This window comes from Physeter macrocephalus, chromosome 16 (genome assembly GCF_002837175.3).
Source record: "Physeter macrocephalus isolate SW-GA chromosome 16, ASM283717v5, whole genome shotgun sequence".
Taxonomy (NCBI): Eukaryota; Metazoa; Chordata; class Mammalia; order Artiodactyla; family Physeteridae; genus Physeter; species Physeter macrocephalus.
In genome coordinates, this window is record NC_041229.1 from 47,014,433 (window position 1) to 47,140,086 (window position 125,654).

The 125,654-nt window shown below is 36.2% G+C and overlaps 1 protein-coding gene across 15 annotated transcripts; it reads left to right on the plus strand.

Moving 5' to 3' along the window:
* Window positions 1-15,261: 15,261 nt before the first annotated feature.
* PICALM (phosphatidylinositol binding clathrin assembly protein) lies at window positions 15,262-121,390 on the plus strand. Of its 15 annotated transcripts, none has more exons than XM_028501019.2 (23): window positions 15,313-15,636; window positions 47,306-47,448; window positions 50,822-50,897; window positions 54,110-54,212; window positions 70,389-70,482; window positions 73,766-73,877; window positions 75,498-75,604; window positions 77,866-77,907; window positions 81,364-81,449; window positions 83,318-83,441; window positions 83,714-83,850; window positions 86,048-86,151; window positions 91,140-91,289; window positions 94,903-94,983; window positions 99,125-99,232; window positions 100,814-100,930; window positions 101,023-101,053; window positions 101,235-101,334; window positions 104,936-104,959; window positions 106,347-106,406; window positions 107,912-108,016; window positions 118,138-118,240; window positions 119,512-121,390. In XM_028501019.2, exons 1-22 carry the CDS (start codon window positions 15,507-15,509, stop codon window positions 118,228-118,230), a joined length of 2,127 nt encoding a protein of 708 aa, XP_028356820.1. In that variant the 5' UTR covers window positions 15,313-15,506; the 3' UTR covers window positions 118,231-118,240; window positions 119,512-121,390. The 15 variants fall into 15 exon arrangements, with proteins under 15 accessions (XP_023987391.1, XP_028356821.1, XP_028356820.1 ...); XM_028501018.2 differs by having other exon boundaries at window positions 15,315-15,636; window positions 100,799-100,930; XM_028501020.2 differs by lacking the exon at window positions 104,936-104,959 and having other exon boundaries at window positions 15,311-15,636; window positions 100,799-100,930.
* Window positions 121,391-125,654: the final 4,264 nt, after the last annotated feature.

Here is a 125,654-nt window from a genome sequence, read left to right on the forward strand (position 1 = left end):
TTTCCTCATCCATAAATGAACGAATTTGACTAGATGACATCTAGGCTGACTTTCTGTGCAGAAATGTTAAATAAGTCTTTATATGCTATGCTTGAGGCACTACCAGTTCCTTTCTCAAACTCACAGTAAGACAAATTGCATATTTAATAGGGTTGTAGGAAAGTCTTTAACTAAATATGTTTATTCATTAATATGTAATATTAATAGTTAAACTCAAGATCCCTAATTTTTTCAGAAGTCCAGAGAGTCCTCCCTCCTCCTTTGTTCTCTAGAAAGCATAGACTGTAAATCAATTTTCTTAATTTGACTTGCTATATTTGACAACATTTTTTGGGTTCACATATTTTCTCTTGTGCCAAGTGCTGCATTTTTCATTTCCCACAGAATCAGGACAAACTGTACATCCCCTGCTGTGTCCAGGGCAGATTTGGCTAAATGTCAACTATGTTAATTGGTATAGAGAAAACAGCAGCCCTATTTTTATCTGATTAAAAATCCCCACAAACATTCTCCGCTAAAGTAAAGCTATGTCAGTACAAAGTGATTTAGTTACAATGTCAAGTTTGGCAGATGTATCCCTCCTGTCTTCATTTTACTGTAGCAGGCAGAATGCTGCTGTTTCCTGGAAGCTTTCAGTATCTAAAATTTTAATCCTACTTTTGGAGGCTCAGAACTTGGTACTCAAAACTATCTGTGGCCTGCCAATTGGAATAAAATATCTTCTCTTTACAGTGATATTTTTAAACAAAAAATTTATAGGACAATCTATAGATCGTAATTTAAAAGGCAGTTTAAAATATTTTATTATACTTTTTAAAAGTCTCCACGTTAAAAATTGCCCCAGGATGAGAAGATTATGTAATATAATTGCTTCAGTTAATTGGGGTGTGGGAGGTGTGGGTGTAAAAGAATAAAAGGTAATGAACTTTGATAAATTTATATGAGCAACAACAAAGTACCAGGGAAAATTTAATTTTATTGGAGGATGGCTATATCTTCAGTGCTCCTTCAAAATTTAATGTCGGAATTCCCCAGGACTCCATCTCACTCCTGGGAGCTCACTCCTGGGTAGACTTCATATACTCCATGATTTCACCAACTGCACAACTTGTACACTCATATCGTTTGGGCCTGTATCTCCAGCTTACTGAAAGCCACATTACCATCCCTTGGTATACTTTGGGTGTCTCATGAGCACTTCAAAATACCCTCTTCTGGTTTCTGGTCCCAAATATAAGGAACTTAGAAGTCAGCACTTTGTCATAACAACGGGTAAAAAGCTGAACAAACTGAAAAATGAACTCTTCATACATCTGTCAGAGAAGTGAGGTCACAGAGCAAACTACCCCTAAAATTGGAGAGACACACAGGTGAACACAGTGAATCACAATTTCCTGGAGCAGAAACCCACAAAGCAGAAACCTCCACAGGAACCAGTACCAACATAGGGAAACCTAAACTATAATTGACAAATTGCTGGTGGCTCAACACATCTTTCTCAATGGTGAAAAACTGAAACCATTTCCTCTAAGATCAGGAACAAGACAAGGTTGTCCACTCTCACCACTATTATTCAACCGTAGTTTTGGAAGTTTTAGCCACAGCAATCAGAGAAGAAAAAGAAATAAAAGGAATCCAAATCAGAAAAGAAGTAAAGCTGTCACTGTTTGCAGATGACACGATACTATACATAGAGAATCCTAAAGATGCTACCAGAAAACTACTAGATATAATCAATGAATTTGGTAGAGTAGCAGGATACAAAATGAACACTCAGAACTCTGTGGAACTTCTATACACTAACAATGAACTATCAGAAAGAGAAATTAAGGAAACAATCCCACTTACCATTGCAGCAACAAGAATAAAATACCTAGGAAAAAACCTACCTAAGGAGGCAAAAGACCTGAACTCCAAAAACTATAAGACACTCATAAAAGAAATTGAAGGTAACACAAACAGATGGAAAGATATTCCATGTTCTTGGATTGGAAGAATCAATACTGTTAACATGACCGTACTACCCAAGGCAATCTACAGATTCAATGCAATCCTTATCAAATGCCAATGGTACTTTTCACAGAAGTAGAACAAAAAACTTTTTGAATTTGTATGGAAGAACCAAAGACGCCAAATAGTTAAAGCAATCTTGAGAAAGAAGAACAGAGCTGGAGGAACCATTGCAGCTCTATTTACAATAGCCAGGACATGGAAGCAACCTAAGTGTCCATCGAAAGATGAATGGATAAAGAAAATGTGGCACATATATACAATGGAATATTACTCAGCCATAAAAAGAAACGAAATTGAGTTATTTGTAGTGAGGTGAATGGACCTAGAGTCTGTCATACAGAGTGAAGTAAGTCAGAAAGAGAAAAACAAATACCACATGCTAACACATATATATGGAATCTAAAAAAAAAACGTTCTGAAGAACCTAAGGGGAGGACAGGAATAAAGGTGTAGATGTAGAGAATGGACTTGAGGACATGGGGTGAGGGGTAGGGTGAGCTGGGATGAAGTGAGAGAGTGGCATGAACATATATACACTACCAAATGTAAAATAGATAGCTAGTGGGAAGTAGCCACATAGCACAGGGAGATAAGCTCAGTGCTTTGTGACCACCTAGAGGGGTGAAATAGGAAGGGTGGGAGGGAGACGCAAGAGGGAGGAGATATGGGGATATATGTATATGTACAGCTGATTCACTTTGTTATAAAGCAGAAACTAACATACCATTGTAAAGCAATTATACTCTAATAAAGATGTTAAAAAACAATGCTGGTGTCTCAGTGTGGACAAGTCTGAGAGTTAAAATCTCCAGGGGAACTCAGGAATAAGGGGCCCCCCATTTCTGTGAGTTTTACTTCTAGGAGCTTCTCCAGGCCCTCACAGCAAATACCAGACAAAATTCCCCTGGTGTTTCCAGCAGAGGGAGGAGAAAAGGAACCATTTTGAAATATACCAGAGCATTCTATTATTCTTAATAAGGTCTATCTTCAGGAGAAACTAGCAGAGTCTAACCTGCTGGGTTTTATCAGAGCCTAACCTACCTGGGGCAAGGGAAATACACAACTCCAGCCCCCTCTGGCCATCCTGTCCTACCTAAGGGGGGGAAAACTGAGAAGCACTGGTAAAGTTCACAGTCAATGGGCACAGGCTTACCAACAGACTGAGACCCAAAATCATAGGACTATAGCATGCTTTTCCTCCCCTGACACCTTAACACCACACCACAAAAGGCCTATTCACTGGAGTTTCTTTCACTCAGTACCTCACATCCGGATTTCAACAAGATATTACAAGGAATACAAAAATGTAAAAACACAATTTGAAGAGACTGAACAAGCATCAGACTGGAGTCAGATATGGCAGGGATGCTGGAATTATCAGACTGGGGACTATGATTAAACAACTATGATTGAAATGTTAAGGGATCTAATGGAAAAAGTAGACAACATGCAAGAACAGATGGATAATGTAGGCAGAGAGATGGAAACACTACAAAAGAATAAAAAAGAAATGCTAGAGATCAAAAACACTGTAAGAGAAATGAAGAATGCTTTTGATGGGTTCATCAATAGACTGGAAATGGCAGAGGAAAGTCCATGACTGGATTCTGAGCTTGAGGATATACTAATAGAAACTTGCAAAACTGAAAAGCAAAGAGAGAAAAGACTGAAAGAACAAAACAGAATATCCAACAACTGTGGAAAAACTACAAAAGGTATAACATGTGTAACAGGAATACCAGAAGGAAAAGAAAGAGCTAAAGGAACAGAAATATTATTTGAAGCAATAATGCCTGACAATGTCCCCAAATTATTGTCAGACACGAAACTACAGATCCAGGAAGCTCAGAAAACACCAAGCAGGATATATGCCAAATAAAAAACAATAAAACAAAACAAAAGCTACATCATGGCATATCATATCCAAACTTCAGAAAATCAAAGATAGAGAAAAAATTTTTGTAAGAAGCCAGAGGAAATAACACCTTACCTATAGAGGAGCAAAGATAAGAATTACATCTGACTTCTCAGAAACCACGTGAGCAAGAAGAGAGTGGAGTAAAATATTTAAAGTGTGGAGATTAAAAAAAAACTATCTAATGAAGGAATAGAAGAAAAGGAATTAAAAGATATACAGACTGGGAAGGAAGAAATAAAAATATTTTTGTTTGCAGATGACACAATTGTCTATATAGAAAATCTGAAAGAATCAACAAAAGAAAAAACCTTCTGGAGCTAGTAAGTGATTATAGTAAGTCTGCAGAATACAAGGCCAATAAACAAAACTCAGCTACTTTCCTACATTCCAGCAACAGAGAAGCAGAATTTGATATTGAAAACACATTATCGTGGGAGGGAGGGAGACTCAAGAGGGAAGAGATATGGGAACATATGTATATGTATAACTGATTCACTTTGTTGTAAAGCAGAAACTAACACACCATTGTAAAGCAATTATACTCCAATAAAGATGTTAAAAAAACCCACATTATCATTTACATTAGCACTCAGAAAATTGAAATACTTAGGTACAGATCTAACAAAATATGTATAATGTTGATATGAGGAAAACCACAAAACTCTAGTAAAAGATATTTTTTAAAAAACCTAAATAAATAGATAGTCCACATTCATAAATAGGAAGACTCAGTATTGTCAAGATTTCAGTTTTTCCTAACATGATCTATAGATTCATTGCAATCCCAATCCAAATCCCAGCAAGTTATTTTGTGGACAATGACAAACTGATTCTAAAGTTTATATGGAGAAGTAAAAAACCCAGAAAGTCAACTCAATATAGAAGGAGAAGAACAAAGATGGAGAACTGACACTACCCAACTTCAAGACTTACTATAACACTACAGTCATCAAGACAGTGTGGTATTGGCTAAAGAATAGTCAGATAGATCAATGGAACAGAATGATGAGCCCAGAAATACAACCACATAAACATAGTTAACTGATCTTTGACAAAGGCACAAAAGCAATACAATGGAGCAAAAATAGTCTTCTGTTTAAATGGTACTGGAATACATCCACATGCAAAAACAAAAAGACCTAGACACAGACCTTAAACCCGCCACAAAAATTAACTCAAAATGAATCATAGCCCTGAATGTAAAATGCAAAACTATAAAACTCATAGGAGATAACATAGGAGGAAACCTAGATAACCTTGGGTATGGCAATGACTTTTTAGATACAACACCAAAGGCAACATCCATGAGAGAAAAAAAAAAATGATAAGCTGGAATTAATTAAATAAAAAACTTATGCTCTGCAAAAGACAATGTCAAGAGAAAGAAGTCAAGCCACAGGTTGGGAGAAAATATTTGCAAAAGACACAACTGATTAAAGGACTCATTCAAAGTATACAAAAAACTTTAAAAACTGAACAATAAGAAATCAAACAACCCACTTAAAAAATGGGCAAAACACCAGAACAGGTACATCATCAAAGAAGATACACAGATAGCAAGTAAGCGTATGAAAAGAGGTTAAACATCATATGTCATTAGGGAATTACAAATTAAAACAACAAAGAGATACCTCTATACACCAATTATAATGGCCAAAATTCGGAACAATGAAAACACTAAATGCTGGTGAGGATGTGGAGTAACAGGAACTCTCATTCATTGCTGGTGGGAATGGTACAGCCACTTTGGAAGACAGTTTGGCAGTTTCTTACAAAACTAACCATACTAATACCATACAATCCAGCAATCGTGCTCCTTGGTATTTACCCAAATGAATTGAAAACTTATGTCTATACAAAATACAAAAACCAGTATACAGATGTTTATAGAGCTTTATTTATAATCACCAAAACTTGGAAACAACCAAGATGTCCTTCAGTAGGTGAATGAAAAAATACCTTGTGGTACATCTAGACCATGGGATATTACTCAGCACCAAAAAAGGGGAGCTATCAAGCCATGAAAAGACATAGAAGAACCTTAAATGCATACCACTAAGTGAAAGAAGCAAATCTGAAAAGGCTACATACTGTATGATGCCAGCTATATGGCATTCTGGAAAAGGCAAAACTACAGTAAAATGATCAGTGGTTGACAGAGGTTGGGGGCGGGGAGGAAGGGATAAAAAGGGAGAGCACAAAAATATTTAGGGCAGAAACTTCTCTTTATGATACTACAGTGATGGATACTTGTTATTATACAGTTGTCCAAACCTATAGAATGTACACCGCCAAGAGTGAACACTAAAGTAAACTTCAGACTTGGGATAATAATGATGTGTCAGTGTAGGTTCATCGGTTGTAACAGATGTACCGCTGTGGACATCGATAGTGGGGGAGTTTGTGCACGTGTGGGGACAGGGGTGTATGGGGACTGTCTGTACTCTCCACTCCGTTTTGCTGTGAACCTAAAACTGCTCTTAAAATATCAATTTTATTAGTTAAAAAATAAATTATATCCAAATTGAATGCATCATTCTCTCCCTGCCATCTTCCCAACTTCCTCTCCCTCTAGGTTCCTCCTTTTCAGTAACTGGAATCATGATGTATCCAGATGAATCCCATCAGAAATCTAGGAATCAACATTTACTTTGTGTCCTCCCTTGCATATTTCATGCAATCTCTTTATCAAGTTCTATTCATTTTCCCTCATATCTCTAGAATCTATCTCCTTCTTCCCCCCTCTAATGCCACTGCTACAATGCCCTCTACCCACCAACCAGTTTTCCCTTGATCTACCCTTGGGCTAAGTGTTATGAACAAGTACAACTATTTTTATAAGCTTTTTGTTTTCTAATCTATCAGTCTTCTGTAAATCAGGCCCAGTGCAGACCATAAAATGCAAGCTTAGCTGTTCAGAACTTTCTTGATAACTTTTCTCATAACAAGCCTTTAATTAAATTAAAAACCAAAGCATTACACAGGTAGAGAATGAGGAAAGAGATGAAATAATGGTTTATGGCTTTGGGACATCTTTTAATGTATTAATCGAACTAAGAAAATGAAAGGGACACAAAGGTCAGTTAGACCTCCATCCCATTCCTGTACTTAGAATATTTCAATGTATTCCCTTTGCCTTCAGGACAATATCCAGATTCCTAAACACAGCATACAAGGTTCTCCATGACCTGCCTACTATCTTCATTCCAGCTTCATCTGCCCCTATCGTGCATTCACCCACTTGTTCAGGCCAAAATTTAGAAGTCATCCTTGTATAATCTCTTTCCCTTGAGTCACTGTCCACAGATTCTCTCCCCACCATTTGAGCCACCAGCAAATTCTGTTGATTCTACATTAAAAATATACCTAAATCTATCTACTGTTCATTTCCATGCCTTCCACTCTAATCCAAGTCACTGTCACTGACTGCTCTTGTCTAAAGCAATTCCTTCCTACTTCCCCTGCTTCTATCTTGCTCTCTCTCTCTCTCTCTCTCTCTCTCTCTCTCTCGCTCTCTCTCTCTCTCTCTCTCTCTCTCTATATATATATATATAGAGAGAGAGAGAGAGAGAGAGATCCATCTGATGACTTCTCAACTCACTTAGAATAAAATCCGAATTCCTGCCAAAGTTCTCTGCATTAGTTTCCTATTGCTACTGTAACAAAATTACCACAAACTCAGTGACTTGCATAATAGAAATTTATTCTGTTATCTTACTTTAGACCTGTAACCTCCAGAATTCACTTCAAGGTGACAATAGGGCTGGTTCCTTATAGAGGTTCGAGAGACAACCCATTCCTTGTTTCTTCCAGCTTCTAGAGGTGACTGGCATTCCTTGGCTTGTGGTCACATCACTCCAATTTCTGTTTCTGTTGTCACATAGCCTTCTTCTCCCTCTGATCTCCTCTTTCCATCTATAAGGACCCTTTACATCAGGTCCACCCAGATAATAAAGAATAATCTCCCCATCCTCAACTTAATCTTATCTGCTACATCCTTTTACCATGTAAGATACCAATTCACAGGTTCTGGGAATTAGGACATGGACACCTCTGTGGGGCATATGATTTAGTCTGCCACATTCCATACAAAGATCATGAGAAAAATATTTCATCATAAAAACATGGATTTGTTAAAGTTGCTAATAAGGGGAAGCATCACAGTAATAGAGTCTCAATAACGTCTCAAAAGGGGATGGTAAGGGGAAGATATTTATAGGATTAAACATAGGGTGCCTTTGTGGTGGATATTGGTAGCCTAGGCAGGAACTGGTTAGAATTTGTAAAGTAACTGAATTACTAGAACCTATGAATCTGTGCAGAGTTACAGTTAAATCAGTTTATTTGTGGTCTTATATTGTTACAAATGGGCCTAAATAAGCTGGTGTTAAAACAATAAGAGCTTAAATAGTTTTTATTACATACCATGGAATGGTACAGTGGATAATTTCAGTTTTTGCTTCATTTCATTTTGCAAATCATTAGTTTTTGCTTCATTTCTCAGTCCCCTTTCTTTTGGTCAATCTGCAGCCTAAGCCGAAAGAAAGACTATTATTTTTCTGGGGAGGTGATCAATCCAGATCTGCACTGCTATTTAGTAAGTTGCAATTACATACTGAATTTTTCATCGTAGTCATATTGTCCTCTATAAGTATCAGGCTTTCTTGTTCTTTTTGTTGGATGATCATTTGAAAATCATCTAGTGTTAGCAGTGGCTGTGCAGCAGCATTTAAGACTCTGAAGATCAAATATCTGGTAACGGCTATGCAGACAGAACTAAGACAAAAATTATTAGAGTTTGAAAGGCATTTGAAAGCCATATTCTTAGATTTTGAAAAGTGAACAATGAAAGCATGTGACAATGTATTTGGACTTTCCTTATGTAATCAAGTTTCTTTTTCCCTTTAATTTGGGTAGGGTTTATTCAACCTTACTAGTGTATGAGGAATACAGGTCTTGGGGATACCATGAGTAAAGGACGCAGATGTCCATTAGCTATCTAGGACCTTAATCCTGAAGTGGGGGAAGAAAATAGCTGAGAAGATAAAGATGCAAACCCAAGGGGATACAGGTACAAAGAAGAACATGGCAACAAATGGGGTCTTGTTCCAGCTGTCTTGGTTGGAAACAGCCTACTTCATGCAGTCTTTAGTTGTTCCAAGGACCTAGGGCTGTCTCTTCTCATGGGACATCTAACTCTAGATGTTACCTAGATTCCTCAACATGCCTTATAAAGCCCTTCATAATCTGGCCATATCTCTGGGATCATTTCCTAAATCTTTTTCTCTTCTTCACTCTCTCTTTGGTGGCCGCACTGTCCTTACTGTTCCACAAACAAGTTAATCTTGTTCCTGTCTGAGAGACATTGTACTAATTTTCCCTTTATGCAAAATGATCTCCCCAATATTTGCACCGCTGACTTCCACAATCCACTCAAGTCACATGTCACCTTCTTAGAAAGGCTTTCCCTTGTCATCGTCCAATTTAAAGTCCTCTCAATTCTTTTACCTTGCTTAATTTTTCTTCATAGCACTCTTCTCTCCCTGCATCTGTTTCATATTTATTTGTTATATGCCCCACTTGAATATACACACCATTCAAGAAGGCAGAAAACTTTTCTATTTTGTTCACTGATGTGTTTTCAGGACCTAGAACACTATTCAGCATACGTAGGTGCTCAATAACTACTCGCTGATTGACTGAATAAATACAAACCTCACATACACTATGTTTCAGCCATATATAACAATTTGCAGTCCCCAAATGGCTCCTTCTTTTGCAGATGTGGTTTTCCTCTGCCTGCAATAACTTCTCCTTGATTCCTTCACAATTCCTAATCATCCTTCAAGAGTCTGTTTATGTGTCACTGTCCCTGATAAACCTTCCTTGATCCCATCAGGAAGAACTAGGTGTCATCTCTCTTTGTTCTAATAGTACTCTAGGCATCCCTCTATCATATTACTTAATACTTGACCCCTGAACAAGGCAAAAGTTACCCCGCATGTCCCACCCCACTGTCAAGTCGAAAATCCATGTATAGCTTTACAGTCCGACCTCTGCATCTGCAGATTCAACCACCAGGGATCATGTAGCACTATAGTACGTATTTATAGAAAAAAATCTACGTATAAGTGGACCTGCGCAGTTGAAATCCATGTTGTTCAAGGGTCAACCGTACATTGCATTAACATTTTGTCTAATCTATGTCTGTGTCCTGAGACTCTAGTAGAGGGCTTTGCCCATAGTAAATTCTGAGCAAATGTTTGTTGAATGATTTTATTCATTGAGTGACAACTGTGTGTCAAGAACTGTACTAGTTTTTTATGCATATCATTTTATTTTTTAAAATTTTTATTGGGGTATAGTTGATTTACAATGTTGTTTTAGTTTCAGGTGTACAGCACAGTGAATCAGTTATGCATATATCCACTCTTTTGCAGATTCTTTTCCCATATAGGTCATTACAGAGTATTGAGTAGAGTTCCCTGTGCTATACAGTAGGTCCTTATTAGTTATCTATTTTATATACAGTAGTATGTGTGTGTCAATCCCAATCTTCCAATCTATTCCTCCCCCACTCCTTACCCCCAGTAACCATAAGTTTATTTTCTACATCTGTAACTCTATTTCCATTTTGTAGATAGGTTCATTCGTACATATATACAATGGAATATTACTCAGCCATAATAAAGGATGAAATAATGCCATTAGCAACAACATGTATGGACTTAGAGACTGTCATACTGAGTGAAGTAAGACAAAGACAAATATCATATGATATCGCTTATACATGGAATCTAAATAAAGGCTACAAATGTACATTATCTTAATCCTGACAAAAAATCTGTAAGATATATGCTACTACCCCTGTTTTACATACGACGAAACTGAATAACTTGCCCAGAGTTTTGAACCTGTGTGTCTGACTCCAAACTGGTATTTCTCCCATTGCCTCAAATGAATTAATAAGTCTCCTTAATTTTAGTGATACTGGTCAAAATTTAATATCCTAATTTTACCATTAACATTGAAACTCTGATCTTTTAGTTCAGTGTTGCATGCTCTAATACATTTTTACTTGATTCAGCCTCTTTATATTACAGAGAAGAATGGACCCCAGGTACCTTAACAGCACAGGTATCCTATTTTTATTCTGCTTCATAATTAAAGAGTTTTTTTTTTTTTTTTTTTTTGCGGTACGTGGGCCTCTCACTGTTGTGGCCTCTCCCGTTGCGGAGCACAGGCTCCGGACGCGCAGGCTGAGCGGCCATGGCTCACGGGCCCAGCCACTCTGCAGCACGTGGGATCTTCCCGGACCAGGGTACGAACCCGTGTCCCCGGCATCGGCAGGCGGACTCTCAACCACTGCGCCACCAGGGAAGCCCAATTAAAGAGTTTTTGATGATGATTCAGGGTCAAGGTTTGGTTAGTCTTTCCTTTTAAGAGAAGGATTATATTTAAGAGCTAGTCCATATGTCATCTTTCAAGAGGTATAAAAGGCCCAAATACATTGAAAGTCATATTGAAATTATAGAATTAATATACCTGGAAGAAAGGAAAATGTGGCAGGAATGAGTTAAAGACAGTTAGACAGTCTCACATATGTGAGAGAACCTGGTGGTCACCCTGATTTCTGTCTTTTCTGCATGTTAGGTGAAGCAGTGTGTACTAAAATTTTAATAAAGTTTTTAGAAGTACATGAAATAGTATCACGAGGATCTCAAGCAGTGAGACCCCAAGCTCTAAAGTCAGACAGACCTGAGATCTAATCCTTGCACCCCTACCTAATAGCTGAGCAAATTTAAGTAAGTTACTTAACTTTTCCTAAGCCTCAATTTCTTCATCAGTAAAATGGAGAGAAAAGAAGGGTATTAGGTAGGGTAGCTAATTACTACTATAACACACAGCATTAAAATTTTAGAGGCATAATTTAATAAAACAAAATCCAATACAGGTGTTCCTGGTCATGCAGTTCTCTGGGGCAGGATTCCTTCAAGGACTAATTTGGGGCCCCATGCTTCTTCTATTTTGCAGTTTTTACTTCCTCTAGATTCTTTGAAATCTTCATTCAGCTGGTAGGTAGGGAAAGAAAGAGAATATGGCACAAGTGTGGGAGGTTTTAGAGGTTTTGTGGGCCAAAACTTAAACGGCTTTCATTGTTTCTGTCCACAGTCCATTGTGTATTGTCAGTCACATGACCCCAACTAATCACAAGAGAGGCTGGGAAACATAGTACGTGTGCTCAGGAGAAAAGGAAACAGACTTTGGGGAATTCAGAGGTGTCTCTGCCACTTCAGGTCATGAGGTGGTCTTAGGGTTTAACTGAGATAATGCATGTAACGTGCTTAGCATAGTGTAAGTAATCAACACAGTTGCATGTAATTATTATTATCACAAGGGTGTATGCTGCGAGTCTGAATAAGGAAGTGAAGTCCTTGCTTGGAGGTTCTAGCAAGAGAGCTCAGCTACATTCAAAGAAAAGTCCTTACCTTTGTGTAAGGTTATATAAGATTATGATCTTTAACTGATTTGGCAGCATCAGGAAACATAAACTTGAAAGGTGGGGGATGAAGGGGTTGCCAAGTTGTTCATGTCAGCTTAGCTCACAGAATGTCAAAAGATTATAATTTAGATAACCTTAATGTCTAAGAAGAGTGGGAATAGGGAACTGGTAGACTCTTTGGATTTGGGAATGGGCTTAACTGAAATAATAAAGGGTAAAAATTCTGATCAATCCCCTCTTCCATATTCTTTTTCTCCCTCACTTTCTTACTTTAAAGTTACAGACATCATAAAGATTCTTCAGGTGCAGCATATTTTCTTCTCCCCACTTATTTTTCTCCTCTGTTGCCATTTAAAATAGTGTAAGAACTCTGAGAACAGAGACCATGTTTGCCTCACACATTATTATATCTTAGCACCTAGCAATGCCTAGCACAGGGTATGCAGGCAAGAAGTATTTGCTGAATGAATTTAATATATATGGTAGTTGCTTCAAGTCTTGCCTAAAGAATCTAGATAAAGTAACAGAAAGACAATGAGTTTTTAAATCTTGCTTCTATCACTTGAGTATTTGTGGGATTCTGGGACTTCTAACACTTAATTTTTTTTTTTTAAGCAATAGAGAAAAATTATATAAGCATTTAACCTCTAAGACTTTTTTCTTCCCTGTATTAAGTGGCACAATACTTTTTAGAGTTATAGTAATGAGAACTAAATGAAAAAATTCATGTAGTGTTCCTAGCACATAGAAAGCATTCAAAAAACGGTTGTTCCTTCCCCTGTACCTCACACCTCTCTACAATATACTTTTTAATTTAGGGTACCCTAACAATTAATTGACACTAATTGTTTATATATTTAGAAACTTCTAAAATATACCCTTGAAAAAAAGTACAGTGATATTTCTAACAGAAGCTAGTTTATTTATAAGGTGAACATGTTTACAGTTATTTGAATAATAGTGGTTTGTAAGAATCTCTTTGGTAAAAGTAATGGTGAAATACCTTCCTAGAATGTCATTCATAGTAGTGCAAAAAATACATGTTGCCTTCTGTGTGTTTACGAATAACTTTTACATTTTCCCTAAAGATGAAATATTTAGCTACTGATTTAGCTCCTGTTGACCTCAGCAGGGGTCTACCAATGCAGAGGCTCAGGCCACCTGGTAACTTATTAAGTGGAACCCACAGAAGAACAGTAAGGATGTCTTAAGAATTGGGTAACTCCACGGCCCAATGGACACAGGGCAGCAAACTGGGCACCAAAATGCAGATGGATTGCAGATGCACTGAAGGAAGTCATTACAGTTTTGAGAAATTTGGGGCTGGCTTGACAAAGATGAAGCCTGCTGGTTTAAGCACTTTATGTTCTTGGCAAAAGCATGGTGTTGCAAATTTTCACCAGCCATAGTGAAAAAAAAGGGGGGGAAAGGGAATGGGAGGAGACCACAAAATTCATGATGATACATAAAATGTTAACCATTAGCTTTGCATCTTTTGAGAGTCACCAGATTGAAGCACAGTATTTTGGACTTGGCTGGCAGATGGTGTACACAGACTTTGAGTATGTTAGCATTTCATCTGAAACTAGCAAGATTACATAGGACTATCATGGTAATTTAACATTCATGGAGATTTTAAAATTTATCCTTAAACTTGTGTTGAAAGTGGGGCATTTTAACATTTTAAAAGACTTTGTGAAATAGATCTGGATCTCATAGAACAGATTCACAGGATATAATAATTCCTCTAAAATGCCCACAGGACAGTTTCAAGTGTCTTCTTTCCCTGAAAATCTGGCTTACGCAAGAGAAAAAGAGGCCAAAGAGAACAAAGACTAAACCAGGGGAGATGGCAGGTAGTGATGTCTGGATTCTCTGAATGGGACTTCTCCACTTACTACCTTCTCACTTCCTTCTATGGTCTGGACCTTTAATCACCACAGCAGTCAGCCTTGTAGGGTCAGCTAATCTCTGTTGACATCATCGTACTACTTCCCTTTTCAAATTCCAGTGAAGCTATGTGTTTCCTGTCCTATTTGACACCCTAGAGAAAAAAATACTGGCCCAATTAGTATCCAAATTTAGACTGGCAGCAATGTGTCAAGTTTTCAGGGAAGAGATAAACAAAAACAGGTGACATTTCCAAGCCTCTCAAGAAAAGGGGAAAAAAGCCCCAACCCTGCTGGGGTAAATAAGCAGGGAGAGCTTCAATACCAACTGTAGAGAGAGGCCTGCTGACAGTCTCCGAGAATGGGCCGACGGAAGCCTTTTCCTTTTCATTAAAGCCAGGAGGATGGTTTTGGGGGCCTCCCTAAACACATTCTTGATTCTGCTAGAAAAGCCCAAGCAGCTCTGACACCCCCTTACTCAGGGGGAGCTGTGAAGGTAGCTGGACCTCCTCTTCGGGAAGCCGTTGGTTTCAACCACAGACACTAGGACACCCTTGTGGAGGAAGAGCGGAAAAGCCATCCGTCCCTCTCCCCGCCCCCCCGCGTGACCCCAGCGAGCCCAGCCTCGGGCGACCTGTTGGCAGGGAGCATCACGTGACGCGGCGGGCCGCTCACCGCCCCCGCGGGGGAGCCTCCTGTTGCGCCCGCCCGGCGGGTTCCATCACTTAACTTGCGGGCACCGCCCCGCTCTTCCCTCGCCGAGCGAGGGGAGGGCCTGCGTCGAAGAGGAAAGAGAAGGGAAAAGGGGCGGGAGACGGAGAAGGAGGGGCGGTGCCCGAGTCACGTGACCCGGGGCAGCCCGGAAAGCTCCGAGGAGGAGCCTGGCGCCGCCATTTTCCTGCAGCTGCCTGTCCCTTTTGCCCTGCCCGGCTTCAGCTGACCAGGGAGGGGGTGGGCTGAGCTGAGGCGGGGGCAGGGGAGTGCCCGATATCTTGCCTGACCCCGCGGGTGACAAGAGCCGGTTCTTTCCGGGCTGGTGGGAGCGCGCGGCCCTGAGCCCCGCCCCAGGCCGGCAGGCGGAGAAGGAGCCGGTGGGGGTAGGGGGGGTGGGGGTCCTCCGGCGCTTGGGGGTCCCAGTCCCCGCCGGCTGCCGAGCGGGAGGGGTGGCGGAGGAGCCGCAGAGATGTCCGGCCAGAGCTTGACGGACCGAATCACCGCCGCCCAACACAGTGTCACCGGCTCGGCCGTGTCCAAGACAGTATGCAAGGCCACGACCCACGAGATCATGGGGCCCAAGAAAAAGCACCTGGACTGTGAGTGAAGCCGACCGCTGCCCCCGCGACCCGCGTCCTTTTCCCCATCTCTTTTCTTCCCCGCTTCAGCTGCCTCTTCCCTCCCTGCGTCTTCTCTGGCGCGGCGGGTCCTGTGCTCACCCGAGCTGTGTTCTTTTTGCTTCCATCACACCTGCCTTCACGGCTTCCGTTCCCTGTCTAAAAATCCCTGACAAGCCACTCCCCTCCGGGTTCCTAGGGGACCCTGGCTTCTCTGCCCGGTGCTCCGCGATACACATCACAGCCGGCCAACTTGCCTCTCCACCTGGCCCCTCACCTCCCGGCCTCCTCTGTCTGCTGCAGCCTTCTACTCTTTCTTCCCACCCGTCCCGTGCTGCCTAGCCGCCCTCTCCTGAGCGTCTCCCTGCTTGCTCCCGGCCTCACCGCCCTATTGTTTCCCCACTAGCCTTCTTCGGGTTTCCGTAAACGCCCGGTTCCGTGGGCCCGGATCCCTGTTTCTCCGCAACGCTGAGGGCCGCCTCCCTTGAAGTGATTCCCACTTCCTTTGCTCCACTAGCCTCTTCTGTCCCTTCCTTTCCCGGTTTTCTCGTCCACCTTTCCTCCGCCCCCCCCGCCCGCCCTTGGGTTACCTTTCTTTGCCTCTGTAGCTTCACTTAAGTTCTTTCGTCTCATTGTAAATATCATACTCAATATCCGACTTTTTTCCTCTGACTACTTTCTTCGTGGGCGTGAAAGTAAAGGGATTCCGTTGGTGTGGGGAAAGCTTTGTGGAACTTCGGGATTTTTAATCACCTCTGGTGGGGTTTAATCATTGTATTTTCATGCTTTTGACTGGGATAATTTGTGAATGTCAGTCACCCCCTCCCCCCCTTTTTCTTTTCTCATGGGGATATGGAAAAGGGTTTGTTGATTTTGGTATCAGTTCCTAGAGCTGTTGAGCCTGGCGGTTTGAATTCAGAGCCTTGAGTGAAGCGTAGACTATTGGAATTCAAAATAGATTAATAATCAAATCTACAAATAACATACATCCTTTAAAAAACTGGTAAAAAGATATTTGGTGATGCTTGAGTTTGGACTCCGTTTTAATTTATGCTGGTTATCTTTTGAGGAACTAGCTTTTCTTACACACATGATATTACACCATTCACTAACTTAGCTACAATTACTAGAGCTAACTCCTCCCAACTTTTTCCAAACCTGGAAGCCACCTGTAATATCCTCCTTTTTTATTCCACTCCTTTACCTCAGGGTACAAAGATCAGTGGATTACTCAAGCTTTGACTCAATGGAGCTTTGACCTGAAACTTTTCAGGGAAACAGGGAAAAAGGCATTGTAATAGATAAGTTCCTTTTTTAAATGGCTACTGGACACATAAGCCTGACTGACTTCATCCTACATGAAAGTTACTTTGCTTTACTGTTTGAAGCAAGAGTGAGCATGTCCTGAAAGGGAATTCACTGACAGGAGTCCTGTTTTGAGTTCTCGTTTGGACTTTGGCCGTAAGGTTTGCGCTTTTTAAAAAAATGTACAAAATGTGAATTCTTCCAAGATACTTTGCTCATGAAGTACTGTTAGAACAAGTTACTGCTACAGACAAACCCACTATTCATTGTGACTTATTCCTTTCTTGTGGAAAAGTTTAAAAAAGCATCATTATTGCTTGTTTCTTCTTTTGATGTGCGGTTCATGGAGGCTGCTTGTTAACTATTAATCCTTGACTGTTTTAAAGAGTTCAGAATATATTTAAATGGTGACACATTTATAAATGGAAAGTTCTTTAAAATACATTATGAAGCCGTTAAGTGCCTCTTTTGATTGTCTGATATTTGGAGTAGACATTTCTACTGTTTACTTCTCTTCAAATGACTACTTGGCTTGCTCTACCCAGTCTATGGTTTGCCCTAACACTGTTAATTCTTTTGTTAGGTTGGTTTTATTGTTTGTTTTTGGCGTTGAAGAAACTACTTGTGACTTTGTGAACTGTTATCCTCATCTCTCCCTTCAAAATGATAAATTATAACACGAATAGATAGCGCTTTTAAAAGTCTTTTTAAAGGTTCTTATTTCAAATGTTGCAGTTCTAACACATTGTGGAAAAGGTCAGAAAATAGCCTAGGTAAATTTAGGTGAGACTTGCTTGTGGTTTTATGAATGTTAGCCTTTTCTCTTGTAATGGAAGCTGCTGCAGATAAGAACTGGGATTAAGTTTGGTATGGATAATCTCACATTTGTAGTCTTTTTCTCTACCACTGCTGTGTTTATAAATTCCCACTTCTTTAGAACCTGAATATTCCTGGTAATGTTTGATTTTTAAAAAAAATCTGTATGAATAAGGAGCCACTTACTCTATGAGGTTTTTAAAATACAGTAATACTATTTTCCTTATATTGTTGTTTAAAACACCCTTATAACCAGTTCCACTAATGGAATAAATTTAAGTCTGACCAGTGAGTGGTTTTTGTAAACACCTCCTGCCCCCACACACTTTAACATACTTTGAGGAAATTGAAAAGTCTTTCACAAACAGTTCTGGGTTTTGACATCATGGACTTTTAAGTCTTTAATGTAGATACAATTTTTCCTCTTTTAGGAATTTTTCTTTCTGGTGAAGGCTTAGTTTAGTTCTCTTGCGCCTTTTAATATACTGAGAAACTGTTGCCTAATTAGTTGACCCTAATGAAAATGATTTCATTTTTACAATATTAGTATTTAACAAAAATATGCTTAAGACTGTTTTTTCCTATAAGCCTTTAGAGTGTGGAGGTGGTTTCTGTGTACTTCGCCAAGGTCTGTCTATATTAGGAAATGATGATTGTAATCCATGAATTATGGCTTAATTCATACTACATTGTATACTTGTTTAAGAAAGAGCTTTTGCTTTGCTTATAGGGGTCAGTAGATAATAATGTTAAGTAGTGTCCTTAGTGTGAAAAGAGTTGTCAAACCTGAAACATATTTTTAAAAATAAACATGGTTTGCATTTAATTTCAGGCCTCTAATGGCCATTATTAAGATAGAAGAATAGCAGCCTTGTATTTGAAGGACTTCAGTTTTCCCGGCACTTATTAACCATTATCTAATTTAATCCTTTCTCATAGCTATGGGAGAGGCAAGTCATATTCATAGAAGGTCATCTCTAACTAAATTTAAAGAGGGTATAGAATACTTAAAACATTATTGATTGAAGTACAGACAGAACAGAGTTTTAAAATTTATAAATTCTTAAAGTAAAAACATTCTTACCTGATTTCACAACCTTTACTCTTGTTTTTTTGACAAGAACACTTTTTTCTATACTTGTTTACTTTCCTTGGGCATTTATGTTGGGGCATGTTTCACTGAGATGAAATATTATGTTAATGGCTCTAATGTTTTCACTTTTTTATCCATATTTTTTCCAGTTAATTTCAAGGGACAGTTCATTCCAGCCACCATCTGCCTTACATTCTGTACAACAAAATCAAGATCATTTTCTTATTAAGTATCCGTTATAAGCATGTCTCTAAGGTAGATACAGTGTGGATATTTGTGTGTTGTGTACTGGCTCTAGACTCTGCCTAATTTTAATTGTGGAAACATTGTTTTTAAAGTAAGAATTTGTGAATGTTTTGAATATGTAGAGGGTGGAATTTGTATTTGGGTTCGTGGTTTGTATAACCATTGAAAATACATATAAAATATTGACATGCACCCAAAATAATTATCTTTCTAAGCAAATTATTGATTTTTAATGTCTTAGTTAATGATATCCAATGGGTGCTTAGTTTGCGTATTGTCAAGAATACATCTGGTAACTGGGATCTGATTTGCAAGAAGGTACCTGTGAGGAAGATAGTAAGTAGAAGATCTGCCCCTAGATGGCGCTTGTTTAGAAATAAGGTAACTGGGGGTTTCCAAATGGACAATTATTTCGTAGTTATGTTTGGGCTTACTGTTCTTTCCCATAAGATTTAATCGTATGATTTATATTTTCATTTTCATTATTTGACCTATTCTGTCCCTTACTACTTTAATAGTTCTGAAATACAAAAAAATGGTAATTGAGTCATCAAAGTGGTAATAGTAAGATTTGACTACTTATGTCAAATGCAGGAGGTATATAGTAGAACTCCACAAATGTAAGTTTTTCCTCCTTGACATACTTAGTTATGTTTCTGAATAGTATGTATTTTAAAAGAGAAACCTGAAGAGAATTTTAGCTATAGCCATTTCGGTAGCTGCCTTATTTGTAACTAGCAAATTAATTCTAAAATTTCTTTGTAAAGTAATTAGGCTTCACTGGTGGACTTGTTACTTTAAGAAATACTGTTTAGACTTTATTCATCTATTTTTTATCCTTGTAGCAGTGCTTTTTATGTTTATATATTTTATATATCTGAATAATTTTTAAAGATGTCTTAGAACTTAATTTCAACTGAAAAGAAGTGGAACTTCATTATGAAGTGACTTGCTTTTTTTCTCTCATTTGAGTTGTAAAGCACTTGTATGATATTTAATTAGATTTTTTTTTAACTTTTTAAAGCTCTTCCACTTTACTTTTTAAATTTTAAAAAAATTTATTTATTTATTATTTATTTATTTATTTTTGGCTGTGTTGGGTTTTCATTACTGCGCGCGGGCTTTCTCTAGTTGCAGTGAGCGGGGGCTACTCTTCGTTGCGGTGTGTGGGCTTCTCTTTGTGGTGGCTTCTCTTGTTGAGGAGCACGGGCTCTAGGCATGCGGGATTCAGTAGTTGCGGCACCTGGGCTCAGTAGTTGTGGCTTGCGGGCTCTAGAGCACAGGCTCAGTAGTTGTGGCGCATGGGCCCAGCTGCTCCGTGGCATGTGGGATCTTCCCGGACCAGGGCTCGAACCTGTGTTCCCTGCATTGGCAGGTGGATTCTTAACCACTGCGGTTCTTTTTTGGCCGTGCCGCACAGCTTGCAGGATCTTAGTTTCCTGATCAGGGATTGAACTCGTGCCCCCTTTAGTGGAAGCATGGAGTCCTAACCACTGGACCACCAGGGAATTCCCTAGATGTTTTTAAAATACATTGTTTAACTTATTTTAACTAACCAGAATTGCTTTAATTTAAATAATGTGAAAGTTCACCAATTTGATTAAAATAATTGATTTTAATTAGTCATCAGAATTGCTTTAATTTGAATAAAATAGTTTATTTTGACTCTGATTATCATTTAGAATATTTAATGTGAAAGTTCACCCTAATACATAGAAAGTCTCTTCTGTTTTCTTCAGTTTCAAAGCGCTTAGTTCCGTGATTTTGCCCTTAAAGTCAAAGAAGCAAGTAAAATAAACTTAAAGACTTCTTGGCAAGAGGTTAGAGCCCTACCAAGAAGAAGTAGGGTTAGATTTTCAAAGTAAAGGCTTAATATTTGCTTTTCCTGTTCTTTTGGTGGCTGAAGTGGCATTTCCGTTACTTTGTGTTCTGTCTCAGTATGTTCCCAGTTAAATAGCTTTATATATTTCTCTAGAGAATTGAAATTTTTGGATTTGATCTTTCAGAATTTTGTATATTCACTGTGTATATGGCTCTTTTCATGGAGAATTGTTTGTAGGCAGTTACAGTTTACTAATGATATTCCTTTAAAAGGGAATTTTAATGAACTTAAACCTTTGTATTAAAAATTATGTTCAGAATTGTAATTTGCCAGGTTATCAGAATATTAAGGATTTCTCAAGTTACATTAGAATATAGTGGCAATACTCACAGCTAGACGTGTTTTTTGTGTTTATGCCTAGGTTGTGTTTATATTTATTTAACAAATGTTTATTTATGCTTACTTTGTGCTGGGCACTCACATTACTGAACACTTTGCATTTATAAACTTGTTTATTCCTTTCAACAACTTTGTGAGAGGTTTTATTATTTTAAAATTTATTTATTTATATTTGGCTGCGTTGGGTCTTCGTTGCTGCGCGCAGACTTTCTCTATTTGCAGCGAGCGGGGGCTACTCTTTGTTGCAGTACGTGGGCTTCTCATTGCAGTGGCTTCTCTTGTTGCAGAGCGCGGGCTCTAGGCGTGCAGGCTTCAGTAGTTGTGGCATGTGGGCTCGCTCAGTCGTTGCGGCTGGCGAGCTCTAGAGCGCAGGCTCAGTAGTAGTTGCTCTGCAGCATGTGGAATCTTCCTGGACCAGGGCTCGAACCTGTGTCAGAAGAAGTAGGGTTAGATTTTCAAAGTAAAGGCTTAATATTTGCTTTTCCTGTTCTTTTGGTGGCTGAAGTGGCATTTCCGTTACTTTGTGTTCTGTCTCAGTATGTTCCCAGTTAAATAGCTTTATATATTTCTCTAGAGAATTGAAATTTTTGGATTTGATCTTTCAGAATTTTGTATATTCACTGTGTATATGGCTCTTTTCATGGAGAATTGTTTGTAGGCAGTTACAGTTTACTAATGATATTCCTTTAAAAGGGAATTTTAATGAACTTAAACCTTTGTATTAAAAATTATGTTCAGAATTGTAATTTGCCAGGTTATCAGAATATTAAGGATTTCTCAAGTTACATTAGAATATAGTGGCAATACTCACAGCTAGACGTGTTTTTTGTGTTTATGCCTAGGTTGTGTTTATATTTATTTAACAAATGTTTATTTATGCTTACTTTGTGCTGGGCACTCACATTACTGAACACTTTGCATTTATAAACTTGTTTATTCCTTTCAACAACTTTGTGAGAGGTTTTATTATTTTAAAATTTATTTATTTATATTTGGCTGCGTTGGGTCTTCGTTGCTGCGCGCAGACTTTCTCTATTTGCAGCGAGCGGGGGCTACTCTTTGTTGCAGTACGTGGGCTTCTCATTGCAGTGGCTTCTCTTGTTGCAGAGCGCGGGCTCTAGGCGTGCAGGCTTCAGTAGTTGTGGCATGTGGGCTCGCTCAGTCGTTGCGGCTGGCGAGCTCTAGAGCGCAGGCTCAGTAGTAGTTGCTCTGCAGCATGTGGAATCTTCCTGGACCAGGGCTCGAACCTGTGTCCCCTGCATTGGCAGGCGGATTCTTAACCACTGTGCCACCAGCGAAGTCCAAGAGATTTTATTATTATCACCATTTTACTGAAGAGGAAACTAAGGCACTGAGTTTAGTAATTTGCCCAAGGTCACATTGCCAGGAAGAGGAGAAGTGGGATTTGAACCCAGGTAGTCTAGCATCAGGTCTGGCTTTCACTTTAGTGTAACTTTTTATGTAATGCTTTTCTATTCTAGAGAATGAATAGACCATGTTTATCTATTCATGGCTGTTTCTTAAAGTGTGGTCCGGGGATTCCTGGGAGTCCCCAAGACCCCTTCAGCGTATTTGTGAAATCGAAACTATATTCATATGCTGAGACATTATTTTCCTTTTCATTCTTCTACTGTTGTACAGTGGAGTTTTCCAGAGGCTATGTGATACTGCAACAAATTGAATGTAGTAGCAGATATGAGAATCTAACTGTTTTTTATTAAGCCAGATAGTAAAGAGTTTTGGAAAAAATGTGAAACAATGCCACTGTTCTAAATTTTGGTTTTGGAAATTACAGTTATTTTTTATGAATAATGCTAAAATATGATGAATTTTATTATTTTAAAATGAATTAATATTTAAAAATTTCTCAGTTTTAATTTCTAACACAGTAAATACCAATAGAGAAAAACCACATAAGCAAAAGCTCTTTGGGGTCTTCAAGTTTTAAGATTGTAAAGGTTCTGAGACTTAAAAAATGCAACTCTAAGGAAGGGTGTATAGGAGAGGGGAGAAAAGAATACTCAGAAACTAGATGTAACTGGTCCTTTAAATTCTCAGAGTAAAAAAAAAAAAAAAAGAAAAAATTCTCAGAGTAATTTTGATTTGATTTGATGGGTAACAGTGGCCCAGTCATTGTAGGGCTGAGAAAGAGATGTGACGTGATCTTTTGATTATGTCATACTGTTGAGTAGGTTGGAAAGAATGTGCTGTGTGACTTGGAAAGGAGACTTCTGGGGGGCAAAAAGAGTCTCTAACAGTAATAATGTAATTTTTCCTAAAAGGCCTTGATAGAGTCCATCATTAATTGAGACTCTTGATCTATTTTTCCTCACTTGCTTTGTTTTGTTTTAAATATATCTAAGCTATTTCTTTTTAGCCAAGCAGGTTAGGGACCAGTTGAGCCAGAATAAGTTCTTGACCCTCAAACTCTTAGCCAGCCTTTGCAAATCCCATTCCTTGGACACGAAATATCTTCACCTCTCTGTCAGTACAGATGCATCCTTCCTTTTAAACCTTCTTTAAACTAACTTGCTTTTGTTAACATTCACATTTAAAGTAACCTCTTTCAGAAAGACGTTACTGAATAACTCCCCCTGGTTCTGTCAGTCCAACATTATTATCACCGTTTAAAGTTTACATATATATGTATATATTTTTTTTTTTGGATTAAACTGTACTTAGTATTATGCTTTTATATATATATATTGGGTTCATGTGTGTTTTCTCTGTGAATAGGAACTGCTCTTTTTTGTACTGTTCTATGTCTCTTCTCAAAGTACCTAATCAGTGACCCTTTGGGTGCCCAGTAAGTACTGAATGATTACACATAATCTCCCGTCACAGTACAGGCTATTCCATGAACAACCTACGGACACACCATAGAGATCTATTCCAGTAGATACTTTAATAATGTTTTTATGGCCATTATCTTAGTTGCAGTGAATGGTAATCACCTGGTTACAAAATTATATATGAAGTCATTCAGTAGCATTGATAAAAAAGATTATAACAAAGTGCTATGTTTCATGGCACCCATGAGGCATTGAGGTTTAGTTTTGTTTAGATATTATGTGGTTTTTCCAAAGTATTGTTATAGCAGAGAAAAAAAGTTTCTTGGTTACAGCTACTCAGTTTGAAAACTATATTCAAATGCATGTTTTTGAGGATGTGGTCTTAAGAGTAGAAATTAATTTTAAGAATTAAACAGGGGACCAGAGTTAGATTTGAAATGTTTATCAGAGCTGCTTCCTTGTACAACTCTAGGAGGTGCTGATCACATTATAATCTATGTGCAGGGTGCCTCCAGTATATAACTGTATGGCAGCCTCACTTTAGATATAAGGAAGGATAAAGTACACTTAATAGATAATGTCAAAATGCGAAAGAAAAGAAATGACTGTTTTAGAATTAAGCCTTGTGAGGTATGAAGCAAAGGTTGGAGTAGTAGTAGTGATGGCCTAAAGTACGCGTAATAGATAACGTCAAGATGCAAAAGAAAAGAAATGGCTGTTTTAGAACGAAGCCTTGTAGGGTAAGCAAAGGTTGGAGTGGTAAGTAGTGATGGCCATGATAGTAAGACCACTAAATCCAGATCATCAGTTCATTCCAGGGGCTGGTAGGAGTTGCTGCAAGTCTTCTCTGAATGCTTGGAATTCCAGCAGTGATTTCTGAAACGGTGCTGGTATTTATAGTCATAAACTTAGTACTTGAAAGCTTGCTAGGGGCCCTGATTTTACTCAAGGGACATTTCTTTCAAGTAGTGGTTGAGGAAGCTAGATATGCTTTCCAAAATTCTTCCCTCACTAAAGATTGCAGGTATACTTTACAAGTGACTTCATAGGGTATACTCTGTTGCTGTATTTTAATGTACATGTTTCTGCTGATTATAGATCTCCTCATGTGATTTATAAGCTCTGAGAACAAGGGTCATGTTGTGTGTGTGTGTATGTATGTTAAAATTTTTATGTGCTGGTAATAGAGTTAGTTATCTTGTGGAAACTTGAGAAATACAAATGTAACATTTTAAGTACATGTAATATGCAAAAATCTTGTCATAATTCAGGTATATACCAAAAAGTAAATAGGGTGGTAGTCACACCAGAGAGGATTTGCAGACCTTTTTGGTGTATTAGAAACAACTGTTCGCAGAAATTTATTATCATGCATGGTATTGACTGATTTGAGATATTGTTATTTAATCCAAAGCTAATGTGAAAAGGGGGATTGTGAGGCAAAGTGATTTTTTTTTTTTTTTTTTTTGTGGTATGCGGGCCTCCCTCTGTTGTGGCCTCTCCCGTTGCGGAGCACAGGCTCCGGACGCGCAGGCCCAGCGGCCATGGCTCACGGGCCCAGCCGCTCCGCGGCATGTGGGATCCTCCCAGACCGGGGCGCGAACCCGGTTCCCCTGCATCGGCAGGCGGACGCGCAACCACCGCGCCACCAGGGAAGCCCGAAGTGATTTTTTAAATGCAATTTTTAAATTGAGATGTAGTTCACATAACATAAAATATATTCACAATGTTGTGTGCAACCATCTCCAGTATCTAATTCCAGAACGTTTCCCCCAACCCCAAAAAGAAACCACCTATCTGTTAGCAATCACTCCCCCCATCTCTCCATCCTCATTCCCTGGCAACCAGTAATCTACTTTTTGTCTATGGATTTTCTTATTCTGGACATTTCATATGAGTAGAATCATACAATACATGGCCTTTCATGTCTGGCTTCTTTCACTTAGCATAATGTTTTCAAGGTTTATTTATGTTGTAGCATGTAACAATACTTCATTCTTTTTATAACTTAATAATATTCCCTTGTATGGATATACCACATTTTGCTCATTCATCCATTGATGGACACTTGGATTGTTTATCCCTTTAAATCCGGGAAGAATAGTATTGCTATGAACATCTGTATAGAAGTGTTTGTGTTAACGTGTTTTCAGTTCTCTTGGGTATGTACCAAGGAGAAGAATTTCTGGGTCATATGGTGGTTATATGTTAACTTTTTGAGGAATTACTAGACTGTTTTCCACAGCAGCTGCACCATTTTACATTCCCAACAACAATGTATAAAGGTTTCAGTTTCTCCGTATTCTTGCTAACGCTTGTTATTTTCAGGGTATTTAAAATTTTTTTTTTCATCGTAGTCATCCTAGTTAAATATATATATATAGTATATATCATGATTTTGGTTTGCATTTCCCTAATGACAAATGATGTTAAACATTTTGTTAATGATGTTGAGCTTATTGACCATTTGTATATCTTTGAAAAAATGTCTATTCAGATCCTTTGCCCATTTTAAATTTGGTTCTTTATTATATGGAATGCTAGAAGAGTTCTTTACATATTCTGGATACTAGATCCTTATATGACTTGAAAATATTTTTTCCCATCCTGTGTCTTGTCTTTCCACTTTTTTGATAGTGTTCCCTTGCCCTTTTAAAAATCAAAGTACAGTTGATTTACAATATTATATTAGTTCCACATATACAACATAGTGATTCATAATTTTTAAAATAAACGATAGTGTCCTTTGATGCACAAAAGTTTTTAATTTTGAAGTTCAGTTTGTCTATATTTTCTTTGAATATTTGTGCTTTTGGTATAATATCTTAAGAAACCATTGGCTAATCCAAGGTTACGCAGATTTACACCTCACCTACTCCTAAGAGTTTTAGCTCTTTTAGGTTTGATCAACTTTGAGTTAATTTTTATATATGGTGTGTGGACACAAGGTGACGTTAAGGAAAATGAAGGATATTTGAGTTTTTCCCCTTCTTTTGAGGTTTACATGGGGTACAACTCTGCTACCTCTGTGTAATGTGGAAATAGAGATTAGTGAGGGAGGAAAAATTTTCCTTGATGGCATTCTCCAGTACTGGTAATAGTTCACTGACTATGGAAAATTCAAGTCAAACATTTTTCCACTGGATGGACTAATTAATCCAACAAACTTTTTTTTTTAAGGTTCTCGGGATAGTTTAAATGTGTGAAGAGATAATACATAGTTGCATGAGTGTCCATAAGGAGTTATTTTTGTCTACACAGAATGGTGTGTATGTTTCCGTAGTATCTTGTACTTCTCCATAATGACTTGTACTTCTTCTTTTTTTTATTGGAGTAAAATTGCTTTACAATGTTGTATTAGTTTTTGCTGTACAATGAAGTGAATCAGCCATATGTATACCTATATCCCCCCTCTTGGACCTCCCTCCCACCCCCCCATCCCACCCTTCTAGGTCGTTACAGAGCATGGAGCTTAGCTCCCTGTGCTATACAGCAGGTTCCCACTAGCTATCTATTTTACACTTGGTAGTGTATTTATGTCAAACCTAATCTCCCAATTCGTCCCACCCTCCACTTCCCACCCTGTGTCCACATGTCTGTTCTCTATGTCTGCGTCTCTATTCCTGCTGTACAAATAGGTTCATCTGTACCATTTTTCTAGATTCCACATATATACGTTAATATACGATATTTGTTTTTCTCCTTCTGGCTTACTTCACTCTGTATGACAGACTCTAGGTCCATCTACATCTCTACAAATGACCCAGTTTCGTTCCTTTTTATGGCTGAGTAATATTCCATTGTATACATGTACCACATCTTATTTATCCATTCATCTGTCGTTGGACATTTAGGTTGTTTCCATGTCCTGGCTATTGTAAATAGTGCTGCAGTGGACATTGGGGTACGTATAGCTTCTATAATTATAAGTGTTTACAGAAAATCCTTGTGTGTCCTCTTTACTGTGCTAAATAGAGCATATAGCAAGTATGTAATAAAAAGATGCTGAAAGAATGAAGGAGGGATGAAATTTTCATGAGAGGTTTCTAATATGTTATCAAAGAACGTTTTAGGATTTTTTCCATAAAGGAAGAGAGAGATTACTGTAGGGGTAATGCCTTTGCTATAAGTAGTAGTTGTTTGTTTAAACTTCTTTCTGTTTCCATGATGAAGTTAATTTTTATTCTTTATTCGTTGAAAATGTGAGGAATTATGGAAGTTAAGTAAATTTCCAGAGTTAGATTATACAAAATTAGGGTAGTTTGACACACTTAAAATATTATTTATTCCAGGACCTACTTAATATTGGTATATTTGATTTCAAATGTTTCTTCTGGTTTTGTTTTCTTTTTTTTCCCTGTTATTTTGAGTATTATTTGCTAATGTATGGTTGTTGTAAGTGAATTCCAGGCAGTCTTTGATTTTAGACTTTGTGTTATCTGTGATAGTTCACACCTGATAGCAGAATGCTATAGGCCTTATTTGCTGAATGCTTGTGTTTTTTGTTATAAGATATTGGCAAAACTGGTAAAGTGCAAAGAAAGATAGAAATGAAGTATATGTCTTTAATAGGCTATGATGAATGAACTGGATGTTGACCTTGATTGGCTTCTTCCTACTACCTACTTCACCTATGCCCTTTTTGTCCTCATCTTAGGGCTCTGGTGAATTGCCTATGGAAATCCAAATTAATTTTTTTTGAATGTGTAATGTAGATAAATCTTAATTCATTTGTGTACCTACAGACTCAAGAGTTTATTATTTTGTGTGAACTTGATATTTCTTGGAGAAGGCCTGAGTGGAAAAAAGAGAATTATAAGAGCAAATCTTTTTTTTAAATTTCATGTTATTTTAGTAAAATTATCTAGGAAAATGTATTAAAATCTTTTGCTTGTTCTGTGAGCAAGAATATGGAGTGAAAGTTCTGAGATTTGAGTTCTGTTGAATTGAACAGTGCTGGCAAAACCCCTGGTTAGAAGCATTAAATGGGGTGCTAAGCAAAAGTGATCAAGGTCTAGAAAGTAATGTAAAAATGAATGGCGCTTAATAGTTACTCTAAAAGGAACATGAGATCTGATGTTGAAAATGTGTAAACAAATAATTGTAATAATTGAGATAAATGCGTAATATTATTTACATAAAGTATCAAAGTAGGGGCTGGAGTAATTTTGAAGGAGTTAATGACAGCTTCGTAGAGAAGGTAACAAGAATTTTAAGGATGAACAGTGATTTGTGAGATGGACAAAGGGATTCCTCCTAAATTAGCACATTTAGGGACACAGAGGCAAGAAAGCATTTTGATGTGTTTGGGGAAAACTTTCAGTAGTGCTGTATGGTGGACTGTAAAGTGTTAATGAGAGTAAGAGGGAGATGAGGTTGGAGAGAGAGCCCTTAAATGTCTTGTGAGGACAGGAGTTATCTTGATAGACTCTGGTCTCTTCTCCCCAGATCCTGATTTTAGAATCCCCTTTCCTCCCATTTATTAGCTGCTTTCCTAGCTTTAAATGCCAGTGTTACGGAACTGGAGAAATAGGCTTTCCTTTTTCCTGGTAATTTGTGGTAGGGTTATTGAAAGGGAAGGAAGATAGGAATCTACAATCCTGTTGCCATTTGTGCAGGGGGCTAGATGAACTTTGGCACCTGAAGTTGTACTTCTGAATGTTGTTATACATGGTGGTTTGGCTCACTGAATAAATAAAATCAGGTACACTGATCTCATGGCTTTTGTGGGCTTGGGTGCAAGTCAAGTTTTTTTGAGTTCCAAATTTATGAATGAACTTAAATACAAACTATCTTATCATCTGTCGATGGGCAGCGTGAAGAGGAAAAGCTTGATAAGATTCTTGGGGGCATGTTTGACTTATGTGGTTTCACAATTGGTATCAATTTATCTACAAAGGATACATTAATTATTAGTTTCTTTAGGTTTTTAAAGCCTGATTTCTACCAAACAAGACTTTATTAGTGTAGTGGAAATTAATATACTCATTAGCAATTGCATATTGAGTGTCTGTTATATAAACAAGTTACCGTGTTGAGATTATTGAGAAATCTAAAAGTGAAATTGCTGATCATGTCCTCAGTCTCGTAAGGAAGATGACATATACAGATAGTTGTATGACCAGGCAGCGTGAGATAAGCTCAGATCAGATGTTATTGAAAATTAGAGGAGAGAGAGAGAGAGAGAGAGAGAGAGAGAGAGAGAGAGAACTGCTTTCGATAAGAGGGAGAAATGGACCTTAAATGATAATTAGGGAAGAGCAGTAGGCATTTCAGGTGGAGGAAAGAGCATTGAGCAAACATTTGTAGGTAGGAAAGCTGGAACTGTGCTTGGGGAACAAAGGAATCTGTTTAACTGGAGATGGTAAATGGGGTGCTTTGAGGCCAGAGGAAGGACAGGTTAGGCGTAAGGAGAGAGACAGTTGGAGCAGTTGTCTGAGGTGAGATTGTGGAGAGAGTATGGATTTTAATCATATGACCTTTAGATATATCTCATCTCCTGGTAGCTTTTGGCTGCTGTAGGTAAAGTTGAACCATAGTTAGAGCTGATTTTCAAAGTTGCAGTATGTTTTCTGCTGCCAGTTTTAAAATAGGGAAGGCAAGAAGTTTTGCTGATCTTGAAGCTGAGAATAAGATTTTATATCTCATATTAACTTGGTTATAGACTGTATTAATAGTGGCAATATCGAAGGTTTTGGGGATCTCTGAGTTTATAGATTGCACAGGAATGAATTATTGAAGAGGTCTTCTAAACAGTAATAATATATTCCTAATTTTGATCTGAAGATAGAGATTTTATTAAAGTTTAAGGAAAGTCAGTCTTCAGTGTTGCACAAAATATGATAAAAGGAAATAGAGAATAAATTTAGCACTTAAATGGCAATGAAGAACCTTGAGTAGTAGTCAGGCAATCTGGGGAATCTCTTAGCTCACGGAGATCTTTTAGGGAATGGGATATAGTTAGGAGAAAGCCTTTCTTTGAGAAATATAATTTCTGGAAATATGTAAGATTACATTTGGAAACAGCAGCTTCTTATACTTCTTATGCTTTTAGAGGATTCAAGCCCTGAACTGGAATGTGGTGTGCTGGCCCCAGCTCCATGTGACCTTAGGAAAATCCCTTACTAACTTAAATTGCTTATTTTCTAAATTGCCTCCCTGCTCTGCTGTTCTGTGATGCTATATTTGTGCCCCTTTAGCTTTTTTGTTCTTGGCTTGGTGCTTTGGAAACTAAGATTAAGGATGGTTTCTTTATGAGCTTTTGCTTCATTCTCCATTAATTAGAGTAGCTCACCTACCAATATATCATCTTTCCTTGAAAAACAATTTTAACTTACATATTTTACTGCCATTGGGAGGGAGGGGTAGCATTGTTTTCTGTGACTTTGTTTTAGGAGAAAATGGCCAACAAAAATGTGAATTTTCTTCTATCTTATTAAAAATATGTGAATTATGTAAACTATTAAAATACTTGATAATAAAATACTTCCTATTAGCCTTTCCAACCATGTTTCAAATGCTTTCTTTTCTGAATTTTTCACTTCAGTCAGCCAGGTTGACCACAGGATGTTTATCTTCCTTTCTTGTTTGCCCCCTTGGGGCACGTATGTTTGAGTTGGATGCCCTTATTTGGTGAGGGAGAGCAGGACCCTTCTCCCCTCTTCCCCCTTCTCTGGTTGGTCAGATGAGCCATATCTGTCAAGCCTTCAGCAGCAGTTGTAATCAAATTGCTCCTCTATCCCTCTGCAGAGGCATTTTCTTTTTTCTGTTTTCTTTTTTTTTTTTTTTTTAACTCTCAGAGCATCCTGAGCATGTTTATTTCTCCTGAAAACAGGGACTCTGCTTCGTCTTGGTATCCCCAATACCCAGAATATAATGAATGCCTGGTGCATAACAATATCTTAGTAAATATTTAATAAATCTTTGATGAAGATAATGGACTTAATATACTGGGCTGGTGAATGAACTATTTAGTCAACAGTTTTTTGTTTTATTTTTTAAATGTGAATTTCCTGGACAGAATCTTTATTGCAAATATTCAGATATGATCTTGGTCTTTAGCTGGTTGGTTCACCTGCTAAGTTCATAGTATTCATGCTAGGATTATGAATTTGGTACCTGAAAAGCGGTGATGGTGGTGGTCCCTTAACTACTGCCGCAGACTAAATGATGTACACTGGTGATTGTTTTGCTTTTGTTGGCTGTTGGTTATAATAGGAGATCAGTTGAGGGTATATAATGGAGCATCACTAATCCATCCCCTTGTGTTCATTTGCACAGTAATTTAAAATTATTTGGTTAAGTGATGAATTTGTGAATTAATGCCTTACACCTTATTTTTATCCCTTATTTTAATTTCATAGAACCATAGAAATTAAGTGTTAGTTTTGTTTCAAAGATTATTTGTTTGTTGGGGAGACTGTTTCTTGAAGTATATGTATACTATGGATATATATTGTGGATGGAGGTTGCATATGTCTACTTATTAATGCTGGAACTTGTAATAGACCAACACCACATCCGTTTTTCCGAGTATAGCTGCCTACTGTTTTTTTGGCCCGCAACCTTTTGTGTTCTTAGGACCACCACTAAGAGAAGATCAGGGAATTCCCTGGCGGTCCAGTGTTTAGGACTCCACGCTCTCACTGGCGAGGGCCTGGGTTCAGTCAGGGAACTAAAATCCCACAAGCCGTGCAGCGCAGCCAAAAAAAAAAAAAAAAGTTTTACTTGCAGGTACATGTATGTGTAGTTAGTTTTGAGTTAACTTGTCAAATACAGTGTGAGCCATCCTTCTTTTTGGCAGTCTTTTTACCTTTTGTAACTTTAAGTAAGCAACTTATTGATATCATTTAGAATAATCTTTAGTTGTATACAATATGAATTATACCTAGGAAACTTGTTTTAATATTTGTTGGTATCCTTTTTAACTGCTAAGTTTGTCTATCTTCAGGTAGCATGTTTGGGGAGGGAGGGGCAAGATTTTGGAAATGTGTAGCATTTATATTAGGTGAGTAGAAAACAAAACATCTCACTAATTGCAATTACTAGCTTTATTTCAGATGAGATGTTGTGGGGAAGTGGGTCTAGTTTTGATTTATAAGGCCAGTGTGAAGATTTATTGGTATAAATACAAAATTGAATGGATTGCTCTACAGTGAATTTGTTTTTAAGAACTGCATATCCAAGAGGGTTACAGGATAGCTGCGTTTGATCTCTTGGTATGAAACTCAAGGAGGAAAGATCTGGTTTGTTCTTTACATGATCACGTTGTCTTCAGTTTTCAGATCTGGAAGATATAACCACATTATCCTTATTCCCATTTGTACATTTCTTTTTAGAAGTAACATCAGCTTTTCAATGACTGAGAAGTTAAGGTTTAGCAGGCAGTATTTCCTTTATTTTTCTTTTCTCAGCATTAACTTCTGTAACTTTTCACAGAACTATGTAATTGTGTATTAGTTATCAGGTTTGGAATTTGTGTTAGGTATTAATCCAGTATGAGATTTTAGACATGGTATGGTATAAACCCTCCTTTATTTTTGTTCTTCATATTCTTGCAAAATGTTTTGAATTGGCGACCTAGAGTGGACCAAGGCATTATTTGCAGGTGATTTCTGTAGCACATCCCAGAAACACTGCATAAACATAGCTGAGTGGCAGTAAACAACAACCATAAGTACTGACTTAAAAATCAGTTACAGAAAAAGAAATTAGTTACAGAGTTGCAACTGGCAGCTAAGTTATTGATATTTATAAAGCAGCTGAGGAGGCTGAGACATTCCTTGTTTAACTGCTGGGAGAAAACCGTTTCTTCCGGATCAGGAGCTGGAAACCTTTTTTTTTTTTTTTTGTGGTATGCGGGCCTCCCTCTGTTGTGGCCTCTCCCGTTGCGGAGCACAGGCTCTGGACGCGCAGGCTCAGCGGCCCCGGCTCACAGGCCTAGCCGCTCTGCGGCATGTGGGATCCTCCCAGACCGGGGCACGAACACGTGTCCCCTGCATTGGCAGGCGGACTCCCAACCACTGCGCCACCAGGGAAGCCCTGGAAACCTTTTTAAGACAAGCTTAAGCTGCTTCCTGTCCTTGGGCTTGTAGACTTAACCTACGAGTGCCTTTTCTTTGACTTTCTTCATCAGAGTTAGGTTTTCCTAACTTAGCCAGTACCCAACCAGAAGGTATGGTAGTTTTTGAGGCCCTTTTTAACATAGTTTACCTCTTCTCCTATTACTTAGAATTGGGAATGATTACATCTCTGGCAGATGACTGGAAAACTGCCTTATGTGTTCCTCTCATGTAAAATAATGTAAGCCCTACTCACCTAAAATCTGGTGAGTTGACTTTGCTTTGTAATATTCTTGGCTTTTTAAACCTTGCTTATAAATTAAGGCTTGCAGTTTCTGAGTCACTTGGAGGATGGGGATGCCAAAACTCTTTAAACCCATTCCTTGTGAACTTCAGTTGAATGACATGGTTCCTTATACCCTGTCAACTTCAGTTTATTGTAGTCAGAATGAAAACGAGGATGCTAATGAGCAGAATATACTATACTAGATAGGAGGTGGTTACTGTCTGTACTAGTAATTAGATTTGTGAGGGCTAAAAAGAAATGTATGAATTTTAGAATAATTAGAGAAGGTGAAGACAAGATTCAAACCGTGTGAAATGAAGAGAGAGAGAATTGAGAGGAAAATATGTATATATCTTCATCCATTCCTCTAGTGGAAAATACTCTTTTAAAGACTAATTCCAGCACAAACACAAATACTAGTTTGTGTTACTTTAGGTAGGCAAGGTAAGCAAGTATTTAAATCTTTACAATGGAAATAACAAAGCATCCCTTGCCTTGTCACAAGGCTATTGTAATACAAAATCAAAAGACTAAGGATATGAAAGAACTTTGTTATAAAGTATGAAGAAATCCCTATGTATAAAGATTTTGCCCCTCTAACGATCCAGTGCAAGTAACTGGTTAACACTTCTCAGTGGAAGAAGTTGGGCTTTATAAACATTCTGAAGAAGGTTTTGCAGATGTCCTTGAGTTTGAGGTGGTTTCATAGTACTGTATTGGAAAAGTGATGGAGGAATAGTCTACTAAAATGAGGGAGAACTCACCAGTAAAATATGATACTAAGTAAAACGAATGATATCTAATATTTAATCATGCTTTAAAGCGTGTAAAGTACTCTAAATATATTGTCTTACAGTATATATTGTTGTGAAAATTAATTACTGCTATCCCTGTTTTTAAAATGGCGAAATTGAAACTGAGTGTCTAATTAACATGCTTGAAGTCATAATGGTAAAATAGTGAATCTATAATTTGATTCTGGATCCTTTGGTTATTCTGATGTCACTTCGTCCTGTTATAGTACAGTCCTAGCACATGGAAGTGGATTCAGCCATGCATGGGAGTGTTGGAAGGAGAGCCTAGAGCAGAATTTTAGTGTTTGGTGGAATTAGCATCCCCATCATTACTGTTCGACACATTTTGGAAATGAATAGCACTTAGGATAGACCGTCAAATAAGTGGAGTCAGAGAAGAGCTCTATTAGGGAGAAATGAACATTAAAGGAATGGAACTAAAAACAGACGTGCCTTCTCACTGGCCAATCCCAGTCATTCTGGAAGGTATCCCATATAGCAGGGGTCCCCAGTCCTGCTAGGCCAGCCCGGGCCGCACAGCAGGAGGTGAGTGGTGGATGAGCAAGCGAAGCTTCATCTGCTGCTCCCCATCGCTGGCATTACCTCCTGAACCATCCCCCCACCTTCGGTGGGAAAAATTGTCTTTAGGCACGGATCATAGCCTAAAAATAGTAGTCTTCAAAGTAGTAGCATTTTAGTTGGGTAGAAGGCTACTTGGGGAGGCTTTGTCACTGTAGCAAAAGGGAAATTGGTGAAAGGGTGGTATTGTAAATTGAAGGGAGAAAGGTGGTTAAATTTTCCCTGCTACTTGTCTGGACCATTTAAGATTTGTATTACCTTACCATAACAAACCAAGTGAAAGATACATTCTTTCAAATTTGAGGAACTCTTCAGATATCCATCCACAGACAGAATGTGGATTTTGAAAATATATGTGATATTATCTATCTACCTAAATATAGATACTTGCATGAAAGAATCAGCTGTTTTTATTCTTAGTCTTTTATTATTAGTGTTATTGAAGTTGGTGCATAAAAGCAGAACTAAATTAAAACCCACTGTTAAGTACTATGTACAATATATGTTGTGTTAAATTAATTGTTTCCAAATTCTCTAGCAGCAGAGATCTGTTTATCAAAATGTCTTGTATTGAGAAATACTTAAAGCCTATATTTAGGGGAAATAAATCCATAACTAACTGTGTAGAATAAGTTGTGATCCTGTCAACTTTTAAGAGAAGAGCTAATCGGTTGATGACTTTTAAACAACTGAAATAACTTTATTTTGGAATTTAAATAAATGTACCAAATTCCTTCCCTATTCTCCTGCATAGTTCTGAAATAGTGTTGTTTTCAGATCAACAAACAATTTTTAATTGCCAAAGCTTGGATTTTTAGATTCAAAATGGTGGTTTTTTTCTTTAATATTATTGCATAATTTACATGGAATTTTTAAGTTAAAAAAGTAATATCTTCAATTTTGACATCTTATAAAGCAGATTTTTATCTCAGAAGATATTATGCCTTTCAAGAAAGTCATTTGTCATGAAATTTTCAGCTTTTTTTTTTTTTTAAGCTGAGAAATAGGCAAACATGAGTTATAGTGAATTTTATAAGAACAGTTGTAAGGTTACGAAATGTGTGAGAATGGAGATATTTTGGCTGAAATACTCCGAGTAATTACTTTTTCCTGTAGAAACTTAAAGGCTCAAGTTTAAACTTACTAGGAAAAATACTTTGGTTTTAGTTTATTGGGATTTGTTAACAATATATTAATTGCTCTCATTTTCCACTTAGCATTATTTCAAAACTTAAAGCTATGTAGGTGGGTTATTGTTTGGTGCTTACTATTTTTGGTTATATCTGTCATTACTGTTTACATCAGTTTGAAAAAAGATTTTTCAGAAATGGCATTCACTTTGTTACCCACTGGCTTTGAGGGGTCTCTTGATGCCTACTTAATGAACTGTAGTAGATGTCTGGTACCATTTTGACTCACTGAAGGTGAACGTATTGCTTTGATTTAATTGTGAAGTGTGTGAATAAATGAGATTTCCACTGTCTCTACTTAACTACCTAAAACTAGAGGCTTTGCAGAATCAACAAGATTGCTGTTCAGCATGGCTTTGGTTTGGTAAGGGTGAAGCACACATAGGTGATGTAGAATGAATGGAATGCCTCGGTACTTCCCTACTATGTGGAAGATGGTAATTAATCATGGTGGTCAGTTCCATAGGCCTCCAAGCCACTGGTGACACCCCACCATTGTTGCTGTTAATTTTTAGAAGTCTCTTTATGCAAGACTCCTGATTATGATGTATAAATAGCAACCTCCCCCAATCACCTGCCCCATTCTTCTTAAGGGCTAACAAATCCTTAGCACTTCTCACTGTCTGACATGTTTTTGTTCATTTGTTTATTGATTGTCTCTCCCACTAATATATAAGCTTCATGTTGGCAGGAACTTTGTCCACTATTGTATATTTCTAACTCGTAAGACTATTTGGCATATTATAGTATGCAGTGAGTATTGTAGAAGAAATGGGATTTCTGTTTGTTTGTACTGAAGTTTGCAAAGTTGTGGGAAGATGGAATATAAAGATTCTATTGTTCTAATTGCATTGGGGACATGAAATTTGTGTTTTCTGGGTGAGTAGACTTTGGCACAGAGGCTAACTGCAATTTGTTATTCCCTCTGTCTAGGCAGATTTAAATTCTTAAGAGAAGCCATTAAAATTCTTTTGGATTCCTACTTTTTAGATGTGGGGTTGGTTGGCTGTTACTGAATAACATTAACCTAGCTATGGGGAGGACTTTTTGCCTCTTATGCTCTCTTCTGCCCTCTGGATCTTAGAGTGGAGAAATGGACTTTTGTTTCACCTATAACTCTACAAGTATTTATACCATCATATCAACACATGTACAAGGAACCATGGCACACGTTGTGGAAGATAAAAGGGAACAAAAGATTCCTGAATTTATTTTTAAAAAGCAAAGAATGAATCTTGATCACTTAAAACAAAAATGGTGGGACAGTCAAGTTACAGTTAAGATTATGTTCCTGTTTTTTAAGCAAAAGATATTTTTGGACATAGAGGTGAAAATTTCTAGTATTTCCAATTCCCCAGAGAAGAAACTTGAGAATCATTTGCATAGACGTTTTTGTTGGGGATGAGAGGACAAAATAGAATGGTATAGCCCTCAGAGAAAGAAAAATGCAAATATACTCAGAGTAGATGGTGATTGTCTATTAATTCCTTAGCTACATGTAGACTTTTATTAGGTCACTTATAACTAGAGTGACATATGATTTATATTCCAAACTGGGTCACTTTCAAGAGTGAAAGTATGTGCTATCTGAAGTATATGCTATCTGAATGGAACACTGGGACAACAGGTGTAAATCAGGACTGTTCCAGGAAAATCAAGGCACTGATCACCCCTTACTAATAACATACTTTTCTACAGACTTAGTCCCAGTTCTTTGAATCTCTCCACATAATTTTTTTCTCCTTTAGAGAACTCTGATCTGCACTCATAGAGTCTCTCAAGCTTTGGTTCCTTTTTCCTGGTTTCAGTGGAATGAAAGAATTCTTTCCATACTTTCTGCAGCCCTGGACTGTTCTGGTTTACAGCATTGGTGGAGGTAAGTACAGAACTTGTAATGTATTGTTAGTTGACCTTTTATTTTGCTTAGGAAATCAGGTTTTGTGTGTTTCTGATCCAGTGTTCGATTGTTTTTGAGAATCCTGGTTATATCTCCTTAACTGGGCTGATTAACTATTATTAAGTTCCTAGAATGTAGTACAAAGAGAATTTGTAATTTTGGCATTTACTCTTAAATTACTCAATCTGTACTTTGTTTTCTTTTCTACAGGTGGGATTGTAATTCTGAAGCTTCAGATCTTCAAAGAAGGGAAGGAGAACGCCTTGTGCTTATACCATAGACATGTGAATTTTTTTTTTAAGTTGGAACACTGTAATGTTTTTATTTTGTTTAAATAAATTTAAATAATTTTTTAATTCTTATATTAAGTGATGTGTTTTTATTCTATTAAGTAACTTTTTATTGTTACCTTACATTATCTGGTAAATTAAACATAAACACAGAAGTAATAGTTACCTCTGAGGCAGTGCTTACCAAAATGTGATTCTCCTTACCTCTGAGATCTTATTTGGAATCTGGGTTGGGACTAAACTTGTCTAGGTTTGGAAATTACCTGGAATCCTAAGCAGTCTCAAAATTAAGGGGTCTGTTTATAGGTAAGCTTGAACCCATGTCTGTTCTTGCCAGTCCTATTGTTTCTCTGTACAGTCTCCCATCTAGTGGTAGGAATGCAGAATACACCACAGCACCATGGAGAAAGCTTTAGGTTTTCAGACTTTTTCATATTAAGAATGCTTTTACATAGTAGGCTAAAACATTTTGATAGTGGGGGGGGGACAACCATTTCACCTGAAAAAGAAGGTAGTGGCAGTGAATTCTGAGAGTATTCCAGGAGTATATGTTTCTCTGTGTAGCGCTTTCATGACTTAAACTTTCTTCTGCTCTTGTTGTAAGACTTTTATGTATGACAGATTGCTTGGTAAAGAGGCAGATGCATAAATAATAATAGATAATTTTAAGAGACAGGTTGAGCTGATTTGAAGAAGATGCTTGGTGTGTGATTAAAATTTTACGGCAACTACGTGATGATTCCATTAACTAAAACAATTTATTTTGAACTTTTAAAATTAAAGTATGGACAACTCAGCAAACTTGGCTTGTGTTAATCTGTGACATAAGAGCTAAATTTCAGTGAAATATTAATGTAGAGTACCTTAGGGTTGGCTTTGTTTACCTAGTTCCATCTGAATTCTTTCTTCTCTTAGGAATTCCCTTTTTAGTTCTACTTCTTTTTTCTGCTACAGATGTAAAGGAGGTCAATCCTTTCTCTTCTATTGGTTTTTAAAGTGTTCTGAAGGCACCGAACACTTCCTAAATCTGTTGTTTTTAATTCCTCTTTCTAAAAAAATTGATTTCTTTTGGTGGCCTCCATAAGCACCTGAAATTAGCACTGATGGAGGTGTTTTCAGGTTAATATCTTCTTCAAAAAAACTTTGTTTAAAATAAACAGAAAACCAGGTAATGAGAGAATTTGTGAAGATTTATAGCAGCTTTTCTGTTGAATAGTTTCTAAGGGGGAAAAAAACCCTTTCCTTTTACATGGTGATTAAAAAAAAACAGTTAAAGAAAAACTTACTACTCAATAACCAGGTTAAAAATAACTATACTATCATACTATTAATATAACTATACTAATATATGATTATCAAATTGTAGTTATCTTTACATTTCTTAGTTTTCACTTGTGAATCCTTAGTCCGTTCATTTTGCAGAAAACACGGTGACAGAAATAGCATATCTAGTTGTGGTAACAGATTGATTTTTCCTACAGCTGCAACTTGTTTTTTTTTTAGTAAGATGGGAGTTTGCCTTACTTTCTTTATGAGTTCTGGAGATTCCTCAAGACTCACCTACCATGGTGAGAGATTGAGCTTGTATTCAAAATATTGGCCTACCTCTGCAAGAGTGACTGCCGAATTTCCAGCTGTTACACCGTGCAACTCTTGTACTGATACCACCTCTTCCTCACATCCTTGAGGAAGTAAAGGAACATGTCAGTGCTGTCCTCTCAACCATTGATCATAATATGCTCCAAAGGGTCTGGAATGAATTACAGTACAGGATTGGTGTTTGCTGTGTGACATGAGAGGTGCTTACTGAAATTTGTGAAGTTATGGAAATAACAGTGATATATTTCTGTTACATATTGGTTTTAACTACATGTTCATATATAACTTAATTGCTGAGTAATTTTGAAAGTGTTCAATTCTTTTTGCATCATCCCATATTTGGGCAAATACACTGTATATCAGAAAATATAGTATATCTATGATTTTAAAAAATGGAGTCTTACTCTGCATTGTTCTTTAACGTGGTTTTTGGCTGCATTGGGTCTTTGTTACTGTGCACGGGCTTTCTCTAGTTGTGGCAAGTTGGGGCTACTCTTTGTTGTGGTGCACGGGCTTCTTGTGGCTTCTCTTGTTGCAGAGCACAGGCTCTAGGCGCAGGGTCGTCAGTAGTTGTGGCACGTGGGCTTAGTTGATCTGCAGCATGTGGGATCCTCCTGGGTCAGGGCTCGAACCCGTGTCCCCTGCATTGGCAGGCGGATTCTTAACCACTGTGCCACCAGGGAAGTCCCTTTAATGTGGTTTTGATATAATATACTGTGAGCGTTTTCCCCACTCAGCTTTTCTTGCCATGTATTTGTTGGCCTCATAGTAGTTCACTGTCAGACTGCTGCCATTTAATGAACTATTGCTCCATTATTGGACGTGTCCACTCACATTGTGACTTAGGTATCCTAGCATCATAGTACTTTTGTCAAAGCCTTTTTAGATACCTTTGTCATTTCTTTTTAGTACTTTGAATGCTCCTTTCTCTCCTCTTTTCAAATTAATTCAATCCTTATTACTTGTACTGAGCATTCTATATTTTGTGAGTCTCTCCCTAGTTTTAACATCTAACTAAAATGTTGGTTAGATTTATTTCTTAAGGTATAAATCAGTCTGTGAAGACTGTATTTTTGAGTGAATTCGAATGGAAGTTATGTTAAAGTGTAACATGTTTCTCACAGAGGATCCCACAAACTTTAAAGATAAAATTGTAACAGTTACATCTTAATTTGGACCCTGTTTTGTGACCCCCTTACACAAAAAATTGAATGGAGTAAGATATAAGACTGTTCATTTTGTTTCCCAGACATCTTTTGGCTGAGGTCTGATTTCAGCTTGCATGTTTTCTAAATATTTTCAAACTTTTGCTAAGTGAAAAAAATTGTGCCAGTACTTTATAGCAGAAGTTCAGAAACTGTTTTCTTTATCCTCTAGTTACTGGATATTTGGTGAATATTTTTTCTTTTTATTTGTACTCCTACCCAGGAAAAATTTCAGAGATCTGATCAGTGAAGGAACATTTGATGAACCACTTAATTTGCCTTCCAAACTGAGTGTGTCTCCAGTTTTCTGGATGGTTGACGAAATCAGTCTTATGTTACTAAAATCAGTTATGAAAGCGGTTGCAAAAAGAGTATCTTTCGAAGTGACCCTTTTGAAAGAGACAATGATATGTGGCTAAATGATTATATATATATATAAATTTTTTAATTTTAAAGACGAGTTTTAGGCAAGCTCATTTATTAGAAAATCTACTTGGGTGTCAGCATAGTTTTGATATAGCCTAGAGAGTGCCTGTTTAGATGGGAACTTGAGGCCTCTACATTCTGCTAATGGTGCATGCCACTGGCTGGGTTGCCTGACTTGCTGTGGAAGTCAGCCCCAAGTCCTGTAAGTTTCTAAAGTTGGTGAACTTTGCCTGGGGAGGTCTATACAGACGTGTGGCCTGTTCTACGAATATGGCTGTAAGCTTAATGAAACCATCTGGTAACTAGTTACTTCTGAATTTTTGTACTTTGCTGAACATTTTCCCTTGAATACAAAATTTTTTTTTTTTGCATTTCACGATTCTTTCTGTTTTTTGTTTTTAGTTAGCTAGAAATTTAGAACTTGCATTAAATTGGCTAGTTGGGTATTCACTTCGTATATGTTTCCAAGCACCCTTATCTTTTACAAAAATTTAATTCTATTAATAAATCTGTTATATTTAGTAGTGAGCTCCTGTGACCTTACCTATGGGTAAGCACCTAACCTTTGTTAATACAATTAACATTTATTTTATCTACCCCAGACCTTGTTTTTTGGAGAGGCATATTAAATAATAAAAGTGAGAACATTTTTTTAATATAGTAGGGATTGGTTCCTTCTGCTGTCTCTCTATGGAAAAATGCTCTTCATTTCCATAGTGGGCCTATTTTCTCCCTGCCCTTAAATACTAGAAATCCTCATGAATTCTCACCTGCCTAAAGCAGAGAATCTATATGCCATATAGTAATTTTTTTGAGTGTAGGGTTTAGGATTTGTTACTAATGTAATATTAAAGAAGGTTTTACAGTTTTTAATATTCTTAAGGTAAATAGCTAAAAGAAAATATGAGTTTCTACTTTGGAAGCCTTTTGATTGGTAAAGGAAGTTTAATACCAAGTTTGTGCTTTTTAAGAAATGAAATCTGGATTGAGAATGAGAAAAGCAGTAGCTATCAAGATTCCCATGATATGCTTGACTTTTGTTTGAAACAGTTTGCTTTTGGTTAGTCAGAGGTGGGCAAAACATTTTCCTTCCTGCATTGTTGGAGCTCAGACTTAAAAGCATTTTCAGGTTACTACTATAGTAGAAACATTGTTCAGAGGAAAAATTACCCCTGGAGAAAATGACTGGTTGAGTTAAAGTACTATGGGGAAGTGTGTTCTGCAAAGTTTGTATAACCCGTGCAGTATTTTTTCTCCCAGTAATGTTTGTATATCTTTGGTTTTGCTTTTGGTCTACTCTGAATTCATGCATGAACTCTTTATCTCACTTTTCCTGTTATATGTGAAGTGTTACATTTTAGCTTCTGGAGTTTTCCTTCAGTTTTTATGTGGTCATTTCTAAAGCATACTACATAGTTTTCATAGCATTACGATAAACCATTATTTGTTAGATCCCCTTTAACTTGGCATTGAAAATTTTCACATGCGATGGGCTCAGGTTTGTTTTTTAACTTTTTGGGAACAGCAGGTTGTGCAAAGAGTTGTGGATCGTTGGTTTAGTCTACATAAAAAATACCATTTTGGATGGTCCTGTTACGACTGTCCTTGTGCATACTGAAATAAGTGTATTTGTTTAAAAAGTATGGGTGACCACTGTATGCGTTGCACTATTCTAGGCCTTTGGGGATACAGCAGAGAAAATAATAGAGCCCTACCTACATGGAACTTATACTTTAATTGGGAGAGAAAGACGTTAAACAAATTAAAATGAGTTAGGTGATGATAAGTGCTTTGGAGAGAAATAAAGCAGAGTAAGAGGGTATAGTGAGGGTATGAATGTAGAGGAGTGCCCTTAAGGCTTTATTACTTTTTATAAATATTGAGAGATGTTCTTCTGATGGATGACAGTTGAGCAAAGATCTATAGTAATAAAGCCAGGGAGTAAGAGAAGTGTGGATATCTGGGAGAAGAGTATTCTAGGCAGAAGGAACAGAAGTACTGAGCTCCTGAGGTAAGGGTTCTTGGCTCGTGGGAGGCATTGCAAAGGAGACATTAGTGTAACTGAAGCAAAGCGCTGCAGAGAGGAGACCTGATCGCAAAGGGAATATAGCATAGATAGAATATATATATTCTAATATATAAAATACTGTAGTTGTTGAAACTGAAATCTATACTTTTGGCTTCATTTAGGATCAGGCTCTATCTGACTAATCTAGCAGTTTACTTACCTCCCTGATTAAGAGTATGGAAATTACTAACAAAAGTGTTTGCAGGTTCCTTTTAAAATCTCTCATTCTAGAAGAAGAGAATGATGTGGAAGTAAATAATGAAAATGTAGAATTATGTACCAGCTTTAGTGTCTGTTTGGCGGGTACCTTAGTCTGTGGAGGAGAAGATTTCACAAAGGAAAAGACGTCATTCATTTTGAAGAATGAGCAAGAATGGAAGTATTTGGTTGTGTAACAGCAAGGTACATTACAGAACACTGGAAGGTGGTTCTGTGTTGGAAGCTAGGTTCAAGAAGGAGGATATGGACAAAGATGAAATGTATGCCAATCCTGTAAGCAGTTGGGACATCATTGAGGTTAGGCAGTGACAGTCAGTGTTGTGTTATAGGTCGGTTTATGGCCAGTTTAGAGAATGTTTGGAAGTGTGGCGTGGGTAAGACCCCAAATTAGGTATCGTTAGAAGTGAAGAGACCAGTCAGTCCAGCATTTTCTCAGTGGGGACAGTTTTGGGTGGGATAATTTTTAATTGTGGAGTGTTAATTGTGTATTGCATGACAGTCTCCCTCATCCTTGACATTAAGTGCCAGTCTCAGAGAGAGTGATAATCACTCTCCCCAATTTCTGAATGCTCCCGGAAGTGGTGACCTCTAGTTAAGGAAAAATAGGATCTGAACTCCAGCTTTGGCAGTGATAACGGGATGGAGAAGAGAAGGTGGGATTGCTAGAGGTTTAAGAGACTTGGTTACTGATTGGCTCTAGGGAGTGTTTATAAACACACACAGGTAGGAGCACCTTTGGGCGAGTATTGTGACAAGAAATTTTGTGACAGATTCAATTTTGGAAACTAAAATAAGATTCTGAGGAGTAAAATGACTATTGATATCATTGTGAGAAAGTAACTATTTAAGAACTGAATAGCTTATCAAGATAGTTTCTAGAAGGATATAGAAAAATATATAAAGATAAATCCATGGGAAAAAAGGAAGCTAGAAATATAACTTCTTATAAAGTTCAGAACTTGACCACTGTGCTTGAAGTTTTAAAGGATTCAGAATGAGCAAGACATGGATAGGCCTTGCCCCCAGTAAATTATATTTTGAGAGAGACAGAAAATTTATCTTTGGGAATAAGGCAAGTACAATATATTCAGTACCATAGGACAGGTATAAAGTACTATTCAAGAAGTTTCAGAGAAGGCAGAGGTCAAATTATAAAATACCAGAAGTAAAATATCAGAAGCTGAGCCATACAAACCAAGTTGAATGTACTATTTAATTTTTGTTGCAGGTAGTCTCAATTGTGAAAACCTTGTGTCGTTCTCCTGTTCCATGGGCATTCTGTTGGACTGTTTTGTGCTTTGTTCTTCAGGCATTGTGGGCCAGGGTAACTGCTTATCTAAAATGCATTTGCTTATCAAATGTTACTTTGTATAGTAATTAGACCTATTAGAACAAACATTTTTGAAAGATTATAAGCAGATAAACGGTCATAGTTAACGTTGATGTTTCTTACTAGCAATCACGGCCAAGTTAGGTCGCTTGAATTCATATTTAATCATTAGGTACTAAAAGTTAAAAGTGGACAAAACTGCTGATGAGTCACAGATAACTAATTTTTTCCCCTTTATGGTAGTTAAAACTGAGATATTTACACTTTGTTTTATGCATACTTTAAAAATAAAACAACTCATTTCTTGGTCTTCCTCTTCATTAAGGCTCTAAATTGGACCATATTTTGTATTTTCTTCATTGAATTTGCATTGAATTCAGTAATTCTTCATTGAATTCAGTAATATCTCTGAAGCAGATTGGAGGTGAAACTGAGGTATATTAACTTTTTTTTCAGTTTTGGCGCTAAAACAATTTGTATTAGATGATTTTATGGTAATGCTTTCCAATTATTTATATTTCAGAATATAAAATTAAAACTTACATTGTTTTAACTGTTCAGAGTAATAATCGAGTAGAATTCCTGGCTCACTTCTTTGGAAATTTATTGCATTGAGAAACTTTCAGTTCATTTTCAGTTTTGTTTGTCAGTGTTAGCTAGTTGATATCAAGTGAAAACTGAGCTAACTTAGTAGAATTGAAGGGAGAAAAGAATGAGAATTATTTTATATAAACAAACTGAGAATCCTATCCACTCACCACATATCTGCTCTTTCTATTAGTGCAAACACAGCATTCTAGGGGGGGATATTAATAAAGTGTTTGAACTTCAGCTTGTTTATGCTTCCATATGCATGAATTTTTAAATTTTTTTTAATGTAGGGATGAATAATATTAGTATTGTAACTCTGAAGGTTTATGAGTAGTAAGAGAACTGAAAGTGTTACTCAAGGCCTTGAAACAGTTCCTTTTGAGATAAATAAAATACTTAGGGGTGAAAGGAGTTTGATTTACTTTCTGGTATTATTGATCAATTGTGTGATATTAATCAATGCCCTGTTTACTTCTCAGGTAGAAATACTGTCTTAATTGTTCTCTTGAGAGATTTTTAGCAACTTCTGCAAACTATCCATTGTTGCTCTACTCTTTTTAGATCTTTACCCTATTAGTATGCAGATCTAGCATTAAAAATAAAGGAAAGCCAGAGTAAATTAATCTTTTTTTTTTTATTGCAGACTTAATTCAGTGCACAAATGAGATGAATGTGAACATCCCGCAGTTGGCAGACAGTTTATTTGAAAGAACTACTAACAGTAGTTGGGTGGTGGTCTTCAAATCTCTCATTACAACTCATCATTTGATGGTGTATGGAAATGAGGTAAGCAGTATTTTTAGTTAACAAGAATACTGGGGAGTTGACTGATTCAGCTTGTTTCTCTCACTGACACTTCAGAAATGGCTATAGCAACTGAATAATATAGGTAAAAAGGGCAAGGTGCTTATACAGAAATATAACTGTAGACTCTACACTTTGAGGAAAGATGGCCTTTAAGTCAGAAAGCAGAAAATGGGTCAGAGCACAGGGCACTTTCAGTAATTTGATCAAGAAGCAAAGATTAATGCCTAGAGATGGGTTCTATAAGCATCACTGACTTTTTGCAGGCCTTTGTGTATAGATTGTATGTTCGTCTATTTTCATTTGCTTTTTTATCATAGCCCAATCAGATTTCTGTCTGATCTGATGTAGTTGTCTATAGACGCTCTTTGCCTAGTTCAAGGCTGTGATATTAAGGACTAAGATGGCATTTTGCTGAGGAGACCTGACTGAAGAATGCCTTCTTCAGCAGAGAGTTGTGTCTAAAGCCTTTGTTTCCCAAAAAGAGTAACAAATAAGATGCATAAGCTTTTGCAATTTAATGTTTGGAGAGAATCATCTTGTTTTCCATGATAGCTAATTTTTGAGTTCTTACCTTAGGTGATTTTCCCAGCCTAGTATACTTACTTGTAAAATTGTGTCAAAAGGAATGTTTTAAACTGTGTTAAAAGAAAATTTGAATGGAACTAGATAAATTTAGTACCTTGGTATGTGCCTTAGAAAAATGCAGACCACTGGTTGCTGGGAGATAGCTCCCATAGAGATGGGGAGGGACTTTATTCATTGGTATCAGATTTATAAACATGACTTTCTGACATCCCTCACTTTACTCATTATTTTGGGTTTTTCAGTCATGAGACTCTGCTGCTATCTTTGACAGATACCAAAGAGAACATCATTAGAGTTCAGAAGTAAAGCAGAAATCTACCCATAACTCTTACATTGCAGCAGATCTGTTTGCATGTTTTGGTGTTCCTTTCTGGTCCTTTCCAAAGTATTTTTTATAGCTATAATCATAATTTATATAAAATATTATATTTAACTTTCTAATATATCACACCATAAGAAGCATCTCCATGTTCTGTGTTCTTTCTGTTTATCATCTTTAATGACTACGTAATTGATCATATGGTCCATCATTTTCTTAATTCTTCTATTTCCTGGAAATTTAGTTTTCTGATTATTCACTGTTACAGTACCACATTGAATGATTTTATTTGTAGTTCTTAAGTTCTAACAATTAGTTCCAGAAGCATTATCTGAAATATGATTACCTAGGTAACAGACATGACCATTTTTAGGACATATGTTACTCAGTTGCTTTCTCAGGCATTATAAGCAGTATATAGAGTCAATAGAAAAATTTGGATATACTAGAGTCCGTGTAACTCGAAACATTTTGATCTTAACTAGGATATTAGTTTCTATTTTCATCAGGAATGTGTTTGTCTAAGATCATGATCATTTATTCAGAAGAATTTCAGGCTTGTATGTATTTTTTACCTTTTTAAAAAATATATATAGTTTATTCTTTAAAAAGAAAAAGCCACAAATATAACCAACTACAGTGCTGGATAAAGAGGCACACTATCAGTGGTGACTTTCAGAGGTAAATAAGGTGATAATACCAGAAGCAAAAAACTTTTTAAAGGCAAAAAAAAAACAGAAAGTTGACTGTCATTCCTTATAGTTGACTGACAGAAAGAGAAAGGTAGCAGTTCAGTAGTGGTTTTCAGATAAACTCGTTTCCCTTCAGCAGCTAAGAGAAATCCAATGCTCTGCTCTTTTTTTGGTGCTAGTTTGTACAACCCTCAGGTTTTTGCATTGGCAGGTGTTATTAGTCTGTGAGAGAGTATGCATAGGATTTCACTGTGCTATGGTGTTGGAAATTACATAGAACAGTGGTTCTCAAATAGGGCAAGGGCGGAGAGTGATTTTCATCCCCAAGGGACATTGCTCATAACTGAAGGGGATGCTACTGGCATGTAGTAGGTAGAGGCTACTGGCGTGCTAAACATCTTATAATGCACAGGCCAGTCCCCCACAAAAAAGAATGATCAAAACTTATTAAAAAATCATAGAGTGTAATATTTTCTTAGGATATTTTAACACCTTTTTGAAACACGTTGTTTTAGGATAAATGATGAAACAGGAGTCTTTGATTTACAAATTGTTTTTCAAAATCCTGGTTTGTTTGGGGTGATCTCTGATGAACAAGACTGAGTCAGAGAAGTGATGGTGTACATAAAATTGATAATAATCCTCTGCATACATTTACAGAAAAGTAATCCTTTTAAAGGAAATCGAAAGGAGTTTCTTTAGCTGTTTTAGAGGTTGTATGTAAAGGGAAGCTAAGGTAGTGTTCTGTGGTAAGCACTTTGGAGAGGGTTTTGACAGTATTTTGAGAAAATGAACTTTCATATGTATACTGACCCAACAATTCAACCCTAAGTATATATCATGAGAAACTCTTGTATGTTTGCAGGTGGGAGACCAGTACAAAGATGTCAGTGAAACATTTTTAATAATAGTGAAATTGCAAAGAATTTAAATATCCATATAGAAATGGATACATAATGATATAATAGTTCATTTAAATGCTCAAACATTGTTTAAAATGAATGAACTAGATGTACATGTATTAAGTGGATAATTCTTGGGAAGAAGTTGTTAAAAATCACATTGGAAAAGAATAAGTACAGTATGGTATTTCTGTAAATTTAAAATAGAAAACAAAATTATGTACAGTTTATAGATACTTATATATGTAGTAAAATTGTAAAAACATTTGTGGGAATGATGTAAACCTACTTCAGAAAAGTCATTGCCTCTGAAGAGGGAGGGAGGGAAGGGAATGGTTTTGAAGGCATGTGTCTTCAATAGTCTGTAATTTGATTCTGTAAGGGGTCTGAAGTGATTATGGTAATGTGTTTAATCTGGACAGTGGGTAAGAGGATGTCTGTGATATTATACTCCAGTATGATTACAGGTATTTTGTTTTTTAAAAAAAAAGTCATAAAAATTTTTGAGTCACCAGGTATCTGTGTAAAATAAAGGCACCATCTGAGTATGATTAACTATAGCCATAATATGCTATAGTAAAGCCAGAAATTACTGCTTCTAGTTTAAAAGTGCCTGTTTCCTTTTATTTTAACTTTAATACCATAGCTGTGGGCATTAGACTTTAATAAATTCCTGCATGCTAGTGAAAAATATATTTTACGTTTTTAGGAGGATTGAGGATGATAAATTTAAACTAGCTAAGATTAATGGAATGTGTTAACCACCACTTTCTCCCCTAATTCTCAAATTAGAGTTTCTTAGATGGCAGTACTATTTGACATAATTATTTGTTTGTGTTTTTTTTTTTCCCCAGCGTTTTATTCAGTATTTGGCTTCAAGAAACACGTTGTTTAACTTAAGCAATTTTTTGGATAAAAGTGGATTGCAAGGTAAAAAACAACTTATTCATTATAGAAAATCAAGAGTGACCCCATTTGAGGATTACTGCAGAGTTGAACTCTTTCCTTTAGAACATGTGCTATGGAGGAACCTCATGTTTTAGTGAGGGTTGTAGGGAAGGAAAAACTGTATTTTCATGTGAAGATAAAGATGGACTTCACTACTTGACACCCAGAGCTTTTTGAAAAGTAGCATAAGGTAGCAGTTTGAGAGCATGGGTTCTGGAACTGGACTGCCTGCATTCAAATCCCATCTGTAACACTTACCAACTGCATAAACTTGAGCAAGTTACTTCACCTCTCTGCATCTGTAAAATCAGGAATAAGGATAGCACCCACCCTGTAGGATTATCATGAGGCTTAACCTAGTTATACATGTAAAGTGCCTAGAATGATGCCTGGCAAATAGGAAACACTATGTAAGTATCTGCTTTCATTGTTGTTCTTATTATTTTATGCTTTATTCCAAGAAATGTAGTTAGGAATATCATACATTTTAGTAGCAAAGGTAAGCTTAATGTGTTATTCAGATGAATTGTTCATTGATACTTACCTGTTATTTTATTTATTTTACTTTTAATTCAGTAAGTTGAAATTGCTGTAATCTGGTATTCTCACCCTCCATGTACATTCTGTCTTAATGGAATCTGTTATACTTAGTTCCAGAACTAGGCTGTTAGCATTATAGAATGTTAACTCTAGGAAGAGCCTCATAAAGGACATACTAAGACCATATACTAAGGCATACTAAAGGAATACTCAGCAATAAGGTTCAACTGGGAGAAGTATCTTTAGAGATCTGTGAGATGTGTGCTGCGCTTTGAAAGATGGGTGAGAATGTGAGTTGGCTTTAAGCAAAGGTACACAGATGGACGTGGATGTGAAAGAGAAAGAGCATGGGGTGTTTAAGATTTATAGAGCAAATGAATGTGAATAGAATGTAGGTTGAGGTATTAGAGAACATGTAGTGACAGATAGCCCTCAAGAAGCTGTTTGGGGCCAAAATCATGCACAAAAGATTTTGATATAGTTGGGATTTTGTAATGCAGCGAGAAACCATCAAACTTTTTTTGAGTTGAGGGAGGAGGAGAGAGGGAGTGTGTGTTATAAAGAAAGCACCATAGCACAGTGCAGGTTGGATTCGAGTGAATAAAGTCTTACAGACCTTGAGACTGCTCTGGTCATTATTTTGGTCATCTGGTAGAGGGCCTGAATTGTGGCTTTTGTGGCGATAAAAATCAATGGAATTTAGTGACTAACTGTGTTTGTGTTTAGGAACTGTCCAGTTCAATACTTGTTTACTTTTGGCAGATGGAAGTATTAATTAGAATGAATTGAATACCCAGTCTTCCAGAGATTCTGGAAGGTCAGTAATCTATACATAGGACCAAGTGTTACAAGGTTGATTTTACTTTAATGAGAGATATAATGCCTTAAATAGTTAAGGGAAAAAAAGATGAAGCAGTGGAATCCCTTTTTCAAATAAAATCTTAAATAGAATCTAGATATATATAACAGATGAAACTGGAGCTGCTATATTTTCCAGAACATGGAGAAAACTCTGCCTGCTCATCTTTTTATTTCTGGTTTCCCCCTTATTCAGTTCATTTGAACTATAAGAGTCTGTGGAAAGCAATATGCAAACCACTACTCTAGAGCAGAAAATATGCATATGTCCAAGTGGGTTTTTTGTGTCTTATTAGCTACTGATTTTCTACTTTCTTAAGATGGAAATTAAGTACTTCTAGTGATAAAGTTTTAAGGCTTTCATTCCTTTTATGTAGAGAACAGTTTTTAGGCCTTTTATTTAAAGCTCATATTCTAAAGAGATTATGAAGGTAAGACTGAAATGGTAATTAAAAGTATATAATTCAGTGGTGTTTTTGTAGTTTTGATTGCTGATGTATTTTGTTGGGTGGAGTCTGGTATATTTTCTTAAATATATACTGGGTGTATATAATATAAACTTCCAGTCTGGTGAGTGGGATAGACACTGTGTACATCTAATAGCTTTGAACTGTACTTGGAGTAAGAATAATATGGGAGCACAAAGAGTTCAGGGAAAGTTTCAGAGAGTGAGCCTTGAAAGATAAGAGAGATTTCTCCCATTAGCGAGGGTGGAGTAGAGTGGATTAGAGGGAACAATATTAACTAAAGAACTGAAGAGTGTGAGTATGTAACACCTTATAAAATGCTCTAGTAGCTATGAGAATATCTGAGGGCAGTGATTTTTTTTTCTATTTACTGATTTTTCTCCAGTGGCAAATTAGTAGCCACTCAAGAAATATTTGCTGAATAAATGAATTGGTGATTACGTTAAATCCAGTCACTTTACTTTTCTTTCTTTCTTTTTTTTTTTTTTTTTGCTTGTTTTGGTATTTGGTATTATCTTTTTAAAGTAGCAGAGACCATCAACAACTAAAGTTGAATGTTTTAGATGAAGATGAACTAAAATAGAATGATAGAATGAATGGACCTGCTTTTACAATGAGAAGCAAAACTTTGTAGACCTCACTGAGCCAGGCAATAGCTAAAACACAAGTTGTTTTTTTTTTTTTTTTTTTTTTTTAATTTTGATTAAATTTTATGGTACTGAAGTTTTCAAATCTCATGACTGTGATGAAACAAAATCTTAGAATGATTTAGGTATTCATTTTGAAAGTTTAGTTGAAAACATTCATATAATTGTTTTTTGTTAGGCCTTAAACTTTGCATATTGCCATTTCTTTCATTGTACTATGCAGTAATTTTCTCTACTACTTATAAGGTTGGCACACGTAAGTTATAGTTGTTTTAAGTCATATGCAACTAAAGATTGGTAAGTATGAAAATTATTAAATTGATTAATGATTTAAGGAGTGGGGTTGTGGTTCCATAGGATGTTAAATTTGAGTTATGAGGTTATCAGGTAGTATAAGAAAACAGCCTTTTCAATTCCTGATAAATAAAAGATAGGAATGTTGGTCAGAAGTAAAACAGAATTATTATTTTAGTGAAATTCTAAGGGGGAAGATTTTTCTAAGTCACATATGACATAACTGACTTTAAAAATGTTAAGTATTAGAGATTTTAATGTCACTTAATTTACATCACTAAATTGAAGGTGGGATAACACGACAGTATGGCCATTGGATGAAATGTGTTGGTTTTCTAAGCTAATTGGGATTTTAATAATTTATGAAACCCTTTTCTGTTTCTTACAGGATATGATATGTCTACCTTTATTAGGCGGTATAGTAGATATCTAAATGAAAAAGCAGTTTCATACAGACAAGTTGCATTTGATTTCACAAAAGTGAAAAGAGGGTGAGTTAAGCTTGCTTTTTTTTTTTGACATCTGATGGATTTGAATATTTTAAAATATAAATCGTAGGCATTATTGATTATGAATTATGGAATTTCAGGCCAGCTTTAAAAGGTAAACTTCATTTTTCTCTGAAGAAGTATATCAGATACTTTTTGCACTAGGATTTTCAAAGTTCTTTTGAATTTTATAACAGCTTTATTGAGACAATTCACACAACATAAAATTCACCCTTTTGAAGTGTACAATTAAGTGGTTTTTAGTATATTTACAAAGTTATGCAGCATCCTGCTATCTAATCCCAAAACATTTCATTGCTTCCCATTTTCCTCTTCCTCTAGATTCTGACAACGACAAATCTACTTTATATCTATGGATTTGTCTGTTCTAAACATTTTGTATAAGTGGAATCGTACAATATGTGGCCTTTTGTGTCTGACTTCTTTCATTCAGCATAATGTATTCAAGTTATAGCATCTTTGTTGTAGCATGCATCAGTACTTCATTCCTTTTTATGCCCAAATAATATTCTATCATATAGAGACACCATATATATATACATACCACATCTTTATCCATTCATCTGTCCTTGATGGACACTTAGGTTGCTTCCATGTCTTAGCTGTTGTACATAGTGCTGCTGTGAACATTGGGGTTCATGTATCTTTTTGAATTAGAGTTTTGTCTGAATATATGCCCACGATAGGATTGCTGGATCATATAGTAACTCTATTTTTCATTTTTTAAGGAACCTCCATACTATTCTCCATAGTGGCTGCTCCAGTTTACATTCCCACCAGAGTGTAGGATTTACATTCCCACCAGCAGTGTAGGAGGGTTCCTTTTTCTCCACACCCTCTCTAGCATTTATTGTTTGTAGACTTTAATGATGGGCATTTTGACGGGTGTGAGATAATACCTCATTGTAGTTTTGATTTGCATTTCTCTAATAATTAGTGATATTGAGCATCTTTTCATGTGCCTGTTGGCCATCTGTATATCTTCTTTGGAGAAATGTCTATTTAGGTCTTTTGCCCTTTAAAAAAAATTTTTTTTTTATTCTGCCCATTTTGGGATTTTATTTTTTAAATTTAATTAATTTATTTTTGGCTACATTGGGTCTTTGTTGATGCACAAGGGCTTTCTCTCGTTGCGGCGAGTGGGGGCTACTCTTCATTGTGGTGCTTGGGCTTCTCATTGAGGTGGCTTCTCTTGTTGTGGAGCAGGGGCTCTAGGCACACGGGCTTCAATAGTTGCAGCACGCTGGCTCAGTAGTTGCTGCACGTGGGCCCTAGAGCATGCGGGCTTCTGTAGTTGCTGTGCGTGGACTCAGTAGTTGTGGTGTGTGGGCTCTAGGGCGTGCAGGCTCAGTAGTTGTGGTGCATGGGCTTAGTTGCTCCGTGCATGTGGGATCTTCCTGGGACCAGGGGACAAAGCCGTGTCCCCTGAATTGGCAGGCAGCTTTTAACCACTGCACCACCAGGGAAGTCCTGATTGAGTTTTCTTTTTTTGATGTTAGGCTGTATGAACTGTTTGTGTACTTTGGATATTAATCCATTGTTGGTAGCATTGTTTGAAAATTTCTTCCAGTCCATAGGTTGTCCTTTTTTTTGTTTATGGTTTCCTTTTCTGTGCAAAAGCTTTTAAATTTAATTAGGTCCATTTGTTTATCTCCGTTACTCTAGGAGATGGATCCAAAAAAATATTGCTACAATTTATCTCAAAGAGTGTTCTGCCTGAGTTTTCTTCTAGGAGTTTTTATAGTACTTGGTCTTACATTTAGGTGCTTAATCCATTTTGAGTTTATTTTTGTATATGGTGTTAGAGAATGTTCTAATTTCTTTCTTTCCATGTAGCTATCAGTTTTCCCAGCATCACTTACTGAAGAGATTGTCTTTTCTCCATTGTATCTTCTTGCATCCTTTGTCATAGATTAATTGACCATAAGTGCATGGGTTTATTTCTGGGCTTTCTATCCTGTTCCATTGATCTATATGTCTCTTTTTGTGCTGGTACCATACTGTTTTGATTACTGTAGCTTTGTTTTATAGTCTGAAGTCAGGGAGCATTGCATCGGCAGGCGGACTCTCAACCACTGCGCCACCGAGGAAGCCCCAGCTCCATTCTTCTTTCTCAAAATTGTTTTGGCTATTTGGGATCTTTTGTGTTGCCATGCAAATTTTAAAAATTTTTGTTCTAATTCTGTGAAAAATGCCATTGGTAATTTGATAGGGATTGCACTGAATCCACAGATTGCTTTGGTTAGTAAGGTCATTTTAAGAATATTGATTCTTCCCATCGAAGAACACAGTATATCTTTACATCTGTTTGCATCATCTTCAGTTTCTTTCATCAGTGTCTTATAGTTTTTGGAGTACAGGTCTTTTGCCTCCTTAGGTAGCAAACTGTTTTTCAAAGTAGTTGAATCATTTTACATTCCCACCAGCAATGTTTACAGGTTCCAATTTCTCCACATTGTTGTCAGTGCTTGTTATTTTCTGTCTTTGATTATAACCGTCCTAGTGGGTGTGAAGTGATGTATCATGTTTTGGTTTGCATTTTCCTGATGGCTAATAATGTTGAGTGTCTTTTTATGTGCTTATTGGCCATTTCTATATCTTCTTTGGAAAAATGTCTGTTCAAGTCCTTTGCTTATTTTTTAATTGGGTTGTCCTTTTATTGTTGAATTGCAAGAGTTTTTAAATATATTCTGGACATCAGTTCCTTATCATATATATAATTTGCAAATATTTTCTCACCTCCCATGGCTTGTCTTTGCTTTCTTAATGGTATCCTTTGAAAAACGTAAGTTTTTAATTTTGATGGATTCCAATTTATTTATTTTTCTTTGGTTGCTTGTACTTTTGGCATCATGTCTAAGAAAGCATTGCTTAATCCAAGATCACAAAGATATACTCCTACATTTTTTCTGTTTTGTAGTTTTAGCTCTTACATTTAGGTTTTGATCCATTTTGAATTAATTTTTGTATGTGGTATGAGGTATGGGTGTAAATTCATTCTTTTGTATGTGGATATTCTGTTATCCCAGCACCATTTGTTGAAGTCTTTTCTTTTCCCATTGAATGGTCTTGATGAAAATGGATTGATCATAAATGTAAAGGCTTATTTCTGGGCTCTCAATTCTATTCTGTTGATCTGTGTCTGTCCTCATGCCAGTACCACACTTTTTAAGAATGTTGCTTGGTAGTAAGTTTTGAAATTGAGAAGTGTGAGTTCTCTGGCTCTCTTCTTAATTTTCAAGATTGTTTTGGCTATTCTGTATCTCTTGCATTTTCGTATGAATTTTAGGATTAGCTTATCAATTTCTGCAGAAATGGTAGCTGGATTTTGATAAAGATTGCATTTAATCTGTAGATCAAATTGGGAAGTGTTAAGTGTCTTAACACATTGTTTCTAATCCATAAATACAGGATGTCTTTCTGTTTATCTTGTGTAATTTCTTCCATTGCTGTTTTGTATTTAAGGTTCTTTTTAATCTTGAACGCAGAGGTTGAATTTATTTCTTGCTATGCCCTAAATCACAGTCTTCTTGTCATAAGAACTAATCTCATGAATGATAGAATCAGTGCTTCTATACCTGATTAAAAAGTCCGGTGTACAGGCCTTTTTTTAGGATATATGATGAGTCCTCAGGAAAGAAGACATTCTTTTTTTTTTTTTTTTTTTTTTTTTTTTGTGGTATGCGGGCCTCCCTCTGTTGTGGTCTCTCCCGTCGCGGAGCACAGGCTCCGGACGCGCAGGCTCAGCGGCCATGGCTCACGGGCACAGCCGCTCCGCGGCATGTGGGATCCTCCCAGACCGGGGCGCGAACTGGTTCCCCTGCATCGGCAGGCGGACGCGCAACCACTGCGCCACCAGGGAAGCCCCAAGAAGACATTCTTAAGGGACATCTATGACCCTTGTAACTATGGAGGCCTGCCCTGAGGGGAATCTGGCTTCTGCGGAAATACTCTGAGTTTCTGAATTTCCCTGCTCTTTAAAGATCCCAAAGATCTACGCAATTAATGTGTTCCTTTAAATTGTTCTCTTGACATGTTATTACTAGACTGAAATGGAAAATTTAATACAAATGTAAAGTAACCTCTCAGTTATTTAAGAAGTTTTAAAGCTGAATTTAAATGTTTCTGTGTCGCTGTTTCAAATTAGTTGGGAGGTGATGAGTTTGGAACCTACCAAAACTGAATTCCACAGATTTTTTGTTTCATATATTTAGGTACTTTTAGGTGATTATGATAGAGGAGATCATATTAGAGGTCTGATTCTTAACCCTCAGTATTCTGTCCAGTAAACCACTTTCCAGCTGGGTTTATATTAATACTTTCCTGTAAAGTGTGTTCAGTTAAAACTGATCAAGATATTTGTAGATTTCACATTTTATATATATATATATTTAAAATATTTATTTATTTGGTTGCACCGTATCTTAGTTGCGGCTCGCTGGCTCCTTAGTTGTGGCACACAGTCTCCTTTGTTGTGGCATGTGAACTGTTAGTTGCGACATGCATGTGGGATCTAGTTCCCTGACCAGGCATCGAACCTGGGCCCCTGGCTTTGGGAGTGTGGAGTCTTAACCACTGCGCCACCAGGGAAGTCCCAGGTTAATATATTTTAAAAATTGTAACTCTTTTTCTAATCTGAAGGGCCAGTTTCGCGATTGAGGAGTGTTGCTGCATTTTTATATTTAATAGAGCAAACTTTTATTACTTGGATGAGAACAGCCCTTGATTATACACAATGTAATTAGTACTGATTTAAAGGAAATTACTCTTATTTAATGCTAAGGAAAAGGAACGTGAATCAAAGAGGACCTATGATTGAATGGAATCAAGAATAGCACAACATGTGTATGTATCTGGGTGTATAAAATACCCAGATACCTACACATACACATAGGTATCAGTATAAATAAGAAAGAAAAATATAGAACATAAGATTATAAGTTGAAGGCATGAAATTTATTATATGATGGCAAAAACCTCAGTAGACTGTTTCAGTTTTGGAGAGGGTTTGTGTAGTAAATAGTAAAGTTTTATTTACTAGGGTAACGAATTTTTATGTTTACAAAAGTAATAAACTATTACAAAAATTCAGGCAACATAGCATTCTGACTTAAAGAAACAATATTTTGGTGTATCTAATCAGTTTTCTGTGTGTAAATACATGCATGAAGGGACACAGAAAATTACATAATAACATTATTTGAAGATTGCTTCCCTCCCCTAATATATGTTTTAGGTATTTTCAGTGTCTGTACACATAGATCCATCTCATTCTTCTTTTTTTCTTTTTTTAAAAAAATATTTATTTTGGCTGCGTTGGCTCTTCATTGCTGCACACGGGCTTTCTCTAGTTGTGGCAAGTGGGGGCTACTCTTCATTGCAGTGCGCGGGCTTCTCACCGCGGTGGCTTCTCTTGTTGAGGAGCACGAGCTCTAGGCCGCATGGGCTTCAGTAGTTGTGGCTTGCGGGCTCTAGAGCACAGGCTCAGTAGTTGTGGCGTAGGGGCATAGTTGCTCTGTGGCATGTGGGATTTTCCCGAACTGGGGCTCAAACCCGTGTCCCCTGCATAGGCAGGTGGATTCTTAACCACTGTGCCACCAGGGAAATCCCCATCTCATTCTTTTGAATGACTTTAGAATTATGTTCTAGATGTACATTTGATTTATTCCCATTTTTTTATCTTACAAAAGTAACACATTGACCATTCTTTTACATATGGTTGCATTTTTTTTAATGTAAGTAACATATTTAATTATATGTTAGATGTATATACAAGTATTATTGTTTTAGAGAATAAGGGGGAATAACAAACTAGATTTGGGCTTACTCCCTAGGAATGGACATGCGGAATAAGGAGCCTTTACACAGCATCAAAGTGTATGGCAGGGCTTTCAATAAGAAAACTGTGGGCAGAAGGATTAATCAGCATAGTAGTTCTGTGATTTACCAAAGGCCCACTCCTCATCTTGACACCTTGTATGTGGATGCTGCTGTGGCACTCATAGGGAACCATTAGCTTTGGGCTTTGTTATAAATTAGCTTCCAGGGATCTGATCAGAGATCCCTGGAGAAGATCCACTCTTCTGCCTAAAGAGGGCCAACCCATATGACTGGGCAGGGTTTTTTTGTTTGTTTGTTTTTTTAATTGGAATATAGTCGTTTTACAATGTTGTCTTAGTTTCTACTCTACAGTGAAGTGGAGTTCCCTGTGCTATACAGCAGGTTCTTATTAGTTATCTATTTTATACATATTAGTGTATATATGTCAATCCCAATCTCCCAATTCATCCCACCCTCCCCCACCCCCGGCTGCTTTCCTCCCTTGGTGTCCATATGTTTGTTCTCTACTTCTGTGTCTCTGTTTCTGCCTTGCAAACTGGTTCATCTGTACAATTTTTCTAGATTCCACATACCTGCGTTAACATACGATATTTGTTTTTCTCTTTCTGACTTACTTCATTCTGTATGACAGTCTCTAGGTCCATCCACTTCTCTACTAATGATCCAATTTCGTTCCTTTTTATGGCCAAGTAATATTCCGTTGTATATATATACCACATCTTCTTTATCCATTCGTCTGTTGATGGACATTTAGGTTGCTTCCATGACCTGGCTATTGTAAATAGTGCTACAGTGAACACTGGGGTGCATGTGTCTTTTTGAATTACGGTTTTCTCTGGGTATATGCTCAGTACTGGGATTGCTGGGTCATATGGTAGTTCTGTTTTTTGTTTTTTAAGGAACCTCCATACTGTTCTCCATAGTGGCTGTATCAATTTACATTCCCACCAACAGGCAGGAGGGTTCCTTTTCTCCACACCCTCTCTAGCATTTGTTTGTATATTTTCTGATGATGCCCATTCTAACTGGTGTGAGGTGATGCCTCGTAGTTTTGATTTGCATTTCTCTAATAATTAGTGATGTTGAGCAGCTTTTCATGTGCCTCTTAGCCATCTGTATGTGTTCTTTGAAGAAATGTCTGGTTTGATCTCCTGCGCATTTTTCGATTGGGTTGTTTGTTTTTCTGACATAGAGCTGCATGAGCTGTTTGTATATTTTGGAGATTAATCCCATGTCGGTTGCTTCATTTGCAAGCATTTTTATCCGATTCTGTTGGTCGTCTTTCTGTTTTGTTTATGGTTTTCTTTGTTGTGAAAAAGCTTTTAACTATTGTTGATTTTTGTTGTTATTTTTGTTACTCAAGGAGATGGATTAAAAAAGATATTGCAATTAATGTCAGAGACTGTTCTGCATATGTTTTACTCTAAGAGTTTTACAGTATCCGAATCCTTGCACCCCTGGGATAAATCCCACTTGATCATGGTTTATGATCCTTTTAATGTATTGTTGGATTCTGTTTGCTAGTATTTTGCTGAGGGTTTTTGCATTTATATTCATCAGTGATATTGGTCTATAATTTTCTTTTTTTGTAGTATCTTTCCCTGGTTTTGGTATCACGGTGATGTTGGCCTCATAGAATGAGTTTGGGAGTGTTCCTTCCTCTGCAGTTTTTTGGAAGGGTTTGACAAGGATGGGTGTTAGCTCTTCTCTAAATATTTGAGAGAGTTCACCTGTGAAGCCTGGTCCTGGACTTTTGTTTGTTGGAAGATTTTAAATCACAGTTTCAATTTTATTACTTATGATTGGTCAGTTCATATTTTCTATTTCTTCCTGGTTCAGTCTTAGAAGGTTATACCTTTCTATTCCTGATTCAGTCTTGGCAGGTTGTGCATTTCTAAGAATTTGTCCATTTCTTCCAGGTTGTCCATTTTATTGGCATAGAGTTGCTTGTAGTAGTCTCTTAGGATGCTTTGTATTTCTGCAGTGTCTGTGGTAACTTCTTTTTCATTTCCAATTTTATTGATTTGAATCCTCCCTCTTTTTCTTGATAAGTCTGGCTAAAGGTTTATCAATTTTATTTATCTTCTCAAAGAACCAGCTTTTAGTTTTATTGATCTTTGCTATTTTCTTTGTTTCTATTTCATTTATTTCTCCTCTGATCTTTATGATTTCTTTCCTTCTACTAACTTTGGGTTTTGTTAGTTCTTTCTCTGGTTCCTGTAGGTGTCAGGTTAGATTGTTTATTTGATAGTGGTTATTTAGTAACGTATTGTTTAGCCTCCATGTGTTTGTGTTTTTCACATTTTTTTCCTGTAATTTATTTCTAATCTCATAGCGTTGTGGTCGGAAAAGATGATTGATACGATTTCAATTTTCTTAAATTTACTGAGGCTTGATTTGTGACCCAAGATGTGATCTGTCCTGGAGAATGTTCTGTGTGCTCTTGAGAAGAAAGTGTAATCTGCTGTTTTCGGATGGACTGTCCTATAAATATCAATCAAATCTGTCTGGTCTCTTGTAGCATTGAAAGCTTGTGTTTCTTTATTAATTTTCTGTCTGGATGATCTGTCCATTGGTGTAAATGAGGTGTTAAAATTCCCCGCTATTACTGTGTTACTGTCAATTTCCTCTTTTAGAGCTGTTAGTAGTTGCCTTTTGTAGTGAGGTGCTTCTTCTTTGTTGGGTGCATATATATTTATAATTGTTATATCTTCTTCTTGGATTGATCCCTTGATCTTGATCATTATGTAGTGTCCTTCCTTGTCTCTTGTAATGTTCTTTATTTTAAAGTCTATTTTATCTGATATGAGTATTGCTACTGCAGCTTTCTTTTGATTTCCATTTGCATGGAATATCTTTTTTCATTCCCTCAGTTTCAGTGTGTTTGTGTCCCTAGGTTTGAAGTGCGTCTCTTGTAGACAGCATGTATATGGGTCTTGTTTTTGTATCCATTCAGCCAGTCTGTGTCTTTTGGCTGGAGCATTTAATCCATTCACATTTAAGGTAATTATTGATATATATGTCCCTATTACCATTTTCTTAATCATTTTGGGTTTATTTTTGTAGGTCGTTTTCTTCTCTTGTGTTTCCCACTTAGAGAAGTTCCTTTAGCATTTGTTGTAGAACTGGTTTGGTGGTGCTGAATTCTCTTAGCTTTTGCTTGTTTGTAAAGCTTCTGATTTCTCCATTGAATCTGAATGAGATCATTGCTGGGTAGAGTATTCTTGGTTGTAGGTTCTTCCCTTCCATCACTTTAAATATGTCATGCCACTCCCTTCTGGCTTGCAGAGTTTCTGCTGAGAAATCAGCTGTTAACCTTATGGGAGTTCCCTTGTATGTTGTCATTTTTCCCTTGTTGCTTTTAATAATTTTTCTTTGTCTTTAATTTTGTCAGTTTGATTATTATGTGTCTCGGTGTGTTTCTGCTTGGATTTATCCTGCCTGGAACTCTCTGTGCTTCCTGGACTTGGGTGCCTATTTCCTTTCCCATGTTAGGGAAGTTTTTGACTATAATCTCTTCAAATATTTTCTCAGGTCCTTTCTCTCTCTCTCCTTCTGGGATTCCTATAATGTAAATGTTGATGCGTTTAATGTTGTCCCAGCGGTCTCTTAGGCTGTCTTCATTTCTTTTCATTCTTTTTTCTTTATTCTGTTTTGTAGCAGTGATTTCCACCATTCTGTCTTCCAGGTCACTTATCCTTTCTTCTGCCTCAGTTATTCTGCTGTTGATTCCTTCTGGTGTGTTTTTCATTTCAGGTATTTTATTGTTCATCTCTGTTTGTTTGCTCTTTAATTCTAGGTCTTTGTTAAACATTTCTTGCATTTTCTTGATCTTTGCCTTCATTCTTTTTCTGAGGTCCTGGATCATCTTCACTATCATTATTCTGAATTGTTTTTCTGGAAGGTTGCCTATCTCTACTTCATTTAGTTGTTTTTCTGGGGTTTTATCTTGTTCCTTCATCTGGGACATAGTCCTCTGCCTTTTCATTTTGTCTATCCTTCTGTGATTGTGGTTTTGTATGTTGTCATTTTTCCCTTGTTGCTTTTAATAATTTTTCTTTGTCTTTAATTTTGTCAGTTTGATTATTATGTGTCTCGGTGTGTTTCTGCTTGGGTTTATCCTGCCTGGAATTCATTCTGCAGGCTGCAGGATTGTAATTCTTCTTCTGTCTGTCCTCTCTCTGGTTGCATTAAGTGAAGTTTCCTGTAGAATAAATTCTTAGAATTGACAAGTCAAACATTATAGTCTTCCAGGTCACTTATCCTTTCTTCTGCCTCAGTTATTCTGCTGTTGATTCCTTCTGGTGTGTTTTTCATTTCAGGTATTTTATTGTTCATCTCTGTTTGTTTGCTCTTTAATTCTAGGTCTTTGTTAAACATTTCTTGCATTTTCTTGATCTTTGCCTTCATTCTTTTTCTGAGGTCCTGGATCATCTTCACTATCATTATTCTGAATTGTTTTTCTGGAAGGTTGCGTATCTCTACTTCATTTAGTTGTTTTTCTGGGGTTTTATCTTGTTCCTTCATCTGGGACATAGTCCTCTGCCTTTTCATTTTGTCTATCCTTCTGTGATTGTGGTTTTCATTCTGCAGGCTGCAGGATTGTAATTCTTCTTCTGTCTGTCCTCTCTCTGGTTGCATTAAGTGAAGTTTCCTGTAGAATAAATTCTTAGAATTGACAAGTCAAACGTTATAGACATTTACCATTTTATTAGTAAATATTAAGTTGCCCTGGATAAGAGTGGTACCAGATTATTGAGTTAATTACAGTTATAAATACCTCTTCCTCTGTTTTCTTCCATCATCATGAAAATGTATCTCATTAGATGTTTATTTTATGTTGGTTGATCAACTAATTTTTAAATGGTGATATCGAGCCTCTTTCTCTCTTTTTAAAAATGCCATTCATGCTTTAATTGCTTTTCAGTGTCCTTTGCCCACTTCTCTGTTGGGCTTTTACAATTCTTTTCTGTTGTCTTAAGACTAACTGGCTGTTTAGTCAGATAAATTTAGGTTTGATTTCTAGCTTCACTCCAGTTAGATGAAAGATTTTAGTAGTATATTTCAGCCAGCTTGTTAAGTTGTAAAAAATAATTTTATTTTGAAATAATTTCACTTCCTGAAATGCTGCAAGGATAATACAGATAACTCCTATACACTTTACTCAAATTTACCAGGTTTTAACATTTTGTCACATTTGTTTAATCATTCTTAGTGTATGTGTGTTTGTATACTTCTTTTTTTGATCCATATGAAAGTGGATTACATACCTCATGCCTTTTTACATTGTATAGCTCTTAATACTTCAGTGTCTATTACCTAAGAACAAGTATCTTTTTTTACATATCCATCATTTTGCTACTATTTCCACATCATGCCACACAAACTTATGTTATTTGTACAGGACAGTGGGTTACATGGAGAAGACTGTTTGAGGCTGAAGGGTTAGGCATTAATGTGTTGGCATACATATAATCCATTTGTACCATAGTAGTCTGCTGTGGCACAACTGGGAAGCCTTGACTTAAGCTCCAAGTTATTTTATCTGTAAATATTTTTTCATCTGTAGAATGGTCATGTTAATAGCACTTATCTATTAGGATTGTTATGAGAATTAAATGATATATTTTATGTAATGCTTATAGCACATGGCAAACTAACAAATAAGCTTTTGGTTTTATTGGGAAAATAAACTGTCACAGGTTATAAATACTGCTCCTGGTTTTATTTTAGCAGTATTGAAACTTAAAAAAAATCTTATGTGTTAAAAATTGTTATCTTTATTTTTATGGCTGTTGTCTTTTAAGCAAACTTGGAGTGGGGTTTTCTACCTCAAAGTGATCAACTAGCTATTTATGTTTTCATTGGATATTTTTATGGATCCAGTATTTTATATTTAAATCTTTAATTCATTTAGAATATATCTTGTTATTTAGAAATTGAGGTGGAGATTAACTGTAATTTTTAATAGAAATATAGGATATTCATAATCAAAATGAATTATTACCCTTGTATGGTTAAATGACTTTTCACTTAAATATTCTTCTTTTATCTAGCCCCTTATTCGTTATTCTGGCAAATTCTTAGTCATTCTTCAAGAATTCACTCAAACATCATTTTTTTGAGGAAGCCTTATTTCTGTTAGATTTTATATGAGATTGTCTGTCCATGAAGACAATATAGTCTTACTCAGATTCATATCTTCAGGACTTTCCACAGTATCTAAACATAGTAGATATATAATAGTTTTTGAAAAGATGACTAGGTGTTTCTAAGTAGTACATTAAACGGTTCTATGAAAAATGAATCCAATAAATTGCCTGTAGATTTTTCTTTTTAGTTGGGTGTGTTAAAGATTGGTCCCGGGCTTCCCTGGTGGCGCAGTGGTTGAGAGTCCGCCTGCCGATGCAGGGAACACGGGTTCATGCCCCGGTCCGGGAAGATCCCACATGCCGTGGAGCGGCTGGGCCCATGAGCCATGGCCGCTGGGCCTGCGTGTCTGGAGCCTGTGCTCCTCAACGGGAGAGGCCACAACAGTGAGAGGTCCGCCTACCAGAAAAGAAAAGGGAAAAAAAAAAAAAAAAAGATTGGTCCCTTCATTTTCTATTTGTTTAACATTTCATTTTTTGATAGTGTTAACTTACCATGTTGAATTATCTTGAATTCTAAATTAGTACGGTTCAAAGTAACAAGACATTGTTACATAACAAGCAAAAGAACGAATAATAGAGGTATTGTCTGTGAGTAAGGATATGGATGATCATCCTTTAATTCATTGCTCTTATATTTGGGAAGCAAGTATCTGAATTTTATTATAATCTATTTAAGAAGTAATAAAAACTTGTGTTCTACATGGAGTATGAATTGTCATACATTTGGTCTGAATAATATTTAAGCATTTGGGTTTGTGAGTTGAGTTTTTTGAAGTCTGATGTAAGCATGTGATAACTTAGGATTTTTCTTAACTGAAAAATTTAAAGTTCTCTGGGATGAAATGATGTGTAGGCTAGTGAGAGAGGGAAGAATAAAAAAACATCCCCATAGTTTCTGGCCTAAGTCACTGGGGAGATGTTACCTTTTACTGGGAAGGTTTTTGGGAACAGGGTAGGGTAGGGTATAGTGGTTAAAAATTAAGGATTTAGTTTTTGAAATATTAGTTTTTAGATGCCTGTGATTTTTATAAGTTAAGGTATCAATTAGGCAATTCAACAATGCTAACTAGGAACTTTGAGATTTCTAGTCTGGGAATATAAATACATCATTGGCAGTTTGGTAATTTCTGCTTTGGGAATGACAGTATCCTAGGGAATAAATACAGAATGAGAGGAGAGGGCCTAGAAACATCTTGAGATACACAGTGTTTATTTTAGAGAATGAGTAGAGGATGAGGAGTCAATGAAAGAGACTAAAAAAGTGGTAGTGAGGTAGGAAGAAAACAAGGAGTGAGGGATATAGGGGATGCTAAGACAGAGTATTACAAGAAAGAGGGAAACTCTTGAATGATGCTGAGAAGTCTAGTCAGATAATGTTAGACAAGTACCCACTGGAGGGGCAACATGGAGAGGCAAAAGTGGATCTCATACTGGCATGAATTGAATAATGAATGGAAAGCAAGGAAGTGGTAAATCTTTTAAGAAGTATGCTTGACTATGCCATAGAAGTGGTAGCTGAATGGGACTATGGGGTTAGTGCAAGTGTGTGTGTGTTTGTGTTTAAAGTGTGGTAGACTTTGCTTGCATGTTCATGGGAATGATCTAGTGTAAAAGAGATTAATGATCTGCACTGTCCAATATAGTAGCTGTTTGCCACGTGTGGCTGTTTGAATTAACCTGAAATAAAATTAAAAATTCATTTCCTCAGTTGCATCAGCCACATTTCAGGTGCTCAGTAGCCACGTGTGGCTAGTGGCTACCATACTGAACGGTGTAGGTGTAGAACATTTCTACCATTGCAAATAGTTCTATTGGACACTGCTGTGTTAGAGAGAAAGAGGATAACCAAAGATTGTGGCAGAGTGGGATCCAAAGGACCTGTGTGAGTGATATTTACATTTGATAGAAAGAAATAGACTTCCTCCATTGTAATAGGAGCAGATCAGATAAATGTAGTTTTGGTGGCAAGATAATCAATCTCTTTTTGTCATTTTCTTTTTCTGAATGAAATATTTTGAGAATTATGAGCTGAGAGTTTGTGTGTTGGGTGTGGGGGAGGGGTGGAGAAGGACAGGTGGGAGAAGGTGGTTTGAAAGTACTCAGGGGAGGGATTCACTAGAGAGGCTAAGAGGACTGCTGGCAATGCTGAGTCCCCATTTGAGCCAGATGATCAAGAATTTGTAGTTTTACCAGTTTACTCAGTTTTCTTTACTAGCACTCAGCTGCATGTGTACAGGCATGGAGAAGATAAATGTGTGTTCACCCAGGATTGTGAATTTGCCAGGTGACTGCAAGGGAATGAGAGGTGTAAGAGAGTTAGGGTATTAGCAAGGGAGTGATTATAATAATGATCTGTGGAATTATAAGCTAGATTAAAGAAGGAAAAATGAAAAAGGATCAGTGTGGGTAGTGGTGGGGTTCATGCATTGAAGTTTATGATAAAGTCAACTAGTTTTTGCCATGGGACATTTGACCAAGGCAGCTGGAAAGTTAAAAGGTTATTGTCAGGATAAGGTGTCTAAATTTTGTCTTTTTCTTAAGGTGGGGGTAAGGGAGTAGGAGTGGGAGTAGGGATAATGTTGTTTCTTGTGGGGATGGGCAGTTAAGGTCAGGATCTGACTATGGGAATAGGGGTTGTGGTTAAGGGATTTTGCGATCAAGATGTTGGATTGGTTGTGCATGTTAAGATGTTGAAGTTAACTGAGAAAAACTGAGCCAGTATTCAAGTCTTCTGTGATGGAGGGGAAGTGACCAGGAGGTCAAAAATTACTTCAGCAAGGAGAGGGAGGAAGAACTAAAAGGGGACTAACGGTGACTGATAAAACGAGAGTGTGATGTGTATGAGAATAAAGAAAGGGTTACAAAGAGGGAGTGGTGTCCTTATCCCAAACTCCAGTCAATGTAGTTTAATACCTGAGAGAATATAGGTGTCCGTGGGTTAACACATCTTATGTGGGAGAGTTATTGGGACTAAAGCTGGTCAACAGCTGCCTATGTAAGGCAGTCCAGTGTTGGTTCTTTAAACTCTTGTTTTGTCCTGCAAAGCACTGTTTTTGCTTTTCATAGCTTGTTTTTCAGGTATCTGGAGTTGTGGTTGAAGGGGTAGCTTAGGGTAGAACAGCTGTTTATAAGTATGGATCATTTGTAAATTAGGGAAAACCTATATATTTTTTGAAAGGGTCTTGTTCCTCTGCCAAAAGGTTATGAAAAGCACTGTTTTGGAGTCTCATACACCTGGGTTTACATACTGACCCTAAAATGAATTTGTTTTCTGAACTTAGATAGTCATAACCTCCCTGAACCTAAAATTTCATTGTCTATAAAATGGGACAAGACTGTCCACAGGATTTTTGTGAGGATTTGAAAAACATACATCAAGCCCTTAATATGAAGCCTGATATATAATAAACACTTAGTGTTAGTTCTGCGCCTTAACCCCAGTACCTCTTATCTAGTGTTTTTGGTGTCAGTTTTGTAAAATTCTAGTTTATTACGTACTGCTGATATTTCTCTGTTTTTAGAAATATCTAAAGAAATAGTTAAAGAAATATTTTTGGAAATATTTAACAGAACATTTTATTAAAAACCATTCCTCTTAATTATCACTTATTTTAACGGCCAGATTAGAATGACTTGGTAAAATTGTCCTTTATTTTATAATAAAATAATTTTATTTTGATTTGAGTCACAAATAAAGTACCTTAAATAAAGTGGTGCTCACCAAGACTTGTGTTCAACTGCAGACTCCATTGTGTCCTATTTAGTGATTTGAGGGAAATGATTTTTTTAAATTTATAATTAAAAAAAAAATCTGTAAAACTGCCCTTTACACACATGAGTGGTGTGAGGATCAGATGATTTTCTCATGTAAAAAGTGTAGTACAAACTTGGCTATATAATGTAAGCTTTTATTTTTATGTCTCATGCTTTACATCTTCTTTTTAATTATAAGCGAGCACCTTGATATTGGACATAACGGTGTTTCCTGTTTTTGTTTTTTCTATATGATTTCTATTGATTCTTGAGGTTTCAGGTTCAATAATGACTTAAAAACGTGCGATGTTTTGTAGCACCTTGTTCTCTGTTAAAATAGAGAACCAGATGGGAGTTCAAAATGTAGATTTAATAACAAACTCAATTGTTTTTGTTTTTGTTTTTAAAACAGGGCTGATGGAGTTATGAGAACAATGAACACAGAAAAACTCCTAAAAACTGTACCAATTATTCAAAATCAAATGGATGCCCTTCTTGATTTTAATGTAAGTTGATTGCATAAATGCTTTTATAATTCGAGATTTTAAAAATTATATCATTTTAATTGGTCAGAGTTTTTATTCTCAAGTTATCATAGACTAATTTTTTCACACTAATATCCTATTTGCCTAAGGATTTTCTATAAATGTGGTCCCAAATCAGATTACTTTCCGTTTTTATAATTGTTTTAGATTTACTCTGATTTCTTTGGTGGTGCTCCTCTAACCCCCAAATTATAGGGTATACAAGCTAAAGAAAGTGATGGAGAGATGAAGAGATTGATGTGAAAATCTACTTTCTTTTGATAATGGTTTTTAGATATTAAAAATGTATAAAGATTTTCTTTATGATGAGCTAACTTAATATTTCACTTTTTGTCTGCATTGTAGAACTCAAAGCATGACAGTTATTGAGAAATAAAGGGAAGTTCAAATATACTTGTAACAACATGTTATATAGCTATTGCCCAAGGACGTTGTGTTCCCTTGGATTTTTGTTTTAATGACTGTTACTTGAACCAAGTTGCCAGCTTTGTCATTTGTTTGTAATATGTTAGGTGTTAGCATTTACAAGTCTTTTCTTTTTTGGTGCATCTAGCTTAAAGACATTGTATTTTAGAGCTTGTAAGTGCAAGTTAGTGATTGGAACTGTGACAGTTTTATGCTGAGATTGATTTTCCTTTAGTGGTGTGCTATTAATTGGTAGTCTTTAAGCTTCTGGAGGGCAGGGACCAGGTCTTCTTTTTCCCTGCTGTGTCCCCATTGTCAGTAGTGTGTGGCACATAGATAGTGTTCAGTAAACATTCAGTAAATGAATCCTGAAAGTGCTTTATAGACTAGAACAGGTTCTCAAACTAGTATTTTTTTATAGGCTTGTGAACTGAGAACAGTTTTGTGGGTTTTTTTGCGTTACGCGGGCCTCTCACTGTTGTGGCCTCTCCCGCTGCGGAGCACAGGCTCTGGACGCGCAGGATCAGCGGCCGTGGCCCACGGGCCCAGCCGCTCCGTGGCATGTGGGATCCTCCCGGACCGGGGCACGAACTCGTGTCCCCCACATCGGCAGGCGGCCTCTCAACCACTGCGCCACCAGGGAAGCCCGAGAACAGTTTTAAATGGTTGCAAATAATAAAAAGAAAATAATATTTTTAACAGGTGAAAAGTATATGAAGTTTATTTTTCAGTGTCCACAATTGTGTTTTTAGAACAGGCCCATTGGTTACATGTTGTCTGTGGCTGCTTTTTTTTGATGTAATAATGGGGTTGAGTAGTTGTGACAGAGACCATATATGGCCTGCAAGTCTAAAATACTCACGATCAGGCCCTTTACATAAAAGTTTGCTGGCCCCTAGTCTAGATGACAGGGGATTAATGTAACTACTGAGCTTTATTTTGGTTTTTATAGAGAAAGGGTCCAACCATGAATTTTTTTTTCACTTAATTTATTGTGGGTACCTTTATAAAATTGCATATTCTTTTCAGTGTCTATTATACTGCATTGTGTGTAACAACTTATCTGATCCTCCTGTTGATAAATATTTAGGGTATTTTGGTTTTTTAATTCAGAAAATAAATGGAGAAAAAAAACAGAAGAGGGAGGGACACTACATACTCTGTGTGTTAGATAATAGTGTATCTACACATTTATAAATCTATTTCTATAGGGTTAATGCCTAGAAAAAGAATTTGGTGGTTCGAGGATATAAACATTAAAATTTTTTTTTAAAGGAATACTAACTTTATTTATTTATTATTTATTTTGGCTGCATTGGGTCTTCATTGCCGTGTGGGGGCTTTCTGTAGTTGGGGCGAGCCACGGCTACTCTTCGTCGTGGTGTGCGGGCTTCTCATTGCGGTGGCTTCTCTTGTTGCGGAGCACTGTCTCTAGGTGTGTGTGCTTCAGTAGTTGCTGAGTGTGGCCTCAGTAGTTGCAGCTCACAGGTTCGGTAGTTGTGGTGCCCCGGCTCAGTAGTTGTGGCTTGTGGGCTGTAGAACACAGGCTCAGTAGCTGTGGCGCATGGTCTTAGTTGCTCTGTGGCATGTGGGATCTTCCCGGACCAGGGATCAAACCCGTGTCCCCTGCATTGGCAGGTGGATTCTTAACCACTGGGCCACGAGGGAAGTCCCAACATTTAAATTTTTAAGAAATTTAAATTTTAAATATTGCCAACTTAACACTCCAAAAGGGTTGAGCCAGTCACTTGTCAATAGGTGCCTGTTTTTCTTCATCCTTATCTGTATAGAATAATACCTTGGTTTTGATTATCTTGATACCTACTAGTCTGGTGCTCAAGAAAGGATAGTTCAATAATTTAATTTGATTATTTTAATTTACTTGATCAGTGAAGTTGAACTTCTTTTCACATGTTATTAGCTATATGTATTTTTTATTTTGTGAATTGTCTTATAGAATTCTCTCTATAATGCAAGTCAAACTTGTCAGATATTCTGCAAATATTTACCAGTTGGTTGCTTACCATTCAGCTTTGTGCTTATATTTTTCTATACCTAACAAGGTAACTATCATGTACTTAGATATCTAAAAAGGAATTTAAGATAAATTTGGTTTATCCTTTTGATTCTTTCTTTAAGATAAAACTAAAGGTATTTCTCATATTTCTTGGTAAACAAATAAGTGCTTTTTTTGTTAAAGCATAATTCACTAATAATAATAAATATTGATCATTTATTTGTAAAGTACTGCATCACGCTCTTTACACTCAGTATATCATTTATTTCTCCCAGTAACCGTATGAGGTAGAAATATTTATAACCATTTTGAAGGTGAGCTTGTTTGTAATATTGGAAAAAGTTATATTTTTTTAAAAATATATATTCTGCCTAGCTTAACTCAGTGCCTTGGTGATTGTAGTAGCCATTTAATAAATATATTTTGATTTAAAAATATTCAGTAAATTCTTCATGACTCAGAGTGAACTTCTACCTAGAAATGGGCTTTATTTTGCAATTAGAAGTATTTAATGTTGAAATGAACTTAAAAGACTTTTGAGATGTAGCCTAAGAATTTCAAGAGTTAAAGGGTACTTTTGTTCTCAGTGACTTATTTCTGAACTAAATTGAATGTTGTAGGATTTGTGTTTGTAGCTTTTAAATAAATCTGAACTCTTTGATCAAGATTTTTGCACTATATGGCTATAACTCTGATTGCTAGAGATAAATGTCTTCCTCTCATACACCTAAATGTTTGAATTCATTGTATTTTAATTTGAAGGAAGTAATTGTCATTTTAAAACAAAACATTAGCTAATCTTTCTTTTTTTTTTTTTTCCAGGTTAATAGCAATGAACTTACAAATGGGGTAATAAATGCTGCCTTCATGCTCCTGTTCAAAGATGCCATTAGACTGTTTGCAGCATACAATGAAGGAATTATTAACCTGTTGGGTAAATATTTCTATAGTTTAATAACATTTTATTTCTTATCTTGTGTCATATAGTAAATAATATTGTCTAAATTGTTACTTAAAGCTGCTTAAAAATCCACTGAGATATAATCATTCATTGTAACAATTTGGAGAAAAGAATTTTATATCTGACTACACATGCTAAGTGATTAAATATTTATACAACTAGAATGTTCAGCTAGATGAATTTTGTATTTTTTAGATATATCTGTTTTTTCTATCAGTTTTATTATTTTTAGAAATACAAAAACTTCATAAAAATTAAGTTGGAATTTTCTGTCTCAGGAAAATCATTTCCTCACAATTTACTCCAAAATGAACTTTAACTGTAAAATTGGTATTTTTTTCTAAACTTAATTTTCAGATTGCTAATTATTTTAAAATAATTAAACACGCATTTTTAAGGATGCTTTTTACTTTTGAGGCATTTTAGGAATGTGCTTTACTGTGTATTCATTATATATGGAATGCAGTAAATTTTGCCTAGAGATGCTAATTTTTTTAATGGGATTTGGTTGAAGTAGACAATTAACGGTCTGCAAAGTGTGCCAAAATATCAAGTGTCAGATGTCAAATAATCCAATGTAATTGTTCTCCCTTTTCAGTACTTTTTTTTTTTTAGAATTTATTTAAATTTGTTTTTCATGGGCTGGCTTAACACAGACTCATTCAGGGATGCTTTAATCTATGGAGATAGGGAAATAGGGTTTGTTTTTTTTTTTAACAAGTGAAAAATGGAAAGTTTTCTTTTCTACAAAGTTTTGGAAGGCAGTCTCCCACCCTGTGATTGGTATAAATTAAGCTCTTTACGGCTGTTTATATATTAAGTTAAATTAGCTTTCCAAGTGACATTTGGACATGGAAAAGTTGCCATCTTTCTTTCTTTTTTTTTTTAAATTAATTTATTTATTTTTGGCTACGTTTGGTGTTTGTTGCTGCGTGCAGGCTTTCTCTAGTTGCAGTGACTGGGGGCTACTCTTCGTTGCGGTGCACAGGCTTCTTTCTCATTGCAGTGGCTTCTCTTGTTGAGGAGCATGGGCTCTAGGAGCGCGGGCTTCAGTAGTTGTGGCACACGGGCTCAGTAGTTGTGGCTCGTGGACTCTATGTATAGAGCGCCGGCTTCAGTACTTGTGGCTCACGGGCTTAGTTGCTCCGTGGCATGTGGGATTTTCCCAGACCAGGGATCGAACCCATGTCTCCTGCATTGGCAGGCAGATTCTTAACCACTGCGCCACCAGGGAAGCCCCCATCTTTCTTTAGCATTAGTAAGAATATTTGGAAATAGATATTAGCACTGTTTTAAATGGAGTCAAATGTGATCTGTATTAACATGCAAGTATATATTTAGGGAATTGTGAGGGAAGAAATATTGTAGAACATACTAGTAATATGAGTAAAGTCATAATTTCTTAATTTTTAATATAACAGCATCTCTAATTTGCTTTAAATATCTAAGCTTATTTAACACTATTTTTTCTGTAGGGTGAATGTGTTCTCTGAGACATCAATATAATCTCTTTGGAGCTGTTTTAAATCCTTTTCCTTTTTGAGTGTTATATTTTCAAGTGAATAAAAGTATATTTACATCTACTTTTGGCAGAAAAATATTTCGATATGAAAAAGAACCAGTGCAAAGAAGGTCTTGACATCTATAAGAAGTTCCTGACTAGGATGACAAGAATCTCAGAGTTTCTCAAAGTTGCAGAGGTAAACTGTCTTTAAATGACTGTATCTCTTAAGTTGCTTTTTTTGTCTTTAAGTGTGCATTTCAAAGAAATCAGTCTAATCCAAGTGAAAGAAGTGTCTTAAGTATAGTAAGGTATATATTCAATTATATCACTATGCTATATTGAATTCTGTGCTATGGTATGAATATGATATAATATTGAATAAAAATCCTTTATATTTAATTCAGTATTGAATACTGAAAGGTAATCTATTTTTAAATTGTTTATTTCTCTATAAAATCAGGTAGGTGGCAGTGACTTTTATGTTTGGAATTGGCCATGTATTGTAGAAGATTGATTCTATTCAATATGGTAGAGAATATTCTATGTTAGTGCAAGTCTCTCTTCTCCAGCGAGAGTTGCAGCTGGAGCCACATGCTTCAAAATGTTTTGTTCCCTTCAGAAGTGAGTATAGTGCATTTATTGTTTGTCATTGATTATGAAAACCATGAACGTAGGTTATAGGATAATCTAATTTTACAAATCTGTTTAAAAAATAATTTTCTGAGACTGTCACAGAAGGTAGTTGTGGTAATGCTTGTGGGCATTATCTTGCTTGCACAGAGGCAGCACTTAAAGTGTTTTTGTTTGTTTTCCCTTTCTCTGCCCTCTGTGCATTACCACCAGAGGTGTCTTGCTAGGATAATTCTAGAAGATGAATAGACTGTATAACCGATTAATAATATCAAAGTAGTTAATCTGAAACTAGCAAGTTGGTGATTCTAGCTCTTACCATAGTGATGTTTTATTCTGTAGCAGATGGAATAGGATAGAAAAGGATGATGAGACCTTTGAAGAAAATAGCTTTGTGGTGTTAATCAGCTATTTTATGAAGTGTACTGAAATTTATTTTGGATTTAAAGTATGTCTCAAGGAGAAATCATTGTTTTTCTCCCCATTTCTTTAGGGTCAGTCACATACTAAAACCAGAAAAAGGTAGTGTTTATTCTATGATTCTAGTAAATTCTTTAAATAAAGTTTTAGTCCGTTGGCTTTTCCCTTTGGCTTCTTTTGTTCTTTCATGAGGCGGTCTTTGGGCTAGCAGTTTCATTATGAGACCTTAGTTCTTGGAGTAAAGAGACAAATAACTGGGACTTCCCTGGTGACGCAGTGGTTAAGAATATGCCTGCCAATGCAGGGGACACAGGGTTGATCCCTGGTCCGGGAAGATCCCACATGCTGCGGAACAACTAAGCCCATGCGCCACAACTACTGAGCCTGCATGCCTAGAGCCCATGCTCTGCAACAAGAGAAGCCCCTGCAATGAGAAACCCGCGCACCTCAACGAAGGGTAGCCCCCGCTGCCCACAACTAGAGAAAGCCCGCGCGCAGCAACAAAGACACAGCGCAACCAAAATAAATAAAAATAAAGTTAAAATGATACTTAAAAAAGAAAAAAGATGCAAGTAACCTTTTCAAATGTGTTTGAAGAGGACAAATATATCAATTAGTAATTAGCTCTTAAGATCTTAGTATGAATTATTTTATCAAATTTTCTACTGGTATCATTCTGGGACTGGCCCTTGAGAGGTTGAGAAAAGGAAGAGAGAATGATTAGGAAATGAAATACATAGTCATGGGAGGGAAAAGAATTTTTAAATTTGGGTGTTGGAATAAATAGAAATGGTTCTTACCTTTTTTTGCTAGAAATTACCTAGTACCTGAACGTCATGAAAGTGTATGGGGATTGCTTTGTGAGGACAGTTATATCCTGGTTAAATATCACTTGGTATTTGTATAAAACCTGACCTGCTTGAGTGAACATAGGTTTTAAAAATTGTTATCTGTGGTGATTGCCAGGGAAAGCATACTATATGGAGAGAGAGTCATTGTCATTAGGTTTGTTCCTTAACTTCTTCTTATGCCCCAGGGGACTTGTTCATGGTCAGCCTTTCTCATTCTTGGTGTAATGTTTTTGTCATAGAAGTGATGGATTTTTCAGATTGTGACAAGGTGGTTTATATAGGTGGTTAGAAGATGTGAAGATGGTAACTTAATAGACTTGTTGAATTTCCAACTCTTGTTCCCCTCCTGTTAGAACTTTTAGAGCCATCAGACAATATCTGAGTCCTTGGAAGTACTGAATGATATCTGTGGGGATTAAATATTCTTCTAATTTTAAAGAATTCTTTCTAAAATATTGCTCACAGTACTAGTCATAAATGTCATTTTCTAAATTTTACTTATAAAACACCCTATTGTAATTTTATCTATTAAATACAATGCTGCTTCTTCTTACAGCAAGTTGGAATTGACAGAGGTGATATACCAGACCTTTCACAGGTAAGTATTGTTTTAATACCAATCACTGCCTGCTATATTCTGCTAGGTATGAAGGGTACAAAGATGAATAATATGCAGCCCCTGCTGTTAAGGAGATCAGTGTAATTTTTCTTGACAGATTTTAACATTTCGATATGTTGCTGACAATTGTTCTAACATTATTACTGTATAAAATCTACTCATCTCTTATATTGGTGGAGCTAGCCACTACTCTACTATTCCTTTAGTTTATTCTCTTTAATCTCTCTTTGTTTCTCATCATTATCATTATCAAAAAAAAAGAAAGAACTGAACTTAGAGAATGGTATTTTAAAAACAAAATTTTCAGTATACTATTGGTAGAGAATTATCATATACAGGATTTATTTTTCCTGTTTTAAACCTTCCACTTTGGCTCTTGGCTCAGGTAAATATATTAAATGGGATAAACCTCAAAACATGATGTTGGGTTAAAAGAGCACGCTTTGTCTAAGTTTGAGTCCTGGCTGTTCACTAGCTGGCCCTGTGATTTGGAGAAGTTACTCTGTGCTTCAGGTTCATCTCTAAAATGCAGATATTACAATACCCATCTCATTAGGTAGTTGGGAGGATTAAATGAGTTAATACCTAAAAAACATTTAGAGCGTTAAGTACTCCATATTAGCTATTATAATATTATTTTTGACATCATTATCTTATAAAAATTTCTGGGAAGGAAACTTTAAACCTGAAGTTCTGGCCTTTTCTGGTGTTTGTTTACTGAGTATTAAGAATGACAGTACCTGGCATAAACTATCCTTATGTATCAAGGTTCTTACTGTTTTTCTCTGTACTCACTGTTCTGATTCATCCCTTTGATCACCAGGCTAAGAGTATGCACTAGATCTAGTTATGGATTTTACGTAAATAAAAAAATTTCTGCATATGCCCACATGAGATAATTGACATCATTAAGATTAAGCACATTACTGTAGGCTAAATGTGAGAGGAGTCATTGTTTGAACAATATGTAGTATAAGCTGATTTGGCAGTTTCAGATACGCCATTACCCCATTTGTCATGTCAGCTTCACCTATCTTTGTTTAAAAAGCATCAGCCTCAGGCCAGACTGTTATCATGTGTCTGTACTTTAATATTCATGGTATTATGATTGGGTAGGGCCAGCCTCTGACCCTCCATCCCTCCCTCTTCATTGATGATCTCTGAATGCTTCAGAAAATTTTCAAGTGAATTAAAACAAAGTTTTTTATACTTTAGGGAAGATGGTAGTTAAACACAAGAGAGGAAATTTAAGATTATTTATTCTTTGTTTGTTATAAATTGCTCTTTTTAGGATGTGAAGCATCACAGTTCCTTCACTCTTTGTAATGTGGGTTTGACTTTTAAAGAATAGCCAGATACATTTAGAAGGGATTTGGGAAATAGTTTATTAATTATCATATCTAGGTAGTTTAATATTTGTAAGCACAGCTTAAACCCTTCAGAAAAAAAGTACAGTTTAAATGACCACAGTTTTAATTTAGGATTCTGTAGCATAGTAGTTAGTATCTAGGCTTTCAGATTGGACAAACCTTGCACACTATGTTAGCTCCTGCTATGTATCAGATATGTGATCTGGGACAAGTTGCTTAATTTTCAGTTTCAAGTTGTTTATTTGTAAAATGGATATGTAGTAATGTCTTTCTCATAGAGTCAGTGATTACATACAGGGTAGCTTGCACAGTGCCTGTGGTGTTACAGGAGCTTTTAAAATGTTAACCGCTATTGTTAACATTCCCATCATCATCTCAGACAATAGCTCTTGGGACAGTGGTTGGCCTGCTGATTTGTTGGTGTTGAGGGAGTGCACATGTGTTCTCAGATCAACAAAGTCAATGTTTTCTACCATATCTTTCTTGTGCTAAGGTCTTGATATGTAGAGAGAAAATACAGGATGAAGGAAATTGTTCAGGTCATAATTGGCAGAGAAGTTGGCTAGTGTTGTCTCTTCCAACTGCTTTTGGATCCCTGTAATTGAGAAACTCTATCTGAAATCCTAAAGAATATTTGATGTAAGTGAATGCCACTGATGTATTTGCTTCACTTAAAAATAGTGAACAATTCCTTTTCAACTCACAGAAAAGATTTCCTTTTGAAAGTAATTAACTGTTCATATTAAGTTGAGATTGGACATGTAGACTGAAGGTTTAATGCTAGTCTTTAAAAAAAATTGAGGTAAATATCTATTTGAATGAGGTTTGGTAACCATTAACACTTGTGTAATCAACACCCCATTCAAGATATAAATCAATTCCATCACCCCAATCCTCTTGTCCCCCTCCAGTCACTCCCTAATCTGCTCCACACAAATCACTATTTTGAATTCTAATAAAATGTATCAGATTTTGAATTTAATATAAATGGAATCATGCAACTATTTTCATATCTGGCTTCTTTTGCTCATCATAATGTTTTGGGATCTGTCCATATTGTTGAATATACCATTGATTAATTCTTTTTATTTGCTGAAGAGTATTCCATCATGTGAATTTACCACAATTTTGTTTATCTATTTTCTAAATTGGAAAATTTGGAAATTTTTGGATTATTTGCAGTTTTTTAACTATCATAAATAAAGCTGCTTAAAACACACAGGCTCTGGACGCGCAGGCCCAGCGGCCATGGCGCACGGGCCCAGCCGCTCCGCGGCATGTGGGATCCTCCCAAACCGGGGCGCGAACCCGGTTCCCCTGCATCGGCAGGCGGACGCGCAACCACCGCGCCACCAGGGAAGCCCAGCTTAAAACATTCTTGAACAAGTCTTGTGGAGATAACGTTTGTCTCTCTCTTGAATAAATAGCTAAGAATAGAATTGGGTAATTAAGGTAGTTGTATATTTAACTTTTTTTTTTTTTTTAAAAACCCATAGCTTTTTTCAAGGTGGATGTACTCCCACCAGCATTGTATGACAGTTGCATTTGTTCTATATCTTCATCAACATTTGATATTACTAGTCTATCTAACTTTAACCATTCTATTAGGTAAGAAGTTATATCTCACTGTGATTTCAGTTTGTGTTTCCTTGATGTTAGTCTTCAGTTTCATTTGTCAATAACTATTCAGAAATAGTATTTGGACATTTTCAATTACTCAGTGAGTAGTTATTAAGTACCAGGACCATGCTCAACAGTATGTCTGGTTTTTAGGGTTGTATTTCTATTTAAAATTTAAATAAGTTAAATATAGACAATTCTAAGATTCTCTTAATGTTTCATGTTCACATAGTCTTAGTTTTTATATCTTTATGTTTATTAATACAAGGAGTATTACCAGGTCATGCTTATGTAATAAAAATAATAGTGTCATTCTTAGGTGGCTGAAACTACACTGTTAATTAGATCATGAGGAATATACCTATTTATTTTTATTGCTCTCCTGTGTTAGATGATTCTTGATTTATTTTGACGAAAGAAAGTCTTAATATTTGTACAATTTTAGGCCCCCAGCAGTCTTCTTGATGCTTTGGAGCAACATTTAGCTTCCTTGGAAGGAAAGAAAATCAAAGATTCTACAGCTGCAAGCAGGTACATTATTCTTTGTGGGGCAAAGAACAGTAGTGATGTTTCTAAGAAAGTAGATGAGTCTAGCTGAAGTTCCAAGTTATTGAACTTATCTTTATCTTGATTTAACCATTTGTAAGTCGGTTTAATAATAGTATCAACCTCAAGAGAGTTGCTGTTAAGGATTAACACATGTAAGTTTTTGGGATAGTTCCTAATTTTCAGTAAATGTAAGCATCTGTTAAGATGATGGCAGTGAAAACTGCGTGGTTCAGAATGGTGTTCATAGTGTCAGTATTTCTCTTAAAGATAAAATGCTTAGGTTCATGGGGTTGTGTAATAATTACAAGATGCCTTTTTTACAGATTTGACTAACCCTCACAATAGCCCTGTGAAGTATGCAGTAGTAATTCTGGGACTCAAACCTAGGATGTCTGACATAAGATTTCATCATCTTTCTGTAATGCCAGTTCATGGGGTTGATTGTGGACATATTTTGATCATTCTATTAGACTTTTAGCTGATTTCCAAGACCAAGACCAGCAAATTGAAAGTAATACAGATCATCACGTATTGACCTTGTAACATGATTTTTGTGTTGGTTAGTAACTTGAGTAACTCTCATGTTTTCTTATGAAGATTTCCTTTTAGCAGTATGAAGAAGAAATTTGTATGAAGTATAATGAGAACTCTTCTTTTTGATTGTTGTTTCAGAACTTTTTTTTTTAGCAACAAAATTTAAGTAATTTGCAAAGGAAAATGTCATTACTGGATTTTAATGCTTTTTAATTGCAGATTTGTTTTTTGAATTTTCTAGTAGGTTTTTAGAAGTATAAGCCAAGTTATAAGCCCCGAATATTTGAGAAAGTAATGAAAAATATAGCCAGGTAGCTCAGGTACACCGATTTACCTCATATGTTTTTTAACATAAAATTTTCTGGGTTTCTTGTATTTCTTTACAACAGTATTACTCTTCCTTTGTCTTCTGAGTTATATCTTTATATTGGCTCATTTATAAAATTGATTTTACATAAAACTTAGTTTTTCCACATGTGTGCTTAGAGTAGAAATTAATGGTGTTTGGTGTGTGAGAAAAGGAAAATTAATAGCAGTCAGTGAGGAGTAGTTTCCTGTTACCACACATGTTTATTTTGCCTAGAATTAACATGTAGGAATTAAATGTTGGGATTTATGATCTGGATAGGGTTTTGATATAGGGGAAATGAGGTGGTTTGCTGTGAATCCACCAGTAAGGGATGATGTATCGTGCATATATAATATGTTTGAAAAGAAAATTCTAGCTTGGCAAAAGGGTAGCAGACAGAAAGGGGGTGCCAGATGGACCAGTGACTGGAATGAAACTGATCTTCCTTTGAGAGAACCTGTGGGTCCTCTGGGAATGACATCTTTGGGTGTTATTATAAGGGAAACATACCTAGACATACATTATTTATTGCTGGTACTTATGTTTTAGTATTCTGTAGTAGTACTACCAAACCCAGGCTATAAATTAGCAGAAGATCATTTCCTATGAGAAATTCAATACTTTGTACACATCAGGGTTTTCCTAGAAGTACGTGAGCTCTTCTCTAATTGCATTGGTTCCCTACCTTGGGGCTTGGAAGAGGCAATGTCCCTCACCTTTACTGTGAACCCTTTCCAAAGTCTAACACTTACTTTAAAAAAATAAATGGATGTATGTGTAGATCAACTAATTTCTAATAATCCTCTAGGTCAGTGGGTAGAATATTTCATCTGAAGTACGGGTTTTGACTCCATAAGTTTAGTTCATAATTATGGTGCCTATCCATGGCTAGCTTGCTAGACCATTTCATAACCAGTGAAATAAATGTTTGGCAAAAAACCAAATTACCTTTGTCTGATTATCCTAGGGCGACAACACTTTCCAATGCAGTCTCTTCCCTGGCAAGCACTGGCCTGTCTCTTACCAAAGTGGATGAAAGGGAAAAGCAGGCAGCATTAGAGGAAGAACAGGCTCGTTTAAAAGCTTTAAAGGTAGGTGTGTGCATTCTCTTTATTTGGAAAAACAAGTATAGGAGTTCATAAAGTAATTGGGACTTCTGTACAGACTAACAGTATTTAATAAATATTTGTACAAATGGGGTGAAATTCAGTAGTCTAATTTTTCATCCTGACATTGAATGACTGGCAAAACAGAGAATACCTTTCTGCTATCAAAACAAAATTAGAAAATGCTTTTTTTTTTCAGAGGCCATACAAACAAATCTGGTTTCTGGATTCCTTATGGTAGTTCCCTTTCTCAACAGGAACAGCGCCTAAAAGAACTTGCAAAGAAACCTCATACCTCTTTAACAACTGCAGCCTCTCCTGTGTCCACCTCAGCAGGGGGTATAATGACTGCACCAGCCATTGACATATTTTCTACCCCTAGTTCTTCTAACAGGTAGGTGGAGTGGTTAATGATTACCTTTGAATACTTAGGCTTAAAGACTTCTAACAGAAATTTTGCAGAGTTTTTCAGGTTTAGTTTGATACATGATTTTGTAATCATAAATTCACACAAAGGAGGTAGTGATAAATGGTGGTAGTGGTATAGTAGGTAAATATAAAGTGATAGACTTTATATTTCGAATATTTAAGAAATGGGATATGGCTAAATGATAGACTTATACCAGTTGGAAAGGTGGTGGTATACCAATTGGAAAGGTGGTGGGTTATCTCTGGGCAAACGTTTCATTGTAAAAAAAAATTAACTATAGTTAAACTCATTTGTGAAGTGTCTAATGGTTCAAGACCCTGTGTATAACTCTTGGATATGTATGTATGATATGTATTTCAGGATATCCTTTCACTGGATGTTAAATGTTTTTCATTTCTAGTCCCTGGTGTTAAACTCAGTAATCTGGGACACAATAAGAGTTTAGTCGCCAGATTTCTGTGGTATTGAAGCCTACTAGCCCAACTTCAAGCTACTTAACAATAGAAATATTATATTTCCAGGCAAATTAGAATAACTGGATTTTTCTAAATTCCTCCTATGTTTTACCTCAGAGTGGTTTAGAGAAATTTGAAATTCAGATTCTGGTTTGACTCCTGGTTCATTTATTTCTTAATCTTTTTTTTTTTTTTAAACCTCAGTTTCCAAGCAAGATAATCTATGGTATAGGTCAGTGGTTCTCAGTCTTTACCTAACATTAGAATCACCTGGAGGGTTTATTAAACCACAGATTTCTGAGCCCCACCTGTAGGGTAAGGCCCAAGAATTTTCATTTCTGCCAGGGTCACAGGATCACTAGTATAGGGTTTAACACAGTGCTTAGTGCATGGTAAATGCTACATAGAGAGTGATGGGGTGTTTTGTTTGCTTGTTTTTCTTTGATTTTGTTGTTGTTGCTGTGTATTTTATTAACTCATCCTTAAATGGTCTTCCCTTCCACCTACCGACTCCCGTCACAGCTCAGTGTAACTTCTACTAACTCAGCCGCTTCCTGCTCCCTGAAGTCTTAGTAGATGTTGAATTTAGCTATGGGTTTCTCTTTCAGCTTTATCTTTTTGTTTGTTTTGATTTTTGTATAATACCTTCCTTAGTCCCCAGTAACATTGAACCCATTAAGTGTCAAGTTTTTCACTTAGGGACCTTAAAAAGAAGTCTGTCTTAGTGGGGTGGGGGGATGGGGGTAAATGAAAAAGAATGTTGTCGGTTTGAGGATGAAACAAATTATTAGATGAAGAACTAATCTTTTTATTTCACTTAATAACCTCAACATTTTCACCTTTTTAATAGTAATTGAGGACAAACCTACAGCCTATTACAGAATGCTTATTGCATATTCTGTATTTTTCCCCAAAGCACTAAATGCATTTGTATTTTGATTTATCTACTTATAAAACTATGTTTTACATCTGAAAAATATGTCTTCAAAACTTTTGGTTTTGAATAAGTGTAAGTTAAAAGTAATCTATGCTGAGATACACATAATGCCTCAATTCATGGAAACTGGGATCTTTTTTTGTGTTGTTCCTTAATCACGTAACATGAAATATATTACGTAAGTAGTACTCCCCTAGAGTTGTGTGATGGGGTGGCTTCGTTATAAATTTATATCATATATGCATGTATAATTTTTTCCATGTGTTCATATGTTGTTTGATATTTGAAGCAATAAAGGTAAGGTTAACAGGTATTTTACTTTGTAGGGGTATTGGTGTTGCAAATATAATTGAAGTTTTTTGAAGATTAAGAGTAAGAAAACAAATTTCTTTCAAAAAAATTAATTGCCATGACGTTTCATATTTTAAAATTATGTTGTTTAGGTTCTAGGTTCTTTTCAATAAAGAAATTAGTTTTTTCCTGGGGAAGTCATTGATTCTTTCCAGAAGGGCTATTGTCATTTGAATCCTATGTAAACTTAAGATATGGTACTTGAATAATTTTTCAGGCCTCCTTAGAAATATGCTGTTACATGAGGGGTATGCAACTGTTATCTTGCTGCACCTGTTCTTCCTTTGGAGATTTATATTATTGGGACTTTTTTCACTTTTCTTTTTAATGTTTTTATTTACTGGGGTGGATGAGGGGAGTGGCTAATGTAGCAAAGTTTATCTAATAAATAAAGCATCTTTTCAAAATATCTTCCTAGCACATCAAAGCTACCAAATGATCTGCTTGATTTGCAACAGCCAACTTTTCACCCATCTGTACTTCCTATGTCAGCTGCTTCTCAGGTAGCAAGTACATGGGGAGGTAAGCATTAATGAACCTACTTTGTATGTTGTATAGGCATCTCCCTTCCCCATTCTATGGGGTTTACTTGCCTTACACTTGATACGTGAGCACTTGAAAAATATTAATATGACAGTGAAGTTGTTTTGCCCTTTGAAGACATTTCCATTCATTTATAAATGCAATTTGGGAATGTATGTTCAATTAAATTATGAAATGAAGTTTAATGAAGATGAAAAAGGACCAAATGTATGTTTAATTGTGAAATCATTCTTTCAATGTTGAATTTCTGTTCTATTACCTGAAAATGTGTAATAGTTATCTTACCTTTGGTATATTCAAAGAATTTTTCCCCTAGTACCAACAGGAAAGTTTGCTGACCTTGAGTAGTTCTTTGATCTTAAGGTGACCGTATTATGATCATGACCTGGCATCTTTGAAGGAATGAGCCTAGTCCATGTCAGTTTTTAAGCAGTTTTGCTTAGACATTTAGTATGTTTTCACATCATTTCCTTTGTTTGGTTTTGGTACTTCTGTTTGTATTTATGTAAGTATCAATATTATTTTATAAACACTGAAAAATTATTTGGGAGGGAAAGATACTCTGAGAAAGGACACTGTCTAGAGAACTGTTAGAGAATGGCAAGCTACCTTAAAATTTATGTTGGCTCACATGTAAAATCTGAATTGATTGGCTTACTTCTCCTAGTAGGATTCATTGTTCTAGTGAGTTTTTATGGTGTATTAGACTTTTTCATCTTTATTTTAATGATTTGAGTTTATAACTTTTTGGGGTTTTTTTAATAGTTATTACCTAAGACTATATTTTATATAATAGAATGTAAACTATGTGAAGGGAAGAGCTCTAAAATATTTTGTTGAGTGATATATCCCTGATGCCTAGAACACTTATTGATATATAACATGTACTTTGTAAATATTTGTTGAATGATTAGACATTTTCTTTTTTGAGGGGGCAGGTTATTTCTGGTTCAAGACAGGGCAGGGAACAGGAATAGTGAAACACTAAAATACTAGATTTTTAGACTAATTTTGTGAGCCATAACTTGATTTTTAAAACGAATTGATTTTGAAAGCTAGTTTAATTTAGCTAAATCTTAAGATCTGGGAGTAATTTCTAAAAATGATAAGCTAGTTTAAAGTCAGTAAATATTTTAGAATTATTTATCTGAATGATCTGTAGACAGCAAATTAAGGTTAAGAAAGCAGTTTCTTAATATTCGAATGGTCATTACAATTTTAGGATTTTTAATCTGCCAAAATTTACATGCTTATTTCCTGCTTATTGTGAATTGCTTCAGGAAACATTAGTAGGATTAACATGACAGTTTAAGCAGTTTTAGCTTGCTCACCTTTTAAAAAAACAAACCAGTTTTTCTAAAATTAAGGCTGAAAAGTTGTATTTTTAGATAGATGAAAAATTTTACAGAAGGCTGAATGAGAACTAATATAACATTTCAATGAAACTGAACTGTGAAATTGTTTTGTCTGGATACCATGTACAATTAATTCTAACAATGACAAATTAAAGTTTCTGCTTGGAATTATTGAGCTCGTATATGAAGGCAGATAGACTATTACTGTGGGAGAATAATTTTAAGTAATTTCAGCCTGTAAAAATTGTTTTATATTCTGGTAGAAGAAATATTCCATGGCAATTTGTGTGTGAATACAGTGTGGGAGTACATTTAATCATGATTTCCTTTTCTATTTTAGGTTATTTTGGTTTATGTACTATTTTCATCAAAATTTCCCCCATATTTTAACATTAGGCTTGCTGTATACAAGTGACATTGTTAAACTGTTTAAAAAGAAAAAAGTGTTATCAAGTATAGTTGGGAGCAGAGGCAGTAAGTAGCAACTGACTACTATTTTTCCAAAAGTTTACAATTATATACAAGGAAAGGACAGTGATCTTATATAAACCCCTCAATTTAAGAAGAAGGAAATCTTGTCTTACATTTCATATAAAGATATTTGGCTTCTGAGTTAGTGATAATTTCAGAGTTTTGACTTCTGCATAATTCGATAGTGGAAGAGTATTTTAAGCCAAGAACTTTGAATACTTCCTAATTTAGTCATTGTATTGTTCATACCCATGACATTCAGATTAAGACTTTTTACTTTATTTTTAAAATTAAAGTTACTAAGATAAATAAATAAATCTTTTATATAAAAAGCTTTGATCATAACAGTAAATTCTAAAAGGCATTTTTTTGACGTTAACCATTTACCTGAACATTTGAAATATGTAGCATTTTACATCATGCTTTTATAGTATGTGACAAAACAAAGGTATGCTTTTTTTTTTTTTGATAATTCTAAAATCTTATTCTGTGCTTTCCTTGCTCTCATTTGCTAAAAATGGATGTTAACAACAGATTTGGTATTTAATTTAGTTCTTATAAGCACCACAGAAACGATGTGTATTCCCAGTCACAGCTAGGTTAGTGGTATAGGGTTAAGTGGAGATAAAGTTCGTATGTTTAATGTGAGAGGCATTTTAAGGATCCACCTAAAAATGAACATTGAAGAGAGAGAACACAAGCTCTCCTGTTTCTCTCATTGCATTATTAGTGAGCCTTTGATGTTTCAAGAAATGGTCTGGAATTTAAACAAGCACTTGGTGCTGAATACTAATACCTTGAGATATCAGTTTTCATCACCTTGAAAACGCTGAGTTACAGCAAGTCTAAAAATATACAGTACTACCAGGTTAAGTATACTGCTGTATATTTTTAAGCAAGATTTCAAAATTTAATTCAGGCAAAAAAGAATGACCCTTTCTGAAGTTGAATTTGTTTAGTCTCAGCTGGCGTGAGACACACAACACTATGAAAACACTCAATTTTCTGTGAATAAATGTAGATATCAAATATTTACCTCAAGACTGTAATATGACTGGTACTATTTTTGTTTTAATTTTTTGGATTTTTCTATGACTCTAATGTAACATAAAATTAAACTTTTAAGTGAATAATGATAAAAATAATGGAAAAAAGTATTTATTAAAAGTATAAGGAATTTTAGAGTTGCCAGTCTGATAAGTACAGTTTAAGTTGGAATAGCTGGAACATTATTACTATTTTTTTTATCTTTAATGAATTTGAATTAATCATTTATGGTATAGTAGACTAACATCATTTAGATTTAAAAATCATCATCTAATCTAAATGGTGTTAATCTGCTACCTGTAGTAGTAGTGTTTTGTCAAGGTAGAGTAAGAGCTGTTTTTTCTTATTGTCTGACTGATCTAAATATACAGATTCATTTATGCATTTCTGCATATTCTTCTTTAGGATGTTTCATATAATAGGAAATGATTGATATTAAGCGCTTAGGTAAAAAATGTCAATCAGTAGAATAGCAGATAACTAGTAACTTTTTCCAAACATGTCTTTTCTCATGAACCTAATAGATCTGTTGTAGAAATGTGTATACTCTTTTTGAATGACTTCTCTCATGACTTCTTTTGCATGGAAAACCAGAGAGAAGTTTTGTGTTACTTGTCCAACAAAGTATGATGTACTTTAAAAACTCCATGCCTCTATCAAATATTTAAAAGTAGTTCTTTCAACCAAACTGGTCAACTCTAAACTTAACGCAACTCCTTTCTTATACAAGAAGGAGTTAGAGCGGTCATCATTACATTTTTATTTTAGTACAGAAAAATGAATCTTATTTTTGACTATTTTCTGCTTTTTATTTCTGAATTATTTTTTCTGATTCTTCTCCCCCATTGTTCCATTTATTGAGAAGTGGAGGGATGGGAAAGATGTTTAACATGATCATTTGAGTTAGAATAGTACATCAGTGAGTTTTGATATGTTTGTAGGACTTCATACAATGACCTCAATATTATCTTGATATTTTTCTTTTTAAAGTTGCAGTTGCAGGATTTGTGGAACACTAGCTTTGAATTTATTGACTTTAAGGATAAAGTGTGCCTATATTGTTTTGCAGAAGCTGATCCTTAGGCCATTGCTTCCTTATTGTTTTATCATATAGTCTTAGAGTAGAATACAGGGCTTAATACTGTATTCTTAAGTAAGGACCACAAACTAGACTAAAAGAGGCAAGAACAGGTGCTGGTTGGAAGTACAGGAGTATCTTTTCATTTTTAATTGTGTTATAAGAGAAAAAATTATGACACTATATTTTCGCTGCTCTTTATTTTTTCTTCTCCCCATTTACTTAAGGTATGATGAATGACTTTCAATCATTACAGTGACAGTTATCTTGAATGAGGTATAGGTATAGTAAATAATGTGTTTCTAAATTTGGTAATAAAGTACATATTTGGTACCATCCTAGTAGGGAGCAATACTTTTGTTATTCCTTCCAAATCATTTAGGTTTTAAAACTCACAGCTAGGCCTTCAAAGCTAATCCCAGTCTACTGGGATGGCCAGTCTTTTGTCTCTGTCTTAATTTTTCTAAAATTCCTTTCCCATCATTAGACCTTTTCTTCGTCTTTATTATTTTGTTTCCTACATCTGAACCTATACAAGAATTTATATTCACATGTTAGAAACTCCTAATTCCCTTTGGCTTTTGAAATACTGCTTATTCCACATTTGAATTAATTATTTATATGAATTATGTGAGTAAACATAGCTATGTCACCAGAACTGATACACTCTCACCTTGGGTGGGGAACACGGTTCAGGGTAGATGGCTCTTTTATAGAAATATTTTTGTTCTTACATATCTTCCTTTTTAACTACATGACTGTTGGCTTTCTGATGTAAAGCAGATCTAGCCTTCGTATGCTACTGTTGTTATGGACACATAAGTATTTTTTTCTGTGGGTTCATTTTAAAATATGTTAAATGCATTTCTTCTATCTTGGTGATTAGATTTGATCATTTGCATTTAGATTAATAATAATATAGCTACTACTTTTCACTTTGCATCTTTTGACTGATTACAATACTAATTAATTTACTTCCTTTCTTCATTTTGCTATAATGCACTTGGACTGCACAGATCCTTTCTCTGCTACTGTAGATGCTGTTGATGATGCCATTCCAAGCTTAAATCCTTTCCTCACAAAAAGTAGTGGTGATGTTCACCCTCCCATTTCTTCAGATGTATCCACTTTTACTACTAGGACACCTACTCATGAAATGTTTGTTGGTAAAGTACCATTTAACCTTTCTTTCCAATTAATGTTTATACTGCCTAAGTATTTTTTTTAACGTATCCATTATTTTTAAAGCACTGCAATAATTACTTTGTATTTTAATAACAAATTTTAAAGTAAACTAAATAGCAATAGTGTAGTGAGATTTTTTTATGCCAGTATCCCTAATTTTATTTAATGCAGGTTTTTAGGAAAGAAAATTTCCTTTGAAATTGGACTTTGTTTCATTCTCTATCATACTGTAGCATCACATGCTACATCCTGTTTATTAGTTCAGAGAGGTGATTATTAGGAGAGTTGAATGAAGGAGTAACATCTCTTAAACTTAGTTATGTGTTTATGTGTGCTTATATTTTTCCCTCTCTGCTTGAGAAAGAGGGTGATTATCACTCTAAGTAGCTTTCTGAATCTTTCTTTGTTTTCCCTTTTTAATTTCAAATAATGGTACAATTTTATATTGTCTAAAACCCACTATACCCTCTGTCCAATCTTAAGGGTCTCATTTCATTGTTAGCCTGGGTTGAAAAGTAGAAAATGAAAAGCAACTTGACTGAATAGCCTTAATTGTGGTATAAAAATCTGTAAAAAGGCAAAATTTCATACCAAAGTTGTACAAGGAAGAATACGTTTTTAAGTACATACTAAACTGAAATAAATGTTTTTGAATCCTGCTAAAAAGATGCTAAACCCCCTTAAAAGATGATGAAAACTGTTTTTATTCAATTCAGAGAAACAACGTAAGGTGACACATTTAAATCTTTGATTAAAGCAGCATGCAGAAAGTCATCTGTGTACCCTGGGTAGATCATGCGGCCATATTCTGTTAGATATATCTTAGAGAGGGGAGGATGGAAGGTGACTAGAAAGCAGTAGTTGGAGATCTGAGAAAGTTTCAAGGCAGGTGCTCCAGTTATACAACTAGTCTAATAGTTCTAAAGTGTAATATTTGGTTGCAATAATTCCTTTATTATATTGTAATACATTTAAAACTTATATAAAAAGTAATTGAAACTAAATTATACATTTTGTTGCTCTAGAAATTTGTCACATGGAGTGCCTTTTTGCTTGGTAATAAGCGGTAGCTAGAGTTATCTTTGGAGTGTTCTGTTGGGGTGGTGTTTTTTTAGGTTTATCTTTTCTTCATATTTACTGAATATGAATAGTCAGTATGTTGTAAATATGGCTGTTTGTATCTTTTTAAGTCAGTTGCCTTAATTTGGGAATATGAAACAGATACGTCTTTGCTTTGGGACTATATATTTAGATCTTTTAGGTCAGAGTAGTGCATGGGCTTCAGGATGTCACATCTGTATCCCCTGAAGGGGGACAGAATGGAGGGCAGTAACCTTAAGTGCTGAAGGTTGTAGCTATTTCACATATAAACAAAAACAGAGTAAAAATATATAAAAGTCATGTGAGAGAGTTAATTATTATTTTGACTTTTCAAGGAAAGCCTGTAATAAGAGGAATATACTAGAAATGTCATATTCCTAATGTTTTTTAAGTTTAAGGCCTATGATTTGGGGCAAGAGGAAGAAGACCAGAAAGCAAAGCAGATTAGTAAAGTTGATGGCTATATACTCCAAGGTCATTCGGTCCACTTGAAAATTAAAATCATAGAATTGGTGATTTAGAGTTTGCAAAAACCTGCAGAGAATGTTTGGTCCAGCTCTCAACTCTCATAGTGGTACGAGAACATTATTACCATTTTATGGATGCATCACCTGAGTCCTAGAAAAGTTAATCAAGATAACCCAGCTAGTGGGAGCAAAGCCTACAGCAGGAGACAGCAGCTTTGCTCTGCAGTGCTCTTTCCCTTATGGAAGTGCAGACTTTCATTTAAACCCTTATCTTCCTCTTTCTGAGGGCAAATAACACAAATGAATGTATGAAGTATACTTTAAAAAAAAAAACACATCTGCCAAGTTTTGTCATTAGAGAAAAAAATCTTGTTAAATACTTTTTTTTTTTAATGAAAATGAGTGCAGAAGGGGAAATTAAAAACCACTGATGTCAAACCATTAGGCATTAGTCTAGGATAGGGATCAGCAAACTTTTTCTTAAAAGGTCAGATTGTAAATATTTTTGGCTTGTGAGCCACACGATCTCTTTCGCAGCTGCTCAACTTTGACATTATAGCATGAAAGCAGCCGTAGACAAGACATAAACACATGAGCTTGGCTGTGTTCCAGTAAAACTTTATTTACAAAGACAAGCAGCTGTAGTTTGTTGATACCTGTCCTAGAAGAGGCTTTTTAATAAGTCTTTCAATGCAAGTTGAAAGTTCCTGAGAAGTAGAGTTGTGTAATAAAAATTCCAATACTTTCTTACTCAGAGTAGTAAGAGCATGAGGGGACCACCCAAGGTGTGCCATTCCTGGCCCTGTATCGTCTAATTAGCCACTAGACACATGTCATCATTTAAAGGTTAATTAAAATTAAATGTTAAATAAAATTAAAATTTTACTTCCTCACTTGTACTAGCCACATTTCCGTTCTTCAGTGGCACATGTGCCTAGTGGCTCCCATAATGTACCATATGCACAATCTGCATATTGTGTGGATTTATAAAACATTTCTGTTATTAGAAAGCTCTGTTGGATAGTGCTCTAGAACAGTGGTCAGGAAACTTTTGGTGTAAGGAACCAGGTAGTAAATGCTTTAGGTTTTTATAGGATGCATAAAATCCTTGAGTCGTCATCTTTCCTTTTTTCTTTCTTTTTTTTTAAACAACCCTTTCAAAAGGTAAAAACCATTTTTAGCTCACACGGGCGTATAAAAATAGGCCCCAGGCTGTAGTTTGCCAACCCCTGCTCTATATAGGATTAAGAACGACCAAGAACAATCAGAGTTAGGTATGTAGATACCTTCCAACCCTTCCAGGGGAGGACCTTGATTTGATGATATGATTCTCAGTGTACTTGGTAGCTTGTCCTCATTAAAGCTATAAGAATACTGAAATTTGTAAGTCAAGGGGAGTGGGTTGTAGTCCCAGCTGTACCATGTTTGTGACCTTGTCTAGGCCTGCTTCCTCATCTGCAAAAGAAGACATTAGAAGACATGTTGGTATTGACTAAAAAGCCAACTGGTTCATATTTCTTTATCTAAAGAAATGTAGTATTGGTTATTTTTAAAAATTTGTTGTGAATATTATTTATATATATATTTTAAATATAGTATGAGGCTTCCCTGGTGGCACAGTGGTTGAGAATCCGCCTGCCAATGCAGGGGACACGGGTTCGTGCCCCAGTCTGGGAAGATCCCACATGCCGCGGAGCGGCTGGGCCCGTGAGCCATGGCCACTGAGCCTGCGCTCCGCAACGGGAGAGGCCACAACAGTGAGAGGCCCACATACCGAAAATAAATAAATAAATATAGTACTTATAATGGAGGCTTAAGTGCTTTTTTTTTTTTTTTTTAGTAAGTTGTAATTTGAAGAACACCAATGGCTTGGACTCCTCTGTTTTTTCTTTTGTTTGTTTTTGTTTGTTTCTGTTTGTTTTTAATTACTCCATTCCACTCTTAACTGTTCCTCCTCACTTTCTCACTTTTCTCTTTTTTCTTTTTTTCCTGTCCTTTCTTTTCCCCCCTTTATATGCCTTGTCAGATTCTTTTTGTGGTACTCAAGCTTATCGTAATACTACCCTTATGTGCCATGAACCTTCTACTGTAGCTGGTTTATTTGGAGGTAGGTAACAATAATCTCTAAAATTTATCAGTTTATTTATGCAAGAGGGGTTTCTTTTTGTTGTTTTCCTTAAAATGAGTTGGTAAGAAAAAAAATACTTGGTTTTGAAGAACAGGTAGTTTTTTGTTTAATTTTGTTTTTCTTGATTAAACACATGATTGTTTTATGAATGGATGCCTGTCATCTTCCTGCTTTTATTCATTCTCAAAACTTTCAAATTTTCACAAGAGTTTATAACATTTTAATATTACAAGCTTATGGAATTTAAAGCTCTGTGTATAGATCTTAGTGATAGAATGGCAGATAATTTTGATTTGAACAGTTGTGGCACAGGTGAAGGGAGATTATACTGGAAAGAAGCATGCTTTTCCAGCACTATGCAAAGGCCATAGAAATGGGAAGTAGTTTCCAGGAACAGGTAACCAATTTGATCTGTATCTTTCTAAATATATTCTGTGTAAGCCAGTGCAGTAGCAATAAGACCTCAAAATCCAGCTGAATTTTTTTTGTGTATAGGAGTTGTTACCTTAGTTAAGTTGGCATTAAAAAGTAGGTTTGACACAGCTGAAGAACTGAGGTTCTTGACTGGCAGTAAGAATTAGACATGGTTAAAAGTGTTTAAAAATGGAATTGTTGAGGGCATTTAACGGAAAGAAAATGTTTGGAATATGGTGAACTTGGGTGTGAATTCCAGTTACACTCCTTTACCTGTGTGACTTTAAGCAAGTATTTAACCTTTCTAAGACTACGAAAATTGGGATAATAATGTCTTGCAGGATTGTTAATGAGGTGTACATATATGCCTGTATAACATCTAGCACAATGCCTGACACAGAATTATCATTAAAACTACTTGTATTGAGAACTATCTTGTGGGGACTTCCCAGGTGGTCCAGTGGTTAAGACTCCGCGCTTCCACTGCAGGGGCAAGGGTTCAGTCCCTGATCAGGGAACTAAAATCCTGCATGCCATAGGGCGAGGCCAAAAAAAAAAGCAATTATCTTGTGTATGTGTATTTCATACTTGGAGTATACTTCTTACCTAAATTATTTAATCATCAGATATAATCTTGAAAACTCATTGTTTTTGTATTGCTTATAGATTTTTAAATTGCCAAGGGCTATTTATTTTTTACCCCAGTATTTGCTATTTCAAAGCTCAAGAAGTTCATAAAACTTGAAGAGTCCTGATAAATAGATATAATTATTATAGCTATAATAATAAAAACTAATTTTCTTACCTACTAATTTATATAAGATGAAATACTCAGGATAAACCAAAAACCCTTAATAGCTTCTGAAATCAAAGAAATTGGGGTTTAAGTCTTGATTCTGCCACTTACCAATTATTTTACCTTGGATAGGTTGTTTAATCTCTTAGTTTCCTCATCTGTAAAATGAGGATAATAATAACTGTCTCATAGTGTTATTGTGTGGTTTAAATAATAACCTGTCTATAAAGCCCTTGAATAATGTTTAATAAATAGTAGCAGTAATTTTCTCAAAAAAGAATGAGGCCTATTTATTACAGAACTACCACCAAAATCTATTAAACAACCCAGCCAATTTTTCTCAAAGGTGTTTGGATTGCTTTTCTGTCCCAAAAGCTTTTTCATCTTGTACCTTTCAGTCACCTTACTATTGTCCTCTCGAGATTTGCCCTGTAGCACAGTGGTTTCTGAATGTTAATCTGTGAACTGGAGCTGTTCAATGACAGAGTTTTCATTGGGCTTTGTGAAATGAAAGAGTTAGGCAGTTCAGTGTAGTGATTATTTCATAAAATTAACCTTAACTTTGATAGCCTATTCATCTTTTTTGGGGGGGGGGTCCCTAAATCTGCTCTTTTGAAATGGTGATATTCTGTAACTTTGCTTTAAGTAACTTTTAAAAATTAAAGGTTGACAATCTAATCAACTATTATAATTCATTAAGAATTTCCCTTTTAGTTTATTCTTCTGCTATGTAGAAGCTTTTAAAATTTGAGGTACTAGCTCTGGATTACTTTATATCTTTTCAAATCTTTTATACTTTTAGGCAGTAATATAATTTCACAGATTGGTGCCCCTAGGGACCTCAGGAGATGGCTCCTCTCTTTACAGAAAAGTAATGAAGTTGTTTTTGTGTTATTATAAAGGATAGGCTCATCTCTGATATCAATCAAATTCTAGAAAATTTGGGACAAGATAGCAAGGGAAAAGAGAAATTGGTATGCCGTCCTACTTTATAAATTATTGTTCCCTGTGTTTTCTAAAGTTTGATGATATCATAGCTCAGATATTATTTCCAGGATGATTTAAAGAATGCTGTGTGTGGTGGTTTAGCATGGGCATATAATTAAGCATGATAGATTTTTGTCTTTCTTGAGTAGATACATCTGTTCTTTTTGTAAGGAGTTATGAGAAGAACCATCAAGCCCATGGTATATTTCTTAAGCAGTTCGTACACTTCAAAGAGCTGTTAAATCAGTATATCTATAGAATTCTAGGAGCCTTTTGATGAATGGTCACATTTATTTACTAAATTACTTTATGTTTTGATAGTGCTTATATTCTCATTGTATAACCAGTGTCTTTGAGTTAAGAGCATTTTAAGGGTTAAATAATTACGGAATAAGATCAAACTTGTACATTTAAAAAATTTTGTGCCCTACAGAATATTCATACTGTGATGTAAAATGCTACTTTTAAAGTAGTATCATTGATGTATACCAGCTTGTGTGGGTCATTGTTAATAATAAGTCATTGCTTTCTGGCTTCTCTGGCTTTGAGGACCTTCTTGAACTTCTCACCAAATCTTGTCCTACTTTTTGTTTTTCTTTAAGATCAGTCCTTTTAGTACAGCATTATCGTACTTCTTTTTATCCTGGTGGTATACATTAAGAGTTCAAAGTGAGATTCTTACAGACTGAAAGTTCTTTAGCAGAAAGTTGGGATAGGAAGAGAGAGAGAGTCTATGTTTAGGGCTCAAAAGTTTAATTTCTCTTTAATGATGTAGTTGTTAATCTTCTAATACCAGACTTTTTTTAATTTTTAACATTTTGACTTTATAGAACTTAGAAATGGAAGAGAATTCAGGAGCCATTTATTAGAGCCTTCCACAAAGCAAAACAATTCCTTCTTTGTGATCCTTGCTAGGCTTTTCTCTACTTGGATATATACTCAGTGATTGAAAGCTCCCCAAGTCATGTGACAGCCGTAATGGTTTTAGATGATTTTAATTCTTCTTGTCAGCCTCTGGAAATTCAGAGCCTCACCTCACAAAGTACAACCTCACACAATTGAAAATCTTATCGTTTACCTCAGCATTGTCTGGTTTCAGCAACATGAGCTGGGTGTCTGTTGGCTTATTGCCACTACCATCAGTGTAACATGGACAGGAAAGAATAAATTTTCCGGTGTTTCAGAACAGTTAGGTAAATTAGTATATTCGATTATACATGTCAGCTCCACTTTTGGAAGTAGTTAAGTTGAAGTTAGAGGGTGGTTGGGTGTTGAAAATAGTCTGTTTTTTGGTTTTTTTTTTAATATTCAAAAAAACATCTGGACACAAGGTGGTGTCATAAGGATTAGTGGGTTATAACTTTCAGAATCCTGTCACTTCTCAAATTAACTTAAACCATATAGCTTTTGATTAACCATTGAAGGAAGGAAGGGAGAAAGGAAGGAAGGAGAGAGAAATATGGAAGGTGAGTAGGTAGAGGGAGAAAGACTCTTGGGGGATACTAAGTAGACTCATATTTTTTTAAAGCACCACAGAATACTTATTTTATTCCCAAATGATCCCTTAAATTAAATTTGGCTTCATGCAAAATCCTAGAATTTTAGATGTGTTTGGTTTTTTAACATCAGCTTACAAGTTTAAGGTAAAAAATAAGCAAAAAATGTTATTTCTGTAATGAAACAAACTAGTAGTTCAACTTCACTTGTTCTTTTGTTAGTTTTCTTAGTCAGTGGGATGATTTTGTTTTGGAAAATGTAATCACAAAAGATGTGGTAGTCGAGGAAGCATTTTGCTTGAAGGGTTGGCTTTGTTTTTTGTTGTGGGAATTTACTGCTTTTTCCATTCTTTTGTCATCATTGTTAAAGAGCTGTAGATGTAGAGTTATTAAAGAATTGAGCTTTTTCCATTTTGGTTTTTCTTAGGATTCACTCCTTCTCCAGTTTCACAGCCACATCCTTCAGCTGGCCTTAATGTTGACTTTGAATCTGTGTTTGGAAGTAAATCTACCAACATTATTGTAGATTCTGGGGGTAAGAAAAAATTGCTTTATTAACATTACTATAATGTTCTAGTTTAGAGTCTGTGTAAGGACAGATAATGGTCCTTTTAACATGTGTAAATAGATGAAATTGGGGTAAGAAGTGGTCCCTCTTTCCCCAGCCAGTAGAAGAAAGCTTCAAGGGACTGTTAGCCTTTACTCTTTTCTTAGTGGCAATTTTGAATCTGGGTAGATTTTGTTTCTCCCAGAGCTATTAAATAAGAGAAAAAAAAGAGATTTTACTCAAGATTAGACTGCTAAATTGCTAGTGACTGTGTGTAGAATGCTGTACATTTTACTCTTAATTTTTACCTTTACTGAAATGAAATTGGCTTTTTTGAAAACTAGGAAAATATGACCTTTGGTACCTTGACTTGTTGAGGTAGTCTGTGTAGTGAACAGCTAGAATAATTAAATATCAGAGTTGTGGGTTCAGGGGCTTTTTATTGTTTTATAGTATGCTTGTTTAGTCATCTTAAGAGAACTTTATAAATCTGTAGAGCCAAGTTTCCATTTAACATCTTGGTAATTTGAAGTTTTGTAAAGATTGAGTTCCTATAAAGTTGGCAACAAATTATATTCTTAATCATGGGGTGGTAAGTGTAGTAATTAAACTCAAGCCACTTAAAGAAATATATTGAGGTGTTGTTAATTTTATAATATACACTTAGTTATCATAAGTATACATACAAAAGTAAGAAGCAAACTTATAAAGAATGTGTATGGACTAGGAATTTTTTTTTTCTGTGCACTCGTAGGTTTATAATTATATTTTTTGATGCATTTGACTTTTTCCTCTTGAGTTTATCTTGCTGGGAAAAAAGATAAAGGAAATAGAAACCAATTGTTCATATTTTATAAACCCCCGTTTTTGGTGACTTTCTTTCATATTCTCTAGTATTCCTGGGTTGTGCCGTTCAGTCCTTTGGTGGTTTGGTTGATTGGATTTGTTTTACCTTCTACCATTTGGTAGCGAACCTTAAGGGATTTTATTTTATTTTTTTTATTATTATTTTTTTTTATTGTTTTTTATTTTTTTATTTTTAAGCAGTGTTCTACTTTACTAGATAGTTTTATGCAGTTTGAGTGTAGTTTAGCTATTTCTTATGTATAGTTTAGGCTAGCTGTTTTTAGACAGGAAAAGAGATAACCTAGTGGTTCATTTTCACTTGCTTCTAATATACTGTTTTACATATACCGTACATTCTCCACTTCAAAGAGTATAAAAAGGTCTATAAAATATTATTTCTTAAAAGCAACTTTTTTTTCAAAGTTACAGAGATGTATTTTTTACCTGTATTGCTTCAGGTATAAGTGAGTCTTCAGAAAATTTTGTCAGCTGAGGGGACGGATTAATTCCATTCCCTTCTCTTTCACAGAGAAGGGATTTGAAATGGTGGATTTCTCCTTTTGCCACTTAAGAGCATTTATTAGTGCCCGTTTTCCTGGAGGACTTCTCCAGTAAACAAACAAGGAGAAAAGGCAGAGACCTCCTTTAGAAAGCTGTAGCACCATAAAGTTCCTTACAAATCCTATTTCGTCTGTTTGTAACTTTAAGGCTTTGATGAACTAGGTGGACTTCTCAAACCAACAGTGGCCTCTCAGAACCAGAGTCTTCCTGTTGCCAAACTCCCACCTAACAAGTTAGTATCTGATGACTTGGATTCATCCTTAGCCAACCTTGTTGGCAGTAAGTATTTTTTGTATTCTTTACTCTTTAAAATAAGTTGTTTTATAAGAATCAGTCTAGTTTTTAAATGCTTTATTTTTCTCCTGTCCTAGATCTTGGCATTGGAAATGGAACCACTAAGAAGTGAGTGTTTTATTTGTATTCTTTCCCTATGTGCTATTTAGAGGTTGGTTAGGCTTTTCCTCTCAAGAAAGTATGTGTAGAGATGTCATCTGCATCTTAAATGCTCTGTTCAATCTAAATGTATAGTAAAGAAACTTCATAATTACACACACTTAATATTCTCACTCATATTTATTTAAAGTGATGTAAATTGGAGTCAGCCAGGTGAAAAGAAGCTAACTGGAGGATCTAACTGGCAACCAAAGGTTGCACCAACAACTGCTTGGAATGCTGCAACAATGGTGAGTTGGAAAAGCTCATTATATACTAACATGAATGATTTAGGTAAATGTGTAACATGAAAATGTTTTTAAAATAGTGATAAGGCATAAGTGGAAAGATTGTTACCAAGTTTTAGAAATACAAGTAATTTGTATTTCTTTTAAAGGAAGCTTGGTTGACTGTGTTTGCCAGGTACATTTTAGTAGCTAACATTTATTTAAAGGTTACTTTGTGTCAGGCATCATTCTAACAAATAATATGTGGTTTTGTTTTATATAATCCTCAAATTAACCTTACACGTAGTAACTATTGTTATCCCAATTTTACAGATGAGAAAATGAAAACACAGGGTTATTAAGTAATAAGCCCAGATCACAGAGATTGGGCGGGTTTTTAGAACCCAGGCAGCCTTACCTCAGAGCATATTCTCTTAATCACTATTCTCTACTGCTGGTTTCAAATCTATTATTTATTTATCTACAATAAGTAAATAACCTTAACACTGAACCAATTGCTAGAGTCACACACATACACGTATTTCCCCCAACAATGGCTCAGTGTTCACTAATGCAGGGGTCCCCACTGCCTGGGGCCACAGACCAGTACGGGTCTGCTGCCTGTTAGGAACTGGGCTGCACAGCAGGAGGTGAGTGGCGGGCAAGTGAGCGGAGTTTCATCTGCCGCTCCCCATTGCTCACATTACCACCTGAGCCATTCTCTCCCCGCTCCTCCACCTGAGGAAAAATTGTGTTCCCTGAAACCCGTCCCTGGTGCCAAAAAGGTTGGGGACCACTGCACTGATGGTGCAGTGTTCACTAATTCAGTGTTCTGGTGACTTTAAGAATATAAGTGCAGCAAATAAGGAGAATCAACTATATAAATTATATGACAGTATTAACAAAAGCCAAACAAGTATAGTTTTTTTTTTGTTTTTTTGTTTTGTTTTGTTTTGTTTTGCGGTACGCGGGCCTCCCACTGTCACAGCCCCTCCCCATTGCGGAGCACAGGCTCTGGACGCGCAGGCACAGCGGCCATGGCTCACGGGCCCAGCCGCTCCGCGGCATGTGGGATCCTCCCGGACCGGGGCACGAACCCGTGTCCCCTGCATTGGCAGGTGGACTCTGAACCACTGTGCCACCAGGGAAGCCCACAAGTATAGTTTTAACTGAGTATGCCTATACACGTACACATCTCACATAGATTATAATCTTAAATCCCAAAACAAAAAAACTCATTCTAGTGGATTATATATTTTTTTATTTTACAAAAGAGAAAATGAGTGCCAGAGGTGTTAAGTGACTTGCCTGAGGCCTCCCCACTAATAGGTGCCTGAATTGAGAGACTCTTGCCCTATCCAGCTGGCCCCAGAGCCAGAGCTTCTTGCAGTATACTACACTGTTCCCTACTTCTCCATCTTCCGGTCATCTTCATGTCAGAGCTGAAACAAGGCACAGCCCCACCTTGTTTGACCTCAGCTGGGAATGAATGCATCCGGTGACAATTTTTCACTACTTTGCGCACGTATGTGAATGACTTCAAAAGCACCACAAGTATTGATTTGGGGATTACAAATAAATTTCAGTGCATAGCAAATTTGCAAATACAGAATCCATGAGTAATGAAAATTAATTGTATATGATAATTAATGAGTTAGCATCTAGTACTGAAGAAGTTCTAATGGTTTTAATTAATATAAGGTATGGTCGTCCCAGAGTAGTTTTGTGGCTGTACCCCTATCCTTGGTCAGCTGCTGTTTTACCAATCCAGTAAGTCTCCCTGGCTTGGAGAAAACCAATTTCTTTTTGTAGAAAAATTTGAAACATGCTTTCTTGCAACAGTGTGTGCTAATAAGCAGCATTTGATTACACAAGCCACACATTGTATCCTTTCTCTTGTTGTTAGAGACCCCCATTATCCTTTTTTTTTTTTAATTTTTAAATTTTTTTTATTGGAGTATAGTTACTTTACAATGTTGTGTTAGTTTCTGCCGTACAGCAAAGTGAATCAGCCACACGTATACATATATCCCCATTTGCCCACTTTTTAAAAATATACCTTCAGGGGCATTAGTTCTTTTTTAAAAAATTTTTCATTTTATTTATTTATTTATTTACATCTTTATTGGGTTATAATTGCTTTACAATGTTGTGTTAGTTTCTGCTGTACAACAAAGTGAATCAGCTATATGTATACCTATATCCCCTCCCTCTTGAGTCTCCCTCCCACCCTCTAGGTCCTTACAAAGCACGGAGATGATCTCCCCACATTATCCTTGTTATAGCTACTTTTTGTTATTAAATCTCTTCCAGAGCACTGTGCTGTTTTGCTGTTTCCTTGGGTTAATTGTATGTTAAAATTAATAGGGCTGAGCTAAAAATAGTGGACTGTTAAAGTTTTACATGACATTAAAGAGTTTTATTAGTTTCAGTCTTCATTAATGGAAAATAATATTGAAATTTAGCCACCTTTTAAAATCAGTACTTTTTCTCTGGTAGTGGTCACTACCATCACCAATAATAAAACCTTGCATTTAAGTAGTTTACATTTTTACACATACACACACACACTATCCTGAGTCTGTAAACAGTGCACTCTTGGGGGAGTTCGAGCAGCTATTGTCCCAACTATAAGGATAAAGTTATGCAATTTTTTTTCCCCTCAAGTGCAAAGCAACTAGAAAGCATATTTAAATTGAAATCCATCCCTTCTGACTTGGAATCCAGTGTTTTTCCCACTCTAACACACCTCTCTGACTAGGGATGGCAGGAGGTTAGGTTAGTAGATTTTATAGCCTCAGGAGTGAATTATACATTGATAATATATGAGGAATGATATAAATCCAAATGATATAAAAATACAATGAATATTTTCTTATTTTGTGTTAAATTAGTATTAATCTGTATGAAGTATTAGAAGTTTGCGAATAGCACTTGACTTAAGATTGACTGTTAGCATGTAATAGGCATCTAACCATCTAGAATTTGTTGATAAGAAGCAATATCTATGATGCTGTGTTGTATATGGTAAGGTATATCATCTCTTAAGGAGTTTGTTAAAACATTTGTATGTATGTATTTTATAGAGGTTCTTTTTAATGACTAACATTTAGGGCTGGTGGTGTGATTCAGTACTTAGATAAACTGCTGTTTTTGACATTTCTTTACATTTCTAACCTTTTTATTAATCCTTAAACACTGTCAAGGTTTTTAAATTTTTAAAAATTTTAAACATTCATTGATGTTTTATTAAAATTGTTACACTACCAACTCTTTTCATTATGTTTGCTTTTTTTCTGCATTATGCAATGCAACCCTGTTTATGGGATGCACTGAATTTTGCACTGTTGATGCTACTGATAGATTTTATGTTTTGATGACACTTGTAATCGATAAACTATTATGTAAGTAAGGTGATGATGCCAAAGACTAAATTTCCCTTGTCAACCTTGATAGTGTTTTAGTATAGATGTTCTTCCATTAGATACTGGAAATACAAGGGATTTTAGGTAGTTAATGAATGTTCATGTGAACTAAAATGCTCTCTATGTATTTTCTGTTGTGTAAGTACTTGTTCTAATCCAGTGTTATTGCATTATGTAATTGTTCTCCCTGGGAAAAACAGAATGGCATGCATTTTCCACAATACGTAAGTGACCAAAAACTAGCCTTTTTTGCAATAAATTGGCATGCTGTTAACCAATGCTGTAGCAGAATCTCATAACCTTCTAGCTATTACTTGTTTTCACATTCAGATTTTCACTGTGCCAAAAATTCTTCCTAGCATCTACTGATTTTGTGGGTTTGTTGCAGAATTGATTCTGATGGTGGCATGGGAAATATAAATTTTTTTTCTTGCTTAATATTCTGCCATTTGCTGCCAGATGGCTGGGTGTCTGTGTCTGTATCTGTGCTGCCACTATGCACTTGATGACTTCTGAATGAAGGGAAATGTTGATTGTGGTAATGTTGAAAATAACAATTGCATGAAATCTTACAGGCTTCTGCTGAACTTGGCAGTTTGTCTACTGCTCTCGCAGCTCTTGGTTTTTAAGTAGGGAGAGACCAATAAGTCCTACATGCTTACCCAAATACTAAACTTTTAACTGTTCACTTTAGTTATGCTTCATTTAACTTCTCCATGTGTATGTTCAAATTGCCATATAATTTGTTATTTTTTTCATGTTTTAGCAGTGTTATTGGTCTTTCACCTGTATTCAGCTTCAGTTTTTATTATAAGATAACACACACAGGGAATGTTGTTAAGACAGCAGATATATCTAAAATGATTCTGTGCTGAGATTGTATATTTTGAGTTAAAGTGTGAGGAGGAAGGGACCTTAAACATCTTAGTGGTAGATGGCTCTTTTAGGACTTAAAGCATAAACAGACTTAAAAATGTATTGCTCTTCCAAATTGGTGCTTTGCAGAAGATAGTTTAAATAATTTACGGAATAAATTAGAAGGAATACTAGTATACATACTCTACCTAAGAACTTGTGCTTCTTAGAAATAGTCATACTCCATAGTGGTTTGAAATCTTTGGAGTTATTTGAAAACAGTGAGTGAGGTCCTTAGAAACAAATTTTTTGGAAGATCAGATTGTTCATTGATTTGGGATCTTTACATTTTTTTTTGCTCAAAAAATGAAGTACCTAGGAAAACATTCAGTAATACTACTTTTCTAGGCAAACATTTTTTATGTTAGTGATAGACTTTAAATTTTAGAACTTTGAGTATTTTTAAAAATCTGAATATTTTTAAAGCTTGTAAAAGCACATTGAAATCTTAGATCACTGTTGTATCTAACTTTAAATGGTATTTTTTCTTTCTGATAATTCTGCTTTTCCGCTAATTTCAAGACACTTTTTTTCATTGAGCTTTAATTGACACAATTATTAACGAACACAAATGACATATTTAATCACAGCTGTCTTAGCAATTCTTTTTAGTGGAACTACAGCTATTAATTCCTTGAACTCCGTTGACATACATGAGTTATACTTCCTTGTTTATTTTTTCTTTCATCATGTCAGGCACCCCCTGTAATGGCCTATCCTGCTACTACACCAACAGGCATGATAGGATATGGAATCGTAAGTATTTTTCCCAACACAGCTTTTTGAAAATAGGTTGACTCACATTTAACATGCATTAATTTCCCAACTTAACTGAAAAAAGAACTTAGTGCCACATATATCTGTGTTAATGCCTAACACAGAACCTTGCACCATAGCATAGGTTTCATAAGTATTTCTAGAATAGTCATTATACAACATATAATATTTATTAATGTTCACTGTATTTACTTGACTTATTTTTCCTCTCATAAGTTTGCTAGGCATTTTATACTTCATTATGAACTCATTTAAACATTAATGTTAACTCCAAGTCCTTGTTGCTGTGACCTTACATTAATACCAGTGAGGTCTTATAACTTGAATACCACTCTAGGGGAAGGGGGGAATTTTATATTTCTTGAATTGTGTAGGGGTAAATTTAGTTTAGAAAAGGCCACAGAAATTTTCCCATGACATGACTGGGATAGTACAGAAACAGTCCTTAAACCTTTAAGCTGCCCACAACCCACATTCTAGACTGCCCTTACTCTCCCAAATCTCTTAATACATAGACTAACATAAATAAGAAATGAAGGTAGTGGCTTCAGTCCACCACACACTTTGGCAGAACTGTTGCTGGTGGGAGGTAGCACTGCATCCATTGGTATTGCTGCTGTGGCTGCTTCTGCTACTTCTTCATTTATTTATACATCTGTAGCTCTTTTCCTGCATATGAAGAAGTTTCACAGCTTTTGGATTAGTAGTCATTACATTCAAAAGGTGTCTGCACAAAAAACTCAAAATGAATCTCTCACTACAAATAGGAGTCATCCTAAAAGGTTAAATAGAACTTGCAGAAAGATAAGGTTTTAGAATATAGCATTTTAACCAAAATAATATGGTGGTCAGTGTGTACTCTATTTTGTCACTTACGTTAATTATATACCATGGAGTGGTAATTTTTAAAGAGATGGTTGGTTGAGATTTATTTTCAATTATTTAAGAATGAACTAACCTCTTTGTATGTAATTTAAGCCTCTTGGTTTTCCCTAAAAATGTCTGAAATAAAATGAAAGAACCATTGGGAGTAAACTTCTTCAAACAATCAACTGTTTTCCCTTGTGCTTATTTGCATAATGGCCTAAGAACTTGATTTGATATACAAAGGCAGTTTGCTTTGAAATGTCTTAGCCATTTTATAGTTTCAAGTTTCCCATGTCTAAAGCTGGCAAATTTGGAAATTTTTTTTGTCTAAATTATTTTGTCTATTTATCATAGTTTGAATTTTGCAACTCATATAGAAAAAGTTGAGCTTTATTGCAAACTTTAAAAGATGAGCACATTAAAGACTTTCCATATAAAAAAAATACTCTTAAAAATTTGTAGCTGTCAGTCTTATTTGCATTTACAGGTATTTTCCCTTTGAGTTACTGCAAAAGTACTAGTACTGTTCATCCCTGTCATCCTTCTTGTTTACTTACTCATAATAAGGAAAATGTGAGTTAACATCCTTTAACTTGACATTTTTTGTTTTTTTTTAGCCTCCTCAAATGGGAAGTGTACCTGTAATGACACAACCAACCTTAATATACAGCCAGCCTGTCATGAGACCACCAAACCCTTTTGGCCCTGTATCAGGAGCACAGGTACTAATTAACATGCTACACGTAACTCTTTTAATGCGCTTGATGTGGAAGAAATATAATAGCAAAAAATCCTTTTATACAACTTGAGAAGCAGGTTATTAGCATTTTTCCCCTTCATTGTGGATGTTATTTTCTTTGCATATCTTTCTCATCTAAGGGTTTTTAGGAATATTGATTATTTGGAAAGAAAGGATAAACAGATTACAAATATTAAAGATGGAAAATTCTTGATAACTTACAGTTGGTGGGTCGAGAGGATGGTTTTTCTGAGGTTAAGGAACCTTTTTTCTGATAATGATTCTGACATGCTCTCCTTTGTGGGCCTTAGAAACCTTGAACTCAGAACTCAGTGCCTTGGCTTGAATGGTGCTACAGTGAAGGTGTTGCCTTTGAGATGTTTGTGAAACTTGACAAGTCTTCAAAAGTTGTGAATACTGTTTTTTCATTAGATAACTTCCTGCTGCTAAAGATCATATTTAAAAGTAAACCCCCCCAAAAGGGCAAAAAAGCTTGAAATGCCATGCTGACCTAATGTCTTCACAGGAAAGACTTTCCTCTTCAAATGTTTCTAAGGCCTTCTTCCAGTTCCAGAAAATTCACCTAAATATTCACTCTTTCTTTTTCATCTCATTGTTAGCATCAGGGAAATCTGTTTTTTTCTGAAAAAAGCTTCTCATTGTGGTTAGGAGAGGAGATATGAAGTTTCTCTGTTATTTACTTCTCTGGCGGCATACTATGGAATGAGATCCTTGTAAAGTGATAGGACAGCTTGTCCTTCTATATCTGTGGCTGTGCTCATATCGTTTAACAGTTAGAAATAATGATGTGATTGTTAAAGTACACCTTTCTTGGCTTCCGATGCCAACTGATTGGTTACTTTATGTGTTTAATGCTATTTGAAAACATTCATGGGAGCGTTTGGTAATGGACTTATTCCTTTTCCACTTGAATGGATATAAATATTACACTTACCAGTGCATACAGTGTTACATTGCCAAAATTATTTGTATTGATCCAGTTGAAGCTTCTGTCTCAGAAGCAGAATATGTTGTTACCTTAACCTTGGTTGCTGCCTGACAGTTTCCAAGCACTTTCACATACATTATCTCATCTTATTCTCTAATGAATCTTGAAGGTAGATGGGCCTAGGATCACTATTGTCATCATCCTTTATCTTTATAGATAAAGAAAGTTGAGACTTGGAAAGGTTCTTCAACTAAATAAGTGGTGAAATGCAACTTAGCTCCCAGAATCCTTGATTCCTGGTCGAGTGCTCATTTGTGCCACACTGCCTCTCTACTAGTGCAACTCAGCCCCTGTGGCCACTACAGTAGTACTGTCTTCCTTTTGTCAGCACTGAAGCACTCTGCTAATTCCTTGGGTTTCCTGTTGTATTATAAACTATATTTATGTATTTGTATTATGTATATTTATGTATTTATGTATTATGTATTTTTCTTAATGAATTACCTTTTAATTGTTTTCTCATTGTTTAGCTCTTTTTTCAATAAAAATTCCTTGAGGCAGAGATGTCTCTTTGTACATTGTAAAATAAATGATAGTTTAAATATAAGTCAGGTGCCATCAAAATAGAATCTTTTAATCAAATCCCGGTTCTCCAGCTCTTGTCAAAAATCTTTTCCTATTCCTTGAAGTATTTCTTTTGGGAGCCATTACTTACCAAAGGCATAACTTGTAGCGCCTGGTCTCTTGCCTACTTACCATTGAACCAAGTTAATATTCTTGAGAGTACCTCAACCCTCCCACATATATTTATCATATTACCATTAGTGAGGTATTTCAAACAATGTGTTGTGTGTTCTAAATTATATGTAGATTACTCTTAGTGCTGTGTTAGGGCCTGCTAGCGAGAAAGTAGCTAATACCTTCCACATGACTGTTAGCTCAGGCTTTTTGTTCTTTAGGAAATGGTCTTCACTATAGCTTTAATCTAATAGACTACACTGTAGTGTTGAAATTATGCCTCCCTATACACCTATACACTTCTTCTGTTCCCATTTTTTGTGCTGGCTTACTCTGTATTTTTAAGATATTTTAACACAACTATTAGATGCTTAAAGATGGGTATTATGTTCTTGTGTTTCATGCCTAACATTTTAGCTTTTTTTTTTTAATGTTTTACATGAGTGCATCTTTCTAGATGTTTGACTACATGGAAAACACTATATACCTATGGTTAATGCTTTTTTTTTCCTCTTCTGTGCTTCCTCATACTATTTGATTGCCTGTTACCGGTTACTAATGTGTTTAGGGACTCTTAACGCCCACTCGCTCATGCTTTGTATAAATCTTACTGGTACTTACTGGTATGTAAATTGAAATGTCCATTGCTGGTCAATATTTTATAAACTCATCCTGTGTTGCAATATGCAGCTATTATGTTACTAAGCATGAAGACAGTTAACTAGTTAGTTTCGCTTTTTTAAGTTACTGTGACGTGAACTAACATTCTCTTAATGAATGTTTATAAGACAGTTTAGATGTTGAAGAGTTTTGAGGGGGAGGGTTGTGTTTATTATGTTCTTATCACTTATTTATATGAGAAGCTCAAACTGATCCCTTATCTGTTTTCCCAAAAGCAATATGAAAACCATAGTAGAGTGTTACATTTGGGGATTTAATTTTTAAAATAAGCATATTAAAAGTTTTATTGTTTTCTTGATTGGTATTGGGGGCTTTGAGGGTTTTTTTTAATGGAGGATGTGGCTAAAGATGTAAAATGGCTGCTGGGTTTTGTTTGTGTTGGCCGAATTTAAGTAAGTATGACATCAGTTAAGTGTCTGAAAGGACACAATGGCTAGTTGTGAGTGCTTTTTACTGATCTAAATGGGGGCACTGTTGGCTTTGGATATTGGAATAATTCAAGTCTTACCAAAAAAAAAAAAGCCTTTTTAATGACTTTCCTGTGTATAAGAACTAATAGCTCTCTTTGCTTTTAGGCTTAGTTTAGTTTTTTTTGTTTGTTTGTTTTTTGTTTTTTGTTTTTTACTTTCTTCGTATGTTAACTGTGGGGGTTGGCAGTGCCTCTGTCAGCTGATCTGCCCAGCTGCATTTCTGTGAAGGCCTTTTGCCTTGTCAGCAGTGTGTTGTACTCATTCATCCTTGCTTAGTAGAAGATCCCATGAGGGGATTTACTTTGGGAATTGGGATTTAGGACCATAGGTGAGAATGTTTCTGCAGTCCCCTGGGCATACCCAAATCAGTCAAAACAAAAATTCGAGGAGTCCTGTCTGCTTACCATTATTGTTAATAAGACAACATGTACGACCAGGCCTTTTCACTGGATTTTTGCTGAGAACATTTTTTCTAAAAGGTGGAAATCTAATTCTTGTTTTAAACAAAACTTAGAACATATTCATAAAATCTTGGGTGACTGTGAAGTTCTACAAAATCTTCATGATGAACATCAGTGATTGTGTACAGCACTGTGAATATAGAAAGCACACAGGTGCATTGACTGTCTAACATTTACTAGAGAAGTCCTTTTTAAAAAATTATTTCTCTTAAACTTTTTTCTGTACATTAAAATATAGCCATGGGGGCTTCCCTGGTGGCGCAGTGGTTGAGAGTCCGCCTGCCGATGCAGGGGACACGGGTTCGTGCCCCAGTCCGGGAAGATCCTACATGCCGTGGAGCAGCTAGGCTCGTGAGCCATGGCCGCTGAGCCTGTGAATCCGGAGCCTGTGCTCTGCAATGGGAGAGGCCACAACAGTGAGAGGCCCGCGTACCACAAAAAAAAAAAAAAAAAAAAAAAAAATATATATATATATATATATATATATATATATATATAGCTATGAATTCTAGCTGAGTTGAGATTCAGATAGCAGATTTTAGAGAGAAAGCAAAGCACCAGCCTTGGAGTCAGCACATCTGCTTTCGAGTCTGTTATTAGTGTCCTGGGGCTGCTGTAACAAAGTGTACCACAAACTCAATTTCTTAAAACAACAGGAATTTAATCTCTCACAGTTCTGGAGACTTAAAGTCCGAAAACAAGGTGTCAGTAGGGCCATGCTGCTTCTGAATTCTCTAGAGGAGGATCCTTCCTTGCCGCTTCCAGCTTTTGGTAGCCCCAGTCATTCCTTGACTTAGAGCTGTGGCACTTCAGTCTCTGCCTCTTTCACATGGCGTACTCCTTGTGTCTCTGTCTTCACATGGCCTTTCCCTCTTTTTACAGAGACATCAGTCATTGGACTAGGGCCCACCCTGATGACCTTGTCGTAACTTGATTACAACTGCAGAGACCCTATTTCCAAATAAGGTCACATTCATAAATACATTCATAGGGGTCAGGGCTTCAACATATCTTTTTAGGGGATACAGTTCAACAGACTCTCAGCTCGACTCCTCACTAACCAGGTGTTTCAGAGAAAGTTGTCTATGTAACTTTAATGAGCCTCAGTTTCTTTATCTATAGAATGGTGATTTTTACCTTGTGTACTTTATAAGTTTGTTAAAAGGTCCAAATGAAAATATTTGTAATTGACTTAGGAATGTGGATGTTTATATTTTTTTATTGATGATTATAAAGAAGAAAATGTTACAAGGTTGCCCTATTTTCAGAAATTGTTTCTATTCCATTAGGCGTCCCTATTCCCAACTTCTGATTTATAATAATACAGTTTATATTTCTTCCTATGTGTTACAAATTATCTTTATTGTAAATATAATAATTCATAGTTCATTATTTTGAAACCTTAATCATGACTCACTATTATCTGATGACATCAGATAAACTCAGAGAGAGCCACAGGCTAGGGTGGTCACTGGGGTGTGGGGATGGGGCAGGCTGGGTGAGCACGGTCTGCATTAGGGCCTGAATCATCCACATGAGGTGTAGACGCTGGACATTGTTTATAGGAACCCGACACACTGCTCTTGAGGATTCTTATCAGCAGCACCTGAATTGGCTCAGCATTTGTGGAGGTGGTGTTACCCTAAAGTACCAAGCTTTATTTTATAGTAATTAAAATCTTGATTTGGTCCAATTTAATATAGTTTATAAGTCTCTTTTTGTGGGGAGGGGCAAACCTCTTTTGAAAATGTCTAAGGCTAAGGAACTCTGTCTTAGACGTTTTTAGTGCAAGCTCAATAGATAAATCAGGTAAAAGCAGGTAGCCTCAAGCTCATATATGGAACACAGTTTGGAAATTTTTTTTAACCAAACAAAGGTGCCATATTTTCAATAAACAGCAAATAAGTGGTGCATTGTAGGCACATGTAATTATTATTTTGTCTCCTTATATACCAGTTGACATAAACCTTACAGCTTTTCATTTTCTTTGGTTTTCAAGGGGTAAGAGTCTAATATGAATGAGCAGTGAACATTTTATTCAAATAAGCTGAGCCAGTTTTCATGATTTCCATCCATCAAATGGAACTTTAAACAGACGTCTCTTACCCTTGCAAATACTTCTGATATACAGAAATGTTGTTTATTTTTGGCTTAGGTCAGTTAATAGTATTTCCTCCCATGAGTTTAGGAAATCTTCTGATCTATTTCCCTCTCTCCAATTTGGTCTTCTTTAACTCTTTGTCGGTTTAGGTTGCCATAATTCTAAGGAGATGACTTAGATGCCATTTTGGAATAATGTCACTCCTATGTTAATAGTTTTAAGTTATGTGGACTCTAGCAGTAGAGAGGTTTAGAAACAACATATATTCAAAGAGAAATCCTCTTAGGTCACTGTCTGGTGCCCCTAAGACAAGATGAAGTAGTGCTTTGAAGGTGACAGGAGTAAGGTTGGTGTAACTTTGTGATGTTATTGATGGGCAGAAGCCCAAGATGGGTTGTGTTAAGCATAAACCCAAGAAGCAGTATCAAAAGGCACTAAACTCACCGTACAGGACAGTCCCTCTACCTTATGCAGTAGAGAAAGAAGTCCTCTGTTTTAGCCATACTTCACAGAGGCAGCTGAGAATAGCATTATCTTTAGTATAAAATTTTAGAATGCAGCACTATATGTTTATATCCCTATGCATCAGGATTCAGTGGTCTGGCCGTGGTCTAACATTATTCAAAAACAACATACCTTTCTGTGCTCAGTTTTATATCTGACATCTCTGTGAAATCATATTAAGTAGGGCTGAGGTTTCTAAAATGTTTCCATTGCACAGCAATGTCAGGAAAATATTCTTTAAGCATGTACCCTCAGTGTATTTATATTTATATATCCCTACAACAATATGTTATGTACATTAAATAACATGTAAAAACAGACATTTTAAAAGGGTGAAAATTAATAGGGAAGTTCTAATACTTCTAATATCCGACTTTGGTGACCATTTTTATACAGAGCTTGTTTTATCACCAGAAAACAATTTAGCATGTTATAGAATGCTTATAATATGTGTAAGTCACTGCTAGTTGCTGAACAAGAGACAGGGAGAATATGTTTCTTACATCTGAGGAGCCTAAAGGTGAGTATAATATGGAAGCACAAGTGACTGGTTGATGGTAAAATAAGAACTCTTATAAGAGCAACACAGACCAGACAGAGTGGCTCCTATTATGTAAGACTAGATGAGCATTTGATTGTAGGTGGTAAGGAAGGTTGAACTAATATTTGAGTGACTAACATATGCCAGGGTGCTTTTTGTATATTTTAATCCTCAAGACAGCCATTAACGGGGATGTGGGTATTGGGTCTTGATATTCTTAACCTCATTTTACAAAAGAGCCAGGATTAGATTCCTTTCCATCTTTCCATAAAACTGTGCTCTCTCATCCCCGGCAAAGGAAATATACCCATTTTTTCCTAAGATGTTAACTTTGCTTCTTCAGCAAAGACAAAATGAGTCTTTACAGCATTGCTATTTGCTATCCAGGCTTTTGGATGCAAATTCAAATGTAAAGATGTGGCAAAGGTGCTTCTTCTCTAAAAATTTTAAGCACAGCCAAGTTTGTCCTTAAATACTCAGTCTTTTATTCTCCCATAAGCTTTCAATTGCACTAGGTTCATTTTCTGAGCCTGATGCTATTTTCCTGTTCTAACATGAAATTTTCTTTCTTTGGTGTTGAATGGGAGTAGAATGAAGGAGTAACCATTTTTATTTATGATCTTTAGTGTACTGATAGAATTCTTTTTTAAAAATTCCTTTATTCTCCGTATGTTTGCTTTTTTATAAAGTTAACTTATGATTTCTGTACTCTTGTCTTTACTATACTAAACACACACTACAGCCAAAAAAACATCTTTGCTCTGGAGATAAAAACAAAGATTTTTGGTAACATTAGATTTTTTTTTTTCTATTTCAACATTTTTTTTTTTAAAGGTTGAGTAGAGTGGCGGCAGGGGTTGAAGGAATGTCAACTGAGAGTTGCCATCATCAATTACTTGTACATTTTAGTATTTTTATTTATATGCGACTCTTCTTTCACTGCTTCTCAGTATTTCATTTTCCTATAAAATGAGAAGACTTTAAGTATGTCTGTATTAGACTAGTGAGACTGACTGCTTTGTTTAAATGGCATATTTAGTTGTGAGATAGGTCGATTTAATTTGAACAAACTGATAGCTGTACTAATTTTTTAGCTCTGTGGGAATTTTGGTATAGAGATTGTTACTTGAAATAAATGAGTGAAAGTCTTTTTCTTTTGTTTGGGGTGTGTGTGTGTGTGTGTGTGTGTGTGTTGGCATATTTGTAGTAGAATTTTACTGGAATGGTCAGTTACAATTTGTCTTACGCTGGCTTGTAAAATATGGTGATTTTGTAATTAATGATGGTCATTGGATTTTTTCTTTTTTTAAATTCCTTATCCTCCAGTGCGTAGCAGCCCTACATGTTCTTTAGTCTACTCCGAAGAATTACAAGTAAAGGAGGGTTAACGTGACTTTCTCAGGCTCTTTAAATCCTGCTGCTTCTCACCCACCAGGATCCTGTTGCTCCTTTGTGTACTTTGTTCTTCCTTCTTTCCTTGAGCATTAACTGGACAATTGCAGTATGTTTCCTTTCCTTCTGCTTCCTTATTTACTCGCTGAGCTGACTACCTTCTCACCAGTGCATGATGTGCCTATGCTTCGGTGCGGGCGCCAGGAAGGGGTGGGGCCAGCTGGTGAAGGGCTGCTCCATGGCTCAGTCCTTGGCACTCTCTGCAGTCAGCCAGTCCAGTCTGGGCCAAGGTTTCATCTGCTTGAAATGGGTGTTGATGATATGAAACTTACTGCAGGGATATTAAGTCTTGTTTTCTCATGTCTTAATTTAGCTACATATTTTTTATAGGTATAAGACATATGTATGTGTTTATTTTGCCAATTTAACAGAATAGTAGAAGTATTAGCTAGAAACTAGCACTTCTTCCCTCAAGGAAAATTGATCCTCTTCAACATTGTTTTTAAGCCTCCAGGACTTTTCTCCAGCAGTATGCTCACATATGGAAAAGAACAGAATTCTGATGTTCCCTTTGACCATATTCTTCAGGGGCATTTTCCTCTGAGACTGTCAGGTCTTCAGACTGCTGCCCTCATGAAAATTTGATTTAAGAAGATGTTTTAGTGTGGGGCTCTCATGGGAGACTGTTGATTTTGGATGCTTATCTATCTGCAGTAAGCAGGGGGTTTTTGTTGTTGTTTTTTAACTTCAAATGAAAAAGAAAACATGTTTTGCAGAAAAACCCAGTTAATCTTAAACTCCCTCCAGCTCAGGGATCACTTTACTTAAAATCATTTCACTTCTGAATGGTCCTCCTGGTTGGTCTGAAAGGTGAGGAGGAAGTGTCTTTCTAATTAAGTTGCACCTTATTCTGTCTCGGCACGGATGATACTTGAATCTCTAAACCCAGACCTGCTGTCCTGTCCTCCCATCTGTAGCTGCTTGTGTAATTCCATGAACTTTTCCATTGTCTCTTCCCATTGTCTTTGAACATTTATTTCTGAGAACAAGGTATGGATTAAGAAAATGACTCAACCACTAATATAACTGAAGATTATTTCTAAACCTGTAAATTAATCTTGGCATCAAAACAAAAAATTGCCTATACTTGTGGTGTAATATTCATTGAAAACTCATTGGCTCTTCATTCTCTATAGTGCTTTTCTTAAGAAAATAAAAAGGTAGAAATGAGATCACTTTGACCCAGCAAAGACAGATTTTGAGCCTTGAAATCCTTTATAGGAATTCAAATGTTGAGGTATGAATTGAAACTTATTTCTACTTAGTCTTCACTTTGATTTAATGCTCAGTTGAGCATTCCTGTGCTTGCATGCCTCTGCAATCTGATGCAGGAGGAGGAAAAAATTAAAAGTTTGTTCCAAACTAAAATGGCTCATATTTGGTTTAAAATACTCTTAAAGTAGGCTCGGTGAAGGAGATACATATATGAAATGAACATCTTGGTACTTTAGGGATACTAAAGGATATGTTATGGAGTTCAACAGTCTGCTTGCCTTACTGTATATTCAAATTAAGCAACAGGAGCAAATTCCAAGAATCAAGTGAATGTATTCTAACAGGAAGCTGAACCAAAGATCTTAAGTATTCCATGTATTCAGGGCAGTATACGGGGTAGTTGGACCAGATAACCTCTAAGCTCCTTCTGCCTCCCAGAGTATAAGCATCAGCTGTGGCATGTCCAGATAAACAGGCAGGAGACAACTCCATGTCAAAAAAGTGTGAACACTGAGAACAGGACTTTCCACGTCTTATGAGGAAGGAAGGAAAGGGTATTGCAGCTAGATGTGTTGGGTCTGGACTGAGGTCAGATTTGACACAGCGTTTGACAGACTGGACACAGGAAGCCATCTTCTGTGGCTCACAATTAGGCTGTGGTTCCCGTCTTCCCCTCTCCCACACACACATACAATAAAAGTCTTAACCATGGGTCAGCTTATTTCGACCTTTTCGGGTAAAAGACTTTATTCCTTTGGAATTCAGAAACAATAATTTGTTTTCTGAAAAACACATGCCATTGGATACCCTTTAACTTGACGTATGACTGAAACTTTTGTTTTAATAATTCCCCCTTCTGCAAGGGCTGCCATCATATTTATTAAAGATGACAAAACAAAAACCACTTCTTCTTTCATTACATTTTCTGCTTTCATGTTCTGTCATTCTGAGATCTTTTTTTCTTTCCCTCTCTCTGTCTTCTTTTCCCCCAGCTGTCGGCAGCATCCAGCCCCTCCAGTCACAGTCCTCACAGAGCTTCAGGAAAGGACCCTTTTGCAGAGCTCTCTTTGGAGGATTTCTTATAAATCACTTTAGGTATTGCTGCTTGTTGGGGGAGATGGGGACTTAAATATCAATACTTTTAAAAAGTACCAAACATTAAGCACAATTTACTCTTCTCCTTTGTTTCTTTAAAGGACTCTAGGTTCCCTCTCTTCCTCCTCCTCCTCTGTTCTTTAGGTGAAGAATAGATCAAGACAGGGCATAAGGACAAAGAACTTTTGGAAAATATCTTTAACATTATTAGAAGATGTGAAATCAAAGGACCATCTCACATATGTACATATAAGCATCCACTGTGCACAGCAGATGGATGAGCTCAAACACCACCCGTTAAAAACTGGGTGTTTTATTCAGTCTTAAAAGATTTATAGAGAACAACACAATTTTACACACTGGATTCAAGCTTTATGAGGAGCATCTTTAGTTTTAATATGATGGCCAGGATTCATTGTGAAGAATTCATTTTAACAATTTCTTTAAAGGGTTATATTTTTATGTACACCTTTTTCATTTTAAAATTGTAGTATTTTCCAAAAAAACAGCTTATATATTTTTTTAAATTAAAGGCAAGTGAATACTCAGTGCCCTTTTTGATAGAAAGATTCTGCTTTTGATCCACACTGCCTCTTTTCCTGGAAGACAATGTCATTTGTTCTTCTTGATGCCATAACCCCCAGTGTAGATACACCTTCTGGATCTTTGAGAGTTTGTACTCTTCTGATTTGACAACAGTTTATTAGCACATCTGTTTCAGTAATGTCTTTGGATGAGCAGTTTAAAGGATAAAGATATCATGAGTGAAATATCTGAGTGACTAGTTGACACCCTATTGAAAAGTATTCTTTTGTAGATCTTTCAGATTTTGACTTATATTAGAAATTTTTAGTAAACATAATATTACCGTTCCCTTAATTATCTCTGATTTTATTATAATATTTGGAAATAATATTTCACATTTTGCTCGCTGCCTAAATGAGATTTTTATGTGGAATATTTGTGTTCATGGAGAGATTTTCTGAACTTGTCATGGAAAAATCATTCGTTCATCTTCTTTCTTCCGATATCCCTTGGTTTTTAGTAATTAGAAAGATATTTGGAAGTTCCTGTAATTATGCTTCAGATATTGAGTTCTGGCTCATGATAAGCTGATAATTCTGACTTCGTTTTGTAATCAGGGTTTGTGATAAGCATGCCATGAACACTTCCAGGCAAGTTGAATAGTAAGAGGCACAAAGCATTTTTACTTATGAGAAGATATCCTACAATGCAGTGAATTAACTTACACTCTTTTTTTTCCCCCCCAGATACAGTTTATGTAACTAGATGGAAGAGAATGGAATTATTCCAAAAAGACAAGTGCTCAAGCAGCAAATACTTACTTCCAGCAAAATCCAAACTGCTGTCTCTTAAACTCTCATTAGAATGCTACAGTAACCCAATGAAGGCCCATGAAGGAAATTGGGACTAGTCTATACGAGAACGTATCAATACAGTTTATAAAGCCAAGAATTACCATGAATTCAGACTGTCTTTTTGGTGACTAATTCTTCAGTTCTTTCATCTCCTATTAATACCCATAATCAGTAACCTACCAAGAAAAGCCCTTATTTGGAAAGAGTGAAAATTTGTATTTGGAAAAGCTGCCTGGAGAGAAGAGCTGTGTCCTTTACTGTAATGCAACAGGACTCTTTTGGGGGGGATCAAATCATAATTCTTAATTATGCAGTATCTTTCTTTTCTCCAGTCCTCACAGATACAGAAACAGTAACTAAAATTAACTTTTCTTTTTTAAAAATTATATATTCAGTTTGCAGTAGACATTCCTTAAGTATTTGTATTTATTTATGATTATCAATTTACATAACATTAATATTGTATCAAACCTCCTTATGAAAATGAGTATGGATGTACACAGTATGTTTGATTTTTATCCATAAGAATGAATCTGATTCAGAATGCTTTTCGGCTGACATACAGAGCACTAAATATTTTAAGGCAAGTCCATAGGTCCGAATCGCTTAAGAATTCTCAGTTTCTATGGGATTTAGGGAAGCATTATAAATGCATTAATCCTTATAGTCAATTCTGTGCCTAGGATTTTGCAAGGGAACAGTTCACAGAACTGGGAAAAGCACTACATTTTAAATTCAGCATTAGTGCATTGGGAAGGAACTTTACTGCTTTGTGCTTGGCATGTCATTATTTTCGATTTGACATTAGGGCCTTTCCAAAATGAATGTGAGGAATTGCTTTCACTTCAAGACTTTCCTTCTTTTCAGTAAAACTCTAGGAGGTGTTATGGGGGGGGAGGGGAGGGGACAAAATCCTTGAACCTTTTATTTGGCTCATGCCATGTTATGATCATGTACCTTTTAAATAAGGGGAAATAGTATCTTTAAAGTTAATGTCTAGCCAAGAGTTTAGTTAACGAAGAATTAAGCTGCACTGTTGATCGGTGCTTTGTGTAAATACATCTTAACATTTGGGTTGAGAGGGGCCTTAAGAAGGACAGTTTGTTGTAGGAAAGCAATTCTGTACATGAGTTAAGCATACTTGTTGCATTGTCTCTGCAGATTCTATTTTTGTTTACAATATTAAAATGTATGTTAGCAAAAATGGGTGGATTTTCAAATAAAATGCAGCTTCCACAAAACTTTTGTTATGGTATTCTGGTCTGAGGCACATTTACTTTTTTCCTCTTTTCTTTATCATTGGTATTATTATTTTTTGCTAATAAAAGTATACCCAAGTGATTATATTTGATGATTTAATAAAATGTAAAATTTATTTCTCTTTTAACTTAACTTCCAAAAAGCTTGATCTTGGTACTTTTTGTTACCTTCTAGACACTGATAAACTGAACTGCTTATTAAAACTGTTCATTTTTGTCTTTTGATCAGATGCCTTCGGTCAGGTAAGTTTAAGGGAGAAAATGCTTTGAATTTGACATATTGATGCATGTGATTATGTCTGCCAAAGAAACCTCTGACTGTATCGTGTTTCATGTTGAATAGTAAGTAGGACTCAGAGTACATGATAGAGGGACTAAAAGCTTTGCATTGATAAATGTCTGCATACTATTTGCCATGGTTGGAAAAAATAGTCTTTAACCAATATACTTTGTTAATTTTACCACTTTTTAAGTTTCACTATTATTAAACCATTTTCATACAGACTGGAAAATGTACTTTTGTAAGTTAACTTCCTTAACATCATCACAGATTTTGATTTGTCTCTCCTGGTGGTGTTTGAGTGGATGTTATATTTGAGGTCTATGGCTTGTTCCTTTTATACTACATTTTTTTTTTCAACATATTCAAGTTTGTGAAATCCTTCATAAACATTTCCATCTTATTGTTCAAACTTTTGGACTTGTTGGATTAGTATTATCCACATTTTGCCATTTTACAGATTGGAATAAGGAACTTGCTCAGGTTGACAAACTAACAGACGTTGGAGTCGGGTCGTTGTTCCATGGTCCATTGTTCTGTCTGTGCATAAACTGAAAAGGGAATTATTTCCCTCTGTGGTCTAGCCTGATGACCACTCTCTATTCTCAGATGGTCTTCTCCTGTGAAGCATGCTTCCCACCTCCTGCTCTGATGTCCAGACATCATTGACAGGGAAAAACACAAAACACATGAGCATGTTAACTTTAATCAAAATGTAACAAGTGAAGTAAGTCAGCTGTTGAATACATAAAAAAATACATAACTAAATCAGGTTATAAACCTGTATATGCCCCCACCATCTTACTACCCAGCTAACAAGTTGGTAGTGGCTGCAGAATGAGATTAAGATTGTTAGCAGAGGGCAGCTAACCCATCCCAGATCATTTGCAAAATTTTTTCTTTTAACATCTCATTATTATTGTTCATTATATTTTTAAGATATACTTTTCTTAACCATTGACTGTGAGAGTCCATATTTAGAAAGAGGCCTTATGTTAGAGCAGGAATCTTTTACTTCTCCACGAGCCAACAAAACATTACCCCTGGAAAGCAGGTCTTTATGGGATAAGTTTCCCCTTGAACTAAAGTAATTCCAAGGCTCTTCTCCTGTTTATTGTCACTAATAAACATGTTGCCAAATTCTTGAGAATTCAGAGTACTGATGTAAATGCTTATTCTCCAGCACTCAATGGAGAAAAACAGAATCTCTCTATTCAGGAGAGGGTGGCTCCTGTGTGTTCAGCAGTGGCTAGCTCACAGTATATGGAAAGGCCACAGAATTCAGCCAGGTGAACTTAATCTATCTTATCCTCGGGAAAAGATGGCTCCACAGCTTCCATCAGTGGCCTTTGCATCTAGCTGAGATCTTTGTTCTGTCACATTTGCTGCCTTCCGTGGGTCTGACTACACCTAGAATTCTGCAGTCTGTATAGGCTCTGAATGGAAAGGCTGCAGTATCATCTTCCATGCAGTCTCTCTCAGAAAACCTCAAGCTGATTCCTTGCTTTTACTAAGAATTGGCATTCTATTTAGTGTGTCACCAACCAGAAATGTTTTCTAAGTCTCTAGCTAGTATTTTAGTCTAATTTTGCTATAAGTACTTAGGAAATGTCCCCTTTGTTACTGATGTAGCATGCAGGTGTAGTTTTTATGCTGTATGAACCTACCCACATTGTCAAAAGTTAAGGTCTTTCTGTGGTGTTACTATTGGGGCAGGTGTGACCATTCTGAGGCAGAGTAGGTTACGCTGGGTTTAGGCATACACCTAGAGGGAGAGAAAAGCAAGGAGAAAGCTTTATGGAAACTTCACTTCCTAATAAGTTCTCATTCCAAAGAGCTTTTCCTTTATCTGCTACAAAAGCTAATTCCAAAGTTGGTTTTGAAATAAAAGTCTCTGTGTGAGAATCACCTGGGGAGCTAAACCTCAACCTGTCTGAGCCTTCTGCAGTCAGGCGCCTGCCCGTCTGCCTTGATCCTGGGCACTTGGCAGCTGTCCTGTACTCTTGATAAATAAGCACTGGGTTATTGTGACCTTGTCTTGGAGTGGAGGCAAAGAAATATCAGAAGAGAAGTAAGCAGCCCCCTCTCTCCTTCATGAACCTGGACTCCGGGGTCTGCACTGATGTGCAGAACTTGCAGTTGATTTGCTTGACATTTCAAGAACACTTCAAATGGAAGTATCAAGCACACTGCACTGGCACTGCCATCTAGTTCAGTGGCATCCTAAAAGGCAGTGAAATCTGCGTTTCTCTCATCATTTTTGTCCTGAAGTAGGGAAGCAACTGAAAAGCTCTTCACTTTTGTGTGATTACTCATTGATGGCAGATGTCATGTACCTGGAGGAGGCAGAGGCACTGCTGTAGGAGAGGAAAGACTCAGGGAGAGATCCCAAGGAAGCCAGCCAGCAGTCTTCAGAGGCAGGTGCAGGAATGGCCGCGCCAGTGTTTGCTGCTCATAACAGCTATTGCTAGGAGCTGACCTTTTGACAGCTATATTGAAATGTAGAATTTGGAATTCATGGTGGACAGAATTTGTATCACTATGGATCCAAAGTACAAATCAAGGAATGACAGTTTGCTTCATCCGATAAAGGTACGATAAACTGGTGTCATATTGACGTAAAAGGAAGACGAACGAAATAGCATAATGTGAAATGATAGAAAATACATATTATAGACTCTGTCCCTGGTTCCTGGCACAGAGCTCCTAAAATCCCTATTATTTCCTACTTGATAGGCGAGCACTAAGAGCATCTTTTGGTCTTTGACCCTAGTTCCTGACGCAGTTTATAAATCCCTTGGAATTTCCTGGGTGATAGGAGTGTTTTTTGTTCTAATGGGGCGACTCTTGATAGGTTCCTGGATAGCTTCAGGATGGGGGCCGGTCAGAAAGACCAAGAGATGATTAGAAGCTTGGAACTTGGAGCCGCAACCTCATCCTCCAGGAAGGGGGAGGGGGCTAGAGACTGAGTTAATGATCAGTTGTTCCCTTGTGAATGAAGCCTCCATAAAAATGATAATATTAAGGAGTTTAGAGAGCTTCCAGGTTGTGAACATATCCATGTGCCAGGAGAGTGGTGCACCCCAACTGCATGGGGACAGAAGCTCCTGCATTCGGGACTCTTCCAGACTTTACCCTATGTGTCTCTTCATCTGGCTGTCCATCTGTATCCTTTGTCATATCCTTTATTATACAATAAACTGGTAAAGTTTAAGTGTTTTCCTGGATTCTGTGAGCCATTCTAGCAAATTATTAAAACGAAGAAGGGGGTCGGTCGCAGGAGCCCTGATTTATAGCTGATCAGTCAGGAGTACAGGTGACAACCTGGACTTGTAATTGGCCTCTGAAGTCGGGTGGGGGGAGGCAATCTTGTGGGACTGAGCCCATAACCTAGGGGGTTTGTGCTAAAATTGGTGTGGAAAACCCACACATCTGGTGTATATTGTGTGAGTAAAGGAGAAACACAAGTGTTTTTCTCATACAAATAATAAACCTAATAACTGAGGTGTTTCTGTGATTGAGATGGCATTTCAAAAGAGTATTTATATAAGCCAGTTTGATTAGCATCATATATCTATTTGGGGAAGGGGGATGGAATTCCCTCCAACATAAATTCCAAGTGAGTTAAGTATAAATGTAAGGAACTATAAAGATGAAGGAAAATACAGGTGACTATCTCAGTCAAATAGAAAAAGGGGAAGGATATGATTAAAAAAACAGTTCACCAAAGATGAAAATACTAATGACCAATGAAAAGAGTTTAGTAGTAACTGAAAAATTAAAATGAAAACAACAGTGCTTTCCAAGTGTAAGGCTGTTCTGAGTGGTTTTGGACAGATTGTTCATTTAATCAAGTCTGTGAAGGAGGCACCTTTGTTATACCTATTTTATAGATAAGGGTACAGGCCTAGCGGCTGGGGTAAGTCACTTACTGTGTGATCCTTAACAACTAAGTGGTTGAGCTGCAGTCCTGAGCCCTTATGGTCTGGCTCCAGGTCTGCCATAACCACTGTGCTGTACTCTTATGGAGGATGCCATTTTGCCTGTCAAACGGCGTCTGTATCTATAACAGCATGGGCAAGAGTACACAGAGTTTGATTGCTAATCTAAAGCTGAAGTGAGTATAAACCAGTACACCTTTTTTTTTTTTTCTTTTGGTGATATGTTGTCAGAAGACTTGAGAGTTCTTACCCTTCACCCAGCAATTATACTTTTAGAAAATGTACCCAGGTGAATAACCTGGGTGTCGGGTTTTAGCTAGGGGACTTCAATTGCTGTATAGCACATAAGTTTAAAAATAGGAATTGTGGGGCTTCCCTGGTGGCGCAGTGGTTGAGGGCCTGCCTGCCGATGCAGGGGACACGGGTTCGTGCCCTGGTCCGGGAAGATCCCACATGCCGTGGAGCCTGCGCGTCTGGAGACTGTGCTCCGCAACGGGAGAGGCCACAACAGTGAGAGGCCCTCGTAACGCAAAAAAAAAAAAAAAAAAAAAAAAG

Coding starts and splice junctions, on each gene's coding strand:
- PICALM (XM_028501018.2), top strand. CDS start 15,507: ATGTCCGGCCAGAGCTTGACGGACCGAATCACCGCCGCCCAACACAGT. Junction 73,878..75,497: donor AGGAATTATTAACCTGTTGG/GTAAATATTTCT, acceptor TACTTTTGGCAG/AAAAATATTTCGATATGAAA. Junction 83,442..83,713: donor CTCGTTTAAAAGCTTTAAAG/GTAGGTGTGTGC, acceptor CTTTCTCAACAG/GAACAGCGCCTAAAAGAACT.